This window comes from Homalodisca vitripennis, chromosome 7 (genome assembly GCF_021130785.1).
Source record: "Homalodisca vitripennis isolate AUS2020 chromosome 7, UT_GWSS_2.1, whole genome shotgun sequence".
NCBI classification, from domain to species: domain Eukaryota; kingdom Metazoa; phylum Arthropoda; class Insecta; order Hemiptera; family Cicadellidae; genus Homalodisca; species Homalodisca vitripennis.
Genome location: NC_060213.1, coordinates 114,411,195 through 114,555,373, shown reverse-complemented (window position 1 = coordinate 114,555,373; position 144,179 = coordinate 114,411,195). Strand labels below are relative to the sequence as shown.

The 144,179-nt window shown below is 33.1% G+C and overlaps 3 protein-coding genes across 3 annotated transcripts; 1 reads left to right on the top strand and 2 right to left on the bottom strand.

The window, feature by feature from the left end:
* The first annotated feature begins 28,908 nt into the window (after positions 1–28,908).
* LOC124366225 (signal recognition particle receptor subunit beta-like) lies at positions 28,909–41,578 on the top strand. The gene is made up of 5 exons (XM_046822615.1): positions 28,909–29,253; positions 31,898–32,064; positions 36,182–36,321; positions 39,622–39,753; positions 41,277–41,578. The coding sequence occupies exons 1-5, from the start codon at positions 29,136–29,138 to the stop codon at positions 41,485–41,487; spliced, it is 768 nt and encodes a 255-aa protein (XP_046678571.1). The 5' UTR covers positions 28,909–29,135; the 3' UTR covers positions 41,488–41,578.
* A 20,689-nt stretch (positions 41,579–62,267) lies between these two features.
* Positions 62,268–69,621, bottom strand: LOC124366224. Its single transcript, XM_046822614.1, has 3 exons — positions 69,464–69,621; positions 64,273–64,340; positions 62,268–63,088 (listed from the first exon to the last, which is right to left on the bottom strand). Exons 1-3 carry the CDS (start codon positions 69,522–69,524, stop codon positions 62,444–62,446), a joined length of 774 nt encoding a protein of 257 aa, XP_046678570.1. The 5' UTR covers positions 69,525–69,621; the 3' UTR covers positions 62,268–62,443.
* A 739-nt stretch (positions 69,622–70,360) lies between these two features.
* On the bottom strand, positions 70,361–139,824 carry LOC124366223 (multidrug resistance-associated protein 1-like). Its single transcript, XM_046822613.1, has 31 exons — positions 139,606–139,824; positions 127,588–127,764; positions 126,417–126,542; positions 124,008–124,145; positions 122,451–122,576; positions 119,516–119,709; positions 116,392–116,577; positions 111,398–111,572; positions 110,291–110,459; positions 109,974–110,125; positions 108,805–108,942; positions 107,684–107,830; positions 106,326–106,410; positions 104,184–104,383; positions 102,175–102,351; positions 98,016–98,183; positions 95,838–96,018; positions 95,391–95,499; positions 93,805–93,886; positions 91,755–91,974; positions 89,816–90,036; positions 88,307–88,396; positions 87,113–87,203; positions 85,057–85,165; positions 83,977–84,103; positions 81,465–81,563; positions 78,907–79,053; positions 77,304–77,462; positions 75,355–75,521; positions 73,521–73,715; positions 70,361–72,462 (listed from the first exon to the last, which is right to left on the bottom strand). The coding sequence occupies exons 1-31, from the start codon at positions 139,636–139,638 to the stop codon at positions 72,351–72,353; spliced, it is 4,500 nt and encodes a 1,499-aa protein (XP_046678569.1). The 5' UTR covers positions 139,639–139,824; the 3' UTR covers positions 70,361–72,350.
* Positions 139,825–144,179: the final 4,355 nt, after the last annotated feature.

Below are 144,179 nucleotides of genomic sequence, written 5' to 3'. Positions count from 1 at the left end.
ACGACATAATCTCGGGATATTGAGCCAGAGCCATATACTTCGTCATGTGTTGAAACCAACTACGACTGTTGCTATCCATAATGATTCTGATAAAGATCTGTAGAAATGTTTTATAAAATTTAGCCGTCTTATAAAAAATTATAAGATGAATATTGAAATGGACGTTCTACTATATCAAACATTTTTTTACATCAAACATCTTATTAACATATTTATGTTTCTACGATGTAACCTACGAAACCTATAGTAAGAAATATTTTGAATGTAATTTTATTTCTGAACAAACATACTATCAAGCTTCGAATAATAAAAAATACAATACATCAAAATGAATCTCGTAAACCTGTATTAAACACACGTAACAATAACGTGGACAGAAAGCTCTTATTTTTCAGCACAAACATTTGTTACCTGCAGCAGTATGAGGGGTATATTTCCCGAATCACGGCCAAATTCAGGTGAGTTATAGTTGTTTTTTTACTTTTATCACATATAATCTTTACACGATGTTTTAAAATATACGGTTCTAATTTACGAAAATTCCACAATCTTCTCACTATTTATGTTTAGAGATAGAGCGTAATATTATCTCTGTGTTACAAAACAACTGTTAAAGAGTATAGCAAACGAGAGAATTTTATTAGAAATGGAAAAGAATTACGTTTTTTGGCAATAGTCAGTAAATATTAACTGACTTTGAGTTATTTATGAATCCTGTTGAAGTAGTACTGACAGTGCTTATTACATTTTTGCATATCTAATGTATATCACTTGTATTTGAACTTTTTTACTCTGTTTATTCCAACACACCAAAGTATTTTCAATAGTGTTTATAGTGTATTATATTGTACTTTAGTTTAATGCTTTAAAAAAAACGTGCGACCGGTAATCTATGCAATATTTACAATTTTACTATCATCATAATCTTACAATAATCAATCAAAAAGTCACTGATAAGATTATTCAGTTTTAATTGGTACCTGGCATGAATTTAGTGATATTAAAAAAAGTGATGAAAAACTTGCAACTTTAATAAGCAACTACATTGATTTCATTATTAAATTACAAAGTTTACTCCTAGAAGAGGAGCTAGTTAAGGATGGAGACAACGTAGTTTGTTCTATTCTACTATTAACTCGTATTATTGTAAATATTACTATATGTTAATAAAAACACAACTTTTTCCAAATTGTTTACTTTTTGGGCGAGGCCTTTCAAAACCAAAAGGTTTCATCTTCAGGCAACTCCACAAAAAAAATTTGTGGAGTTTTTTTGTGGAGTTGCTTGAAGATGAAACCTTTGGTTTTGAAAGGCCTCGCCCAAAAAGTAAACAATTTGGAAAAAGTTGTGTTTTTATTAACATATAGTAATATTTAAAGAATTTTCCAATTGCTCCAAGAGTCTACAATCGTATTATTGTGTTAGTAACGATGCTTGTTATTACTAAAAATCAAAATTAAATTGTGTTTTAATCCAAATTTAAAGAAATTCAAGTATATAGAACATCGCTGGAATACTTCTCTCTGGTAATTCTCTTCCTGATTATAAAACTGTATTCGTTATATATAGATGCGGCCATGTCTCATGAGGTGTGAAATAACCATTGGAAGAAATCTTAACCTAAAACCTCACTTTGCACTAGCTCATCATAGTACGATGAGAACCTGTTATTTAAATTGATTTATTATTAACAACTTCTATTTTTTTTCTACCCTTTCCTTTTTTTTCCAATACCTTAAGGTTTGAAGGACGAGATATTTTCCCGATAGTTCTGATTTTCTATAACCGGAAGTTGAAACAGATTCGAAGAGAGTTTTTTCAAAATTATAAAAAGTTATAATTTTTTATAAAATAAGAGTTATTACAAGATACATCACTTCCAATAAAATATCCAAGGGTGTTCACAAACTATTGATATTGTAGCCTACAAGAGATACAGGGAGCGACAGTTGCTGGTATTTGTTTTGAGAACGGATCGGTCCCGTGAGTCTTGTGAGATATTCCCGCCATTTGTTTTTCCTCACGGGGGCCTTTTGGATGTTCACGGACTGTAAAACTTGATTACTCAATTGGGTTTTGGAATATATCAAGTTGTCTAGCCTATATAAAGGCTGTATAACAAAATTACGTATATAATACGTATATACAAAAATGTGTGTTTTGTTTATATAAGGGGTACATAAATTTTGATGCAGATAAAATAAATTGTATACTTTACACTTGAAAATAACTTATTTGCATTGTACAGGTTAACACAAATGACCAAATGCTTTGGAAATATTTCAACCACAATAGGGAATAACAAAATGTTCTTCATAATGAAGGCTTGTCTCAACTCAGGTAAATAATAAAATAACAACACTTGAAACCAAGGGTATAAAGGGCTCAGACTGGGTAGGGGCCAGGCTCACGAGTACAAGTGTAGAATCATGTCTCGTCAAATACCACTTCTTGCTCTACCATTTTTCTTTCACGATCATACTCTAACTTCTTTTCTTAGTAGTAAAACAGGTGGTATCCCACTAACAATTAGATGGCGCCACTAACATGGCGCCATTTCCTTCGTCTGAAAGCAGCGAAGGATGGTAATAGTGCAGTGCAAACCCCACTAACAGTTGGATCAATAATATTCTAACTACAATAATATCATTGTTTACTATTGAACAATGATCAGTAATACTCAATAAAGTAATACTGATTTTAACTAACATGGCGCCATTTCCTTCGTCCGAAAGCAGCGAAGGATGATGATAGTGCAGTGCACCAAGACATTGTTCCACTTTTGTATAATATCTCTAGAAGAATGTGAAAAACGTACCGAAATGAAAAATGTACATTTACCTCACAAAAAGCTAAGGTTTAAAAAAATGTTTAATACGCCAATTTTCATAAAGACCAAAACAACATAAATAGGCATTTTACAATGGTATTTAATTTTATGACATAAATAAAATATTTCCTCAATAAAAGTGTTGCAAATGAACTATAATCATGCACTTTTCCAGTTAATTTTCTCCTAAACCTAATAAAAACTTACTAAACATAAATCTTATGTTCCAAAATATTTATTATATCTTGATATTTAAACGTTTGGAATTGAGTTTCTAAATTTCTACCTATAAGTTAGGTCTTACCAAAGAAATATCCATTACACGTTTAAATGCTGTAACTTAGATCAAGAGGGAGCTGTCTATCTTCATCTTCAAGAAAAATCACAAATATTGACACAAATGCTTATGTGGTATTTCTATATTTGTTTATACTCAATGAATATTCTATAAGACATGTAAAAAACAATGTTTACTATTTAAGAAATGTTCATTTTCTGAAAACTTTATGTAAGTGTGTTTTAACCGCGCTTACGGCTTAGTTTATAAGGTCACCTCCTTGCCGACGCGATAGCTAGGAAGAAGAACTACTGATGAATGACGTCATGATCAATTGTACCTTTCTAGTAAGGTATCTGACTGTGAAGGTTAGCGTTCTGAGCGTATTCACGGAGAGATCTTCAAAACCTATGAGTGGGTCAACTAGACGGACGCGAGTAGTACCTTATTTAAATTTTTTATTCTCTTTAATATTTCTTTTTGCTTAACATCTGCATTGAATACTGATTTCCCGTTCTCAAATGTTAAGTACATTAGTTGTACAATATGTGGTAGAGGAGATAACATCCAGATATAAACAGATTACATGTTTTAGTGCACAGTAATACGGAGCAAATACAACTATAACAACAATTAGCTAAGGTCACTTAGTGTGGTGAGTGGAGGAGGAGGAAAAGAAAACGTGACTGTCCTGCAACTGTACGTGTCCTACAACATAGATCAGGTAATTAAAAACATAAATATTGTAATAAATGTAATTACAAAATAATTGTTCCATATTTATTATAGAACGGTGTTTTCCGAGTTATTAGAATTAGTTTCGAGTATAAAAAGTAAGCTAACGTATGGTATTGAGGATATTATAAATATTTTTTTATAAATATACTATGTTAGCTATAGAAAAAGAAGATGTTTGAGTAATAGCAACCATCAGCACTCAATTCGATATTAACTTCTTATCACTATATTATATCAAAATTGATATTGAAGATAAGGCAATGTCAATTGATTGCCAATGGAGCCTCGCTACTCCCTCCTGATGCTATGACATTATCAGCTGATTACCATTGACATAATTCAGTGACAAGTTAACAGAGGTTTACATCAGATCTATTTAATTAGTCGGATAACTATTGTATTAGAGTAGTATAGATTGCTTGATACATTTGATACACGCATAAAAGCTAATTCAGTAAAATGTATCTGGAAATACAGAAAGAAGATATCATTAAACTTCCTTTACGTCGGAAATCGATTACTCATAATCAATTTGGATTATTATTGGTAGATTTTATGCATTTTAAGAAAAAATTATAAATAAACTATTCGTAAGAACATTAAGAGACCTCTTATTTTGAATTAATAATAAAACAATCAGACCTTTGACATTGGACTATAATTAATCATGTTGAGAGTGATAAAAATACTGAAAAAATAAATTATTAAACAAACCGTGTATATTCTAAAGCAATGCCACATACATTCTTCCACTAAGTTTCCAATCTATTAATACATTAATTTTATACTAATGGTTGGAAAACTGAAAAGCCTGAACATATTTTTAGATAAATTTGTGATGCAGAATTCAAAGCAACCATAAGGGAAATAGTTGGATGGGCTGAATGATGGAATCGGTAGGTCGGAGCATTCATTGGCATTGCTTAAGGGATGGTTTACAGAGAAAGGATTAAAATGGACGTTTTGAAGTGTAACAAAGACGGTAGAATAGCCCTATAAACAAATACACACATATACATATTAGGGGAGATGTGTACAACCGTCTTGTTTGTTATGCGTACACGCTTATAAATCTTAATACTGAAAAACTACACATTACATTTATTTAAATTACATTTTTGAATACGATGACTATAACAAAAACATATGGTCGGTGTGTAGATCAACATAAGGAATGTGTAGAGAGGTACGCAAAAAATACTCTTACATAATTTTTATTAGTTTAACTGCACTTTATTATCCAGTTTAAATCTAATTAATTAAATATATTAGGGTAGACAGACAGGAGAATACTTTCTCAAATCGCTTTAAGCAATGTTTTTTAATTGGCAGTTCAGTAATTTCAAATTAAATTGCACTTAAAACAGTAATCCTTGCACTTGTTAGATATTAAAGTTTAATTTAGAACATCTTACACAACCACTATTGTTGTAAGTGTTCTCAAGAAAAGGGTTTCTTCTTTCAAATAAATAAATAAAATTATAGTTAACATTTTGTTTCAAAATTATATTCGAACAAAATTTTAACTTTCTTATAAAATTCAAATAAAATAAAGTTTATAACTTAACACAAAATAAAATGTACTTTTCTCCACAATAAACTGGGCTGCATTATAAACTTACTGAAAAATGTGTCTTACAACTGACACAAAAATTAAACTACAGTTTAAACATGTTTCACAAAAATTATTTACTAAAAACTTTATATCTTCACGTACACAAATTATTCTGACTGTTGTATCATAAATGGTTATTACAAGTAATTTTTAAATAATATTAAAATCGAAGATTTTACTTTGAACCGTACTTTCAACCCAATGTACTCTCTAGGAAACTTGCGTTAATTATTAAGTGAATTAAAATCTTCTTATTTCCTTTTGTATCAAAATTGTACAATAATCCACAATATCCTGCGCAGACTGGTAGGGTAAAAAGTAAAACGCAAAATGATTCTCAAAAGAAGCCAAGAAGCCCGTGTCTGAAGTTTTTATACCAACTTCTTTCACTAGCTAATTCACACTTATATCAGCTAATTAAAACTGACCCCTTTAATTGGCCTCCGGCTATCCAATCACAAGATTAGAAGCAACAAAAGTTACCTCTTATTGTAAACCAGCTAACAAAGTAGACTACCCTAAAATGTTACAAGATATATATACTCATGTGGACTGGGTAAGTACTTATATATACATATTTATTCGAATACGGTCAATAAACACTACACGAGAACTTAAAACGAACTCATTCTGTTGTGCATATTTTTATATAAGAAAATTGTCATGTTATTTAAGTTCTAATACTTTTATACTAAGCTGTATTTATATGCATGCGTGCGTGCGTGCGTGCGTGCGTGCGTGCGTGCGTGCGTGCGTGCGTGCGTGCGTGCGTGCGTGCGTGTGTGTGTGTGTGTGTGTGTGTGCGTGCGTGCGTGCGTGCGTGCGTGCGTGTGTGTGTGTGTGTGTGTGTGTGTGTGTGTGTGTGTGTGTGTGTGTGTGTGTGTGTGTGTGTGTGTGTGTGTGTGTGTGTGTGTGTGTGTGTGTGTGTGTGTGTGTGTGTGTGTTTTCTAATTATTAAGCTCGACTATATCAATAGCACTGGAATTACAACAAGACTTTGAGTTTAAAGTGTTACATAAATTGTATTATGTAAAACATTTTTATCTGGGTTACCGACAGTTTGTTATAGAATCGCGAAAGGTTAATGAGCTTTTGACTGTGTTTAGATTGGCTAATACACACGCACGCACGCTACTACACAAAAGTTAGTTAAAAAAGCAAGTGGTGTCTCGTTTTCAACAATGAACCTAAAGAAAAAGGTAAATATTAGCTTGAAAAATGTAAAGTTTAACGTTTATCCCGAAAATCAAGATACATAAATATTAGTTTCTAATGAAAGTATTTTTATTTTTTTAAATAATACCACAAAGATTTGGTTTTATCTTCAAAATATTGTTCAAAAAAATTATGTCTAATTTATATTAACCATTGCATTGGATTACTCGCTACCATTATTTTTTTGAAAACTTTCTTCCAAAAGATTATAACTTAATATTTACATGTATAATATACACTAACGGTGAGTTTCAGGAGATTAATCCTCCAATAGGGTATCCTATATAGTGTTTATTAGAATTGTTGTACATACATTATGCATTGTACAAATATCTGGAAGTGGGCACATTATAACTAAAATTTTTAATATAAAATAAATGGTACAGAGTATTTGCTAACATGATATAAATTGAACATATTGCTACGTAATTTATCGATTCACATATAGGTTGCTGAATAAAAGAACTGTTGATATTAGATGTATTTTCTGTGTGAGATTCTCAAGCAAATACGTGGAAACGAGGTAAATGTGTGTTATGGAAGCGGTGTTACATATAACGACATATAACGGGTTGTATCAACAGTATTGTAACTTCCAGTAATATTATCATGAGCTGACTGTAACTGTTATACATCTTTGAGGATGGTTATAGGTGAGTATAGCTTTAGTGTTTGCTGATGCAAGTTCTTTATCACTAAAAACAATCACTGTCACTAAGAGTTTCAGGATTGGAACTCCAATCTAAAAAGTGATAAATTATTAAATCCATCCAGCTTTAAGTTTAACCTTTGTTTCATTAGCACCAACCTACAAAGGAAAATTGTCTCATATTAAAGCCTGCATACCCATTTAGTCATATTTTAAAACATATACAATTGAAAAATTTCAAAATATACGACATTGTTTTAACTTCGTTTGAGATAAGGAATTAAACGAATTTTAGTACATTCAAAGAAATAAAATCTTCATTCAGAGGTGAAATATAGAATATGCATTATTATATTCTCTTTAACCTATGTGACTGTTACCTCTAGTTTTTACGTCATATGTGAAAACGTTGTAATCACAATTTTCCTGAGGTAAATGGACTATAGGAAAGATCCTTCAAATAGTCAGTGATCTGGAGGAGTCCTTACTATAAATTGTCTGCTTAGCTACAGATAGGAATGAAAGTCACCCTGGTATTGCTTGGGTGGATGTTGTGCTTACTTTAATTGTTAGAAAGGATTATATTCTTTTACAGTTGTTTTTTAAATACATATTTTAGAAAACAAACTAAATTAAATTGCATTTATGTTTTTTATATTCGTTTATCATTTAGAATGAAACATTTAAGACTAATAAAACATACTTAATATATACTTGTATGTATAATTAGTAGTATATACTCTTACAAATAAGAGCATACTACATACTCGTAATATACTCCGGGAAGCCGATAGTCGAGCGATCTGAGACGTCCAAGTTGCTTCTGAGTTTAAAAAAAGGGCAGGTAGGGCAGGTTCAAATCCTGTCTGAGGTATAGCACTTTTTATTACTACCAACGCTCTTGTACTGTTCCGACTCTTCCCCTTATTTTGTTTAACAAGGCCCTTATACAGACTACTAACCCTAATAAGATCCTAATACACACTACCAACCCAACAAGATGGCAGAACGAGGTAAAAGAAACGGTCTCATTTACTTTTACATTCATTACTTTCTACATTTACTCTTTAAACAAATGCTGTCACTAGAGTTGGAAATACAGATTGTTTCAGACCAGTCGTCTCAAATGTTTAACGGTAAAACGCTAACTGCACATATATGGTTTAAAGGGATTACCCATTAAATCAACCCTAAACGTTTTGCTTAAAATAATTTCTCCTCTCTAAAAATGCAGAGGGTCGCTAAGAAGGGCGTCCTACGTTGGAACTCCAAAAATTTTAAATTTAAACACACGTCATGTTGTGCATTATATGAAATATCTTAAACTTTTAATAACATTTGAGTAATATACACATAGCATAGATAGGATTGATCCAATACGAATGTTGAATTTAGCTTTAATTCACCTTCCTTTTATTGCAGCGTCTGGTATCTCACGCTGTCTCGACTTGACTCATGGAATCTGGAGTAGTGTTCGTCTGAAGAACTCCAAAGAAAGTCGGTGCGAAGAAGCCCAAAACGAACCTTTACATCGTTTCGACACCAGAGACACCTATAAATAGCTGGTGGCAGTCTCATTGTCTCATCAGGTGCACAATTAAGTGCATTACGATATTTCTGACACGATCTATAAGCACGGTGGAGCAATCAAATTTTCTACACATAATGCAGCTAGGTGTATGAATAATAAAATATGAAAAATATATTTTTTTTTTAATGGCGCTCTAAAGTGTTCAAAAAACTGGTCATTTGTTTCATTGTCACTCTTGTGATGTGAAAGCACACGAAAATAAAATTGTTTTCCGATACATAATAACACAAGCTTTAAAGTGATACCAAGCTTGGCTGTATTTTTAAAAAACTTAAAATAATTTTGTAAAAAATACGTATTTTTATTTAAAAAAAGCCATAGTCGACAAATTTTAAATAAGAAGAGTTTACCGCCACATCAAATTAAAGAACGTACAAAATAGAATGACTTTCACAATTAAAGTTATTTTCTAAGTCTAATTATACAAAACTGCCGTTAATAAACCGTATTTCTTGGCACCAAGCGGAAGTACATTTCCTCTTTACAAATAGGAATGCAAACAAGAGACAAAGCAATAAAATAAAATATGAAAATATATGTATTCACTACGTTAATAAATTCCACTTGTACCATACGCTATACATTATTAGCATACATAAAATTACGCTCAAAGTGCATGTCGTTGTTTTCCAGGCATAGCTGGATCCTATTATCAAATCCACGAATAGGCTATAACATTTTTGTAATCAAGGTTTTCTACTAGTTACAACATTATTCCATTAGGATGATAATCATAAACTTTATTACTAAACCGAAGTAAGTAGTATATATTTTAATTCAAAAATGCGGATATGTAAAGATTGAATTTTTTAAACCGTTCGTTTCAAACCACAGTATAAGAGGTATAAAAAATCATCTCTTTACTGAAACACATCAACCGCGGTGTAGTGTTGGAGAATAACTAAATAAGTAACAATACCAATATTAAAATAATAATTGTTCACATTTCATACTATTTGAAAATCATATGAAGATACAATAAATGTATTAGTTTTTACTAACTTAGTTTTTATATCCATATAATTAAAATAGACTCGTGTTTTTGAATTCTAGAATTGTTGGTCTAGATGTGACTTACTCTCGTAAGTTCGTAAGACTTAAACATTTAGCTCAGACGTTTTAAAATAAAAATTAATATTTTCTGAAAAATATGGACTGCAAATTTTAATGGTTCAAGCTGCAAGCGCAAGTTGTGTCTGCGGCTATAAATACATGTTGAAAAGCATCAGTAATAGACTTTCCATATTTTACTTCTAGAGTTTTCGTGGCGCTTGAGAAATAATAAACAGTAGTACTAAATAATTAAATCTTAATGTTGAGTTTAAACGAGTGACAGCTCAACATTAAAGTGAAAAATATGTTCACTTGCAGAAGTTTCTTTCTTAAGAAGGCGGTAATAAATTCTCCAGATGTAAACAAAGCTCTATGATAAATCATGCGTTTCGTTTCGCTAAAATGATTTGTTATTTTTCTACTCTAGGGAGATGTCTGTCAACAGTTCAATTGTATAAGAAAGATTATAATGTCTTTCAGAATTACATGACAAACTTTCTGAGTACCTGACAGAATAATGCGAATCTTAGTAATTTCATACATTTAGCTGAGGAATAGAAAAATAGGTCTGCATAACTATTTTTTTATAAAGATGAAACATTATAGACGGTTCGTATTTTTCCTTCCCACCAAACAAATTGAAAAACGAGTGAGATCATACTTTTATCCTTACACGACAGCTATAATACAGTAAAACCGATATTTAACGAGTAGAACTGCGTATGATTAGATACACAAATTCTAGAAACCAGTGATCATGTAGATACTTAAATATCATTGTAATACGTTTCATATCACTCGTCAAAAACATCTCCTAATTAACACTAGATCTTCGCTGAAAAACTTATCTACAGCATTAATCTTCTAAAAGAACTGTCATCTTTGTTCTCAAAACTGAACAATTTTCAGATTAAACTATGTTATAATAACATTATTAATAAAGCATGTTACTCACATCTTACATATTGAAAGTATCGGAACTGTTTTAAAAGTAATTTTTAAAGATAGCAAGATATTTAAGATTAAAACAGAACTAGAAAATCAGGTGGTGAAACCTTTTAAAATATCTGTGGTGGAAATATAACAAACAATAACGTGGCCAGAATGCTCTTATTTCTCAGGGAAAACGTGGTATGAAGGTTAATAATTCTGGAATGTATTTACAGCAAAGCGAGTTGTTGGGTTATATTTTTTCATAGTCGATTTAACCTGAACTTTTAAAGAACCGAACGCATATAAATTCCAAATCTTTTCCATGATACGAGTGTGTACCAAGATATAAGCATTTATTTGAACTTTCTCACAGAATAAGGCTTAAGAGTAGATCGGCCGCTTATTTTATTGAAAAAAATCAAAATCTCAAAATGTAGGAGTTCTAGAAGAAACTGAAAACTATTTTATTCTTAATGTTTATTACTCGTTTACTGAGTTAGGTGGAGACTCGTTATCTAGCTCTAAATGGTGTAGTTATTTCTGTTTAATCATCCTTTTCTTATTGTTTGCACAAAATATTTAGGTATTATTAATTATACCTAATAGGCTGTAACATTTTTGTAAGTAAGGTTTTCTAGTAGTTACAACATTATTTCATTAGGACGATAATCATAAACTTTAACAGTAATAATCTTTTATTACTGTTATGTATAAATAACATGTGCACATTTCAATATACCAAAATATGTCCAATATCGTTAATAGTATGTTACTGACTATGTTATAAACCACAGCTTTATACATCCTAAACAATATACGATCCATTGACCGGATGAGATATATTGGCAACAAAACTCAATTTTCCACAAAACCCAGTTGAGTAATCAAGTTTTACATGCAGAACATCCAAAAGGTCCCCATGAGGAAAGAAAACGACTGGAACAATTCACAAGCCTCGAGAGACCGATCCGTTTTTAAACCAAACACCAATAAATATTGCTTCCTGTCTTTTTGTAGGCTAGGGTATCAAAGGTTTTAGGGCATCCCTGCACTCTTGTAATATATCATGAAAATGTTGCACATCTTGTTCATAACACAGGTTGTTGTAAAACACCTACATATATTTAAGACTGAAGAAACGGATCTTCTAAACTGTTTTGAGTTTGGATAAAAAAATCAATTGGGGATTTTTCTTAAAACTAAATCTCTTGTTTCGTGCATTGGTAAGGGTGTTAAAAAGTGAAAGGGAATAAAAGAAATACGATAATTCTACATATGTCCTTCTTACAATCACGGACGAATTGCCATGAGGTTTGTTCCAGCCGGTTAGTATACCCATTATTTTGACGCTGCTTACTGTGCCGATACAATTATCACAAACTACATTTAAGCAGAAATGTTTTACACGAAAAGTACGTGTAGATGAAGTGTAATATAATAAGAAAACAAGAACAGTATGTACAGGATGTCCATAAATCTCTTTATCAAACTATACCGTTTGTTTTTCTGGTAAAGATAAGAGGGAAATTTCACATAAAGTGTAGGCATATCTTTTTTGGTATACCAGTTGTCTGTTTGTAGTAATTTGAGCTGTTAAATGCAACAATCGACTGATTGTTAATTATCAGTTAAATTGCATTATTAACGCAATTAGTGTATTTTAAGTGAGGTATGACGCTCAGTAAAGCCTTATCTACATGTTTATTATTAGTTCTAGCGAAATTAACTTGCTATAAAAAAGTCCATTCAACACTAATCCATATTTCTCTATCCTTATTAAATCTCACATTTTTAAGTTATTAAAAATAAAATTTTGTATGGCCAACATTTTTAACCTGAAGTAATTGTTGCCTAACTTTTTAAAATTCGATAAAGTAATTCACGGACACCATGTATATTTAGGTTTGTTGTAAACGTTTTTCAAGACTACTAAAGGAAATTCTATGATTCTGCTAAAATGCCTTTAAGCGAAACAAGTTGCTAATAATTAAGCATTGTTCATTCCTGTTAAACACATGGACGGTTTTGTGTTTAAATGTCTAATTTTTCTGTGCAGATACTCAAGTTTCACTTCTGAGACTTAAGACAAAAATGATCTCTATCCTTGCTTGTATCGATTATTTTGCTAGATCGTGCAGCAACTAAGATGAAAACGTGATATAATCGATTGTGGCCAAGTAAGACAAGAAGAATAAAATCCAAGCTAGTACTTCTGATGAACATCATCTACTCAAGCTCCTACAGAATACGAAGAATGTCAGAAAGAACGTACAGAATATAACTAAACGATGTCAAATTAAATAACAACAAAACAACAAAATATTGAATTTAATTAGCTAGAAGAACTAGTTATTTGTTATTGTTCTTAGAAAAAAGTAAAGTTGCTTCATCTTGATTACATTTTGTACAACATAGGAGTACGCCAGACAATGAGTTTTGTATCAAGCAGGCTTCTCTAAGGATAGAATAAGGAAAATCGTACTCAGGATCGTGAAACATCATCGTACTTCACATTGGCTAGTCTAAGCTCATTTAGTTTTCAAGATACCCTTCTGAGTAGTATCATTTAATCCTATGAAGAGACATGCACCCTGACCTTGCGTATGTAGAAATATATTTTCTAACAAAATGTCTTATGTATTGCTCAATTTATTCTTGAAATATTCCCTGAATATTTGATATCCTTTGAGCTTCACTAATGTTCAGTCTAACTCCATGAAGGAACATGCATCAGCGTCGAAATTTATTTTATAAATGTAGAAATAAAGATTTAAGCAACATTACTAGCTCAATTCATTCTCAATATATCCTGTGAACAGTCAGATACACAAACGCACAGATAAATATCAGACAATTTTGCCAGCTACCTGAGTGACATGCTTTGCTGAAGAAAAGCGATTAAAATTTACCTATATTTACCAAAATCAAATAACATAATTCTACTGCCAATCCAATTGGTTTAAGTACGGTAGATTTTAGGAACTGGTAAAGTCCTGTATCTGAAAACTGATCCATCAACGCCCCACGCTGACATGCTGTTTATCTGAATCGAGAGAACCGTTCTTCCTCTCAGAACAACAAATTGCTCGTTTTATCACTGGTTTTTGTTTACGCTTTTGACTAGAGGATTTTTGACGGCCGCATTCTTAAGCGTGTATTTGAGACCGAACAAATTAGTTCATTTTAACTTTCATTGAGTTGCCCAGACTGTAGTTTTATGTTTTCATTAACACAATTTGTTAAGTTACAGTATTACACGAGATTCATATAGATCAAATAATTAACTTATAAGATGCCGATATTAACACTAAATTTGGTCATATAATGACAGGATTCAGAGCAATTTCTTTATAATTTCAGTAGTTTTGATTTGAAAAGATGATGTTTATTATTTAAACGATAGAAAATAAAGAATCATACATTACTTCCAATTGTAATAATTATAAAATATAGTTTTATCTGCAGATACCATTGGGTGTCTCTGATTGTGTTCCTTAAATTCATAGTTCATAAAAAGGTAGGTTATCATGCAATGTTGAGTTGCATCTAAACTCTTCTAATCATGGGCAAGTAATAGAAAATACTTAAAGTGTCACTTCAGTCAGTTTAAATAGATTAAACCCGTGATTGATCGTGAATCATATACATTTTTTTGTTTTATTTTATTCTACAAAAATAAAATTTTCATCATAACTAGTAATAATTTTGTATAAAGTCAAAAACCAAGGAATTATGATTCTGCAACAATGCAAATAGAAACACACGATATCTATTTGGATGTAAAATAGTATTTTCAGTAAAAGTGTAGTATACAATATAATTTCAAGCGTTAGTTATGAACAGAACAGCTAATGAGTCAACCATATTGAAGACTTTTATAAATGGAATGGACGCCGTTTTTCTGAATATATTATATAATGTACAGGGAAAATAGCGCTGTAAAGTCTTCCGATTTACATACATATGAATGCTGAACCGTTAGCGTTCATAAAGCACCTTATTATTTTCGTTCATATTTTTTAATATAAAAGAATTGTGTTTCCTTATTCTCTGAAGGAGTTACCCAAATAAACATTTGTTTTAATGTTAACCGCTTGTTGTGGTACTTTTTTAAAATCAATATAAAATAAAGGATTGTTTCTTTAAAACATATTATCAACATAAGTTTTATTTTTGTTTTAAAATATTTTACAAGATAAAATATAAAATTAAACCCATTTTCAAACCTTACAAACCTAGTTCATACGCGAATTAAAAATGTGACCAAAAATGTGACCAAAAAAGAGAAAATTGGTGGTAATCAAAAGTTTTAAAACCAATCATCTTATCTGGTAAGATATTTTCTACACTATATCGGCTCCTTCGATACTCCGTTGTATTCATATATATATATATATATATATATATATATATATATATATATATATATATATATACACTAAATGATGACTTCAATAACGCTCAAATTCCAATCAAATTCCATGGATATTAAGCATGCTGATTATCCATGGAATTTGATTGAGTGTTATTGAAGTCATCACTCAGTGAGCTGGTAGATTTTCTACTCTCTCCTACCATGTACATGATATTGCGAATTACAATTCCGTTGCACAGTTATGTTTTCAATTAATATTAAGAAAATACCCTTATTTCTGTACTTTGGGGTTTTAAGAACAAACGCAGAAGTATTAATATATATGTCAATATGATTACTGCGTTTCTTAACTATACCTAACTTCAATTAAAAAGACTAATTTCATTGTTGGTGAAAGACTCCACAGGGTATTGAGGGATTTCCAGTCTTAAAATAACGACCGAAAATTTACGTCTGTAATTAGGACGTTTTCTTATAATAAAACACTAACAACGGACGAAGTTCCGTAAAACATGAAAGAAAACAGTGATAACAATGTAATTCTTTAATTAAAATTATGATAAGTCGAACAGAACAAATCATAAACATCGAACTCATTTTTAATCGTAGTATTATCCTAATCATCCGGTTTTAGCTCATAAATCTCAACCACCCCACCCGTTGTACGGTTTAGCCGGAGGGGATATTTAAATTATCATCACCTTTGGGTAATTTATTCAATCCCGCAGCTGTAAACAGAATTAACTTATTCACAAATTATCAAATCGCTCTCTGAATCGCATCTGTCCTTTTATTCCATTGGAAATTTGTGTTCGTAATATAAACATACAATTTAGTAATAGCACACGATCAAACTTGTATGACGTCATAATCAATTACGTGTTTAACAGTGGAAATAAAATAATGAATGTGTGTACGCATGCAATGGGTGAATTTGATGTTCCAAAGTGTTGTTAGTAGCTAATTTGAACTGTTTATTTACCGATCATAATCAACCAAGAAGATCCTATATTGAACGCTGCATAAATTTAGACTGAACCTTTATTTATCACACTGTATAAAACAAACATCATTTTTTAAAGCAATAAGTTTTTTTGGAAAAACATGATTAAAACATAAACATAGCTGTAAAATTAGGAAAAAAAATAAAGAACCGTTAATTTATCTACAATGATTTTGTATTCATAGATACCTCAGCGACCTATCAGCTTTTCGCAACTGGAAAAGTTTTCCATCAGTGATACAGTGTAAGTAATATTTATACAGGATTATAGAATAATATTAATCATTGTTTGTATGACATTAATTGGTGAATGTGTGTAGAACCGACCTGCCTACCAATGTCATGATAATATAATAGCTTTGTCAACTACGCCATCGAAGCGTTTATTACTTCCTGCTATTCTACCACTGCCAACTTGAGTGGTTCATGACACATTTACGGCCTTAATTGTTGTATTATATCCAGCCCAATAAACAATGTAAGTACTATATTTAGAGATCCGCTATTAACGCAGTAATTGCCGCTTTCATTGTTACATAAATTCTGCGTTAAACTTAGTGCTCTGTTTTCGACATATAATTTGCGATATCAGCGATGGGTTGGTTGGGATAGGTCTTGGAGGACAGATGGGGTGCTAATGAATGTGTGTATGAATGTATCGTATGAATGTATGTGTACTAAATTCGTAAAAGAGACTTTTATTATATAATTTTGTTTTATTTTAAACGTAGTAGTTTTATTTGACTTAAGTACTATACTATTATATTAGGGTTAATTGTAAGACAGGACCTTATGGCCCTAAATTTGCCCTTTTATTTATTTATTCTTCCAACGGATACACCATTTACAATAATAATATAAATTAAAGGAACATTTTCGAGATGGAAAATTCCTATACTACATACAATATTCTACTAGAGGCTAAAAAATTCAACAATACAATAATAATAAATAACAGTAACAAACAATAAATAACAAACAAAACAACAGCAAAGACAACAACAGTGGCGAGAGCTTACTAAGAGAAAACATTAACAGGGATAAACTAAGAAAAACAGGAACAATTGGCAGTACAACTATGATTGACCAGAAAAACAAATATATTGCCTAAGACTAAGCATCTAGATTAGTTTAGTGTTGCTCAAAGATCAAATAAAATAATTTCTTCCTGAAGGACAGCAAAGATTCACTGAAAACATCTATTCTTGTTTAAATTTCGTTCCAAAGGCGCTCCAATCTGGCAAGACCGCCATTGAGCGAATAGTTCGTTGGCTGATATTTGCTTTTGTGTATATGATACAAATAAAGTCATTTGAATTTGAACTTGAATTTGAATATACTTGATCCATATTCTTAGTTCTTAGGCATCGCGGTCGGTGTAATAAGTAGCGTCTAATTTTTATGATTAACGCCTCATGGACACATTTGTAACAAAATTAAAATCTTAAAATAGTTCGCCTTTGCGGTGAAGAGCACAACCGAACAAACAATCGGCTCTAGGGGTACCCAAACTCCTCATGTTGAGTCGAATTGTCACAGGAGATGAAACATAATGATTTGACCTATTTTAATCACTGTGTCACTGTGTGTCACTGTGGAGTGATGTGGGGTATCATCACAATGCTAGATCTGGTGCCACTCAGATGTTATACCAAAACTACCAATAATACATATAGGCTACTGTATATACAGGAAAGTTGCAGTGGGCGTATCGTGACAACCAACCATGGACCAACAGTGCCTAATATAACTTCTTTATAACAGGATGGTAGCTTTTGGAAGATTTCTTCTTTGTTGAATATATTTTCTTTCTTAATAATTCTTAAATATTTTCTACTATTCTTGAATATTAGTGCGGGATTTTCTGAAAAACATTTTTTAAATTCCATCCCATTTCTGATTTTTTTTAAATTTTAAGCTATAGCCGATATTTTGTTTCCTGTTCTTTTGTGTGGCCAATCTAATGTATTAAAAACTAAAAAGACTGTGAGTTCAGTGAGGGACTCGATAACACTGTGTAAAAATTCCACGCTGTGGCTCAGTCTACATTAACGAAATGAAATGTTTAATATCTAAAAAATAAAACCAGAGTTATTGAAACTTGAGGCAACGAAACCTCATGATATGGAAAATATCGGTCTTAGCGCATTTTTACAACCAACACGACTCAGCTTCCTCCTCCATTATAAACACGTACATGGATTATTCACAGTTTTATAATCTGTTCACTAAAGAATGCACTTCACAGTGAGGCCGAAAAATTTCAATTACTTACTTGCGTGAGCAACGTTTTGACGGGGTTTGAACTCGCAAGATACAAATATGTAGATATTTCTTATTATCCTTATTGTTACACTGGATTCGGTGAAAACTACAGCAAAACGTTGCTAACTACATATAGATGACAAATATTATTGCATTAAATTAAGCTGATCTTGGGATCTAGGGGATGGACTGATCTTAGTTTGGGTGGTCCCAATGAACTGGGAAAGTACCTTCCCAGGGGTGACACTCAGGTGCCACTCAAGAACAATGGGGGATCCGAATCCAACCAATGGTTGGGCTCGGATAAACGCTATTTAAACGTCCGGAAAGATGTGGCCCTGCTTTCGACAGAACCCTAGGATCTAGGCTAGTGCCCCGATTGTGCACTCTGCCCCGTAGTTGCCCTCGGCACCACGCAGGATTGGTGCTAGATCAACTATGACAAGTCTCGACTGGTTTGTCTGGAATCGTACTCACACACTGCTTTTGCATGACTGACGGCCTCCCAATCTCACGGTGTGAGGGGACCCGTGCCTAAGGAATGCATAGCGCAGGAGTAGTGCGTCACGAACGGAGCCCGACAGACCTTGATCTGAAAAGGTTACAGAAGGCAGTATGGCTTTGGGTGTCCCTTTCTGTTCATCACGTACAGGTCAAGGATACCAGGTGGGGACGCGAGATGTTGCAACTGATAATGGGAACCCTGGATTTTTAAGGGTAAAATATCAGGGCTTTCCATGGCGGGGGTCAAATTTGTTACCGGCCATGTCACTAATGCCAGAGCTTGTATTGTCGTAAGCAACAAGGTGAAAAGCATTCCTGTTCTAGAAATTTGTCCAGGGATCTCTCCACAGTCAGATTGATTGAGGCTGGTGCTGGACGAACCCTGTTGATTACATAATAATATATCCCTTATGATAATGTGGATTCCACGCTCTCCAGATATTTGGCTAGATCTTAGATGGTAGATTGACAGTGACGCTAATTCACATAATTAGGCGCGGGGCAGTACTGTTTCAAACGGCACAGCTAAGTCACTTCTGGAATATATAACGTCCCGCAGTCTAGTGATTGCAAATGTGGGGAAATGTTCCTACGTTTCGCACTCGGACGCGTTGGAAGGTGATAGATGTGACCATGATGACGGAGGGTATAGTTAAATGGATACACGGCTGGCATGTGACTGACGAGTCCTCCCTCTCTGATCATACTCACATCTGCTTTAACGTCGGAGACCTAGAACTTGAAAAAATTCAGTATAGGAAACTGAGAAACAGACTGGGTGTCATACATGGAAACCCTACGAGCAAATCTATAATATTTCAGTAGTAACCGGAAACGGATTCACAATACAGTGCAGCTGGACAAATCTGCCAATAATCTGATGTCTGCAGTTGTGAGTTCATTCGATTTCAGTTGTCCTGTTATTAACAGGAGAAGATCCAAAGTAGCCTGGTGGAGCTCTAAACTGGCCTCTTTGTGGAAGAGAGTCAGGGCTTTATTCAGGAGAGCAAAACCTTTGGGTACTTGGGAGACCTACTACATATTACATATTATAGAACCGGAGGGAGTTCTAAAAGTCATGATGGGAGCACACTTTCTGGACTGTATCATTGATGACAAGGATCTACCAATCAGCTTAGAATGGAGACCTGTGGGGCGCTCCGCTCACTCACAGTGGAGTTAGGTGTGTCGCGTAGTAACCTTCAGACGGGTTTAGTAGCCGATTAATTCGTTTAGTCCATATAAAGCTCCTGGGGGAGACGGAGTGATACCAGTTTGCTTGCAGCGGGGGTTAGATATTCTCCTTCGCCTGCTGTGCAGGCTGTTCAAGGCCTTTGTGGTCCTCAGGCACATTCCTCTATCCTGGTGGGTATCCAGGCTAATGTTTATACCGAAGCAGGTGAGGCCTAGCATGGATCGACCTAAATACTTTAGGCCAATAAATCTGTCCTCCTTTCTTCTCAAAACCCATGGAGAAAATGGTTGCTAAGTTTGTTTGGGCGATATTTTCAGCAATTCGTAGAACTGCTGAAACCTAAGACTAGTCGACGTCATTGTGTGCTTCCGGGGTATGCAAAAGGCCCTTGAGGCTTAAGTGCTTACAACTCTGTTAGCGACATGTACTACTGCACTAAATCTGGTAAGTCTGACACAGCCAAAATAATATATTAAGGACTGTGGTGATGACAAACCCATTGTTACACTAAATCAGACCAACACGCGACTGACACAGTAATATATTTATGGTTCTGGTGATGACATACACATGGTCCCCATTGTTGAGGTAGGTTGCAAATAAGAAAGACAGTCATGTGATTTATATTTCCAGATTTGTCTTTTAGAACAATTAGTTTAGAAATTAAAGAATACATATATTTTTAACGTAATTTTATAATTCTTTTTAAAGTGTTTAACTATTATAATGTTTTTGAACTGTTTTATATGTTAATATTGGTTTAGTACATATTTGTTTAGAAAAAAAGGCTACTTAAATATAGTTCAGCTTTTATTAAATTCAATAATAAATTAATTACAATCAAATACAAAATTCTTAGGAGAAGCCCTCAACTTTAAAAATGTAATTAATATCAGTATAAATTTAAAAAAATAAACTAAAATAATCTTGTAATGATAACATTACACTCGTTGGTTTGATTCATTCTAAAACTTCAAATCACAGCTCTTTTACAAAACAGTTATAGTCAAATTCTTCTATAAAATATATCCTTTTTGATAATTTGTAAAACTCTATTTAGTAATGACTTCCAATACAAATAGACAAAATTACAAGATATGGCAGCATACAAGTTTTATTAAAATTACAATAATTGATTCTAATATTCTGTTAATGGAACATTCTACGTGGAGTTTGTTTAATATTTACTCTACAAAATCTAGTTATTTGGCATCAATATTATTTTTAATCCATTACCCGCCACTTAAAAATATCTCTTCCGGAGTTTCCGGTGGCTTCGTGGCCTACGGAGTCTGACTAGAAGTCTGAGTTAACACACTGTCCGGACTGATATATTTTTCATTACAATTCACATAAATATTTACCGACCCTTCTATATGTTTGCTTGTGTATTTTCTCACGTAAATCTATAGTGTTGCAGGGAAAACCCATAATACGGCTAAAAATATTACCCTCTTTAAAAATTATCGAGGCAATATCGGAACAAAATATCTTCTGTGTCTTAGTCGTAAGAACGTTTAGATATTTATATGGGCTCTATCTGATAATTGCACACGATATATGAAAAATACGGTAGAACAAATATCATTGCAAATAACCTAAATATTCTAAAACACATATGTAAAATTTATACAACTTCAAACGGCCGCAATCTTGAAACCTTTAAATATTGAAAAAGAGTACCTACGCATTAAATGTGTTTATATATCGTTTATTCTTTTCAAACCCCGAGTTATTTGGGGAATAAATCGGGACATATCTGATTAAACAGGTTTCTACAAATGCGAATGGCCTCCATTTTGAAATATTTTGTTGGCTAAGACTGGATAACAAACTCGTCCTACCTATGTGCAAATACTCTCTGTTTTGAGCTATTCATGTTACGACAGTTAACATGTTCATAACCTGGCGTTGTTTAGCATCAGCCCATATATAAATAACACTAGATATTTTCAGATGATGCTGGTTTTGGGTTCTGGAGGCCATTATCGTTGAAATTCTACAAATCTTCCGGAAATTCCATTATGAGAGTGATTTCAATGGGCAGATTTTTATGAGTGTAACATATATTCAGAATAACAAGATACTCCTAATTTATATAGTAATGTGCAGTCATGTATGTTTTCTAATTTTATTTTTTATGATAAAATCAAGGCACATGGTATACTAAAAATGTGTGCAAACCATATTTTAAATATTAATGATAATAAGTTTACTATGAAAACACGAATGGAGTGTTTTATTATCTGAATTAATGTACTAGAAAGCTGGAAAGTTAAAAATAAAACAATTGGATAAATATATAGTAAACAAATATAGTAAGCTTCAGTTGTATGCCTTATAATTCTGCATCTCAAGACCAAACATTGTTACAACTTTGTTACATTAAGTGCAAAAACATTAAACTCGATCTCTGAAATCTGCTTGGTTTATCGATGTTTACAAAACCTAATATCGCTGATGTGTGGAAACCTTAAGGTCACCAAATGTTCTTTCTGACAAATAATATCGTTCATTTCACGGTGACGTTTATTGCATTGCATACAACATAACTTAACATTTTAATTAGGTATTTATTATTTTATATGTTTTGTATATATTAGATTCTATATTACAATTATTTTTAAATATTTGATTCTTTTCAAAAATGGACTAACAACAAGAAATATTCATTCTTTCTTATATATTGTTTATAAAATAATAAAATCTAGTTTATAAAAGGTTATAGACACTACAATTTTAATAGAATGTGAATTACTGTAAAACTGATGTTAAAAATGTTTTATGTGTTTGAATAAAGGCATCGTAATTCGAAATTTTAATTTTTCTTATCAAGACTTTTTACTTAATAATTTTTCTTTACGGTAGCCAAACCGTAAATAAGAGTAAAATATTACAACAAGACATAATATAATAAGTCTAAAAATCAGATTAAATGTGTTTTGTAGATTACCTACAGATATATGTACTTTGAAAAACATTTTAAAATTACTTCAATACAATTGTTTAATTATTCCAAATCATTGCAATAGTATTGCTTATAGTATGTTATGAACTTTTAATACATACATTAATACATTTCTTAAATGATTTTGAATATTATATTACAATGTGAAATCAAATGAAAAATGTCTTTATTTATAGAAGCGAAGTTAGGACGAAAAAGTCCCCTCTTCCACTTAAACTCAAATTAATGTGTAACATAATTAGTGAGTTGCTCATTTAGTAAATAAATGTTTAGAAACTGGCGTTTTCCCTAAAGGATAGAAGAAAAGTATAGTTCGGCCGTTGCCTAAAAGTACAGTCCCCAAAAACAAGGGGGAATTAAAAACCCATGTCCATATTACCGGCTATACAACAAAAACTGTGGAAAAGATAGCAAATAAAACATATTATGACTATTGTCCAAAATCAAGACATTTTACCAAAATAACAGTCTGGATTTAGAAGAAATCACAACACATTTACTGACATTGTTATTAATTTTATTTATTTTATTTAAATTTTATAACAAAGACTTAAATTTTTTTTTCTCCTTCATAAAGTATTTAATTTTACTGTTTTATTAGTTAATAAATTATGTACGTCAATCTCAAAAACACATTGCTTGACTTCATATAACTTGTAACATTCTGAACACCTAGGAAAGAGCCACTCTGTCTGAGTCAGAGATTTTACTCAGGAATTTACAACTTCAAGCAGAATAATAAATTTTATTTTATTTTATTTTTTATTTTATTTTACATTTCAACGGACATCTCCATTTTTACAGTTTTGAACAATAATTAAGCAATGAAAGTAAACAACCACAGTGACAAATAGAGCAATAACGATTAATAAACTATTTAAGTGACGAAACGGATATAAACTATGAATGACAATAACGTAATTAATTATTAGTGTACCGTGATTTGAACTATGGAAAACAATAACAGCAATAAATTAGCACGAAACAATAAGAATAAAACAAGAATAGACAAGAATTAACAAGACACAATATATAAATAACAGCAATGAGAGACGTACAGGTAAAGTGTAAGAACGAGTGTCTTCCCTCATTGTGCAACTCCTAGGCAGATAACTCCTGCAGACCGGCGATCTTCCTCTTGAGCACTGGTATACTGTCCACAAAAAAGTCAACGATGTCGGCGACGCTATTACCAGAACTCTGAAGTCGGTACATCGTATCGTTTGCTGCGTAGTTGGTGCGATGTTGCTGCCTAGCGAACAGGTCTCTGGAGCGAGTGGCTGAAGGGGTCCTGAAGAGGATCTGGCTCAGCATATCGGGACAGTCGATCTTGCCGTTAAGGATCTTTGACAGCAGTACAACGTCAGCGTAGAATCTGCGATTCGCAAGAGTCAGGAGTCTCAGATCACGAGACACTTCCCCGATGGGAACCTGACGATAGAGAAGACCACTCCTGACACCCACTATTCGAATAAATCTTCTTTGAATAGTCTCTAGTTCATCTATGAGAAACTTCTGGTGGGGGTTCCACACTGGAGAGCCATATTCAAGGATTTGGCGTACCAAAGCACAATACAAAGTTTTTAAAGCCGTGTCACTTAAGCCTTTTGAGAAGCGGGAGACAAATCCAAGCATTTTGTTTCCTCTGCTGCAAATGTTTCGCACATGCAACTCAGGATTCAGTGAAGGTACTAATGTAATACCAAGATCTTTTACCTGCAGTACACGAGTTAAGGGCTCACTGCGTATATTGTACTCATGGACAACGGGGGAGAGATTCCGATGGAAGGTCATCACTTGGCATTTCTTAGTGTTGAGTTTCATTTTGTTCTCTTCGCACCAGCGGTCGATCGCACAAAGATCTTCCTGGATTCGTAGGCAGTCCTCTTCAGTGGATACGATGGAAAACAGTTTCACATCATCAGCAAACAGAAGTGAGTCGCATTGTAGAGCTTCAGGAAGGTCATTTATGAAGAGTGAAAAGAGATAGGGTCCCAACAGCGATCCTTGGGGAACTCCAGAGTATGAAATGAATTCTGATGAAGTGGCCGAAGCAAACTTGATGAATGAACGCCGGTTTGAGAGGTAGCTTGTCAGCCACTTAATTTCCGTGCTTCCAAATCCTTGATCAAGCAATTTTCTCAAAAGTAGTGTGTGGTCTACCGTGTCGAAAGCCTTGGAGAAATCCAGATATATGGCATCTAACTGATTATTGACGGTGAAGGCCTCATGTATTTTGGACTGAAATAACGTTAAGTTCGAAACAGTAGACCTCCCACTCATGAAACCATGCTGCTGTGGGCAGATTAAGCCAGCCAGTTTATGCTTTAAACGGTCAAGAAAGAGGTCCTCAAAAACTTTGGCAATAGCTGGCAAATTCGAGATTGGTCTATAATTAGCAACATCTTCAATGGCCCCTTTTTTGTGGAGGGGAACAACGTAGGCTAATTTTAAAGATTCTGGGAAGACACCAGATGACAGTGACGCATTGAAAAGATCACAAATTGGCCCCGCCAACAGACCACCGCAATGTTTCAAAACCATCGGGGGAATTTCATCAGGGCCCCATCCTTTGGTCTCATCGAGCTTCCTCAGCTTGCTCAATACTTCTTGGTGTGAGATTCTTGAAAAAATGGAGTTTCCAAAGTGATCACCACTAACAGGTATAAATATCTCCGTGGGCCTCGTATACACTGAGGAGAAAAAATCCCTGAACAGTTCGCACATCCCTTGAGGTTCCTTTGATTCGATGTCGTTGTAAAACATGCGTGAAGGCAGCGAGGAAGAGTTTCTAATAGCGTTAACGTGGCTCCAGAAGAAACGAAGGTTCACGGATACTCCCTGATCCACTTTCTCTAAGTGCTGACGGTAGTCTCTCTTCGCAGATAACTTACAAGACGCTCTCATATTGGAGAAACGAAGGTAATTGCAGGCTGTCGGTCGCTCCTTATACTGTCTGTGTAGAGTTTTTTTTGCAATTACCAGATCTTTTGTTTCGGCAGAGAACCATCTGGGAAATGGTGAGACACCAACTCTTCTCAATGGTGAGTTCAGCCTGACTGCTTCAGCGATCGTAGAAAGGAATTTTTCGGTTGCTTCAAATGAGGATAAGAATGTCTACATAATTACATTTATTAGAAATTTCTCTAAGCAATTTAGTATCTGATGTAATTGTAATGTTATGAAGCACGTCCAACAGGTAGCTGGACAGTCACGTTTTCCTTTCATACTCATCCTCCCATGCCACTACGTGATATCAATTAATTGGTGGATTATCTGATCCTTACACATGAAGGTAACCTAGATATTTAACCTATTTATGTCTAAGTGCATATGCCTTATAGGCTATACAAAATGCCATTCTTCACGCATGGCGTGAATAAAGGCATTGTAATTAGAAATTTTTATTTTTCTTATCAAGACTTTTTACTTAATAATTTTTCTTCGGCCAAACTGAATAACAGTAAGAGATAATAACAATGCATAATGTAATATGCCCAAACAAAAGATTCAATGTGTTTTATAGATTACTTACGAATCTACGATTACTTACATTTAAGTAAATGGATAATTATTTTTTACGGCTCTTGACCATATCTTACCAATTTCACTTGTGCTTTAGATGTAGTTAAATGGTAACATATTGCCTTCTCAGGCGTGTTCTCTAATATCAACAAATAAAGAAACAAAGGTTTGATATTTTTGATTGCTGTTAAAATTTGTTTTTAGCCTTTTGCTGTACTTCGATATTGTTAAAAACCATTACATTTTGAAAAACTTCCGTTATTTTCTTACAAAATGATTGTTTTTATTTTACCTTAAGTTATAATTTGCTGTTTAGTTTTTAAATAAAATCAAAATTATAATATTTTTCAAATTGTAATTTGCAGCTGTATATAATTTAAATTATGCTTAATCTGCCTTGTTATTCTTTTTAATACTGTTCTCGCTTAGTCAAACATGTAAAGGGTCATATTTTATGAAGATGAGTTAATCAACAAACAGCAATTAACTTAATTCTAACATGGTCAAACTTTACCCACACAATACCGGGAAAAACTCCGATCAGTTCAGCTCCATAAAGTAATTCACAGTGGTACAACGTTGATCGTTAATATTTGCAGTCAAAATCGCTAATAACTCATCATGCATAAAAAGAAAATTATGGTTGCCTGTAAAGTCGGTTTTACGGGCGAAGATTTTACGTGACAACGTCTTTTTCTCGGTAGAATATTTATTGATATGAATATTATTAAATTGCACAATAGGAACAAGGAATTGAATGAAAATAAGAATTACACAAATTTTAACTATAGAAATATATTTTGTTTACTAAAACATTGTACATAATTTGAAATTAATTAAAATTTGTTATTGTAAATGGTAAAGTTGAATAAAACATTTAATAAATTGGAATTTGAAATTCTTGCTAAACACAGTTAAATTCTAACTCCGCGCGTGGTGATTGGTCGGTTTAGTTCGTTTGTTTGGTCGCACTGTTATGACAGGTTAGAGGTTATAATTTGTTATTTTAACTGTTTGACTAGCAATACGCGCTGTTTCTTCTCAATCGACTGAATTACGATTGATTGCAGAGTGATTTAAACTAATAATTTACTTAACACTATCAACATTTGTCAATAGTATGACATAACCTATAAACTCAGTTTCTCAACTTTTGTGTCAATCTAACAATTAATCAATCAATCATAGTTTACGATAATGAAATATCAGTGTACAATTATTTACCTTTATTGTTGTAGTTGTTGTAAATGACGAATCTAAGCACTCCACATTTTCACGAATAAACATAGTTATCTGCTTTATCCCGTGCGGCGGACCCACAGTTATCTGCTTTATCCCGTGCGGATCCCGTGCGGCGGACCCACTGGACGGGCATCGTAACGTTACCGGGCGTTACACTTTTTCATGAGTGACTCCGAGCCGCAACCTAATTTAAGACGTTGTCACGTCAACAAACATTATTACTATGTACTTTTTCATAATTACTTTGGGCAATTATACAAATAAATAATAGGTACCTATCTAAGACTCTAAAATTAAACAACATATTTTTTTCTGAAAATCGTATTATTGATAGTTACATCGTTTTTCTAGGAACCCACGGTAATGTTAAAATCATTTGTTGGTTTGTATGTAAGGGTTTTATTTATTTATTAAAATATTGAGTATGCTAAATAAATAATTAATAATTTAAAGTTTAATTATATTATTTAACATTTTATTATGAATATTATTTATTTTTGTGGTACTATTTCCTTTAGAGATGTTATTGCTAATATATATTTTTTATTAATAACATCTTATTTTTATTTTTTTAACTGTACATACAAATTTAGTTTTCGTCCATTTCATTCATAATAATAACTACAAGAAATAAACATTGTGTATCGGTGCCCGTGGTATATAAAGTGACTTAGGGAGTAAATAAGAATACTTATAATATTTCATGATTAAAAAACTATTATACTACGTCCATAATTCGTTATTCAAATACGGGAAGAATGAGCATACAATAAGTTATTTTATTGCATCTGTCTCAAAGGCTAGGTCAATCTAGTATATCCATTGTCATCCCGCCAATGTTCCACATTGCATGTAGTTGTCGTGTATAATCTCTGTCCTTGTTCACGTCTACCCATGTGGTCTATCGATAGTGATTTTTGCTTTGTACTCTTTGGCCATACGGATCATAACATCTCCATAGTCCAAGTCCATATGTTTCATGATTGCTTGTGTCAGTCCTGTGTGTTCTTTCTGCTTCTTGTTCATATAAGTTTTGTTTATAAATATAAACTGTTTCCATATTCATTCTAGTGTTTACTTTTCTAGTTGCATATACAGTACAGCCTGCAATGGTCTTTTAACCTATTTTATAAGTTAGTACAAGAAACGAACTCAGTATGTCAGCGGAGACAGATATACATGTTACTAAAGACAAAGTGTTTGATCCAACTTTTGGATTAAATTCTCATATGCTGGGTGTTATTGTAGCCGTTATTGCTGTCGTCATAACAATATGTAAGTATGAACATTGAATTATTTGTCTAGAGTGAAGCTGCATTTCAACATAATTACTTTACCGAAATCTAATAGCCTAATCCAGAATAAAACTATAGCCTAGCTAACAGGATTTTAAAATGTGCGGATGCAATTTGTAACAATTAATTTCTTTATCAGAAATTACGGTATTTATTTACAATACCGTGACCATGGAAAATGGACTTTTTTTTCATGGGTTGGGCATTTATAGCCTAGTATTATTATCACAGGTGCATATAAACTGGGGGGAAAGAATATTATTGTATTATATTGATACCGGTAATTATCATATTATCGGCCGGGGCGGAAAAATTACGACTTTTGCGTTCTTAACTTATTGGAATCGTCCTATATAAAAAAAAGTATAAGGTTTGATGGGGTGGAAATGAGAAATAACGAAGTTCTAGAAAATAAAAAATTAAATAACTTTCCAGTAATATCTCCATGTTCTACATCCACGTCTAGCGTCACGTGACCTTTTGTGGCCAATGATTGAACCTCGTGATGACGTCATCGGTTTTTCGCCGCCATCTTTGCAAACGTAAATGAGAAAATAATACAGAAATGAGCAGAATTTTGATAAAAATTAATAATGTTTTTCTTAATTTCGAGAAAAAAAATTAATTACGGTGCCTCTCCGGCCAAAGGTGCTGCGAAGCCCGCGCTGATGTCAATAAAAGAAAAAACATCCCTCGAGATAGTACCTATCAGTAAAAATATAAAATTCTAGAGGGGCTGATCAAAAATATAAATTGAAATGTAATGCAAAGGCAATTATGTAAAGTTAAAAAACTAAATAAATCATGAAAAACTCACAATATATAGATGGATATTAACAGAGAACACTTACCATTAGTGTGTTGGCGGATATAGCTGAGCAGCAGCAACAAAAAAGTGATGGAGCCTGGTATGTGGGTGGGGGTACTTTGCCTTAAAAAGGAATTCTGCCAGGTACCCAACAAAATGGTCAGTCCGGACACCATATACCGAGGGATGTTGGCCCTGACTTCCCTCCAGTGTCTCTCAATTGTATTTGTGTCGTGGGCGCCGGTGTTAGGGTCGACAAAGTTTATTGAGTGATTGACCGTTAAGTGCCTAAATCCCTCGTCACCGAGACAATTGTAGGCCCGCCAACAGTCGCTAACAATTGTGGTACCTGGCAGAACCCATTGTTGAATTATGTCGAGCAGAGTGTCCCTATCGCGTTGATCTACAGGAACAAGGAAGGACTCTCTGCTCTGCCTTTCTATTCCCCAAAAACCCACTGTCCCTGAATATTTCTGCCGCGATTGTACTTTCTCTTTCCAAATTTTGCCTCGTCAATTTCAACGACTGTCAAAGGTCCGCCAATTTTCTTCGACGTCGTTGAAATGTGATGAAAGTACACTTCGCGTCAGAAAGAATACCAGTCCACCACACAATTTGAAGAAACGCCAAACTCCAAGGAAATGTATCGTTGTCTCGGAGGCTTGAGGTGAAGCAACGTGGTCACCAAACCAAAATAGGGTCTCTAAATCTAGTCGCGTTCTTTCGAAAAATGAACCTGCCCGAGCAGATTTTTTAAAATTGCAACATTTAAAACTTTTTTTTTTTACTACTTTTCCTAATTTGTCTATCACAACGAAACAACAAAGTCTCCCGGTTTAAAAACACCACTCGACCGCACGACGAACAAATACACTCATTTTTAAAAAATACCATGTTCAATTAAAAAAGAGATAATTTCGTTTCGGTTAAAACGTAAGCTCTTTACGTGCCCTACCAAACACTCCGACACACACAATTTCACTAGGGTTGGTTGAACTAGTGGATGGTTGATTCATCATTCTAAAACGCACTGACTCAATCCGACCTACTGAACACGATATCTTGTGTAGAATGACCTATGCCCGGACAACTCAGATAACAGGTATGCTATCAGGCTGCTATCAGTCCCGGCCGCAGATAATATTCAAGTAAACAGATTATCCAGACACAGCACACAAACTGAACATTAAAACATTAGAAACTTTACCACTTATCAATATACCCCCTAAAATCATGTTATTTGTCATTTGCACCCCATAGTACTATATATATTTTTTGTTCAGGAGGGTGAGCAGAATACGTTGGTAACGTCAAATTCGTGATTTGCCGCCCCGGCGTTTAATCTTACTGGTACCTTGATACCTTTCGGGCATTATTGAGTTAAGGAGCAGGGGCATCACGTGATCTGGGATTCGACTTTTGCAAGCTCGAGTTAATTTTTTTCTAAAAGAGCAAGCAGTATGTATGTAGTAATTGAAATTAAGTGTTGTTCCATGTAACCAGTTATATGTCTAATGTATATCTAACAAATTAGGCATCAGACTATTCTATTGGTGACACGTTAAATTTTAAAATCATTTGTGGAAGAGAAAGGGAAGACAGTCCCATCACTTCTTTATTGAAAATCATCTATTATTGATCAAATAAAACTAATAGAATGAAGTGTATGAATTTGATTTTTTTTCTACATAATTTAGATATATAATTTTCATTGTAAACATGTTAATTTTTTTCTCACTTACAAACTTCAGTACTTCTTGAATATAGAAAGAGTTGAATGAAGGATGAGATATAAGAAAAATTTTGCTGTCCACAGTATTGTTCGTACTATGGCAACGCAGACAGAATGCCCGTAGAGGAGTGCTGATCTTGGGACTGTGTGATGCTGGAAAGACGCTGGTGTTCTCTCGGCTGCTGTACAATCGCCACATTCTTACCCACACTTCCATAAGAGAGAATTGCGGGGAGCTTATCGTCAACAGTGTGAGTTTATATTTTACTGTTACCGGCCTGACTCGAAACAGGCGTGGTGAGTTGAGTGTGGAAAGTTTTAGTTTTTATTTGCAAATTAGCAGTAACTTGCATTTCAAGAGAAAATTAATGTTTTTAACTATTTTATCTTTAGAATTCTTCCTCTTCTTCTAAGGAGCAGACTATTGCCATGCACTTAAGCCTCAAGGGCCTTTTACGCACCCAGGAAGTATACCATGAGACTAACCAGTTTATGATTTCAGTAGCTTTACAAACGGCTGAAAATAACTCATCATGTCATCCTGGGGAAATTCACCACCTTTGTCTAGTCTACCAAGCGCTCCCTTAATGCTTAGCCTAGTTTACGTACAATCAGGTATTAAATTAAATTTTGGCACTTTAGTATTATCCAGAGGCCACTATATTTTTAACAGGTTTTTTTACCAGGCATCTAAAAAACTTACATTATTAGAAAGAACAGACTTAATTTGACTTACTGTGAAAGTTAAATGTCATTATGAGAATCAGTTGTTGTTTTCTGTCTCTCAAAAGGAAGTGATGTCAGCAAGAAGTAGTATACTTTGTACCTGTTTACTTCCTGTAATTACGCGTTATGAGTAGGTTTAGATATGATTATCATAAATATGTTACTAGTAGTGCCACAGTTAAAGTAATCTCTTGAGAAGTTATTTTTCCGTTAGAAGTGTGGTGCCGGCCACTTGGAGCCCTGCACTGATGGCAAGGGGCATTTCCGTACGGTATTTTCCCAATCTCAGATCATGTCCCATATCGTCTAACATTATTTAACAGCAGAAAAGTTGAACGATCTGGAAATAATAATAAATGCTCAAAGTGACAAAGATTAAAATAGGCTTTAGTAAACGAATAAAAAATAGGAAAGATAGAAGCCTGAATCTCAACACAACAATGGATTTTGTACTAACCATTTATAAAATATTTATCCAGCACTTAATTTTGTTACAACTAAGAAGCTTTTTGTTAACCTTAACATTTGAACTTTTATATTCTTCTATAAAGCGTGATTCTAGATTGTACATATAACATTTGGGCGTGTATTCTATTCTGATAGTAAAATAAAGTTTTTCTGCCACTGAACATGGGTTCTCAAATACTATACTTCCTGCTGGAACTACAGAGAAGCCAAGTTCACTCCTTAGGGAAATGAGAAGCCTAAAAGTCATTTTTTTATTACAGCAACCAAATTAACTACGGTGTTTAGTATACTTAATTACTAATTTTATTCCACTTGATAATGACCAATTAATAGTATCATACTTGTTTATCACTCTTCTAAATAATGTCTTTTACCCATTCCTATCACATTTATTTAACAACAATATCTTTCATCAAAAATTTAAAAACCTAATTTTTTACTAACTTTCAAGTATCGCAAAACATTATATTTTTTTAGTTTAGTATACATTTTGTCCCCCTAAAGATGAAAGCAACACCTAGACCTTGGTAGAAAGGAAAAAATGTTTGTATAACTGAAATTTATAATGCACATGCAGTGAGTGCCACTATAGATTTGAATTTGACGTGTGGCCATGAACACGATAGCCATACCAATTAGTCATAGCTTTAATAATGGGAGCCTCCTGCTATCTGGAATGCCCCTGGACAAGTTTTAGAGACTGATTCCTTCCAAGGATAGGCAAACTGCCAAGGGGGATGTGGTGTCGGAGTCGTTGTGCTGTTATCATGTAGAGTAGGCCGGGTGCAGGGTATGTAGATCTCCAGGCCCAAGTTTATAGTTAGGGAACTTTCGGAATCATATCTAAATTATTACTTACCAATATTCTCATCAAAGCTGGTTAGTTTTGAATAGAGGAAATCTGGTGGTGGATCCACGGTAAATAATTGATCCTCTGGTAAGGTGCCCTCTTCCGATCACGACGAGATGAGGTTTCACACATAAAAATAACCCAGATACAAAATTTTATTCAGTTAAATTAATCATTATTGTATAGTTATTACCTGAGAATTAGTGAAATCTGAGGTTTTAAGTAAGTATATTTAACAATATGTATGTTTTTTCATGTTAAGAATTGTGTTTATTTGTTCCATGAAGGATAGTTTTGAAGAAAAGCTAATGGATTTAACTAACTAGATGTTTTACGCAAGTCATAAATTTATCATTAGTGATTAAGATAATCGGTACTTTTGGATTATACCAACCACACCCAGACATGAATCGTTATTTGACATTTTGCTTCTACTGATTACTAGATTAGCGTACAACAATATTTCGTCAATATAAAACAGAAATTGTCTTATCGCAAACCCCTCCCCATCCTCAGACAGAGGTCAAAGTCGAGCGGTCTAGTAGATAACGTGATTGCAGAGTCTCGCCGCCCGTTCAGCTGGTTCGTCGCTTTGTTGTACTTCCGTGTTTTACCTCTACATTTGTCCAAACACACAAATTCAACAAAAACAAACATTACCAAACTAAAACTAAACTCTTTATTGAAAAAACACTCAAAACTTGTTTTTATTCTTGATCACATTCCGCCACCCAAAATGCGAGTGCCTCCGGCCATCAGCGCGGGCTTCGGCAGCACCTTTGGTCGCCGGGTATGCCGCGTGTGTCTCAAGAGAATGTAGACAGAATCCGAGCTTCATGCACTCGAAGCCCTAAGAAATCGGTAACAAGACGCAGTCTGGAATTGGGGTTACCAAGATCAACAGTCCATAAGGTAATTCATAAAAGACTTCGTTTAACTGCCTATAAGATTCAACTTTTACACGATATCAAACCGGCAGACAAGGTTAAGAGATTCGACTTTTCTGTTTCCATGCTGGCTAAAATTGATGAAGATAATGGTTTTTTTAAAAGTGTGGTTTTTAGTGATGAAGCTACTTTTTATGTGAACGGAACTGTAAACAGGCATAATTGCAGAATTTGGGGTTCACAGCCGCCCCATGAGTTTATTGAGTACGAACGTGACTTGCCCAAAGTGAATGTTTGGTGTGCTCTTATGCATGACAGAGTCATAGGTCCCTTCATTTTTGCTAAAAGGAATATCAATGGTGATGTCTATTGTGACATGTTAGAGGAGTATGTTTATCCTCAGTTGGATGACATTGAGGCGGAGAAAGGTTTAGTTTACTTCCAACAAGATGGGGCGCCGCCACACTTCAGTTTGCGTGTGCGTGAGTCACTGGACGCTCCTTTCGGTAACAGGTGGATTGGAAGGGAAGGACCTATTCCATGGCCACCAAGGAGCCCTGCTATGACTCCGTTGGACTTTTTCTTCTGGGGGCATATCAATAATCTTGTTTATGCGGAGAAAATTCGAAATGTTCGCCATCTCAGGAACGAATAGTGAATTGCGTGGCGTCCGTTCCCCCAGACATGCTCGCCAGGACATGGGAAGAGGTAGAATACCGTATCGACGTGTGCCGTGCCACTAACGGAGCTCACATTGAACTTTACTAAGTTGTAAAAAAATCCTGAAAATGTAAGCTTTCTAATCATGTATAAAACATGTATGTACGTTTTTTACTTTATTAAAATATTTTGTCTTAAAACCCCGGAGTTCTTTTATAGACACCCCGTATTTAAAAAAAACATTGGCATGTTTAAACATGTATAAAATTATTTGTTTACCTTTGTGTCTACTTTTATAACAATAACAAATATTTTATTGATATTCAACAACATTAAGTTATGTACATTATGTAGATTTATAGAAAATGTACTTAACCTACCTTTTGAAATAAAGAATATTAAATATTTTGAGTCATAATATTCAAGTGACAGAAGTTACAATAGAACAGAATCTGTACAACATTGTTTTATAAATTATAATTTACTTTTTAAGTCTACAAGGTTAGAGTATAAAACTTTGATTTATAATTGTAAAGTTCGATAAATGTTAGAAGTATCACAAACATTTTAGGTGAAGGCTAACTACTCTGTTCCTTTCATCTAAGTTACGTAGAATTCTGTTTAGAAATTATTTCAAGTGCATTTTTATTTCTTTCATATGAGCAAATGTTTCTCCAGTTTATAAAAAGAAATCTCATTACGATTTTAGGCTACTATATTTACTAACTGTAGATTGTAGATATAGAATGGGTATTTAACTTTTAATACTATCCACAGGGCTACCTGCGTGTGATCGACATTCCTGGACACGAACGAGTTCGCTTCAAGTTCTTTGATCAGTACAAGGCCATCGCTAGGGGTATCATCTTCGTCATTGATGCCACCACCATCCAGAAGGAGATCAGGGATGCAGCTGAGTAAGTATTTCTTGTTGTAAAATGTGTAAAACTGAAGCTGGAGCCATAAACGATAAAAAGCTTGGAATCTTTATTCATTTACATATTTGACATTACACTGTGATCTGCATAACGTATTTATTGTCTTTTTGTGATTATTTTATTACTTTAAATAATTTTGTACAAATTTGTTTCAATTTTAGCATAGTTTTTACCGTAATCTTTACACCATGAATGATACCTGTTTTAAGTGCTCTGACTTTAATGATAATTTTTTACAGTTAATAAATTATGTAAACCAAATACCAAATGAGTATCCTGAAATTGACCTAGCTAACTAATTGACTCTCTAAGGTATGACATATAAACAAATAGATCTTGATTCTTCTAAACATGAAGCTCGATATTATCCTCTAAACTGAACCTTGAAAAAGACCATAGGCAGAAAGAATAAGTAATCTCACTTTAGAATCTGGATGAAAAAGAAAACCGCTTTCTCATCTCAGAGCTCGAGGTGCTGAAAAAATCTCAAAAAACGTGATTCTAAATTGCTTGAATTTGCTTCAGAAAAAGAATTCTTGTGTAACAAGCTAAAAGAGCTGGAAGATAGCAACAATAATCTTTGTATGCAATTAAGAGACACATGCTAAGTTTAATTTAGTTAAAAATGAAAATTAGTTCTTATCTTTAAAGGTTTTAATAAAGATAGACGGGTAGATGATGACTTGATAGCTTCTTACTTAAACGCTACTTAAGAGTGATGGAGATATCAAGAGTGATGTACTTTCTTAGGCTCCTTGATAACACTCACTTAAATTAGGTTCTAAGGAATTTGTTTCGGATACCTTATATTAGTCATCTTTCTCTGATTATAAGTTTCTATTTTTTTGTTTGACCAATAGTAATATCTTGTATGAAATTGATTCTGGTAACCACTGGGCTCTTTTACTTTTAGATAATTTAAGGAATGGAGCATTCTATTTTGACTCATTACGAGGTTTTAACTTATCATTTGCCCTGAAATTATTAAAAATGTTTGCCAGGTACGTGATAAATCATTATTGCATACCTAATATTAATAATCCTTTTGGAGAGTGGTATTTTGGCAGTAATAATAATTATACAGCTTTGGTACTTCCTCCTGCTGATTCTGGTTGCGTATCTGATAGCAGCACTGGTGTGCTGATGGATTCTAATGAGATGAAATGATTTAAACATACTAAGGTGTACCAATGGTGTCAATACCACATATGTACTAAATTAACGCATTGGTACCAAGAAATATGTTGATTTAAGTAAAGAAGAAGTTACTCCCATTAAACTTCCCAAGAACAACAATTCTTTGAAGGTAGTCAAAGATAAAAAGGCATCTTAACCCTTAAAGCGCTATTACTGTCAAACGCTAAGACATAAAAAAAATTTTTTAATTTCCCAATGCTAATTTTTTTTCATATTCCTTGGTATTACCTTAATAAGAAAAAATAATAAACGTGTAATATTACATATTTTTGAGAATTTTATACGCACGAAAACATTTGAAATTTTGAATAAACTGCATTGCAGGATAATGTACATAGGAACACTATTCGACAGATTACATTACATTTATACTCATTATTTATAATGAGTAAATTGTAACTGAATTTTCTGTATAATTAGTACATAAAAATAAATAAGTTCAGTATAAGATTTTGAAATGTAATAATATGAAATTCAACACAAACTTATTTATACGATAGCCTACAAAGGAAATGAAACAAATATTGTACTTATAAACCTTATTTATTTAGAATAAATAAACTGGACTTGTATGGTGAAACTGATATAAAATACAAAACAAATAATTGAAAAAAAATATTACACATAATAAACCAAAAATGCGCTCATTCTTCAAAACTTGGATCATCTGGATTAGCCATTATAACAAAAAATTATACTAAATGTTAGTAAAAACAAACTAAAACACTATAAGAACAACGGACTGATTCAAAACACTTTGTTTAACAATATAACCAACACACACGTAGTTAAACAGCTGAATGAAACGAACGCGTCTGTAGGCGTATGCCGCGTCACAGGCCATACAAAAAATGGCGGCAATTGCTTTCAACCCGAGTAGATAACGTTACAAAGTCTACCAACGGTGACAAAGCGTTTTGTCTAGTCCCGACAGTCGAAAGGAACATCGACCTGCTCTCTTACGGATGTTTTAACAGTTTGTAGACGTTATCCGCGTTTAAAGCATCGGCAGTTCTGCGTCTATAGGCGTTGGCCGCGTTGGAAGGGTTAATCTTGTAATGCTAGAGTAATAACTAAACCTAATTTTGTTAGTACTAACTCTTATGAAGTCCTTTCAAGTTCTGACAATGAACTACACCTAAAGGCACTTTAAACTTGAATGAATGTTGACAAGGAAACCCCAACGGAAGAGAGAATTAAATTGAGTTCTATAAATTGTGAATTAGTCTCCTATTACACCAAAGAAGGATGGTAACTTGCTTGAGTCAAGCTCAATTCCCCAACCATTAAGTAATTCCAGTACATCCAAATCACCAAAACCTTGTAAGTTTAGATTTTTTAGTGACATACATGGTTGGGGAATATACTCTCTTGCAGGATAAGTTTGGTCATACTTATCATGTAACTTTCAGAGTGAATGAACTGAAAAGACTGAAAATAACGTCATGCATGATTCCGATGCTGTTGTTAAGTGTCCAGACAAATTATATCTTCCATCTCCAGAAAAAAGCTCTTCTGAACTGAATAAAAGACAGTCTTGTAAAGAAATGTTTGTGAACATTTTCCAGTATTTATATTAATGAGTCATGATTTATTTTACAATTGGGACCTTTTTCACTGTGGCAACGTTTCTTCTGTCTAATCACTTTGCCTATGTCATAACATTGCAATTCCATCCCACAAAACAGTATTCTTTTACAACTTTATAACCGTGTCTAACTCTTTTCCATCTTTTCTGAAGGTTTAGATGCCATTAAAATCATTTCAGAAGAAATTAAAAGATGCTTCTCATTGACAGATCTTTTTACAGTGTCTATGAACTTAACATTCATTAGAGATAAGTTTTCTGTATGTTTTTAAATGCTAATTTAAGTTATATTATTGTTTTAATACTGTTTTGTTCATCATTATCGTGGGATGTAAATGAAGAATATGTGTTTGTGTTTTTATAATTCCTAAACGTAAATTACTTTATAAATTAATCTCATAAATTAATGTACGTTGTTTTAAATCCTGAAAGTCATTAGAATGAATGTGTCCAGGAAACTACTCCATACAAGTAACAGCACCCTCTTGTTACAGATTACTGTACACCATCCTGACAGACGCTGCCATAGTGTCTGCTGCCCCCCGAGTGTTGGTCCTATGTAACAAGCAGGATCAGACCCTAGCCAAGGGCTCTCAGGTGGTCAAGTCTCTTCTGGAAAAGGAACTGTGAGTAGCCTATTGCTCTAGTTCTTCATCTTACAGTGCCTAATCTCTTCGTCTTTTAGTAGAACTATAATAGACTTCCTCTCACCTACCCATCTTGGAACCGTACCGGAGACTAGTTTACAATTTGTTTTTATTTTGTACATTACAAATCCAATAACATAAAGAAATGAGTTCATGTCAAAACTGTATTGCTTCAGTGTAGTAATCCCAGGAACTCGTCCAGGTGTACACTGGATTGTCCTGTTGATACTTTTGGAGTTCTTTCTTTAGGATTTTTCCAGTCAGGCCTTGGGAATTATTTTGTAGCAGATTTTCCATTTTGTGTCCAATGTATGAAGGAGCTTTCTCAAAGAGGGCTGTCCGGTGTCAGGGGAGAGTGTATCTTGTTGCATTTCTCGTGTTGTAATTATGAACATCTTGGTTTGTTTCGGAATTAAGGTTGCCAACATGAAGGATATAATGGCTAATGACTGTTAGGATGCAAGAGTTTTGAACACTTGCCTGCAGCTTTCTTCTTGATTAAGGTCAGCTAGAACTCTTATGGTCTTTTTTTGAGTAGTCAGTACTCTACCCAGACGATGATCATTTATCCACTAAACAAGCAAATATCATGAAAGTTATGTTCTTACCATATATAAAATCTACTATATGATTTATTCAATTACATTACTAAAAATATTTGTATATAGACACCCAAAATAAGCAATGGCTGTCCTTTATTGCATTATTGTTTGTTATCAGAGTTGGGTAGTAATTTGGTTTAGTTATGGCACTAATTAAAAGAATCATAGATAATAAATACATTCCATTACAAAGTGGAATATTGATAAGATATATTTTTTAATTGTAAAACCTTAAAACTTGGATCAATATGACATTATCACACACAGAAACAGAATACAAAAGTATGGTCCATTGATAGAATAGGCTGGATGTAATTTGTTTTTGTACGGATTTGTACTTCATTGGATATGTTGATTGTTTTTAAGTCAATCCTTACTGAAATGTTTTTATAAATAATAAATCGCATGAGGTGTTTACAAATAATACCACAGAATCAGTGTTGTTGATGAAGTATGTGTAGAAAGGCACAACAAATGGAATAAAATGTTTATATTATTACATCAGTATTTAAAAAAATACCCATCTAAGAATACTTATAATATATATATTATATCAACCCATAAAAGATGTCTGTGCTCTTCGAATTTGTGAAAATGAATTTAGATTATTGTAGTTTTTAGGGTCATGATCAGTAAATATGCTAAAGAAATCTTGAAAATTCCATTATCAGATTGATTACAATCGTCAGATTTCTATGGTACCTATATAAAAAAATAATTTAATATCAAGAATTAAAAGCAAATGTTTTGTTATCATAATCTAATTTATTTCGGATATGTGTATTTTTGTCATTGCAGGGGGCCTACATGAGGTTTTTATGGCTTTGAAATTAGTTCTGTTGGGTTTAGCTTAAAATCTTTTTGTTTCAAGTCATGATGGGTTTTGTAACCTTGCTTTAGGAATCTGCTACGCAGTACCAAGGCTAGCCAACTGTCCAGTATTGAAGGCTCGACCGCCCAAGTGACTCTAGGCACCCCGGACAAGGAGTTCCAGTTTGCTCAACTTGCTCCCATCTCTGTGGAGTTTGCCGAAGGATGCGCGTTCAACTCCACTCCTGAGACCCAGGCCGAGCTCAAGTCTGTTCACAAGTGGGTGGCATCCATTGCTTAAACATTGTTCTATCAGGTATCAACCAGATTGTGTTTTTACATTTTTTTTGTTTTTTCGATTAAATAACTTTTGTAAAAAACAGTTGTACTCTTTTGAATTCTCCTTCCAGGGATCACACACAGGTCATTGTATTCCAATATTATGAGTGATAGTATTAGTTAATAAACTACAATTAGTTGTGTGGTCACAAATAATTCACTTTAGTTCAAGGAAGTTTGGTTAAACACAGTCCGAAAATTCTAAGATTAAAGATAAAAAAGTTTCAAATTCTAAATATAGTACCGGTAATTAAATTGAAAACTCTTAATTACCTGTAACATATCAATATTGGTTAAATTAAAATTCAAACGGTTCACACCGTGAACGGTTAGCGGAAATTGAATTATAACCTGTAAAAAGTAATTGACATATAACGAGTAAATGTAAATAAGGATGTTTGTCATTCAAATTGAACTTATCAGTTTGGCCGACAAATTACACACCTAACACATTACTGACCTAAATGTAAATACTGGCATACATATAAAAAATACATGTATAATTAAAAATATTTTGTAATATTATTTTCATTCAATTAAAAAAATTATCCACATTATATAAACATTTGATTAATAGTACATATTTAATCTTGCTCTCAAAGGCTAAAGTAGGTGAATTTTTACATTGTAGGAGAACTGAATTATAAATTTTAGTTGAAATATTCAGAAAAACTTTTTGGGGGATACTGTGGCGCTGTTGCTGGACTATTAAGTTTATTTCTATTTTGAGTGTTAAACTGATGTATGTGGTTGTTTAATGTATACTGTTCAACGTTACAATGGACATAGCTTAAAATAAATAATATTTACAAAAAATATGAACTCAATACTCCTAGCATAGAGAACAATGGTTTACAAGGAGCCTGATTATCTATATGATACTAGCTGTTTCCTGCGGCTTCGCACGCAATTTCCCGTTGAAAACAGTACACTATATTCACTTATTCTTTTTCTATCACATTCTAAACATTCCTGAGATAATTGATAGTCGTTCCTTCGTGAGCCTCTTGGGTGCACTATGAAGGTATGTACCATATTCCTGCCTCTATCTTTCGTGGTTTTTGCTAGGTGTTGATAAGTTATTCAGAACAATTAATGTATATGGATGAATCTCTGTAAACTAATTAGGTTATAAAGAATCAAATTCGGTCTGTTAAAATTAATTTTCTGTCTAAGATATTTCCAGTATTATTTAGGAGTGTGCCTTCAAGAAAATGTATCAAAGAAATCCAATTTCGATCATAAAGTGTCTTCTTTCGGCTCTTTTCATTTACCTTCCATGTAACAGAATTCGATTACCTTATGTGCAAACATTCACGGATTTTTACATTTAAAATTAGGCAATGACTTCTTCTATGCAACCTGCATTACACTACTGATCAAGCACTTTACAATAAAAATTTTCTAAATTTTAAATGTAAACAAATGTTTCTGCCTCTTTGATGAACTTCAGCTGAAAGTATTAACAGCTGTTAAGTATCAGTTCGCTTGGTATTATGTGTCGTAACGCAGTCTGTCGGATCCAATATAAAACACTCTAACATCAACAACGATTTATAATTAAAAAATTAATTAAATAAACTATTTAAATTGGACCAAATTTACTCTAGTATGTATGCCTATGTTACTTCCAGGCACGTGTAGAATCACTGTACAAAATTTCACGATGTTTCGTGCATTGGTTCCAGAGTTATAACGGAACATACAAACAAACATTCACATTTATATATATATATATATATATATATATATATATATATATATATATAATTCTAATTGCCTTTTTCTGCAATACAACAAAATAAGCTTTGAATCTGAGAGTAATATAAAGGAATCTACAGAACTGACCATAAACAACTCTTTTGCTAGTTTTTTACTAACAATTTATATGCGAATGTTGGATAAGATTGGAATCTAAGACTATACCTTAGAATTATAGTGGTTAATTATCATTTTTATTTACATAACTTCTATCATAGCTAAAAGCTATCACATATTTTATCTAGGTTTGATGCTAACACACCAATCGTTCAAGAGTAGATAACTTGTTATTAAACAATTATCAACTTCAGTTGAGAGTATCACAGCTTACTTTTAGATCAATGTAATCCGCAAAGAGAAAACCATCATTTTGCACATTATCCATATTACATATTAAGTTATTAATGTATATATTTAAGAGAATGGTTACAGGTGTGGAGCCCTGAGGCATGCCATATCTAACTTACCTACCCTTTTAAAAGTCCATCTTTGTAAAAAAAAGCAACTTTGATCTCTTAAAATGTCTTATCTAAGAGATTTACCGAGGACAGTTATTAGCAGGTATGTTGTGCTGAGCAGTATCAAATGCTTTTGACATGTCATATAATGTTACCTGAAGCTAACTGATAAACCCTTTTCAAGTTCAGTAACAGCATTATCTATTACACCTACAACTACACTACTTGTGTTTCTCCTTGATATACAACCAAACTGTTTATTGGTGAACATTTAATATTTCTTAAAATAACAAGACATTTTCTCCTGAATTATTGCCTCATACACCTTTAAAATCGTAGGAACTATTGATATTGGTCTGTAGTTACCTATATATATGTTTCATGGCCCCGTTCTTAAGAACTGGAATTATCTTGATGTTTTCCATTAGGCTAGGAAAAGAGCTATCGCTAAGTAAACAGTTATTAAATTGATGGGTCATCACTGCACATATATATATATATATATATCTGACAGCTATTTTTAAAGTTAACACCAAACATATCTTTATCTCTTCTTGTATGTGGGAAATTATTTAAGATTTTAAAATTAAAAGAAGCCTCAATAGTTAAGGACTATTTCACTTTCTGATTAGTCCATTGCCTGAAATCTGGCACTGTTATAGATTGACTCCTAGAATCTGGAGTCCACGTCTGTCTGAAGAGATCCTTCATCTAGACTATATTAGATACTGCTGGGTAACTAGACTGAGCTCCTTTGTATAGCCTAGGCATCTCTGATGTTGAAACAATGCAAAGAGTTCGTTTGGAACATTTTCTTCACTGACGTTTTATGGATCTCTTCAGACAGATTTAGACTTCAGATTCTAAGAGTCAATCTGTACCAGTGTCAGATTTCAAACGTTTAATTTTAATTGGATGGTAAAATGGAGCTTAACTCAATATTCACAAGCCTTAAGAACTATCCGGTAAGAAGGTTATATGTTATTTCTCTTGGATATATGATAATGGAAGTATTTGAGGATTCATTTTTGAATAGGAAACAGAGAAACAGAATTTAATCCCTGTAATGTTGATTAACTGATCAATTCCCTTCATCCTAAATGCATCCTCCAAAATGTATCAAACATTTTTTTTAAGACTCTAGAGCCCCACATGCTCTGTTTTAAACCCGGCGTTGGGCTCAACAGCACACGCTTCATTTGATATGTATAGTGAGTTTAACTCAAACATTTGCAATAGACTTATCAAATGTACCTGACAGCATTATAGAATGACTTATAATGCTTTTTAAGTAAAAAAATGTTTTGACATATAAAATGCAAAATACGTACTTTTAAAAAATCAATAAAATTGTGATTGTTGTTAATGTGGAGCAGTATTCATGATTTTTAATGATATAATAATTTGAAAAGAAGTTATTAAATAACACATGGTAATAAGCACAAAACATGTCAGTATTTAATATGCAGACAGCTTGTCAGTAGGATCTGATACACTTAATAATGGTAACGCTTCAGGTGTTGTAGACAATGATCTCTAGCTAAATGTTGGGGTTTGTTACAACGAGAAGTGTGTTTTTTTTTTCATTGAGAAGCTGAGAAACCTTTCATTGAACTTAGTACTAAAGCTTCGTTTACACTGGAAAGAAGTAGCAAAAGTTTTTTGTCCAACAGTTAAAATTATTAGTCTAAATGGACACTCTAGTTCTTGCAAGCAGTTTCATGACCAGTGTCAGACAGCTGTACAGAGTTGGAAAGCAGAATCGGATAGTATGACCGTCTAGTGTAAACAGATCCTTCTCGTGAGCAGTGTAAATAACCGTCTAGTGTAAACAGATCCTTCTCGTGAGCAGTGTAACAACTAGGGTCAGACAGCTGTAAAGAGTTGGAAAGCAGAATCGGATAGTATGACCGTCTAGTGTAAACAGATCCTTCTCGTGAGCATCGTAACAACTAGTGTCAGACAGCTGTACAGAGTTGGAAAGCAGAATCGGATAGTATGACCGTCTAGTGTAAACAGATCCTTCTCGTGAGCATTGTAACAACTAGTGTCAGACAGCTGTACAGAGTTGGAAAGCAGAATCGGATAGTAAAATTGTCTAGTGTAAACAGATCCTTATCATCTGTCACGACTAATGTCAGATAGGTGTACAGATGATTTAGACAGTTGTTTGCAAGAACTGGAGGATAGTGTTGGACATTAAAATTGTAATATAAACATTTCTGAAATATCACTGTTGTGTGTGAATAGATTTAGTATTGACACCCACTACAACCAGAAATGCACCTGTTCCAAGTAAAATTGCTTATCCTCGTTCATATTATGCGACAGTAGTTTTGCAAGTATTCTCGCAACTTTAGTTGCTAGTGTAAACACAGCTTATCCAGGTTGATATAATATTCTGAATGGATAGGGGTCTCCTCAGACTGCTACTCAAACAATTTGGTATTAAACAATAGTAAAACTGTCCAAATAAATTTTTCTACAAAACACAAAAACACAAATTTTTCAACCCCCAACCTAGAACCAAAAAATCAAACAAAACACCTTGGTATACTAATTGATGAACACTTGACCTGGAAACCACACATCGAACAGCTTTGCAAAAAACTAAGCACCAGCATCTATGTAATAAGCAGAATAAAACAAATCAGCAGCAAAGATTCAGCTAAAATTGCTTACTTTTCATTGTTTGAGTCACATCTCAGATATGGCATAGCTGTGTGGGGAGGTGCTACCAAATGCAACATGGAGAGAGTCCTCAAACAGCAAAAGCGAGCAATAAGATGCCTAGCAGGACTCCAGTTTCAAGAAAGCTGCCGTGAAGCATTCAAACAACTGAAAAATCCTCACCATAGTAAACCTCTACATTCAAGAAGTGATCCTGCATGCTGTCAACTCAGGAAAAACCAGAAACAGAGACTTCCACCACCATCACACTCGCAATGCTTTAAACTTTACTCTTCCCGTCCACCACCTGAGTCTCTCTGAAAAGAAGCCATCATACAAAGGAGCTCTTTACTTCAATAAACTTCCAGAACCTCTAAGAAAAGAACCACCAAAACTTTTTAAAAATGCACTGACCAACAGGCTACAAGAACATGAATTCAGAAAATGAATTCTTAAATAATTTAATTTAAATAGAAATATGATTTATACTATATGACGCAATGTACTATTCTCAACTGAATATGTCAATAAAGAATTTGTCTATTGTCTATTGTCCTCCTGTCGGATCCTATTAAGTGGGATAGCGGGCTATAGTTAATTCTTGTCACTTTAGAAGGGAAGTGAGCTTCAGCCACTGCAACAGTATCCTCCGCAGTAGACTAAACCTATCGATACACTCTTCCATATCTCAACATTTGTGATCAAAGATAGGGGTTGCATAGATATTCGTGACACATCAGTCTGCTTTACCCGCTATAGGTTCAACTGGAAGGTATAAACCATCCAGAAATGAAACGTCTTGGAGATTGTTGCATATTAAAGTTTAACTTGTATTTCAGACTAATTTAGTTGTGGCATTAGGACATATTTGATGTGCAAAACAAAATCTAATACATTCTAGTATTGTAATAAATCGTTACATAACTATCAACGACATACCTTTCATCAGGATTGTTTTCTTCCAAAATGTGAATAGCAAGTAAAAATATTATTAGTGTTTTTCTGTTCTGAATTATACATGCTCCTTAACATCCTCGACTTCATTGGAATCTACGTCTACAAAAAGTAAGTAATAAATCAGTTAGTTTCATTTGTTTTCACAAAAATTTGTATTCCATTACTATCCTTAGTGTTAGTTTCCTTTTAGGTCTATTTTTCATTTAACTTTGTGATGGTTTTTTCCATTGTGATGTTAGCAATATGGGCAATGGTCACAGGGGCTAAATGTGTTCTTTATTGCATTTTTCTATTCTTAATTTATCATCCTCAAAATTCAAAATTTTCAAACGTATTATTCTCTTGACAATTCTTCACTGTTGCTATATACTTTGGTTTGTTCCTTTAACTTTCCTCCATCATCAAAAAAATCATTAGTTTTAGTTTTTTCATCAACAAAACTGTATCTGTTCTAATCTCGTTTGGCCTTATAACTTTAAGCCTACATGTCTTCGGGTGTATTGCTTGTTATGTCTCTTCGTATTTTGTACATACACCATACTTACAAAGTTTTCAATTTTTAAAATTACATTTTCACTTACTCTTTCTTTCCCAACTCCTGCATTCCTTGATCCTCAACTTATTTTTTTATCTATACCAAGTCTTTGAGGAGACATATATTTTACTTAGTGGCCTATTTTTAAGCTACACACCCTCCTCCATGCTCTTCACTTTCTGACTTTAGTATTCACCATATTCTGCAGCCTTAAAAGTAACAAGTAAGCTAGTAGAGTTGTCCATCTTTTTGGAAGGAAGTATAACATTTCTCACCTCCAGGTACACTTTTCTTCATTCTTTAGAGTTAGAAATTTTGTCTCAGATTTACTGTTGTTTTCTAGCCCTGAAATTTGCACACGACATGAAGGTGAGTTTATTTTAATTTTGTACTGTAGTAGCCACACATTCGGTGTGTCTTTTGAAGTTTTATTATACAATGATGCAAGGACATAGGCAGTGAGGGGGTCCAAGGTGTCCGGACCCCCTAAAATTGTTAAATTTGTTCATTTATTTTTGTAGTAAATGGTCATTATTTAAATAATTCAGTATTACTGATGTACTGCTGAAAGTTCGTTCTCAAAAAAGAAACAGGTCAAGAACTTTTTAAGGAACAAAATGGGGCCTTAATGTCTATCCACTAAGGGAAAATATCAATTGTCTGGAACCCTCCTCCCAAATTTATTCTTGCAATGATGTTAACACTATTAACCAAGCCTCTCATTGTAGTGTAATATGAAGAAATTCAGTATTGAGAAGGGATGTTGTCAAGTTATTAATCTCCATTATTGGAAGTTGTATCATTAAGTTAAATAATTTTGAAGTATCGTTGATTAAACAATAGTAAAATGTGTATATGGTTGTAACCACTGTAAATCCCAAGTTGATGACCACAAAAGAAAGTGTTGGCAATGTGAGGAATGGAATGGAATTCCCAGGTAGTGTTTGTTGTTTTTGAGGAACTTTAATTTGATATGACTATCAGCTAGTACTGATAAGTTAACTGAATCTCCCAATCAGAACTGCGTCTGTCTGCAGTAACAGTTGATTGTGTCTGACCCTAGCACACTGTATATTTACTTAATAGCTTAACTAACTAAATTTTATTTTAATATATATGATGAACTAAACTTCTAATTTTTTTACGCTTAATTTATTTATACCTTGGCTATAAATTATCTCAATATGGGTATGTTTATCTACTTTTAAAATGTAAAAGAGATACATTTTATTTATATTTATTATTTTTACACTATACTACAATTCCTTGAGAGTTGTATCATGTGACACAAGACATCTTGAGAAAGACAATCCCTGGACTTCATTTCTACACAAACAAAAATGAATTCTATGATGATGCACGTCCAACCATGGAATTTGGCTGAGCATCATTGAAGACTACCACACAGTAGGCTGACATAATCTTATTTTGTTTGCCTGTGGATGAAAACATATATTTGTCGTACTCTCTGGCAATAATGGTATGAGCTATAGAATTGAAATTTTGCATTAAATCTTAGCGAAGTCTGATACATGACAAGTGGTAGTTTGATACATTCCTACTTTGTTGTTGTACGAGCATAGATAAATGGGGACAAAAATTACATTGAGAAATGGTAAAATTTAAAAGTTAATGGAATATGAATACCGTATAGTAACAGCAACTGTGGTCTAGACATCACTGATTAACTTCAGCTGAAGTATTAAGATTAATAAAATTCATAACCATAAGACAAAATTCTGAAAAATTAAGGACTCTTCAAGTCATTTAGCAAATATAAAATAAGTAATGAAACATTGGTTGAAAAAGATGATAGAATGAAACAGTTCTTCATTGGCACAAAAACAATGTAAATCTAAATGGTGAACTGAAATTTTTAAGTTTATAAATTTAGATAAATAATTGAAATGTAAACTGACGAAAAAGAATTATGAATTGGAAAGATATGTGGCTACAAAGGATGAATTGATTGAAATACTTAAGCAGCAAATAGGTGAAACTGGGGAAATTAATTGAATTTTAACACAAATCTTGAGCACATGTAAGAATTAAATTAAACAACCCGGCTATTCATTGCAATTGAAAGAGGGTAAAACATTGATGATTTACGTAAACTTGACCTAACCAGTAACGTTGACCTTGGCAGAACAATGTTTTATTGTCTGTCAACAATCTTGCACAATATTTTGATTTAATAGATAATATTCTTGGACCAAACAGCAGCCCTTATGATAAATCCTATAGTGTGTCAAGTTGTCAAAACACTTTCTGAAACAGAAGCCATATCCTAAACCTTAAGGACAAACTATAATTTTAATGCCAGTCAGCGACTCAATTAAAGTATCTCAACTGAGAGTCAGTGGTTCACTTGGGATACTATTGGAATTGGATGTTTGTATTCCAAGTTTCTTTCATTTTGACTCATTAAATTTCTATTGCAACTCACCATCTGCATTTTTATTTGCTAACAAACTTTTTAAACTCATAGGATATCCTCTTCAACTTGTGTCTATTAATCATCCATCACAAGAATTGATGGATCACAATATGATTGCGTTATCTTTGTGGCAGTTTCTGTTGAACACAATGCTCAAAACATTGGAAATACAGGATATTTCAATAATGTAAGTATCGCAGTAGAATGAAGTAGGGAGAGTTTTATTAACTCACAAATTATTTATAATACTGGGAAGAGAAAATATCGATTCATTCACTCATGGCAGTTAAATTCTACTCTGTATCATAACACACTATAATTACACTTTCTTCTAAAATTTCAAATCTTCTACAGGCCATGTCATGTATGCATCAGCCAAAAATAGTATACAAAAGCAAGTAAATTTAAATTCCCTCTGAGAACATCTAAGAATACAAGCTTTGAAAAGGTGTTAGCTGTTGAGATTCAAAGTAGATTTGTCATGTTAGCTACAGAGGTACCAAAAAAACTTTGAACAAATAAACATTACTACATCTCAAACACATTCAAATATTTATAATCTACTAAAGCCCAAACAATACTGTTAAAAGCAGAAGTCAGGTTGCAGAATCAGGAAAAGAGAAACCTGAAATAGCAAAGCAAAACAGAATTGCATTTATACAGTTTATACAGTGACAGCCACGGTGAGGATATTTGCATATGTGGCTTGTCTCGTCTACATGGTGTGGTAAAACTGTGTATGTTTGGTTTTCGTTAGGAGCTTCAGCTGAATACGTCTTCCAAAATCTCAGAAGCTAAGTGATACTTGGAAAGAAGTTTTATTCCAACATAAGTGTACACAATAGAATCTTCTACCATTCTAGAGAGGGATCTCCATGCTGGTGAATTCTAGGCACTCCATTCTATTAGTGGAGGTCTAATAGGTTTACAATCTCACTGTACGATCTCCATAACCTCTTATCATCAAGACAGTTAACCTATCAAACTCTGATAATTCCATGTTGATATAAATGAAATAACACCTTCAATAAACAAACCTAAGTGAACTTGATTCAAATATTTTGTAGACAACTTAAGTGGCCAATTGGTCAAATACAACTGAAGGCCAAAGGAGGAAGTGAAAACCTTCCAAGTAGACAAATGATGGTTCTCCTTTATTGATAAGGAAAGGGTAGTGATTGTTGTCATATGTACTTTAGCTTAAGGTTCCTAAAATTATCTCATAGGATGACACAAATAGTTCAATACCTTTTCCAATTTTAATTTGTTACTCAGCGCCCTTTTTCTAACACAGAGAGGGCTAATATTCAATTTACAAAGACTTAATGAAAGATACCATGCATGCATTGTGTTGATATGATCAATACATGGCATTGTCCCTAAAAATTTGTTGCGTTATTTGGCCATAGATTTTGCTAGGGATGTTGTAAAGATGTTTTCTTCGTGTCATTGTGTCCTATTGAATCTACCTTTAAAATAACTTGTCACAAGGGAGGGGTTGCAATTTGAACATTTAAAGTTATCACCTTCTATTCTCCTTTGAAAAGGGGATGAAAATTTGTTGAAAAAAGGGGATGAGTATTTTAAAAGTATGGTGAAGATTACACATTGATATCTCAATCCGTTTGGAATAAATCCAGGCGTATCAGGACTTAATTTACACCCTCTATGCATATATATATATATATATATATATATATATATATATATATATATATATATATATATATATATTTGTATACATATTTGTATATATATATGTATACAAAATGCGGATATAAAGAAATAAAATATTTCGCGAGCGATAAGGTTTGATAATGCTCAACTAATAAATATAATAACTTTCATGACTAACGTTCATAAGCACAATCAATAAACTATGTCGCGATTGTTTGAATCTAGGAATTATGATTTAACCTTCAAGTTACACAGATTTATGGGATTTCTCGGAAAGAACCACCACTGAAAAGTTGTAGAGGTATAGGGAAAGAACATCAGGTTAGGGTTGATGCTACAAATTTGATAAGGAATTACTATGCTAAACTAGTCTTGCTAGGATATTAAAGTGTAATAAACACCTGTTGGATGGATTTGATCCATTTAACTATTTCTCAAAGTTTTGGGCCACTTTGTCAAAATATTTAAAAAGATTAGAAAATCCTAGCCACCTCTCCAATTACGAAATATGAAAAAATGGTTATGGCCTTTCCCAAAGTCACATCCTCGAAATGCCACGTCACCTAATCTTAGTAACACAAATGGAAATCAACAGATTTCAAATATATAATTTTTATGATAGAATTAAATTAAATTTTTTCCAATGATGGTGGTATTGTGTGTTATGTTCTTTTGAACCGATCAGATTTGTCTCTGAGACGCTGTGACGGGTAGCGGAATATTGTCACTGCGCTTTCCGCAACCATTACGCAATCGGGCACTGTTGATAATAACATGGATGGGAAATATTAAAATTAGTAATTACGTGAAAACAATTTCCGTTAAGATTTAATACGCAAATAAAAAAAGATAAATATTGTTATGTTTATTCATGACCTTTCACAAAACTCTGATTCGTCAAGGTAGTGCGTGTCAGTAAATTTTTTGACTTGCTAAATGAATATGTTGGTTTAGGTGTCCATATTTTAGGCGAATGGCTGTCAGAGGTTGGTAAAATCTGGATCATGTTGGAAAATAGCCGGTATACAAATGCGCGAAACTTTAATCACCAACTATTGACAAGGAACGACATCAAACGATCGATCGATGACTAGTCGAGCCAAGATGAGATAAAACACAGATGAGATAACGACCGTCCCATCTGAAGATTCCAGAACAACGTAAACGGTCAAGGTGAGACGGGATAGGGAGGATCGGGAAGAGATTCTATCCAAAAAGCGAGAAAAGAAGACAAAAAGGACGAGGAGAGGACAGTGCCGTCGCCGCCCAGACCTACCGAACCTGTCTTGGAGTGCGGTCAGTGCCCTTCCCCTGGGCCGATCTCGATAGTCTAATGGGCGTTTAATGTGACCGGAGACGATATTTGCGGGGGAGGAGAGGCTTCCGTCACCGCTTAGACCTCCTTCCCAGATAACAAGAGTCTGATCTATTACGTTCTGTTTATACATGTAGCAACACACATGGCAAAGTCGATCCTGTGTGAAGTGTAGGGCACTTTTATATCTACTCAAGAGCTACCGTAAAACTATGGTTACTTCAAGGAAATTAGCATAAAATTTTATTGTTATTCCAATATTTAACCCAATCGAATAGACGGATTTCTTTGTATTCCCTCAAATTTGTCATGCGTTTATATTTAACAGAATTTTAAATTGTCTCTATTGTGAAACCAGAGAAATGTTTATTGGGCAATTGTAATAACACATATATAGCTATGTACATTTGTAGTATTTCATCTTAAATAATTTATTAGTTATGCATTTTAGAATGCAAATATCCCATCCTGCACAGTCGGAAGAAAGATAGATTTCGCGTGGGCTGTCATCTAGAAATATGAAACTGATGCATTATTTGTTTCAAAGATTAATTTGTTTGTAAACTTCTGACGACATGACGACTCTAATATTTAATAATACATTTTGTAAATCTCACAATTTCAGAAACCATTATATTGCAATATTACAAGATTCAATTGTAATAAGGTTAATTCTACAAAAGCAGACTTTTTTGGTATAGTTTGGTTTAAAATATTTATAAATTGCTACTATTTTTGTAAACGTATTCCCATGTAGTAATTCGATGTTATCGTGTGAAATCTTGATAGCGTTTTTAATCTGTTGGTGCAATTATTGGTAGACGTTATTCAATATGTATAAAAATCACTCTTGATGTATGTTGTGAAATATTTGTGACAAAGATTGTGAACAAATACAAACGGCCCCCATCTCGAAAGATTATTGGAGGCTACCTAACAAACATGTACAAGCAAAAATCAACAAGTATTGTCTCTTTGTAAAGTTAAAAATTATTCAGTATTCAGTCCCACTGCACTGGTTTTTGCATACCTCTCTAAACGTTGCAGGGCCGCTATCTTGAAACAAGATATTTAAAAAACACAAAATACAAACATTATTGTAAATGATCTGAGAATTGTAAAAGACTCTTTCATTTTCATCTACGATACCTAATGTAATGAAATTAAAAAATTAATTTAAATAGATGTGAAGTTACGATTTCAGTCTTTTCTGTGATGTAACCTCGGTCTAAAAATTGATAAAACCATTTTTTTTTCTCACAAAATTGCTTAAAATATCTCAAAATGTTTTATTTTTGTTTTACGTTGAGAACTAAAATAAAACTTTAACCCAAATACGAATGGCCATCTTGAAACTTGTACTCGCTGAGACAGGATAATGAACTCATACGAGCTGTATGGACATTTTTCGATACGAAGTTCACTTTTATTAGTTAAAACTTACTACAGTTATCGCGTTCGTAAGCCTGCTTTACTTTGCACAAATCTTATATATGTATACATTTTAAATTATGGTGCTTTTGTGTTGTAATTGGAATGTCACAATTATTAAAAATGTTGAAAATCCAGAAATTCAGTTCTGAAAGTGGTTGCAATAGGTAGATTTCATAGAAACGTAAACATACGTTATCAAAGTTAGGTTTGTTACGTGTGGCATAAAATTTTTTATTTATGTAATTTATAAATGACCTAAAGTAGCCTACTCATTGTTGCTCACTTGAGTAATAAAAATTTCAACTAGGACTTGGAGTTAATACTGTCAATTTTTGCAATAAAATGCCTGTTGTTTTATATAAAATTTAAAATAAGAGTTTATATTACATTTTAGGGGTTTTTAAAGGTTTTATGTCAATTTGCTTTTTTATGCTCTATCTTTCTTTATCGATGGTGGAATGCAAATGCTCTGTCAGCACTCACAGAATGATGATGAGTGGGATTCTCATCCACTGAAGAGCCCATGGGGGGGGGTGGGGGGGGGGGGGGGTGGGGGGGGGGGGGGGTGGGGGGGGGGGGGGGTGGGGGGGGGGGGGGGTGGGGGGGGGGGGGGGTGGGGGGGGGGACTGGCCTGACCAAGCCAGTGTTCAAAAGGTGAGATCTTGGCAGAGATAAGTCACAATTAATTTTATAATTTCTTTTGTCCATAGCCTGCAGTTCGTTTGATGGAGTCATCATGGCTACGCGTTAGCGTAGTCTATCAGTTCAGAGGCTAAAAAAAATATTCATTTCAATATCTTGAGAACAAACTGATCTACTGACTTGAAATGATGCCTGAAGCTTTAATTCTAGATAGGCAACATTGAGCTCAATGATGGTGCATGTCATTCCTTGAGATTTTTTTGGGTCAATGAACATTTTAACATTGGTTTTATGTTTAACTTTGACGATAATGAGAAAATTTATGAATATATAAAATTGTAAACAAACTGAGTACAATCACATGACACCGTAACTTGTTACATAGTAACATGTATAGCTACAGCTTTAAAATGTTCAAAACTTCCTCAGTGAAGCCTTGTTGTATTACACAAGTGTGGTGTATTCCTTCGCTCCTACCATGTTAGTTAGAATATGAATGGAAGACTGAAACTTAAATAAAATCATTACTACCATGTAAGCCTGGAAGTGCGTATGGTTCAAAGAAAACTGTTACACAACAGCGTAATGTAAACAAACTCTGTATGCTTATATAACACATAGGTCGTACTTTAAGTCTTTCCTGGGAACATTTCTGGGGGGTTTGTGATAGTAATAAAACTGTGGTACATTTAAATATGGATCTAACGTTTTGGATTACATTTTTACATAAGATACTAACAACATTTTTTATGGCCTCTTAGACTCTCATGATGCAGCCACTGGTCTGGTAAAAGTTAATTTCATGAAAATTCTTCGACGATTTTATTCAAAGTCATTTCAGTCATATTCAATACCAGAACAAATAAAGTTAGCATGCACCTAAACCAGATTAGTAGCAAATCACAAACAAAAAATACATCAAAATAATATTAAATAAATCAGAACGATAGATTATCGTTATCAAACCAAAATACATACAAAAAAATATATATTTTTGTATACTGTAAGTTACTAATGGAAGGTTAATTGTATTGTAAACAAATTGAAATACTGTCCAAGTGTGTAAACAGTTATTTGTAAACATTTCGTTTTTGAACGGTTTCTTTGTTTTCAGGACCCACACAAGAGGAGGTAGGTTTAGCACCACCTTCATGCCACTCAACCAAAATAACCAAACGAATGGTGGACCCAGAAGACCACCACTAGACCTCCCAACTGGTGGATCCACCATCCCCCCACAAAGCCTACTGAGAAACCAATAACAGATGTTAGTCAGTGACGAAATATTTTACAATAGAATTGAGAAATAAATAATTTAATGTACAGCCAAAGAACTCTTCAAATGTCCATGGTCATCTACGACCTCTTAATGTTTAATATCTTGTTACCACTGAAAATGTCTTTTGGTTAATATTAAGATTTTTTTTTATTTTTTTTTTTCCAGCAAGAACAAATAGAAACAATTGGTTAGGGGTGTTATATAATATAAAAGAAGAGAATTGATATGAACAAAGGTATGAAGTTATGAACGAGAAAAAACATAAGAAAGGGAACTCTCCCCCTTTGTTATGATCTTTTTTTTAACAAAACAAAAAAACATGATGGGCCATTATATATGACCTTTGTTGTTGTTTGTTTTATTTTAGAATAGCAGTGAACATACTGGATGTGTTGACTAAATTCCATGATATAACTTATAAGTAAACATGTAGTATAAAAATTAAACTTTTTATATAACCTACACATTTGTTTTTATCTTTAGAAAAGTGTTTTTGCTTAACTGATTGTTCTTTGTACAACAACATTTCCTCACAAGCCTTGTCACAAATAATAAGTAAATAAAGATACTGTGTGGCTTTGGAGGCCAAATGTTAATATAAATTGTGACTCTTATGTAGAGCCCCAATGACCAAGTAGTTCCAAGACCATTTGACTTTGGATCTGAGTTTAGAGATATGCCGAGGTTCAAATCCTGTTCTGTGACCGTAGCACTTGACCTATTACTGTATCAATACTTCCCTAATTCTATTTGATAACATCCTTCCATAGTGGATCCATGAGGAAGGACAGAATACAGGCACTAAAGAGAAATCAGCCTCGTCCTGAAAAAGTTATCATTTATACTTTTATCCAAAGAATTGAAAATCCTCTTCCCTAACGTCATTGCTTGACTGTTTCCTGTTAGTAGCTAAATTGTGTGTAATCTGCAACAGAATCCACATGCAGAAAACACGTCACTAACCCCACCGTGAAGAAAAAAAATGATTTGCCTATAATGTGTTACAGTGTGTCTTAAAAAAATGTGTTTAACGATTGATTATGATTCCAGGGTTTAACAGACCTGTGTCAATTGGACAGTTCTATGAAGAAGCACAGGATCCTGTGTGGACTTCTACATTTTGTGTAAATGGACCAGCTGATTATGCGCCAGTGTGCTTCCAGGATTAAAAGTTTTAATCCATTGGCTGGCTTTCGTGTGAATTGGGCTGAGTCAGTGCAATGTCAGGCCCACGGACCAAGATCAAATTTGAGACAACAGAGTGGAGTCATTGTGCAATAGGGCTAATTAGGCATGGTATTGTACGAAGAAGTGGTTGTAGTTTTCAAATATATTTCTTTCCGGCCTTGGTGGACGAGGGTGAATTCATGGTATTTTGTATGAAAATAAATACACTCAAGTGGGTTTTAAAATGTAGCATATATTTAGATTTCATTTTTATAATGTGAAAACATGCCACTAGACCACATTTAATAGTTAATGAATGTCTTTGTCACCTAAATAATTGTAATCGTTGCGCTGAGAATTTGTTCTCGAGTAAATTCGGAGTGCTACTTTCAACTAAAAGTTCCAATATTTTGTTTATTTTTTACTCTATTTACAAACAATTATGTTGTTGGATTTCTAATACAGAACTTTTTACAAATAGTTGTTCTTGTAAAATACTTATGTCTTGAGGTTTATTTTGATAGTTACAAAATTTTTTAGAATGGCCACAATATTGGAAATGGATTAATATAAACATTTTTCTTTTAATTACATAATAAATAGACATTATTGATGTTAACCTCCTTGCCAAATTCTTGGTTTAAAGTTATATGTAACAAAGTTTTTAAAGTAAACATATTTTTGAATAAAAAAAATCCCATACAGACAGAAAACCAAAAACTTAAAAATTCAACTATAGTCCAAAAACGAGTTTACTATAACCATAGGAGTAATCCGATAAAATATCCGACAAGAGTCTGATACAACCCTGTATAATTGATACATATATCACAACTTTAAAAAAATTGTGTACAGCATATATCAAAGTTGCAATTTTTGATAATTTGGTGCTTTTTTAAGGTATAAAACCAATTGTAATTAAGATTTGACATACGTTCTTTTACACATTAGGTTTATCAACGGACTTGTCCCTATACATACAGTAGCCTGCAGTTTTTAGCATAGGCGTATTTCTAGAATTAGATAAATAAAATCATAATAAAACTTGTTGCTGAGATGGAGTGGATAATCTAAAAAGGGGCCCCAGAAATGCTTCCAGGTGAGTCATGATTTGTCACACTTTTTTCTGATCCCTAGGCCAACATCTGTCTGGAATCAGTTTCACCACACACCCCACCAGTTTGTAGCAAGTACGAGTACAAGAGGTGTCAGTGGAATACCTAAAAGGTACAGACCTTGCTCCAACTGGAATATTGACTTAAAGAATGTTTCTGTCCTGTTACAGTGGATAAGACGACAATGAATCAGAAGACAAGGTGGACGGTCGTCCCCAAGGGACGTTTTACCACACACCCCACCAGTTGTAGCAAGTACATGAGGTGTCAGTGGAATACCTACAAGGTACAGACCTGCTCCAACAGGAATATTTACTTAAAGAATGCTCTTTTCCGTTACAGTGATAAGAGACAAGGAAGCAGAAGACAAGGTAGACGACTGTCCCAAGGAACAGATCACCACACACCACACCAGTTGTAGCAAGTACATGAGGTGTCAGTGGAATAGTGGAATACGTACAAGGTACAGACCTGCTCCACTGGCATCACCTGGAATATTGACTTAAAGTATGCTCTTGTTACAGTGATAGAAGACAAGGAAGCAGAAGACAAGGTGGATGGCTGTCCCAAGGGACAGTTCACCACACACCCCACCAGTTTTAGCAAGTACATGAGGTGTCAGTGTAATAGTGGAATATGTACAAGGTACAGACCTGCTCCACTGGCATCACCTGGAATATTGACTTAAAGTAGTATGCTCTGTTCTGTTACAGTGATAGAAGACAAGGAAGCAGAAGACAAGGTGGATGGCTGTCCCAAGGGACAGTTCACCACACACCCCACCAGTTGTAGCAAGTACATGAGGTGTCATTGTAATACCTACAAGGTACAGTCACCTGCTTCCCCTTGTCTCCACTGGAATCAGGTTATGTGGCACAAGGACTTAACTGAGTAAAGGAACAGCTGACTATTTCAAGGATGATATAATCTACTTCCTAAATCAAACATAGTTTTTATTTTGGCATTGGCTTAATGTAATACCAGGCTAATAAACATTACTTCAAAAAAAGTCACCTGCTATAAAATGTCAATTTCATCTTTTTAATTGTAAAGGAAGTTTTTAAAATTTCTTATATTTGAGACTTTAAAATTTATCCTTTTTTTATTTTCTTCATTAAAGCAGTTTGGTAATTGAAGAACCAAATCCCTTTTTCAACTTTTTACAAGGTGTTTTCCTGCCTGTTCTTTGAAGCTACCCATTCGTAAATATATAGACGACATTATAGTTTGCTCCTATTTAGGGCGTATGTTTCATTTTTCCATTTTTAAATTTTCTATTATACTGTTTTCACAGAGGGCGGAAATGTGTGACTTGTCCGTACAGCAGCCGGATGCCAACATAAGACAGACATTGACCACTGAAGAGGGGCACCACCTCGTTCCTCCTTCCGTCAGCTCCACCAGCACCGAGTGGACTTGGACTCCTGGTCTGGAGGGGCAGTGGACCCACTCCACTCCTGCTCCCCCCAAGCCACTACCACCACTGAGGGAGAACCCTACGACCACCCACTCTCCCGGTTCATCCTGCAGTCTTTTCATAGTGTTTTTGTAGCTGATGTCATCCCCACAGTTTGGCAAGTTTTCTGGGGTTGTGCCAATCGAGGAGAGAATCTTGGGAAATTACTAAATGGACTGTAAGAATTCTCCACGAATTTTCTTTGGCATGTCCCAAGCTCACAGTCCCTTTTCCTTGGTCTTTTCCCTAAGAAGTCATTAGTTTAAGAGATTAATGTTTTCATCATAGGAATATTACAAATGATCCACTGGTCATATAAGTAGCGTGAAATGTTTACTAATAATAAATAATAAATTAAATAATATAATAATAATATAATATAAAGGATTAAAGCAGTTGAGTTTAGCAGCTGCTGTGGACCACATGTGAACTGAACCCTTCACTATATGACATCATTGGTTAGAAGGCAACCATCAATTTTCAACACTCAATGAAATCAAAATGAAACCTTGAAATAAAATAATTTCAGCAGATATGTTCACCATTACAAAAAATGAACCAATATAATTCCAACAAAAAGTGCTTTAAAACAAGTGTTTACTGATCTAGAAATTATGACCAGAAATTTTTGGTTTAGATTCAACGAAAGTGTCCGGAGTAAATAACAAACCAAGGAAACATTTATTTCTGCTAATGTTTTACCTTGATTTAGGTGGTTCAATTTTGAATTTAATTAACTTCACACCTCTTCCTCCAAGCATTGAGAACCCAGTTGTGCTGTAAATAATGATCATAGATCAAAATCCTGTGCAAGTGTATATAGAACTGTTTCATACACAAGAGGAAACCTATGATTTTAGCTTACTCAAATAAAACTGAAGTAGATTTTAATGACTGTAATCTATATAATTTTGGACATCTGTTGAGCATTAAGGTGAAGTGATTATTTTCTACAACAATCTATTTAAAAATATGTTATAAATTCAATGACCCCTAAAAAAAATATCAATGTTTTTGGTCTTAAAATCAATTTATAAAAAAAAACACTAAGGATTTATGATTTTTTACTGTTTTATTTATCAATTTTTTCATGCTAACATCATTTGAAATTGTAATTAAATAGAACTAAAGCCATGATGATTGATGTATGTTTTAATGTAACAAATTGTACTTAAAGCATTAAAGTTCCAACTGTGTGTTTAAAGTTTGAAATTTGAGATCAAAACCATGTTTCAATAGGCTTTTATAACTCAATTGGTTGAGTGGAATTTCTTTTAACCGAAATGGAGAAATTTTCTTAGTCCATCACTTTGGCATTTTACATAAAACATCAATATGAAACAAGAGTATCTCTTGTTATGTTCCCAAAATTGTACTGAAGTAGTTCTCTTACACTTGTTCTTATAGTCCCTGCTCCTGTTCCCACAGGCTATTACATAGGTTGTTTGCTACATCACCAACTGGGCATGGTATCCCAGGGGGCAGGCAAGTACCTGCCCTGAGGACATTGATGCTGACCTCTGTTAATAACCCCCATATCACGTATGGGTTCGCTGTTCTGGTCTACATAGAATCTTATCATCAAGGTGGGGGGGGGGGGGTGGGGGGGGGGGGGGGTGGGGGGGGGGGGGGGTGGGGGGGGGGGGGGGTGGGGGGGGGGGGGGGTGGGGGGGGGGGGGGGTGGGGGAATTAGTTCATGAACTAGAATTTAGAATTACCTATTTTTCTTATTTGTTGTAGCTATTTGTGAGAAAACTATTGCATTGTAAATGCATAGTGCATTGATTTTTATATCTTTTACTATAGTACAATTAGATAACTTTTAGTAAGTATTGTGTAAGTCAGTCTCATGATAATAAGGTGCTCGTGAATCCTAATTCAGAACAAATTTTGTTTGAATTGAAAACGATCATAAAATTGGCATTCCCATCTTTTTTGCTATGTCTGCCGTTTTAGAAATAGTATCTTCCATTTCATTTTTGAGAGTGTCAAACATTGTTTTCATGTCATTAAACTCATGCATGCTTCCCTGAAAGTGACCGCTCTGGCGAGCTTGTGTGGGGTACAGGTGTTGGGGGCTGAGTGGGGGTCACAGTTGATTGTTCCCCCTTTCTCATAAAGTTCTGTGAAAAGAAGTTGAAGAATTCTCTGCAGACCGGGTCCTCCAGATTGTTGTGAGCGATGTTACCCTGGCATGTATTTGGCTGTCCAGGAGAATCTTTTTTGACAAAATTTTTTGAGATGAACTCAAAGAAATCCCTTCCAATCGGAGTATCTAGGGCCATTCCAAAACCGAAAGCGGCATTTTGGAGTGGCTCTTGTTTGTTATTCTGTCTACAATCCTGGGCATTGGATTTTTCTTGAACCGTGCAAGAGCACGCCCCTGTGGCATTGCAGCCACAGTCTACAGAACTGGTAGGGTCTTTGCGAGCTGTAGCCTGTGTGTGCCGAGCTGCCTGTGCCCAGTGAGGGTTCTTGTTAGCGTGATGCACCATGCTGGGACAGCAATAGTAGTAGTGATGGTGGTAGTGATAGGCTATGACATTCCGTGGAGGATGAGCCTTATTCACGTGACTCCCTTTTGTAGGTCCTTGACAGCCACATTTTCCTGTGCAAGCATCTGAAGGAGCATCTCGTCTGTGACGGACATTTTGGAGGTGCTGAAAAATACATTCACGGTTGTAACACAATTGAAGGATCAATATTGATATCAATCAATCAATCAAACATCTTTATTTCATAAAAATGTACATATCGTACAAGAAATAGTGTCAACAGAGTAATTGGTTTTAATTTAAACATTTACAATGTCAATGAACAATAAAAACAAATGAGACAAAACAGAAAACAAGAACCTCTTTATACACAAAATTACACATTCTTAACTAGGTTTGTGCAGATTAGTTTAGGGGATTTTCCCCTTCTTCGGGCCAGAACAACATTAGTTCTAAATACAGGTTTTACAAACAATCATACAAACATTGAGCCTACAAATAAAAATATTAAAATTAAGTGTTTTCACCTTCTTTCAAACTTTCATACCTGTTCTATTAGAGTAGTCATTAACAATTTTCTTTTGAATAAAACGAAAAGGGGAAAAGCACAATGTATTTCAATGGTTTCTTAGAGTAAGTAGCTCTTCAGTTGAGTAAAATGCAGATTTTATTAAAACATTTTTTAATGATTTATTGCACGATATATTGCAGCATATTTATACTAAGAAACCAAGAGATTTGATTGGTGTAGGATTGATCTGAACTTGTTTGTCAAACTTAGATTTTTTCGTATTCAACTGTTACTACTGTTACTATACTACTCCAAATAATCGCTACAGTTAATATATTCATCAAATACCATTATTTTAAGTCACGCTTATCCCATAAGTACAATACTAAACTTCAACACTTTTACACCCTGGTTTTAATTGTAAAATTATGGGATATCTCTCATTTTAAAGATATAATTAATACACTTCCAAACAGGTTTTAGTTTTTTCAAAAATTTTATTTGTTTATTTATTTCAAATTTTTTTATTTCATTGTTTGAAAACTCAAAAAGTATACATTTTACAAGTAAACCTAAAAACTTTTAGATCTGTATTCATTATAATTTTAAATATAAGACGATTATACGTGTTAGAAAGATGAAATAAACTTTAAAAACTTGTTCTTATGGGGTAAAGTGCAACTTCATTTCACTACAATAAGCTCTTAAGTTTTCATCTTAAGTATCTAAAATGTTTCTTGTAGTTATTAACAATCTTTTAATTGAAGGGTTTCTGACAAACAAATTGTTAACAAGAATGTTTAACGTATTCTTGAAATATTTAATTTAAAGTTCATACCTGTAATAATTTAGGACCAGTTTCCTCTTCCAAGTTGCTCTTTGATATCCCAAGCGACTCGGTATTGACTGTAAGATAATATAGAGAAGAATTCAAGTCACAATCTATTCAGTTCAATTCTAAACATTATCATCTCTATAAATATACTAAATTTGTTCTCATACATTTTCAAACGATCTGTTAGTAAGGCCTGGCCTACAAAAGGAGTCCTGAAGTTTTTCACTGATGGTTCACTCCTAGACTCTAGGACTGGATACGGAATACATGGACCTGGAGTCGACATGGCTGTGCCCCTAGGAAGACATGCCACAGTTTTTCAGGCGGAGGTCATAGCAATAGACTCATGTTCCAGAAGACTCACACAGTTGAGGACAAAAGGATTATCATACCTAATACTTTCTGGTAGTCAGGCTGCACTGAAGGCACTGGATACCTGTTCGATTGATTCGAAAGCGGTCTGGGAATGCAGGAATGCTCTAGCAGAGCTGGCAACAAATAATAGAGTAACACTCGGTTGGGTACCGGGTCATGAAGGTATTCATGGGAATGAAAAAGCGGACATCCTCGCCAAAAAGGGAGCAGAATCCACATTGGTGGGGCCTGAGCCAGGTTGTGGGATAGCCTTCTCCAACATTAAAGCTCTGGTCAAAGATTGGGAAAAGAGGACAAGACACAAGAATTGGAGTAGAGCCTCAGGTTTAAGACTATCCAAAATGTTTATCTCTCCTTAGCAAAAGGGTGGACAGCTCTCCTAGACCAGAATAAGGAGGATATAAGACTGATATTAGGAATGTTGACAGGACATGGCCCTCTGAGGAAGCACCTTATGAAGGTAGGCCTCAGTCAGAGCAGCGAATGTAGGCTCTGTGGAGAAGAGGAGGAGTCAGCGGAGCACATTTGGTTGGATTGTCCTGCCATCGTAGAGACTCGGAAAAGATACTTGGGAGCATATCTCCTCAGCCCCAAGGACATTAGAGAACAGGAGCCCTTAAATCTGATTGGTTTTTGCAAAAGCCTCGGTCTTTGAGGGCACAAATTAAAGTAAGGGAGGCACAAAGGTCCTTTTTAGGACTAAGTGCGCGGACAAAGTGTCCTCTTCCCTCAGGAAGGAAAAAAAGGCCTGGTCAGGCAGGGATCACTTCTGGCTTGTCCCTTCCAATGTTGAACCTACAACTGGGCACAGCAAAAACCAATATGTCACTTAAATCTGGACAACCTTATCGATGTACAGAAGCAGCACATCACTAACTGCAAATATCGAGATTCTGAGGTGCAAGGGTAATTCGTTAGATCTAGTCTACTTTGGGAGATGACTTTTGGAGTTGTGGTGTTCGTTCCCTAAGTATCAGAGGTTCTTGCCAGCCTGGACATGTGGGTGTGCCACCCCCTGTCTGCTTTGACTCGATAGGCTGGTTCAGAGCTGGCAAGATTCAAGATTCAAGATCTTTATTGGCCATTAAATAACATTTTTAGTTACAATAGGCTTCGTCATGAAAATACATTTCACATAAAAACTAATTTACTTACTACTAATTTAGTTACATTAACCAGATGTATTTTGTAACAGATCAAACATGTTGCACTTCATGTACTCGTCTACAGAATAAAAAAACTTTTGTCTTAAGCCAAGTTGAAATCCTTAATTTAAACTTATTAATCAGTAGTTCTCTTATAGCTAATGGTAGTTTATTGAATAATCTAGTTTGTTGGGAATGGTAACTATTATAAGTCCGAGTTAGTCTTACTTGAGGAACTACAAGATTATATCGAAACCTAGTGTTGTAATCATGTACTAACTCATGAGAGATAAAGGTGTTGATATTTTCTCTAAAAAACACTAAATTCTGATCTATATATAAATACAAGCAAGAGTAATTATTTTAAAATTACAAAAAGACTGTCTGCAGGACTCTTGATTAAAAAGATCCGCCATTAACCTGATTGCCTTTTTTTGCCACAAGAAAACTTTTTTGGAGGCACCAGAGTTGCCCCATAGACGGGTACCATAACAAAGGTGTATATGAAACAGTCCAAAGTAGATCATTAACAATGCTTCAAAATTAACACAGTACTTAAGTTTACTTAGGAGAAAGATTACTCTAGAAAGTTTTTTACAGATACCTTCCACATGTGGCCTCCAGCTAAGTTTACTGTCAAGTACAATCCCCAAGAGCTTAACAGGTTTAATGTAGTTATCGTCTAAATTTAAGTTATTATTGTATGTAAAAATTATGTTTTGAGTCTTATTTTCATTTATAATAAGGTTGTTGGCTGAATACCAATCTTTAGCTTGTTGAAGAGCATTAATTAATTGTACATTAAGTTGCCACACATCCACATTAGAACAAAGAAGAGTTGTATCGTCTGCATTAAGTAGACATAGATGAAACATTAACATGAAAATCATTTATAAAGACTAAAAACAAAAAAGGACCGAGTACAGAGCCTTGGGGAACACCTGCTACCACCTTCTGATACTGTGACGAAACATTGTTTACAGTTACCATTTGCATTCTATTTGTTAGGTAACTTTGAATCAGCTTTAATTCTTTGTTTCTTACACCATAAAAATTAAGTTTTTCAAAAAGAATAGAGTGAGTAACAACATCAAAAGCCTTTGTTAGATCTATAAGGGTAGAACCAATTACCTGTTTGTTTTCTAGACCACTAAGAATTGAATTTACTAGACATTCTATAGCCTTAGCAGTAGAGTGATTTGGCCTAAATCCAAATTGGTTTTTGTACAGTAATTGTTTTCCATAAAATACTTATATAATTGTTTAAACACACAGGTTTCTATTATTTTGCTAAGGGCATCCACTTCTCTTGAGAGGACTGGACTTGAGATTAGTGCCCTAAATTCTTTCTCATGGATCTCGATAGGAGACGGTCGCTACCCCCAACCTTACCCATCCAGAAATTCCTGTCACCCCAAAAGCAGCGCAAAGGTCCTTGTAGGACTAGGTGCAATTTATAAGCTTCTTGTCCTAAGAGAACAAACAAAGGCCCTAATCCACAACATAAATTTTATTTCATAAATACCAAAAGTTTGTTCAGCACATAACCCAACAGGAACTGTAACTTGTCACTTGCCATATGTGAGTAAAATCTCGAAAAAAAAAGCAATTTCTTTTGCCCTGGATGTAGTTATGAAGTTCACTCTCAAGTCCTACCATCTATCTGCTCGAACAATATGCCAGACCAGTTTCACAGGGAGGCCACAAAAATGCAGGGTGGAATCCAGTGATTCTTATTGAAAGATGAAACTTTGTGTATTGTACATACAATCATAAGGTAGGATTCAAATTTAGTATTTCATTATATTTTTGTTTTAGAATCAGAATCAGTCTTTATGGTTACATCAACGTTTACACATAGCATTGCTATAGAAACAGGTAACATTGTCATAAGTTAATGTAATAATGATACATACACATATATATTCGTACATATGCACATCACCATTCACATATACATATATATACATATAAACATATACACATAAACATACATAATATAAGAGGTCAAGACAGCGTAACAAATTTAATGTAATCTATGTTGAAATACAATTTTAAAATTCAGGATCCATCATATACTCATCAATACTGTAATAGTTTTTTCCAACAAAAAAATCTGTTAGTTTGCTTTTAAATGTTTTTGAATTGATTAAATGTTTATATTTTTGAGGTAACTTATTTTATAGTTATTTTGCCGTGTATATTGGAGTTTTTTCTACCAGAAGCAGTCGATGTATGGGATATTGAAAATTAGCTTTAAATCTTGTATTGTAATTATGATCAAAATTATCACTTGATAAGCTTTCAAAATTTGATTGTACTGTTAGTAGGGTTTTCAGAATGTATAGATTTGGAAGTGATAAGATTTCTTTAAACAGAGTTTGCAAGAAGTTCTAAATGATGAAAAGGTCATTAATCTTATAATTTTTGTTGGATCTTAAAAACTTTATCGAAGTCAGAAGATGACCCCCAAAATTCAATACCATTTATTGAATTATTTTGAAAAAAGAAAGAGTAGTAAATTATTATTCTAGTTTCCATATTAATTGAGTTGCGCAACACTAGCATTTGATAACATGCCGAATTCAATATCCTAATAATATTTTCAATTCATTTTTTCCAAGAAAAGTTTATATTCAGATCAATACCTAAAATTTTACGCTATCACATAATTTTATTTGCTGGCCATGGAAAATCACATCCTTATTATAGCCCTCCTTTAATTGTGCCGTTCGAAAATTTAGTAGTTGAGTTTTCTCTTGATTTAATTTCAATCCGTTAACCTCAAACCAGTATGCCAATTCATAAAAAGCTTGATTTAATTTATTTTCCATTTGCAAGTTACAATAAGTTATTGCTATTATAATATTCTCCAAATATATGTGAATAAATTGACATAATTATTTACATTTGGACTGACACAATAATGAAATGGGATACATTATACAAAATATCAGTGTGGCTGTGAAATAGAGCCGCCAGTACAGAGTGACACCATTGCCAGATCTAGGGTAAATGAAAATTTTTATAAATTTCATAATTAGCAGGAATAATTTAACCTTCCCCAAATTTACATTAAGTGACCGATAACAAGTGACACTAAATATGAAGTTAATGCAAATTTGGCAAAATTCAAATTTATAATTGTAGCAATAATAGTGAATGAGTAACAATTTGATATTTGCATTTAACTTTGCTATGGAAAAAATTACTGGCAAAAGTTCGTTTGTGATCTTTGTCAAAACACACAGCTGTAGCCTTACCTATAGAGTAGAGAGGTTTAAAGGCAACCCTGAACAAATAAAACCCAAGATGTACGGTACTTAAGTTACTAGTCTCTAGGGAGTGAATGGGTTGTGCAAATTCCTTACTTTGTGTATCCAACATCAGAACTTTACTGACAAAAAGATGGTCAATAATAGTAAGGAAGTAGAAGACGACAACCAGATGAGTTGAGTAAAACTACGGTATAGTTTAGCTCAATAGATGGTCATATAGCTATAATCTTTTTGCAATATGATGACATTGGCAATGAAATTTCTTGTCCCTGTTAAATGACATAATTTAAATTTACAAAAATAAAATAAAGACATTAATACCTGTGCAGTGAGATTAATGCCTAAATATAATCTAATGGTCTTAAAATATTGTGGGCTAAAGTTAAATTATCTCACCGTTTATCACAGAACATGATGTAAAACAAAGGAAAAATAGGGCTGAAGGTAGAAGTCTCATGGAGCTTTCTTGCAGAGGTCGGAACAAAAAGAATAATCATATTATCAAACTGTTATATCGATGGCTATCTATCTACTCAGTTTGATATTGCTGTGTTATCAATTCATTACGTGTCTCAATAACGAGCTATAATGAAACCGTTAAGTACTTTTAAAATCTACTTTTGGTTCCGTACAATTCTAATTATAGATCTGTTTCATTAGCTTTGTTAGTCATATGTGAATAAAATTCTCTCCATTCGTATTAATATCAATAAATATTAAAATATTTTTTAAGATGAACCACTTTCAATGTCACCATCATCAATATATTTGATGGTTTCGAATATCAGCAGTGTTTATTAATGCAAAATCCTTTCCTACCTTCCAGAACCCTCAGCCAGATCTCTCCATTCCTTCTGAACATTAATAAATGAACAATATAAGCATATATAACATAAATTTGTTGACTAATTCCTTACATTTAATTTGCCTTCCTTACTACCTTCCTTTACCCTCCTCAATCAATTATTCCCTATATTTCTCTTGCTCTCTTTCCTTCGAGTTTAATCATTAGTCACTACTCAATTACAGTGTAATTAATTTTTAAATTTTCATAAAACTGAATTTGTAGGTACCGTATATATTTATAAGGTAGTATTTGAGAGTAACTGAGTTATAAATAATAGAAAATTGATTGCATCATCTGTTACTATTCATAGTAACAATTAATTACATTGAGTAAGTGTAATAGTAGTTATTACTTAGCATTGCAGGAATGTCAGTGGTCAGTGGTGTAAACATAATTAATAAAATTCAATAGAGTGGTTTTTGAGAGAAATAAATGCGTAACAAGTATACAAAATAAAAACTTTAATAATACGAGTATTATACAAAAAGAACCTTATTGTGTATTAAACAAAACTTAATACAAGAACATCCAGTATTATTTTACATAAGTTTAAAATGTAAACTTTTCAAAATTCAATTCTATTACAGTGGAGATGGTTTGTTAAAAAAATTAAAATACAACAGCAAGTTGGATATGCATGAAAGGTCTCTTTTGTGGCAAACTTATTTTTAGACAATTACAATAACAGTTGTTTTGTTTACTAACAAAATACAAGATTTGTATGTGAAAGTTAAATAATGGCAAAAGCAGTTTGATAAGTATTATAAGGGGGAAAAACATATCGCTTTAAAATTACATGACATTAATCACAGAAATGCTTGTTTTGTTATAAAAACATTGATATAAATCAAACAACAAATGTTGTTATTAATTAAATGGATAGTTAAAGAGTTTAGTGTTGTTAATATATAATTATTTCTATTTCTTTTATCTATATATAACAGGAGATGTCCTGACTGACTTAGTACTCATAAACACTCTGCAAAAACTATAAAAGATATAGACATAAAATTTTGCTCATAGGTTTATCTTATGTACTAGAAGTCCACTAAGGAAGGATTTTTACCTCCAACCTGAGAGCACCACCCTACTGGGCTCTAAAGTTGTGAAAAAATGCATACCTGCAAGAAATGCATTGCAACAAATAGATGTTATTAATTGAAAGAACCTATAAACCTGTTCTGTAATCACTATTGAACACATAGGTTATCCAAACAATAAAATTGGAATTTTTAGTAAAACTATATTTTTAACTGTATAGATTTTAGCAAATATTAAGTATGTAGTGCTTGACCAGAAGTTTAATGCAGATACAAAGTAACTTTTACTGTAGATTTGAAGACTGTTATAAAACACACCATAATCGTATTTTTTACCGGAAGTAGGCTTCTCAGACCTGTATATATATATATATATACACACAGTTTTCCTTGATGAAATGAAAATGAAATGAAATAAAAATTCTCTTTATTTTTTTTTCAGGCGAAGGTAGGACTACATAGTCCTTTCTTACACTTAACCTGATCGGATCAACAAAGCAAACTCAACCATGGTTAGAAATATAATTCATTTGAATTAGAAATGCTCATACTCATACAAATCCTAGAATAAAAACATTTATAATTTTGCGTCATGCTCTTAACCATGAACACTGAAATAATAATACGTATCTAATGTGCCTACTTCCATTTCCAAATTATTCATTACATAATAAGTGTGTTAAATGAACAGATAAGGATTGTGACTTTAGGATTCTTCCTCACTGGCCTAAACTAGTTCAATTGTTAATCAAACTGTTGAAGCTATTCAATCAAATATTATGGAGTTATTGGAGAAAAACTCAAGTTATTTTACAGGTACTTATAAAAACTGTTTCACTCTCCGACTTCAAGGCTCCAAAACACAGCTTTATAAAAAAATCTAAAATTGATTAATAGATTGGTACATCTTTCAGTGACTATATCATGAGTATTTTGGATTTAAATTAAAATGAAGACATCCTTGGCATTTTTATTTTTGGCAGGAAATTGTGTGCTAGGCTTTTGGGCAACCTCTAGTTCAATTATAGAAGTGAACTTTGTGCCTTTATTCAATTATAGTCTTAGTCTTGTCCATCCAAACTTGGAGAAGTGTCTGGAATTGTGGCTATTCTATGAAAATATTACATTATATATTTAGTTATTATAATTTTTCTGGGATTATAATAGATAAGGGATGATTAGTTTGAAAGGAAACAGAAGAACTGAAACTAACCTTACAGACCCCCCTTCCAATTTCCTTGATTATAATAAGCTGTTCAGCTGTTCTTTGAGTTTTAAGGACATTATACAATTTTAATATAATTAAGAGTAATATACTCTTTAATTCATATACTAAACAATATGAATTTGCTCTGTAAATATTATATGGTAGGCCTAACACGTGATATTTTTCATTTCATACAAGTCCTGCATCCTTAGCCATTCCGTAGAATATTGTTGAGGAAGATTGCAGTAGATTTTGAGGAGAATCAAACTCTTTTATGTAACCTTTATCCAACACCAGAACTCTGAAAAACAGAAATATCATTTTATTTAACTGAAGGAGGAACTATTAATTAATGGGGATAATTATCAAAGTTGTCAAAAGCGCAAACTGTCGAAAAAATGTTATTTATATCATGAGGCCTTTCAACATAAGCTGGACTTATGCCTCATGATGGCATTTTTGATGTTAAAAGGTCTTGTGGAATAAATAAAAAATTATTGGACAGTTTGTTTTGTTAGTCTACCACAAAAATTATTTTATTGTTTTCTCTGTTAACTAAAGAAAGTTTACTAGTATGGGGATTTAACATATTATTAGATTTATAATACAAAATTATTTAAATTCATAAATCTTCAATTTGTAATGGCAAATTGCAACTCCTGTAATACAATAAAAAATGAGGAAGAAATGTAAGTTTCCCTAAATAATATTGCCTAAATTAATGTAATCTGTTATGAAGATTGTCATAAAAGGTCATTAATATGTTATGATGAATACCATAGTAAAGACTGAACAGCCTTGTTATGTAAAATCACATGACAACTTTGTCTATCGCTTTGGATCTGTACATTGGAAAAGCAGATTGATCTTTGAATACTCCTTGCTTGAGAAATTGACTTTATAAAAGTGTTAAATTTGAAGTACACTTATTCCAAACATCATTCATCGTACAAAATATGTGGCATCCTCCAAAATATACTTAAAAATTATTTTTGGCACTCCTTAAAAAAAGTAATATATTTGTCTCTAACATTAGGAAAAAAAACTAAAAATACAGTTAGTCTTGCCCCTAATGTTACTGTACTACTTATAGAGTTTAAAAATTTTATTATAGCTGTGACTGTTATGGTTGTACATTACACACATAATATTTGTAGTATACTATAAGTAGAATTATTTCATTACGCATTTTAAGAATCAGCCTTTATATGTTTTTTTATTCATAATTTATGTTTAGAATAAGTTTTTGATGGTGTTGAGACTGTGAGCTATAGCCATTATTCTACAATTCCGGGGCACCTTGTGAATGATTGATCAGATCAGATTGTCAGTCTCCAGTTCCGTTTATTTTAAACTCACCTGTCAGAATCCATAACAGTGTTCAGTCTGTGAGCTATGGTGAGAACTGTACAATCCCGGAACTCTCTGCGGATGGTTGCCTGAATTAGATCATCAGTCTCTAGGTCTATTGCTGCCGTTGCCTCATCCAAGATCAGTACTTTAGTCTTACGCAGCAAGGCTCGTGCTAGACAAATTAGCTGCCGTTGTCCAACACTGTAACATAATTAAAATGGATGCAATCAATCTCTTAAAATACACAGTATAAATAAGAAATGTTCTTTAAATATTTTACAACGGAAATGAAAAATGATAATGATAAGGCATATGTCAAAAGTCGGATCGACCGATTATCCTGAAATGGGCAAAGGTAATTCACATTTTCGCTTCTTTGTAACCTAAATTTCTTATAGCCAATGAATTAATAGTTGAACTGATCACTCAGCTCATTATTGATTTTTCTATATAGAAATACTACACCTTCTGTAGTCCGATCCCATCTAGGTACTTTAGCATGTAAATAATTGCATCTTTTCCCAAACGGCGTTTCTATAAATTCATAGTGGCTGCCAATTGATATCACGTTTGAGTTAGCAGCAGTGTTGTTACAAACATGAACGTGATGCTGTTTCATATTTGACTCATGGAATGTGGACGCTGGACTCCTAGATTTCAGATGCTGCTCTAAGTGGAAGGTGAATGGAAGCTAAACTCAACATTCGCTTTGAATTAACCCTTCCAACCATAGTTACAATAATATACTTTATTGTAATAATTATAAAATATACTTCTTACCACTTTAATTCAAAATTAAATTGGTATAAAAACTGTTTAAAATATATGTTCTGCAAAATAAAGTAGGTTTGATGAAATCCAGTAGGGTTTTCACCTAAAAGTGTTCTATGAGTCACCAATGATTCATGATGCATGTGGAGTTTTTAATTAAATGAAGGAGCTTAATGATCCAGTAGTGGCTTCATAATAATTATATTCCCTGGTTATAATTTTTAATTAGTGATATTGGTCATTTAGCAGATATCGTAATGTTAGTTTTGTAAACACGATTGATTTTGTAACACTATTCACGTTTGAGTTATGGATAAAGATATTATGATTAATTGATTATAAATATTTATTGAAATCTGCATAGTTATAAGGCTTCTAGAGTTGTGCAGAAAATTAGTTTGGCTCTGGTTTCCACTCTATTTGGTTGGATTAGTCTCAACAAAGAACGATCTAATCACTTAATCATAGAATGTCCATACTGATTTTCATGGAGATCCATTAAGAATTGTAGACATAATTTTTAAGATACATTAGATTTGGTTACACAAATTTAGCACAATATTTAGTTTAGAAATCTATTTAAAATATGGAACTTTTGAGTAAATATTTCGAGACATTAGTTATGGCTGAAAGTAGTAACTTCTAAAATTGGAGATTGAATTGATTGTGATAAAGAAAGTCTAAGTTTTAAAATTTAGCATCATTTTAACAAGAGAAAGAATAATCAATAAAAGCCTTAACTTAATCAGTGATTTGTCATAAATTTGATTCATTCAATCATCAACAATCTATGAAAAGACAATTAGGAATAGCATTTGCTAGAATAAGGATACCTATTGATATATTCACGCATAGCTTTCACCAATGTAAAAGTGTGAAGTAAAATCAAATTTTTTCCTTACACCCCTTTATTTCTCTCCTTAACTATATTGATTGAATTCCAGACACAGTTTGGTCAAATGAATATAGATGGCCTCAATTTAGTTTAACATTTAAAGCACTTGTACATATCTGCCTTTTTTTGCAAGTAAATTCACGTTATGTCTACACAAGTTGATATAAGACTTACCTCAAATTTTCACCGCCTTCTGAAATGGTGTGCATGAGTCCAAGATTAAGTGTTTTGGTAAAATCGCTAAGATGAGCTAACTCCAGAGCTCGCCAAACGTCTGCATCATTGTACACCTCGAATGGGTCCAGGTTCATCCGGAGTGTACCAGAAAATAGCACTGGGTCCTGGAATGAGCATGCAATTGAATAATGTAAAAGCAATTTAAAATGTGTTTCTTTTTTTAACAACTGAGTAAAATTTACACTTAAAAATGGTTTAGTACTTATTAATAGCGTTCTTCAAATCATTATGTTGGTCATACTAATAATTTTCGTAAAAGGCTGAGAATTGATTGTCTTACATTCAGTAACAGGAATGGTGAGATATCTTTTACACCACTAAACAGATTTTACAACTTTGTGCCACCATTTCTCTAAAAGTTGTCTAAAATTAATTTTTAACATATCATTGGTTTTTTTTTTTTTCAACAAAATATTAAACAAGATGTATAAATGAAACTAGGCTTACAATCAAGGTTGTAGTTCCTTTATACATCATTCAAAAACTGTTAATGGTTGAAATTTATTTTATGATTATTTGTAAAACTGGGTCAATTGAAAAAAAGGGACAGCTTAAGTTTAAAACCGCAGAGTTTATTTATTGACATAATCTTTGAGATTAGTAATGCATAACATTGTTACATTAATTGAGTAATGTCATATACTACAAAGTATACGGAAAGGTAATCTCGAGAGTAGCAAAAGTTGGATTAGAGAGTTTCTTAACCTATCATATGAATAGGAATCAGCCGTATTTAGAGGGATCTGCATTCTAAATAGCAGCACGCCTCCTGTCAACCTTTCTCCCAATTTCTTTATCATAATATGTTCCTTATCAATGTTTTGTTATGTTATTGGCAATCTACATAGAAATACTTATTTGTCTTAATGATCAAACTCTTATGTAAATAAGTATATATTTTTAGTATACAATTTTTAAATTTAAATATAAACTGATCATAATTTGCAAAAGCGAGATTCAAAACCTACAACCCTCCACTAGTACTGCTGAGTAAGGACGTAGCCAGCGAGGGGATCCAGACCCCCCAAATTTTCAATATTTTCAATCGCTTTTTTAGTAAATGATTATTATTATTTAAATAATTCAGTATTACTGAAATGTACTGCTGGAAGGTCATTCTCAACAAAAATAAACGGGTCAAGAACTTTTTAAGGAACAAAATGAGGCCTTCTCTATGTCCACTACAAGAAAATGTGAGTTGTTTGGATACCCCAAAAATTCTTTCCTGGCTACGTTTTAGCTGCAGAGTAATAAATAAGCTGTCAAGTAACCACTAAACAAGACCAAAATTGTGGTATGTGTCTTCGGAGTTATCCTTCTTCATATTAGGTGCAATTCTGCTTCAGAAATATTTTTAAACAAAGCCATGGTAGAAAATATATAACATACACTGTAATATGCGTTTGTGGAAATGTTCTATACAAAAAATAGGGCCAACACTTTAAACAAAATCGATAAAAACTACTGTCAGTGCAAAATCTATATAACGTCAAGATAAAACCTTGAGGATTATTAACCCAATTTGATGGGACATAATTAAAATCCAAGGTTTATTAATTATATTTAGTGTAAGGGTGATTCGTGTTTTTGTAACATTACAACACACATACACGAATATCAGGAGTGACGTCAAAGAATGATAATCAATAAAGAAATAAAGGAGCAGAAAGTGAAACAGAGCAAAACTCCACTTTCACATTGAATCAACACTTCGCACCATAGCTATGATACATACAGAAAAATATAAGTAATTAAATGTCTCAAGAATGAAGTAAATGGTCAGGGGTTCACACCCTTCCCCTCCCCAAATTCTCTATCACAATCTGCAGCACTTCAACAGATAGATTCAAAAATAAACGTAAGGAATACAAGAGAACCACACTAACCTGTGGAATGATGGTAAGTTTGGAGCGGAGGTCACCTAGTCCAATCTTGGAGATGTCGAGGCCATCTATGTGGATACGACCTCCAGCAGCTTCAATTATACGGAATAGGCAGAGCGTAAGAGAGGACTTTCCTGCTCCAGTGCGTCCAACTATCCCAATCTGAATGAATAACTCTTTATCAGGCAAATTTATGACTATTACATTTTTTCTACCATTTTACATCACATTGACGCAGAAGATGCACATCACTACTACTCCCAATGTGTTAACAATGTATACTAAAGCGATGTATAATAGTTTACTCTGAAGTATAAAATCTGGAATTGGACTAGAAACTATTTTGTTTTAAATGTAAATCTTACAACAATATTGTTTGAGAAATTCCTTTCAGAATCATTCAAAGTTTTATTTTAGGCAATAACATTCTCATTTTGTAGATGTTATATTCAAATACAAATATTGTTCTTTGGGTTTCAGACTTTTCTCAAATTCTTGAAATTGTTATTTTCTGTTTGTAAGATGTTATTTTTACAGGGTAAAAATAAGGAAAATTCATTTTTGAAGAGACATATTTTCGTTTAAATAGCATGGGACGTTGTTCGCATCACCTACAATCCTCCCCCATATTGGAAAACTCCAAAAAAAAGACTTCAGTGTTTAAAACTTGTGGGCTCTAACCCTGACCAGGAAACAATCAACATAGAGTCTCAGCTTTCAGAATGTTATTGTACATATACCTTACACTGATGCTGCAGAGCAGCACTAACAGGTATCACTCTGCCAGGGATCGCTTCAATGACAGAGCGCCATTTAGACCTTATGAATGTTGTAATTCTCCAAATAACATTTTAAAACCCACTTACAAAAAAAATTTACTATAAAAGAAGTCATTGAACTATTTATAAGCAGATTGTCTGATTGCCATAAAAAGTTGGAAATAATTCTAAAACTTGAAAAAGAATATGAAAAAAATCTGGAAATCGTGTTAACAAACAACTTAGCCGTTCTTCTCAAATACAGCCAATTGAAAATAAAAAATGTCTACAGTAAATTTTCCAAGTATTTTTATGAAAGCACAATTTTCCAATATCCATGCTAGTTCATTATCATAGGGGATATTTTTATTCACAATTTGAGTTAGCAATAGCATCATACATGTTAATACAAAGTTTGGTGTATTCATTAAAATGAAGCACAAAAATTTATATTGGTATAATAATTATATTGGTAATTCAGAATAAATATTGAATCTTCAAATAGCCCATTATGTAATCATGTCTTTAGATATTTGGATTCCTTCCTTTAGAGATCAAGTAGATGTCTGTTAAGTATACTGATTTTATTCAACTAACAAACGAAAATATTTCATATTACATTCCCGCCACTCTGGTATATAATACTTGATCAGCCACTGTACCATGCAGCAAAACAATAATATATTGAAGTTACCAGACGACAATAAATAACTATTGCCAAGTTCATAAAACAAAATATTTATATTAAAAGACCTCTAAATTTGTATTCCTCTGAATAATGCTAATCACTGTAAAAGTTAATGTAAAACACAATCAAATAAATTATATTTTAAACTGTTATGATATACCTTTTCTCCTCCAGAGATAGTGAAATTGACCCCTCTCAGTACAAGGTCAAGACCTTCCCTGTACCTCACCTGATAGTCCTGGAACTGCACAACCCCTTGGTTGGGCCACTTACTATCAGGTCTGGGCTGTACCTCCCAAGCCGCCTCCTGCATAGAGAGTCACAAAAGGTTTTTATAATTGTAAAAGGGCTAACTAGAGATTAATTTGTAACTTTGATTTTCTGGAGCAGGGCCAGGATGTTTTGGCTGAAATCAATCTTGATGTAATGTACCGATGACTAATTGTAACAGTAATATTGAATTTAGATAGAAACAAGGGAGACCTCAGCAATCCAAACCATTTTTTAGGAGAGAAATTCTATAGCAATGTCCCCAAGGTGCTGACCCTTGCAGAACAAGGTAAGTTATTTGACTCATACAAGAGCACTATTGAATTTCTATGATCTTAATTCAAGAACTTCCTAATTTCTAGTTACGCACAAGTACTTTTATTACCTCTTTAGTATATATACGTTTTCTAATTATCTATTCATACTTAAGACGTATCTGGAAAAGAGCATTTCCCTTCTAAAGCAGATATGTGTGCAGGGATCTCATTTCATAATCCCCTTTTATTAGGTGCTTTACTAGAAAATGTATCAAGTTTCTAAATTCACAGGTTACCAGTGCACAGAAACTGGAAGAGTAATATAAATAAATCTGCCATACTTCTACTGTTCTGGCAATTTACTAGAAAATATTCAACCAGTAGACACAGAAAACTGTGTTTTACTTATTGGAACTCAAGATTTAATCATTCTTTACTCACAGAAATGTACAAAGAAGTGCACCAAAGAAAAAATGTCCTCAACAAACAAGATCACACAAAAGTAGATTATTCAAACTTACTGACTGTTTTATAATTTGTAGTTTTCCTTTAATGTAATGTCTTTCCAAAACATGATAGGTTCATAATATAAAAAGTATGTATTATAATTTACTAAATTAAATACAATACAGATTTCTTTATATTTTTTTTATAAAGATCATACTAAAAATAAGTCACATTTATTGGTGCCTATCTTAATTTTAGTAACAATACTAAAATTAAAACACCTTTTTGTCCATATCTGTGATCATAGAGTTATGTGTGATATCTAATTTTAATTATTTAGGGGCTTATTGGATATTTTTATTGATTAGTTAGGAAAAAATTCTTGTACTTTCTGATTATATGTTAAAAAAGTATACACTTTTGAAAAGTAAAATGCATTTGGATTCATAGTAACTGCATCCAAAAATTATGACGTAAAAGAGTTTGAGTTTATTATTGTTCTTATGTGGTAAAACTCAGAGGCTGTTCCAAAATAGCTGGCTCTTAAAAGTCTTGTACAATCTGATAAAAAATTTAAACAACATATGGAATTATGTATAAACACTGTTGTGTTCACATATTTGAAAATTTCAATAAATTATTTGTTTAGAAATTAAAAGACAACATCATCTACTAAATAAACAGCACATAAACTAAATTAAAATACAATAGGATACATTTAAGGATTTTATTGAACATTCGTATTTATTTTAATGTATTAAATTGATTAATATTTCTGTAAATAGGTCTATTTTGACATTAAACTTGGTTTCCCTCTATTTTTGACTCTCAAAAAGCAACATATATTCAAGTTGCTGATTAATTTGCAATAAATGATACAGTATCTATTTTTTTCTTAATTTTAGCAATGTTACATATGAAAATAAAGTACCAAATATATAAATCATAATTGTGCTATTGAATGAGTGAAATAAGTTTGAAAAAATAAAGCACAAGAGAATCAGTTAGTATTTGGATAATTAATTTAACAAAGTTTATAATTTCCTTTTAAGCCAAGTTTTATCTTTCAGGTATTATGGACAAAAGTATATCAGGATGAAAGTGTGAATCTATTATATTAGTAACCGCAACTTTTGAGCAACTAAACTTTGAACATTTGAAGGTGTTCACAATTAGACTGTAAATTTAGTGAAATGGACATCCATAGCTGAATTTTGAGTAAATTAATGGTACAAACTTTTTCTTTAATTTTAATAGAATTTATCATCAATTTATGCCACTTTAAAATCAGAATCTTAACATAGTTGAAGCAGCAATATAACACTTAATTAAATTGTGGTAAATATAAAAAGATGCCAGCAAAGTCCGGTTGTTGAAGAAAGATCTGTTTTAGATTATGTTTATGTTTGTTTTGTGTTTATTATGTTTATGTGTAAGGATTCTTAGCCCTAGCTTCGCCTGGTAAAATAAGACTACTTACTTTACTTTTACCACAAAAACATCATTAATCTCCAAGGGGAGATATAAACTTATGAATTTATTTTAATAAATTCACAATTTGAGCTTTCCAATGAAATAATGAATCTAGTTTATGACATATATATGTTACCACCATCTGGCTCGGCTTTAACAAGGTTATAAATGAATGAAAAAACTCTTTAGTTCACCAGGAGAAGTTAGGACTACTTAGCCCTTTCTTACAATTTACTTGCAGGTTATTAGAATTACAATAAGAAGTTTTTACCTGTGGGACTTCAGCGTATTCCTTTATTCTCTCAACTGAAACGATGTTGTTTTCCACTTCAGATATAAATCTCACAGCAATATTTAGCATGGAAGTGATCTGTGGAACACAAACATTGTCAGGTTGTTCATTTACACCTATGATAAATGTTCAGTAAACAGCTTTTAAGAGATTAATGTAGTTTCCAGAGGGATAGTTTTAATAAACCACTAACTTCTAGAAACGACCCTCCACTATCAGTCAAATTATCACTTTTTCTTATTGGAATTAAATAAAAACACAACAGGAAGATTGGGATCCATCCTCATCTTCAGGTGTCAAATAAAGATGGTTAACGTCCGAAAATCTGTTATAATTTTAAATTAACCATTGTCATTAATCAATCTTAAGCAAAGATTGGAATGAAATGTCTGAATGGTGAGGAAATTTCGGTACTTTTAATTATACATTGTAATAATCTAAGAGATTGTATTCAACAAATAAAAATTATTACAACTCATATTATTACAAATAGACTAAGGAAGAAATTATTCAAAGTTAAAGGAACCAAGCCTACTTCGGATAATGTAGACCTCCATTCAAAACTCGATTCCGGTTGGTAGATCGATTGACCAGCCTTCAGTGGGGGTTGAGATTTTACTATAGTCATAACCTTAGAATGTAATAAATTCCTAATTTAAAGTAAACTAATAACATAATGGTAGGTACTATATCTAAATCTATACTATATCTAAATTTGTTTTGTATTTCAAAGTTTACAAAATAACTAAAGTTATTTGTTAAAACAACAGTATTTTGGTGGATTCATGGAAATATTGGTATGGCCAACAACAGTTTGGCTTATACGAGAAGCAGTCACTCACTGTTTTAACACTTGTGAAATAAATTTTGAAGTAAGACGATATACGTACAATTTCCCTGTGTGTCATAAAAACTTATAATTGCTTAACTTTTGTTTTATGATGGATTTATATCAATAAAGATTTGGTTTTGAACAAATCCTTATTCGTATAAAGAACCATGGATAGCCCGGAACTTCACATAACCGCATTCAGGATAATCATGTACATAGAATACAAAATAAATTTCCCTCTTAAATAAGGAAAACTGAAAATCAAAAAAGAGTTCTTTTATGTTTAGAATATTTAACATTTCTTTATTAAAAAGGACTAAATGACAAATAATCATAAAAAGTTACAAAAAGTATGTAAAGTTTTTATTTATTTATTTTTCCCTAATGAATTAAATTAAATTTTAAATGTGATAAACTGGAGTTCTGAATGTCAATTAGAACATGCAGAGATTTTCATAAAGTTTGTCCTTATTTACTCACACAACCGAAACATATTTTTCTTTGTAGAGTTTTCAAAGTAAATGAAATTTATTTTCCAGTAAATATCCTTTATAAATAAATTTGTTATGATTGTGGTAATACTTTTATTCCATAAGGTAAAGGTATTGTACACAAAATAAATAGACAATATTCTTAGACAATTACATATAACATCTACATATAACAAGGTTTGGATAATAGTTTATGAGACTGCATTCCGTGAATTCTCCAGCTGAGAAATTCCTCAGTGGTGTAGAAAGGACAACTGAAAAGCCATCTTCTGAGATCCTTCTTGAAGTTCAGGCTTCCTCTTTAAGATCTGATGCTATCAAGCAGCATGTTGAATAATTTTGCTCCCATGTAAAAAGGTTTTTCTTAAAAAAAAAAACAAGTTTCCAGCATTGAGAGTGTTGTGAGAATGTATATCACTGCTCCTTGTCAAGTTTTTTCACAGTGAATACATTATCACTTGTCAAGACTGATATTTTCGGGTAGTGGACAGAAAGTAAAACAATTGCAGTCAACCACTCAACCCTCATTTTGTTCCTTAAAAACTTCTTGACCGGTTTCATTGTAAAAAACGATCTTTCAGCAGTACATGTCAGTAATACTGAATTATTTAAATAATAATTATCGTTTGCTAAAAATGTAATTGAAAATATTAAAAATTTGGGGTGGAGATCTAGACCCCTTGGACCCCCTCACTGGCTATGTCCTTGCATAACAAGTTGTTTTGATTTAGCCTTGTTTATTACTAAGTTGTTATTGTCATCTCCATAGCCTTGTATGATTAGACCTTCGGTCTACTAGGTATTTTGTCACTCAGATGGAGGACCGTGTCATCAGTGTACATGACGGTAGTAGTACTCCATTATTCATACTCCTTTTCAAAAACCTTTGCAAATAAGAAAGTTTTACAAACGTGTAAACTTACAACATACTTTACTGCACTTTGTTCGGAATTTCTAAAGGTATGGCAGTTTGCAGGTAAGTACTTAAAACACTGCCACACAAACTAATAAATATTCTCAAATACAGACACTACAGCTAAAAGTACGTAATATAAATTATTTTTAATTCCAAGTGTATATGCGAAGCACATGGAAATGAATTATTGCATGTTTTACAAATATTTAATAACATTTTATTAACTTGAACTTTAATTCCAGAAATACTAACCTGTAAAGCGTAACTGATCGACAAGCCTACAATACCAGGGTCTAGATTATCTCTTCCCAAAACCGCAAAGAGAGCCGCAAAAAATATTAATACATTTCCAATAGTTTCCAAGCGTATACCTAACCACCTGAAAATAGTAGAGAAAAGTATTACAATTAAATATTCACAATTGAAACTTAATTTTAATTATAAATTGATTTTATATTTCTTATTCCCTGCTCAAGCTATATGATGGGTCATTGTGATACACTACAGCAATATTAGAGATGTAGCCTCAAAAAGTGTTTGATAAAATTGTATACAATATTAAAGTGTTAAAAAGGTTTATTATTGTAGATAACTACAGCAATGTTTAGACATACATTATTTTATGGAAATGTTCACACTTGGAATGATAGATGATGGATGCATCCAAATTTTGTAAGTAACGTTTTGTATCAAACCTAGTCTCAGTTAAGAATTTAATGCCAGTGGTGCTAAGAATATTTGTTCTAAGTGGGTGTATTTAGATTAGGTAAATCATCTGTGGTGATTTTTACTTTGGACTAACCTACCTCAGCCAGTCCTTGTAAGAAATACAATCATCGCAAATGCTTTCCTCATGCTGTCTGGAAGATCAAATCCTCAGATCAATTTGCAAATATCTACTTTTTCAAATGAAAACTTAGATATGTAAACACCATTTATGTAATGTTTCAGATACGAATTTACACTCAAGTACATAATGTAAGTTTATACTTTTTACATATACCAATTATTATAAATTCTCTTCAATAGTTTCATGATCATTCAAAGCAAGTATAACAACATAATATAATTACAAGGAAAATATATTGAATTTACTACTTATAAACAAGCGTACAAGATAATAATATTGTATCTTGTATTCATACATAGACAAAAGCACTGTTTGCCTAATTAAAAATCAAGCACGTTTTGTTTCACAGTTTATAGTTTAAATATTCTTTTTAATTTTTTTTACTTTCCCGTAAAACCAAGTTTAATACCATGATTCTGTCCACTGTCAGATTTGTTAACACACTGGTTAGATGTGTTAACCACAACCCTCAAGCTACATACCTGTTTGCTACTAGGGTGGGATAGAGGCAGACAGTGTTCGCATCTACCCTTTCCTCTAATGTTTGCATGAATCTAGTCTCTGCTCCATATGCTCTTATCGAAGAGACACCTGTGACATAAAACCAATTCACAGCATATCAGTTTCTGGCGATATGGTCAGTGTTGAGGAGTCTATTGCAAAATAATAAAGCATTTCACTTTACAGCAGGCCTCTAAACAATTTGCCAGTACTTATTGATGAGGTATCTGAGACATAATGAAAAACTGCACAGTGTAACAACTTCTTCACTATGAGCCAGTACTGAGGAGGTATTTGAGATATAATGGAACACTGCACAGTGTAACAACTTCTTCACTATGAGCCAGTACTGAGGAGGTATCTGAGATATAATGGAACACTGCACAGTGTAACAACTTCTTCACTATGAGCCAGTACTGAGGAGGTATCTGAGATATAATGGAACACTGCACAGTGTAACAACTTCTTCACTATGGGCCAGTACTGAGGAGGTATCTGTGATATAATGGAATACTGCACAGTGGAACGACTTCTTCACTGTGAGCCAGTACTGAGGAGGTATCTGAGATATAATGGAACACTGCACAGTGTAACAACTTCTTCACTATGAGCCAGTACTGAGGAGGTATCTGTGATATAATGGAATACTGCACAGTGGAACGACTTCTTCACTGTGAGCCAGTACTGAGGAGGTATCTGAGATATAATGGAACACTGCACAGTGTAACAACTTCTTCACTATGAGCCAGTACTGAGGAGGTATCTGAGATATAATGGAACACTGCAAAGTCTAACGACTTCTACATTATCAGGCAGTATTGAGGAGGTATCTGTGGCTAATGGAACATTGCAAAGTGCAATGACTTCTACTCTATCAGGCAGTATTGAGGAGGTATGTGTGGCTAATTGAACATTGCAATGTGTAACGACTTCTACACTATCACTCAGGTAGTATTGAAGAGGTATCTGTGACATAATGGAACACTGCACAGTGTAACAACTTCTTTACTATGAGCCAGTACTCAGGAGGTATCTGATATAATGGAACACTGCACAGTGTAACGACTTCTACACTATGAGCCAGTACTGAGGAGGTATCTGTGATATAATGGAACACTCCACAGTGTAACGACTTCTACACTATCAGCTAGTAATAAGGAAGTATCTGTGACAATGGAACACTACATAACAACTTCAATACTATTAGCCAATATTGAGGAGGTGTTTGAGACGTAATGGAACACAACATAGTGTAACAACTTCAATACTATTAGCCAATATTGAGGAGGTATCTGTGACATAATGGAACAGTGAACATTGTAAGAGAATCTAGATGATTAGCTAGCATTAAATCTACAACAACACGGAGTAGAACACAATATAATGGCTTCTAGACAATCAGCGTGTATTGAGGTGATATCAGCAACATAATGGAATAGTGTGCATTTTAAAAGAGTCTATATAATTAGTCAGCATTGAGAAAATATAGTAGAGCACAACAGCTTCTAGGTGATCAATATTGAGAAAATATTTACAACATTATGGAACAATGCATAGTATAACAAAGTCTAGAGTACTACACAGTATTGAGGAGATATCTTAAACATAATGGAACGGTGTGCAGTATAACTGCTTATAGACTATTAGCTGGTCTTTATTTAAAGTTTATTTTTGATGATTTGACAGGATAACAGGTTTTAAGACATTTGCCATCATTAATGTTACAATATAACATTATATTTAGAGGATTTGGATCTATTGTCTTTATTAGGTGTAAAACATATCAACGTTTAGTCTAACGAGTATAGTAGGCACTAGCAGTTTCAGTTTCAATGTATAACGCCTAAATAGTTAAATAATGTGATACCAAAACTATCTACTAATAATAAATGGAATAAATAACCATGAAATAATCATCTAGAGTCTGGTAAAACTTATACATTTTTATACTTAAAACATATTGCTTTTTATAGTTAAAAAATACAAATAAGTTTTTAATCTCATTTAAAATATAATTGAAAAAATGTTGGTCCTTACCTGAGATAGTTTCACTGAAGTGGGAATAGATAGGGGAACGAGAGACTGCCTCTATCCTCTTAAGCTGTCGCGAAGAAGCCACATACATTTTCTGCAAACGCACTTTTATTATAAATGAATTGAAAGTTATGTTCTAATATTATCTTAATTCAGTAAAATGTTGAACTGAAATAAAATAACAACCTTCTGTTGACTTCTGAGGAATGTTGATGCTCAAAAACAGTTACTGCTGGGACTGGCTATAGGGTGGGAAAAGAAACAGATACAATGCTCAACATTATGAAAGAGCAATCCTCATACACTGCTGAGGTAATAGTGTTTAACCATTCCCATCTGTTGGTCTGGTCTGTACTAACTATTCTAAACAAAATAACATATGTGCTGTGTAGATTCACCAAATGTTTAATTATAGTCCCTGAACACCTTCATTTGTATTCCTAATTATAATAAAAACAATTTTTGACATAAAAATAAACCAACTTCAATTACTTATATTAAAATCAAGGAATTAAAAAGAGAAATAATTTTAATTCTATGGAAATAAAGTTACTGAAAACCAATACTTCACAATTTTTAAAGCAATGCCAAATTTTAAATATACTAAAATGTAATTATGTGATACAAACAATTCCATTTGAAGATAAAACGTACTTATGCAAAACAACTTTAAAAAACGGTTTCCTTAGGAAATAAAATGAAATGAAATGAAAAATGTCTTTATTGAATACAAAGAAAAAGCATACTCAATTGGCGAGGTTATGACTATTAAGTCCTCTCTTACACCTAACCATACTATTAGTGTAAATATAGCCTACATTACTATTTTACATTCAAAAATGATAATCTATATTTATATAAAATTAAAAGAAGGTTCTTTATGAAACTAAAAATAAATAAATAAAATAGAACTTGCAAAGAAATTAACAGACATTCACCCCTCACCATTCATACAAAGCCATCGTCCCATACCCTATGCCACGATATCCTCAACCCGACGAGGCCCGAAGTATTGAAGTTGGTTTATGTTTATTTTTAAAATTGTATTATTTTGTAAATTGGTTTTGTAATTTTTATTTAACAATATTAGAATTAGCAATTACAATTTACTGCAAATAACTCTACATAACATTCTAAACTGTTTGTGGCATGCATATTCATGTTCTTATTAATTATTAAATGTAAGATTTTACTGACCTGAACAAAGTAATAAAGCAGCCCAACTGGCAGAATGACCGAGGCGAAAATTGGTGTTGACCACACAATTACTCCTATTGTTGAAATAACCTGTAAATTACAGTTATTGAAAGAGTTGTTGAGTATTGTTAAATATGGTATAATGCTTAATCCTTTCTATGTCAATGTTCTACTGGTAGGATGTTTGATCTCTTTGCAAGGCGTTAGTAAAATTCATTATTATGAATAAAATCAGGGTTTGCCTCAACAATCCAATCATATAGTTAAAGAAAGCTTTGTTTATCAAATTCAAGTTGTATAAAAATGTAAAGTGAGCACTTTTCTCAGAAAAGATGAAATTAGACTCTATTGAAGATTAGATATCATGGGCTGAACATGCCATGTATTTACAAAATAAGTTGCCTTACCTACTTAACTTTTATTTTATTTTTATTAATAGCGAAGACTTAAAATTTTGATTTATGATTTTAAATAATAAGTTTATAATATATAATAAATACTTTATACATAAAATACAACTAATACATATTTTAATAATTTGGATTAAAAGAGTTTTATTTAAAAAGTAGATAGCCAATTTTAAACATTTTTAATAATAGTTTACGAAGTTAATTTAAATTATTTTCACTGGAATAACATCGTTTATGAAGAAATATTTATTTTAAGGCTCATTTGAAAATTTACATGTTAATAATGTTATTTATTTCATACAGAATTTTATTAAACAAATTTCTTCCCATGACATTATAGCGATTTTCCGTACAATCATTATTAATTATTATGAAATGGGAAAAAATATTTATTTCTTGTGTAATGCAATTGATTGGTTGATTATCAATAACATTTTGATAAAACCAAAAAAATACATAAAAATAATTAAAAAAATAATTTTTTTCTTTTTCTTTTTTTTGAGGTAAGTATTTGGAATTGTATTAACAGCAACTTGTAAGAACACTTTCTTTTGATCTTACTCATTACTCCTCAGAATTTCTTTCATATTTAGAACATAATTTTGCTTTGAGATGCATTTCTCTCCAAAAAATTATACTTTAATTTATACATAGAGGATAAAAACACCTTTTGCTTTGCAAAAATGAAATAGATGTTTACAGTATGTATTCAAAAAATATAAAAGTTTTCCCATAGTGTAGATATAATAAGAAAAAATAAAATATAACAACATTATTTAATTGTAAATGTAATGTAAAATAAATAGGAATTTCCTACTAGGTAATCTATATTCTGCGATTTGATTGTCATAATGTTTTTTAATAATAGACATGACCAGGAAAAAGTGATACACAAAAATAATGTCAACACAAAAATTAATAAAGGTACAACATACACTATTTCATTTATGAATACTGTTATAAAATATACAATAATAACACAATATTTTACACTGTCGTTATTAAAACTACTTTGAGTGACTGGAATTGAAAAACCTCCTAAAACCAACGTTTACGGTTGGTGTTTTAAAATCCTCAAATCATTGATGAAAACTCTTACTGTTAAAATTCCTGCCAATGCCTGGGCTATGGTCATGGCAAGAATGCCATCAACAGCGTTGACATCTTTGCCAAACCGGTTGACCAGTCTCCCAGTAGGTGTGGTGTCAAAGAAGCTCATCGGCGCTCTCAGAACATTAGCCAACATAGACTCATGCAGTACACGTGAGGCCCTTATGCTACCAAACGCGAGTGCAAAGGAACACAACACTGCTGAAACAGCTGGAACACAGAATAAATATTAGCACATTAAAATATTTATTGGAAGTTTCATTTAAATAATGTACCCAAATATTAGATAAACTATTTATAATTATACACAAAATACATATCTAATTAGATAGTATCCACTGACTACTGATTCTGCAAAGTCTAAGTCACTGGTGATAACGTTGAACACTGTCATATTTTTGAGATGAGTTTTACACTATTTTCAAACGTGCAACAATAAATATTCAATAAAAACCTTTACGCATAAAAAACTACTTTGGCCAAAAGTGTAAATTCTATGTAAAAGTGTTATTCATAATGTTCACAAAGATCTGACGAAATCAAAATTAAAAATGGCATGTTTTAGTATTCTACAACAACAATTAATTGTAAACAGTTTTGGGTTAGTAAAGTTAAAATCAAAAAGTTCATCAGTGTATTTTTTACATTAACCTAAGTTGCAAACTCAAGCCATCTTTGAACGGCTGTCATTTTTTACTCAGTTATCCATTTGATGTTGGGTTTGCGGCTCTGTACTCTACTAATAAAGACCTTTTATTTGATATGCATATCAACCTATGCTTACATTTAAGATTTTCTTCTGACTCCTAGCGGGCCACCCCCCTGAGGAAGTAGTGGATCACTGAATAAGTGATAAAATAGATTTTTATGTCCAGTAACTTTGTAGCTCTATTTTAAATATTTTGAAAGATATTTAACCGACCCGGGACTTTTTGGACACCCTGTATATATATATAATATATATTGCACTGCACCAGTTATTTCTTTTTAATGTTACAGGGAAGGGTTATAGGCTAGCATAAAAAAAATAACTTGAATTAGTTGTAAATTATTGGAATATGACTTTGTCTATTATAAATTTTGTAATCAAAGACAATAATATTTTCTTGAATGTGTGCAGATATTTATGTAATTCGACCAATTGCCAGACATTATCAAAACTAGGGCAGTTTGGATGTCATCAAACTTAGACCAACCAAGATTCTAAAATCGTTTCAATCAAATTTTTATTCTAAATTCTCCCCAGGAGACCTTATTTCGGCTTTCTTATATGTGTTCAGAAATATCACATGGATCTCTAGTCAACCTTAGCATTTTCCAGTGAAGTATTGAAATTTTTATTCAATTTCCTCCTGAATTCTTGCTAACAGAGCTGTTGTGCTTAGTACCTATAGCCTGTAGTGAAGGTATTAATAATAAGTTCTTCATATAAAACATGAAGAAGGTGAAAGGTGAAGCTCACACCTTTTATTTGTCCAAACATTCTCTTGGTGGAGTTTTAAGAGAGATGGTAAAATAATGAAGCCTAATTAAATCAAGTTATGTAACAATACATGAAAAACTACTCATTATGATATCAATTAAAAATATCTCTTGGTGCTTTTTAAAAAATAGATGATAAAATCAGATTTAGAATCTAAACAAGGGAAAACTATAAAAAACATTCAAACATTATAGGAGACAAAAGAAGCCTATTTCAGATTTAGGAAAAGTAGGAGAACCAAAATCTGAATGAGCTTGAAAACAAAGAACTGCAACTTTGTAGGATGTACTTAGAAGTTTGGTAGCTCACTCTTAGTTGGCACAGAAGAGTAATTTAAGTACAGACTAACATTTATAGCTTCAATTTTATGAGTTTGAATATAAGTTTTGGTCTCGAGTCACACTTATCAATATCGTAAGCAAACATAATTTTCATAGTTACTTACCCTGGCCGATGCCAAATGTAGCGTACACCTCAATGTAAGAATTACGCTTGTCCACTACCTGGATACCATTAACAGCTGCCGTGGTATCCGAGGTCCATTTGGACAGCCAGACACTGCTAAGGGCATTGGCAGCCTGAGAGAGTATTTGGAACACTACTGCTGATACTCCAAGGAACATGCCAACAGACCTCAGATAGTGTATATACACACCCAACTCCACCTGAAATGTGTAGTTAACTCAAAATACTGGATGGAAGTTGGTTCAAAATCAAATGTCATCAACTCTTGCATTCAGAAATATAACAATTTTTATTGAGGTATAAACTCTTAAAGGGGACTGGCCAAAAAGACCTGGTATATACCTGGATAAAAGTCTGACATGAAACAATAGTTTTCATTGATATCTATACTCAAATTACTAGGCACATATGCTTTGTATAACCGTGCCAAATATCATTTGCATAGATGTCAGTTTCCAATAGGAAATTTTATCTTATATTTTATTGAATTATAACTTGTTATACTTTATAACACTGTTGTGTAACATTATACATTCTTGAAAAAGTACAAGGGTAAATCAGAAAATATAATCCATTTTCATACAGGGTGGTTATTGAAAAATACATGCACATACACGTGTGCATACAATTAAGTCCCCATTAAGTCTGTGTCAAAAATAATTTGGTTATTTGTCGATTAAAGCAATTAAAAAGTACATCATGTAACTTTTAACACGCAAAACATCGCACCCGTGGCATTTTGCCAAAAGTTTTGAAATTCTGTAATATTATTATGATTAACAATACTAGCAGTTTAACTACCTTGACATATGATAGTCTTTTACTCACTTTGTTTTCAAAATAATAACAATTTTGTAGTCCTCTGCATCCAGTTCAGTAATATTCTCAGATAGGCTACTAACATTTAAATTTATGAATAAAATTACTCATTTTTGTAATAAATTTCACTTGTTCCATTTTGCATGCTATTCTTTTATTATATACATTCTCTTTTGAAGTACAAACAAGATTTTTATTTACATGATTAATAGGTTCATTTGGCAATTTGGTAATGCACAACTTCCCGCAAGTGTAAATTTTACAATAAATGTAATATTCTTTTGACAGAGTTTATATGCAGATTATTTAAAATAGTATATTCTGAGAGACAGTTGATCAAATTAATTACAGGATTTATTTGTAGATTGAAAAAAAAGAAATCGAAATAAAATAAAAATTAATGAAATGTTGTGTGAGTAAATTGCCTTTGCGTGACCAGGAATTAGATGCGACCTCTCACATGTTACATTTTAATTTTTCTCCCTTCAGAATACAAGGTATTTCCAAGTTAGTAACTATGACAACAAAAATACAAAAACTGATTTATTCATATTTTTTCAACATATTAAATTATTTATGTGATCTAAGTTACAAAAATCGAATGTAATAAGTCACACAAGGAAATAATGAATTAGATTATACTTATCTGCATGTCATGGTGCTTTTTAATGCTACTTCTTAGCTGCATTGAAACTCAATGGAAAAAATGTTGCTAGATTGTTGTTAGCTTTGTCTATTATTATAATGAAGAAACAATAATTCAAAATCAATATATAGAATTCGGTTCCTGTGAGGAACTTGTGATTCAGTTTCTATAATTGTCTTTGACCAAAAACAAATCATTCATATGGTTAAACAATGACAACACTGTATGAGACGTATTGTTTTGAGAGTTGCTGGAATAGTAGCAGTAGTAGTTAAAATACATCACACACCATGACTCCCAAGCACATGTACATAATCTCACGTTCTCTCACAAACAAACACAGGAGGGACAATAAATAGACATTGTTGTAAAAACCCAACTTTTTACATAAATAAAAAAGATATATTGCCATTGAAAATCCAAAATGCTCTTTAATGGGCCTTTATTATACATTATGTATGAGGTAGACAGTAATAAACTATTATATTTCTTGAAAATTGTTCATAATACATAATAAAAAATAAGTTTTAATAATTATAATACAAGATAAAAATCATATACTTACTTTACCAGTTTCAGTTTTTTCCACCTGAATTAATTTATCCTTGTTTGTAACTTTACTATCAAATTCCATCTCATTTCTTTGTCTAAAACATACAAAGAATTATTACATACATTTATCTTAAAGAAATAAAATTCAGCCTAAAATAACAACAAATGAAATACAACTAACTGGTATGAAAAATAAATATTACAAAAACATTAAAAAAACAGCTTTACACAATAAAGTATGAGATGATAGATTATATCTATTTAATACACAAACAGATTCTTAGTTGGCATAACACAATAAAATATTTTACATATAATGGCACTTATTTTGTCCTAATTCTTGTTCAAACTCACAAACCTTTCTTTGAAAGTATTTAGCCTTACTCTGCCGTATAACCAATTGATAATAAATTAACTAGTAACCTGTCTTTCGCCAGTTACAAAAACATGAAATATCTGTCTAAGGAATACTTTAGGATTGCCACGAATCAATCTTGTTATCCACATGGTGGAATTGGGAAACCTAGCATTACCACCAAGTCTGTCTTGCAAGTCTCAAAGTGGCATTGGAAAATCACTAACTTCACCAGAAACATTATCTAGTCACTGTCATGATAGGGCTCCAAAAGACCTGCAACTTTATCCTGATAGTTCTAAAATAATACTTAATACACCACTAGCAACCCTATATTCACAGTTCTAAATCAATTTTGGGAAAGCACTGGCTTCTCTTGACAGCCTCATGATGGGATTAGTAAACACTGTATATGTCATCAAAGCTGTCTCACCAGCCTTGTTCAAGAATTTACAGATTTGGTAATAATAACTCACCAGTTCCTCAATATTATTAAGAACAGTGGCTTTTCTGGCAGTTCAAATTAAAGCCTTTTGAGGTGCACAATTATAGCTAAGTTTTAATGTAATAAACATATACATCATAACATTTCAAATTATATTAAAACCTCTATTACTACTAATCTACTACTAATCATATATCTAATCTACTTAGCTTCATTTGTATTTTGACCTACGCTAAAAATTTAATCTTTAACAGCTTCTGAACCATATTTTCCTAAGATATTTTAGCATATAGCAATTTCTGAGGTATCTAATGAACTGGTCAATAAAATTAAATGTTTAGTAACTTTTCAAAATATTTGTTTATTTTGATAAAAATTTTGGTTTTTAGGTTAATATTACAGTTTATTGGTTTACATATTATGCTGGAGATAATCTTTAACGAGAAATGGCCTTCATACTGAACTAATTAAAATCAGAATATTAATTATTTAATCATTTTTTGGTGGACCTTAAAAAACTCTTTTATATGTATTAATGGAGGTAAAAGAAAGAATACAAAGAAAAAAACGTACATTTATATTATTGTATTAGCTATAAGCAATAGATTAAAATGTAAGTTAATAAACTAATCACATTTTTTATTTAAGAATGAAATAGCCCAATAATACAACAGTCCTTCTGGAATTGCATGATAGTATTGACGTATTGTTTCATGATGAAATAGTTGTTTATTTTGACCAAATATACATTAAACTTAAAACTATCCTTTATTATTTATATAAACTTAATTCATTTTACCTGCTTCCTGAGGAAGTTGATTTTACAGAATCAGAAGAACCTTTTGTACTTAGTTTTCTTTGAATGGTTTGACTCAGTGCAGTGTCTTCATTGATCAATTCCTTTATTTCTGTTAACAGAGAATACAAGAGTTTTGACATTATTTATTTAATATAAGTAAATGCCAGTACTTCACTACTCAATGCTTGCTAATGATTGGCTAAGAAATATTAATAATGAGACCAGACACGAAAATTACATTTAAAGAAACACTGGCTTTTAGCAATAATAAATTCAGCTAGTAGTAGGTAGCTTGCGAAGTAATGTTGATTACAACTAAATACTTACTTGATTTTCATTCAGTTCAATTGTTCAAAGAATCATCCATCAATGGTAAATAAGACAGTAAAAGATTGAGTAGTATTAAATCAACTCAAATAACTGAGTTGACTTAAATAAAGTTCTTACCAGCGTCCAATTCGCTTTGTTCAGTTTCTACGATGTGTTGCACCAAAAAGTCTGAGAACTCTCCTTTCTTGGCCAATAACTCCTTGAATGTCCCCATCTCCGAGATCTCTCCCCCCTTCATTACGACGATGACGTCCACTTGATGCAGGAAAGTTACTCCGTGTGTTACCAACACTCGTGTCTGCATGTACATAGTCAGTAATTTACTTCAAATTATGATATTTACTAAAATGATTCATTATTTAATGTAAAATTAATACCTAAAATAAAATAAAATAAAAATAAAATTAATAACTAATATTGAAGAAAAAATATACGCTTTTTAAACTCTAGAACTGGTGGACATTTGAATTTTATTGGCAGATATGGTGTACATTAGCCAATAAAGTAGATCTCATAACAATTCTACAGCCAGTTTTCTCATGCAGTCATGTTGCAGAACTCAGTAAATAATATCACTAATAAATGTTTTCAATACACAATTTTAGACTTTTTTCTTAAGTATCAATAGATATATTCTCTTTAGAACCACGGATAACTATAGTGATTATTTTGTATGCATAATTCATCTCAAAGCAAGTGTCTGATTGGCATACCTATGTGCTAACCATAAACATCCTTCGCAGAACCTTACTGTCAACGACAATGTTCTTGTCCATTTAGACTGGAATGTGTGCTCCATTCTTATAGACAAAGCACTAGTGCTATTCCTAGATGGTTTACTTTAAAATACCATTGGATTGGGCACACTCTTTCAGGAGTGACAACTTTGGTAACAAAGTGAAGTACCTTCATATTTAAAGTTCTGAGTACTTGGTGTAATACATTTGGTGCAAAGCTCCATTATAAACGAATTGACCATTTGAATAAGGTATTTTCCATTTTATTTCGTTTCCTGTCTTAGGTTTAATTGGTTTTATAGCCACTGTGCTGCAAAGTGTAAATTTCTATAAATATCTAGAACAATTTCCTTTTCCAATAACGTTCTTTAATTTTGCTGTCAGTAATAATTGTTTTAACGAATTTTCATGGACATCGAGACTATGGTACTTGCAGACTTACAGATAAATGTAACTCAATCAGCACAATTTACTCAGTTTAGAGGCTGAAAGTATGATCTGCCACAGAAACATAATTTCTGAAATGTTCTTAAACTTGGAGTACTACAAAAGTGATAACTATTCTTGAAATTACATATGATCATTTAAAGCTGTACTTTTCCTTATTAAAGAAACTGTACTTTGTTCTTCATAAAATTCAAGATACCAGTACTTAATAATGCCTTCACTGACATCCATGCTAAAATGTAAATAACTGTTCTATTATCCTACTAATTCTCTGCCTCATTGATTATTCATAAATGCTCTTCGGTTTTGATCTTCTAGCATTTCTGTATAGGTAGTGTAGTCATACGGCATAGCAGTCAGCTGTGCTAAGGAGTCATCTTTCTCATAAGTTTGAGAGTTAAATCAACATGTTTTTCTATATTCCTCTATACTTTCTTTCCTAAAAATAGTCTCATTTACATCCATCAAGATCAGTTGCAACATGAGGTCTTAAAATCAAATTGAATGACCTCACAATATTTAACGATTACTTTTTCTGTGTCAATCTTGTACTTGATCTGGCCCATTATGACTGGTTTATTAAATGAATTAATAACAATGTTTAGATTTATACATATTAAAACAGGATAAGATTTACATTTTTACTTATTGATAAGCAAATAAAAATCAATACAAAATAACAGAAATCCAACGATCTTGGTTAGTTTTAGATATTTTAAAATATGATTGTTTGATTTGTAAATAATATTCATCCAACAATAATTGAACATGTAATAATATGTGAAGTAAATGATTGTATATGATGGGGCTGTCTCAAGGCTGTATCCTAAACCCTTTTCTTTTTCGCTTACTGTAAACATTTTGTACCTTAAAATAAAACAAACCATGCTGGTAAATGTGCTAGGATTCTATAATAATAATTCTACTGTCTTATGATTAACATATTGTTTAGTTTTCAGCAAATGGTTAAACAGCAAATAAAAAATAGAGAAATTGTAAGTTTAAGCAAAATTTAAACTATACAAAAGTTTTGGAGGTAGATCTGATTCCAAACTAATTGAAACACAGTCTTCAAATATATTTTTGAACTCAGTTATCAAGACTACCTTACCTTATTTTTAAGCTGGCCTTGAGGTCCAATAACGTTATCAAAGATATGTTTTCCCACATGAGAATCAACAGCACTAAGAGGATCATCCAGTAGATATACATCTGCATCGTGGTACACAGCTCGTGCCAGGCTCACTCTCTGCTTCTGTCCCCCACTCAGGTTGATACCCTGAATACACCAACATACAGTCAACAGTACTAAGAGGATCATCCAGTAGATATACATCTGCATCATGGTACACAGCTCGTGCCAGGCTCACTCTCTGCTTCTGTCCCCCACTCAGGTTGAGACCCTGAATACACCAACATACAGTCAACAGTACTAAGAGGATCATCCAGTAGATATACATCTGCATCATGGTACACAGCTTGTGCCAGGCTCACTCTCTGCTTCTGTCTCCCACTCAGGTTGATACCCTGAATACAACAACATACAGTCAACAGTACTAAGAGGATCATCCAGTAGATATACATCTGCATCATCGTACACAGCTTGTGCCAGGCACACTCTCTGCTTCTGTCCCCCACTCAGGTTGATACTCTGGATATACTAAAGCATAGAATCAACAGCACTAAGAGCCACCCAACCACCTTGTTGCTGTTTTAACTCAAAACCTTCAGAGTGTTTAAGATAATACGTTTCATCTTTAATTATACTTCTTAAATCAAAAACCTATTATTACAGTCTTGCCAACATAATATTTTCTTATGGAAGCTCTGAAAGTTATGACATGTCGTCCCTGCCCGCGCTTCTCTGCCGTTCTCTCGCTCCCTACAACAATTTCCTCAAGGCAGCACACGTTAACGCACAATCACTGTTTAGTCATATTGACGAATTTCATTCCATTTTTGAGCCATTACATACCGACATTATCTTGGTCTCTGAGACTTGGCTAAAACCAACCACAAGCGACAAGAGCATTAATTTAGCTGGCTACAATATTTTCAGGAACGACCGTCTACACAAACGTGGTGGTGGAGTCGCAGTTTATGTCAAGTCTCAGTTTCCTACTTCCATCTTATTCTCATCTGATACATCTAGAGAGGGACGGCCTGAATTTATGTTTTTGGATGTCAGTGTCAATGGGACGCATGTTTTAGTCGGTGCATGTTATAGGGCCCCCAATACCGGCCATCTTGCCGAATTTGAACACACACTCATCGATCTTATGGCTCGTTACAGTCATGTCATTGTCATGGGTGATCTTAACTCCGATTTGTTAGGGCCTACCACATATGAAAAAACCTTTTTGACCACAATGTTTCAGTCATGTAACATGTCTCTGCTACCACTTCAGCCCACTCATCACACTGCTACAACCGACACGTGGCTTGACATCATGGCTGTTTCTGACCCGACCCACGTTGCACACCACAGACAATTTCCTGCCCCTGGACTTTCAAAGCATGATCTCATTTTTTGTGCCTATAAACTCCATACCCCCAAAAATAAGCCCAATATTATCAAATATCGCAGATACAGGGACATAGATCATGCTTCACTTCTCACAGATGCTGCTGCTTTACCCTGGCATGAAGTAACCACTGCCAATAATGTAGACAAAATGGTTATCAAATTTAATGCTTTACTTACTAATTTATTTGATAAACATGCCCCAATCATAACTAAAAGAGTAACCAAAGCCCCCTCTCCATGGATGAATGATTTCATAAGAAATTTGCAAAAGCAAAGGGATTCCGCCTTCAGAAAAGCTAAACGTTCTAAATCCACTCAAGATTGGGAGGCATATAAACGTCTTAGGAATCACACGCAGCAGCAAATCCGTAACGCCAAAGTTAGATTTTACCACACAACACTTTCAGAGCCTCAGTCCACTAAATCACTGTGGAGTAAAATTAAAGACCTTGGTGTGGGTAAATCCAATATCAGTCCACCTGTTCCGTTTGACCTCAATATTATAAATGATTACTTTATTAATATCCCTGTTAATATATCTGCAGCTAGCGATTATTTTGCTGAGCTGGAGGCTGCTCCTCGAGAGGCTGCTGGCCGCCAGTTTTCTTTCACACCTGTGAGTGAGGCTGATGTGCTTGCTGCTTTCACGAGGATGACCAGCAACGCAGTTGGGGCTGACAACATACCTTTGCGCTTTCTGAAAGATACATTGCCAATCACCCTTCCTGTTTTAGTAGTCATTTTCAATTATTCTTTAAATTCCTCTGTCTTTCCCTTAACCTGGAAGCATGCTCTAGTTCGTCCGTTGAGAAAAGTGTCTAATCCGCAATCCCCTTCTGACCTACGTCCAATCAGTATTCTCCCTTGTCCCTCCAAATGCCTTGAAAGAGTGGTATATCAACAAATTTCATCTTATCTGAATACCTATAACATCTTATCTAAATACCAGTCTGGATTCAGGCCTAATCACAGCACCACCACAACCCTAATTAAAATCACCGATGATATCAGATTGGCAATGGACAAGAGACTAATCACCATTTTACTGCTTTTTGACTTTTCCAAAGCCTTCGACTGTGTTTATTACCCCCTTCTCCTCATCAAATTGAAGAAGTATGGTTTCTCCGATGAGTGTGTTAACTGGGTCAAATCGTATCTTACTGGGCGACAGCAATGTGTCAAAGAAAGGGAAAAAATATCTGAATGGAAAGCCGTAACACGGGGTGTTCCACAGGGCTCTGTTCTTGGACCCCTATTGTTCTCAATTTATATTAATGATGTCACATCTATTATAAGGCACTCTAAGTTTCATCTTTATGCCAATGATTTACAAATTTATGTACACTGTTCGCCTGATGAATTGAGCACATTTATAGTTCTACTCAATCAAGACATTGAATCAATTGCTTGTTGGGCAAATAAACATGGGCTGAAATTAAATGAAGACAAAACGCAGGCAATGGTATTGGGAAACCCAAGATTTATCGACCGTTTGGACTTCAACGTTGCACCAAAACTTGAACTCAATAACCACGTACTAAATTTTCAAAACAAATTAAAAAATCTTGGTCTTACTATGAGCTCAAGTCTTAAGTGGAATGACCAGGTTACGATAACGTGTAATAGAGTATTTGCTGGCATTCACAGTTTAAAACGTTTTGCTTTATATCTACCATTCAGTGTCAAGGTTATGCTGGTTAAGACTCTCATACTGCCACACTTCAACTACTGTGACGCTGTGATCAGTGACATGACTGTTGAGCTTTCGGACAGGCTTCAACGTGCTCAAAACTATTGTATCAGATTTATTTTCAATCTCAGACGTTATGAGCATGTGACTCCATTTTTCAAACAGCTATCGCTTCTGAAACTTCAACAACTTCGCCAACTTCACATTCTTTCAACTCTACATTCAGTTATCAGAAACAAGTCACCTGTTTACCTGTCCGAAAATTTCAAATTTATTTCCGATATAAGTGAGCGACCTACGAGAAGGGGATCCACGTTACTCTCAATTCCTGTTCATCGATCGAACTTCTTCAGTAGGTCATTCACTGTTCAGGCATGTCGCCTCTGGAACTCTCTTCCTGATGATATCCGTATTATAGAAGGTCGGGCTCGTTTTGGGGCGGTCTGTAGGGGTGACGGATGGCGGTGCTCGTGGCGTGCTTGTGGTCAGGCTGTGTGTTTGAGAGAATGAATGTAGCAATAACAAGAAATTATTTCAAAAGTAAATTGTTAATTTAAGTTTTAATTTATCTTTGTTTGAAAATTTTCTACATATTCAGCTGATAAATTTGATTTTTAATTATTACATAGTAGTATATATTTTGGTTAAATTTAAATTTAAAATGGAATTTGTTATAGTTTTAAGGTCATTAAATGTAAATATGTATATATATATATATATATATATATATATATATATATATATATCTGTATATTATGTGAGGTTGAGTGGTAGAGAGGGCTAAATAGCCCTAACTCCGCCTCTTGAATAAAGGCATATTTAATTTCATTTCATTTCACATGTATTCGGCTGATAAAAATTGATAAATTGGTTGACTCAGTAACTCTGTGATAAATCAACTTGTGGACACAATATCTGTTCATCTACGTTAATGCTTCTACTACTGCTCAGCGAAAAAGATCTATATTTGGTCTGATATGAAAAAATTAAATCATACATATGGTGTTGATCAATAGCCCAGGAAAGGTTGAGTAACTAATAATAGACAATTACCTTTTCTCCAATTTCAGTACTGTCTCCTGCAGGCAGCATGTCAAAGTCTGGCTTCAGAGCACAGTTTTCAACGGTTTTCTGATACTGTTTGGTATTGTAGCTGATTCCAAACAGGATGTTATCTCTGAGCGTAGAGTTCTGGATCCAAGCCTGCTGAGGCACGTAAGCTATCTTGCCCTGGAAAATAACCAAACGATTTGGTGGAAGTTGTACAATATCTTGAATTATGTCTTCCATTAAATTTCAGCTTGTAAGATATAAGCAATTATACTTCAATTGGTTACCTATTTTTACCATTTAAAATTTGCAGTCATCTCAAACAGTTGTAAAATCACATTACAACAATGATAATATAATATGATATTTTCATTCCTTACCTAACCTAATGTTTAAAATTTTTTTTCACCTATGGGTGACATGGTCTGTAGGGTAGTGAAATTATTCAGTAGTTTTTGTGATCATTTTCTTTGGTTTTTCTTGTGAATCTGAATTTTTTAGGAAATGTATCATTACTTCCTCCTTACACAAAAGCATACAATTTGCAGTTGATAATATTTTAAAACTGTGTGCTGATGTATTTTTAAAATAATTATGGAATAAACCAAATATTTTGTTTCTTTTAGGTGAACTGGATGACTTTGTCACTGACATTTTGGACGGAGATCTCTCTGAGGTTGAAGGGTTTTCAAATGAAGAGAACCCAGATCCAACATTCGCTCCAAACAATCAACCTCATGATGATGATTCATACTCAGAGAAATAAAGCAAAATCCATTTCAGCACCATGTGCCTATGCTACCACATGATCCACCGAGAAACAACATTTTTAATCCTTTATCTGTTGCTCCCCCCAATTAAAGTGCTAGATAATCTAGACACTTTCTACAGACATATTTTACCAGAGTATTTAGTAGATGAAATAGCTTTGGCAACATCTCATCAAATACGAGTACTACTATCAAACTCGGGCAACAAATTTAGTTGTCACTTCAAAACTGCTAGACCAATATTTCAAGTCAATATCATGATGTCATTTATGAAATATCTCAGGATCAGAATGTAATGGGCACACAAAATATGGGTCACTCAAATTGCAGATACAATGGCAAGTAACATGGTTTTCTTCATTTGTAACAACATAACTTGAAGAAACTATGTTGTTATGACAGAGGATGTATAGCCTTCCAATACGTTTTGGAAAGTTACTCCTCTAATACATTCTGTTAGGAAGAATAGTCTCGAGAATGTAACAGGTATCTATTGACAAGCAAATGATATCATTCCATGGCAACATGGGGGAAATGTGGCAGTATTTAAGGTAAGCCAAATCCACTTGGACTGAAAAACTTTGTTGCTACTGCTCCAGATGGACTACCACCGAACTTATTCTTGTATCCTCTTGTATCGAAGAGTAAGTGATGCTTTGCATACTACTGGAACATTTATCCTCCAGAAATTCTATCTAATTCTAAACTTTGCCAAATGCACATTCTCTGGTTGCAATAATTTAAAATACTACTTCTGTCTATGACTTGCAATTTACTTGTACGTCTAAATATTTCTAAATGATAATCGGAATCGTTTCATGAACTGTAAGAAATGGTGTGATATTTCAATATTAATTCTGGTAGTAATGGAGACAAAATATCGCGTATAAGTGACAGCTTCTTATGTATATAACATTAAAAACAAAGTCCTGCATAGCTTTCAGTATTATGTTCACCCCAACACCAATAGTGTTCCAAACATTCAAGTTCTAACAATTGCTTGGATCTAAAGAGGTTAATTTATTATACTAAACATTTTTAAAAGAAAACAGTCCAAACCAATTTACAACATTTTAGCATTAGAGCAATACAATTAGCAAACAAAACTTCCCTAGCTGTTCTAGCTGTACTTATTGTGATTCTGAGATATCCATAGATCTTATATCTAACTAAAGAAGCCAAAATGTGAGAGAACTATTGGTTAAATGAATTCCCTCCACCAAATTTTCTGGCTGTACTTACGGTGGTGTTGACATATCCAGAGATCTTATCCATCTCGCCAAGAAAGGCAGATATGAGAGAACTCTTGCCAGAGCCAACTGCCCCCACCACTGCTACCAACTGTCCGGGTTGAACCTTTAGAGTGATGTTGCGTAGAGCTGCATTTTCAGCCTTTTCTAAGTCCCAGGAGAATGTCCCGCCCTCAATAATTAGTGATTCCTCTAATAAAAAAAATAAAATTTATAAAATGAAATATCTCATTTAAAATATATTTATGTATTTAATTAATAATTCAAAGCTAAATTGATTATTTTCACTCAAACATTAAACTTCTTAAGCACCAAAACATTGGTTATCACCTACCTAATACCACTCATTGAAGTAGACACAGTTAGTACTATTAGATATACCATTATTACAAAAGAAAATCATGCAATTAAAAGTTAATGAGGACTAGAACAGATTTTTAGAAAGGTGCTTAGAACTGAATCATATCTTCTGAAAAATAATATGAACGTAAGAGAAATTGGAATAGGTCTTCACGAAAAAAGAAAACAGGTTTTATCAAGAAAAGTTATTAGGAACCAACTGGTTTCTAAACCAATAAGCATGGAACTGATAAATAACTACAAAAACTGCTGTTTCTGAAAAAAGTATTCCAAACTGAATCATTTGTATTAAAAATCATCACAATTACTTGATCCAAACAATTAAAACTGATTTGTAAAACAGGTATTTTGGTAAGTTGCAATCGGAACCAAACTTTTTATATTTGAACCAAATTTAGTCTAAACCAAAAGGACGGGATTGATGTACCACACTTACACTTCAATAAAAACATAATTTCCAAAACAAGTAGCTGGAAGCCAAATTTTTCTATAACGCATTATTGTGGTTCACTAAGAACTAAATTAAGACATATTTCCGCTGCTATCTTGGTATTTCAAGATCTTGCCACTGACCCTTTCAAGCCCTGAAGCTTCTTCTACAGCTCTAACTCTACAAAATTTAAAAAAAATACAAATTTTAACTATATATTAACATACTCCAAAACTTTAACTCGTACTTCCCCGTAAAAGAAATTTAAGTAGTTCATTTTTTAATATAAAATACCTTTTACATTATACAGCTTCCAAAACAACCACAGCCCTTTCAGAGACCTTTCCTGAGGACATGAAAAATAGAATATTTGTTTATCATTCCTCTAGGAACTGAAGGCATTTAAAATCGAATTTGGTTATTACCAGCCCACAGAAAAGCAGTTGAAGATGAAGATATGAAATTTATATACATTTAAGCAAAAGATCACAGGAGATAATGATCTATCTTTGTTATTAAAGCAAGTAAACTTTATATTATTGTTTTCAATAGGTTATATTTTATTAAAAAGCATGTAATTTACAAATGAGATTTTCTGATATCATGAAACATTACAAATATTTAATTCCCTGTAGTCATAATTTAAAAAAATTACATTCTTATTTTTAGCTATTTTGTGGGGGGCTGGTGCATTTTTTAATGTTAATTATCATTCAATTTACAAAAATACATGTCTTATATTAAAATTATAGTTACTGAATTAAAAAAAAACTCAACAAAATCATAAAATACCTGTATGTGTAAAATTCTGAAATAAATCAAACTGCTCAATTGCAAAAAAAATTTGACTATACTTTATTATTGTGGTTTAAATACAATTTTATTATTAGAATCTAATCTTTTATTATGTTCAAGGAAAATTTTTACGGAGAAGCAGTTTCAACCAGTTAAATTAATTAATAAACCACAAAAATAGTTAAAATTTACTAAAATCTAAGCAATATTTGTAGAATTGATCGATTAAAAATATCATTGTCATCTTACGTTTTTATGAAATTTGGACTATAAGAATGAAAATAAAACAATACATTTTTAGTAGAATTAATTTGTTTATCTGGTTAAAGCACTAGTGATGATATCATACACAAATGTATGCACATTGTAAAAATGTCTTTATGAAACACATTAAAATTTGACTTGGAGGCAACTTTGAAAAACCGGCCTTCAAACCAATATTCACTTAATACAACTTTAGATTTACTAATTGAAAACAAACAGCCTGAAAAAAAGTTCAAAAATTAAAAACCAATTTACTGTGCAAATAATACAACTAAGGTAACTTACTTCTAGTCTTGTCGTGTGAAACTGCATCAAACTCCAACTCTTCAGCATTCAAGAAATTGTTGATTCTTTTCACGGATACGAAAAACTGTAAAAGAGAGATACACAATAATAATTAAAACTGGATTTGTAATTTCTATACTCCTCTTAAGATGGTGTGTTAGTTATTTGCTGACCGTGCAACTGAGGCTCTGTTTTTTTTTAAATAGGGATACATTTCAACTGTGTTATAAATGTATAAATACATATTTATGGAATAAATAATTATAATAAGGTAGGAGCACACCAAACCAAGCCTAGATGTGTTAATATATGACATGTTGAAATGTCATATGATTGTAATCAATTTTTTACAAATTTATGTACTCTGCAATTTTCTTGTTGACATCATAGTTTGTTATGGACCAATGTTGTTGAAAAATGTTCACTATGTAGAATGTTACTTATGTAGAAATGATGCTTCATGCAAAATTTCAAGTTCGTTCTCGTGATATTTTGTAAACAGAGGCAGAAATGAAATTTGTCCAGCCCCTTAAATGATAAGCTTCGCTAACGCTCAACTAATTAACAGAGAATGGTATGTTATATAATTTGTATTCAAAACAAAGTTTTTTACTATTTTAAACTGTTTTAATTAGCACAGAATCGCTAAAATCTAAGTTTTTGAAGTGAAAAGTTGATGGATTTGAGCTGAGTTCCTATTTATAATGCAGGTTTAAACGTAGAAACTTTACAAAACAGAGACTCAGAAACATATCAGGCAGATGTCCGCAATTCTCTTTTATTGCACAAATTATTCTCATTACCAGCAATAAAAATATTGAGCAATATTAAAAAATTGAAGTAATCAAAAATAATGAATTTTGAAGTATTAATTGTAAACTAAAAAAGTTACCAATTGATTCATAACATAAATTAATGTTCCATTATCAAATAGTAATAAAATAAAATATGCAGGATTATCTCCAATTAATGATTTTTAAATGTTCTAGTTTAAATCATTTGTTAGTATACTGTTTCATAAATACTGTAATATAATTAAATAATACATAAATATAATAGGATTGAATAAGAATTCAATTACAGAGATTAAAGTAGATTCTCATAGCTTGAATGAAACATTTTCTAGATTATTGAATTTTTTCATCACAGCGATCAAAAAGTCAGGTTATAGAGTTTTATAATGTTATAGCAATGAAAAAGTAATAATATTATAAATCATTCTAGGTGTAAAACAGTACATTTGTAAAATGTTCAAGCTGTGACACAATACAGATTTAAATATTCTAACTGTGAGGTTAGTAATAGATTTATCATCTTCCTTATATGGTTAAATGTTTGGTAATCAAACTGTCACGTACCTGCAGCAACAATTGCACTATAAATGGAAGCATCGCAATTGGAACCTTCATAACATTGAAGAGAGCTGCAGCAACAAACGCAATCTCTGCAGTGAGGACATTGCGTTCGTCCAGTAATACAAAAGTGGCATAGCTTGCAAATGAGACCTGCAGAAAAAAATAGAACAGCTATACAGTGTTTGTTTGTTTGTTATTTCTTATCAAGAAACTAGTGAGTAATAAGTAGATAGATAATGCTCAAGTACTGTGAGCTCAAACGAATAAAGAAAAACTATTCCTCTCCAAATAAAATTAGTGTTTTCAAGGGCAAGTAAATGGTTTGTTCATTACAATGTTCTTTTAGATTTTTATTGCCAAGCCATTGGTCCTACATGATCCCACCACCTGTTTAACAGCCTCTCCTAATGGATTTTGTGAGTTGAGACCCTTGGGACTACTGAAACCCATTAAAAAAATAAAATAAAAAGTCTTAATATATTTTATTTAAAATGGCTTAAAATGGTGGGAAAACGTCTGGAAAGCGGTAAAAACAAAATTATCAGTGCACATTATTATATGTTAAATGAACAAATCAGTTTAAAAATAAAAAAAAAACTAAAATTTAGGATCCAAGTAAACCTGGTTTACGGTACTTCTATAACTTTAAATGGTTACTATCTTTTAACTGTTTTATTTTTTTACACAGAGGCCATAAGTTTTTAGAGGCTGAATGCTTCCAGAGATTAAAAGCTCGAAAAAACCAGAAAAGTGTAGAAGTTGGGTGCTTTCAACATTGGTAGATTCTTGATATTCCCCAGAGTATATGAACTCGAAAACGAAATTGCCAAAAAATAAACTAACAGGTGCTTAAAGCTTCTGTAGACTGGAAGGTTTTATAATCCATAAACTTCTAAAGTTGGAATCTACAAATTGATGCACTCTTAAAAGCTGGAGCTCCCATAAGTGACAGAAAAACTAGTTTGTGTGCTTATACAATTCAAATTAGTTCCTGACTCCTAAATTATATTTACATAAAATAGCTTCTAAAATAGGTGCCGGTAGAAATAAACGCAGGAAAAAATTAGGATTTTAAATTAATTGGTGATAAATAAGTGAATCTTCTGATACAGCAATGTGCTTACAAGGAATGTTGACGAGACCCACACAAATGAAAGGGAAGATCCGTAGTAAGCAGATGTTTTCATATTCGACAATTCCTGACGTCTGATTTTCAGGATATAATCTTTGAAACTTGGCTCCCAAGCATACAATTTCAGAACCTGTAAAATATGAAAAAGTTGGAAAATACGTAAGTAAATGTTTTAAGTATGTAAAATAAATATGCCACACACCTCAAAATCCCATTAACTAATGATCCAAACATCATGAAATGATTTGCTTTGAAATTAGTATTAGCTCATAAATGTTCCATAAAACCAGTTTCCAATATTTATACAATAATAGATAGCCAAGTATTAGTTTTGTATGTGAACATTATTTAAATTCTAAATTTAAGTCTGGATAGTGTTTTAGAACAGAATGAGTCAACAGTATATCTTTCAGTGCAAAAATATAATGTTTCAATTAGCTTTATTAAAAAGGAAAAGTTAATCTTCAAGATAACAAATAGGCATGTAATAACATACAGTTGATGGCATATACAGTTCAAGCATAACGCATCAATCATTTTCCCCTCGTAACTTTTGTAATAAATAACTCTTTAAAACTCTTAAACTCTTTAAAAAATATAATTCAAATTGTGTCTTTTTCATTTAAATATTTTTTTAAATTTTGCATGTTTTCCCAAATGGGACCTTCTCAAAATTTTCAAATAGCATCCTCCAACAAAAATAAACAATTAAATCTGATGCCATTTTCTTCCTAGTGAAACTCAAACAATACTACTCGTCTAACTATAACTAATTTAATTTTATATAAAAATATTATTGAGATCATTTTTTCTAAGAAAAGATTAGCTATTTTCTAATCTCTAACTACAAAATATAACGGCTTTGTACTAAAACATAATTAAAGGAATCTCTTTTAAAATACTTGTTCTCCAATCCATTCTAATTTTTGTAAATGAGAAAAATATTCAAAATAAAGTAGCGAATTATTCCAATGAAACTTTTTCAACGCTTTTGATTTGATGTACATTTTTAAACTAGCTGGTGTATGAAATGTTTAATCTCCAACAGCCTAGTATAGCCATATGGACACAAGGAATCTTTACAGTATTAGACCATTGTGTGATGCTCTCATTTTAAACTCTTTGTCAAATGTCCATCTACGGTGTCCATTCCATACAAACCTTAATTCCTGTCAAGATCTCATTGGTGAGCTTCAGTCTCTCATCTTTGAGCTTCATTTGCTTGATCTGCAGCTTCTTCATTTGGTTGGCAATTACACTATTGATTGGGATCATAATGATCATGACGATGAGACCAGCCATCATCGCTATACCTACAGAATACGTCAAAATGCTTAAAATCTCAGATATATTGTTTTGAACAGTATTTTCTTCAATTTTATTAATTTTTTATACACTTTTTTTTCTTTACTCTGACTTTAATTTTGTATTATTCTTTATTCTTAAACCATAAAAATACCCGGACTGAATGCTCTTACCAAGGATCTGCCACAAGAAGTAGAGGGCCACAATGATGATTAACGGAGCAGTCCATGTGAAGTGGAGGTACTGAGCAAAGTCAGCACATCTCTGTGCATCCACTGCCATCAAGTTTACGATTTCTCCCACCGTAGAGGTCTTACGAGCAGCATTGGAAACTCTGAGAGCCTACCAAAAAGGTGTAAAAAGAGAACATAAGTGAATAAAATTTAATTGGCAGTTAAAAAATTATGGTTATAGCTATGATGTACGATGAATATATGTAGAGGGTTTGTTTCCTGCACTAAATGTATACTGTATTTTACATAGTGAGATAATCTTTATAACTCATTTTCACACTCCTCAAGTACATAAGCGAATTGGGAATAAAAAACTCCTGTCTCAATTCAGTACCAATTGTCTCACTTCGACTTTGCAAATTTTAATCAAACGAATTGTATTTAGAGACATGTAAACCATGAGAATAATTGTTTTATAAGCAACAAACATTAGCCTGCCATATTTACCTAGCACACAATTTAAACTCGGGGTGCCCCAAGGTACTATTTTAGACCACATTTTCTTTATTTGTTCCAAAGTGATACACAGGTATTTAATAGATGAAATAACTCCAGTCTCTATGAAGACGACACTAAGGTTCTTATACTGAATCAAACCAGAGTAAGGTTGAGAAGAACTATTTCAGTTATCTCTTTAAAACGAACTAAATTTCAAAGTAAAAATGCACTTTTTAACCTATACAGTTATTCATTTAAATCAAGTTGGACACCACATTTAATCCAATGCAATTTTTATAACACGAGTTCAGTGTTGCACAATATACAATAATATTAAGGGTTGATTGTAAACGCTCTTTATTAGGTACTAATGTTTGATAGTTTGATTCTATACATGTAATATTTAAATAAAATGTATTAAAGGCATTTTCTTTACAAAAATGTGTACTCTGGTGGTCTTCTTTTAACAATTATTTCTCCAATTTAATAGGTTTAGTCAGAATTCTCTATTTGTACAGAACGGAATAAAGGTATTTTTACTATAACAGTTGTAGACCATTTTATTTGTCTTTTACTTATCATTTTCATAGGTATACAACAAAGACAAACCTTCTTGTAAATTAAAGACATGAGTGATGTCCGCCAGTTGATGCCAACATTGTACATGACCATGTACGTGTTGTGAGCCAAGATAGTTTGCAGCTCTGAGGCAACGAACATTGTGGCGGCATACGCGAACCCCTTCCATAGATACTCTCTTCCGGCTACGAAACTGATCATTAGGCTGTCAACAGATCATAGTTTTAATCATACACGTATTAACAACATTTCAATGAAACAATAGTCCCCAAAATTTCACATTTCAATAACACTGTTTGTGATCATTTTATTTTATTTATTGTTTTCTGCTTCCATAAAGAAACGATATCGGCGAGAAATAGGCCACTCTGTCCCTATCTACTTCTTGTTATTACGCGATATAGCAGGTTTATATTAGGTTATAATATGTTACTACTGTAGCAGTACCAAAGTTAAAGATAAACTTTACGACCACTCACGTGATCTGGCTTGAACTTCGCTACTATCTCGAGGGATGTTTTTCTTTTTTTCCGCCAGTAGTGCGGGTTGGTGCCGCTCCCGAACCCTGCACTGAAGGCCAGAGGCATTTCCGATCGGTACTTTCCCGACCTCATATTATCACGTCCCAGATAGTCCAACTTTTCCGACAAAGATCACGTTGGGATATCTGGCATGTGATCTGAGGTCGGGAAAATACCGAATGGAAATGCCCCTACATATGTATGTATAGCCTTCGATTATAATTCCTTCTGAGGATCAAGGCTATACCCTTGATTATGCACTAAGAAGGATTCATAATCAAATAATAAACACATAATTCATAATTTATTTTTCATATAGCTTATAAAAATAGTATAGAGTGGCCGCCTTCTGGCCAACATCGCTTCTTGCGGTATGCAGAAATCAAGAACCGTAATTTTTGTAGCTCCTTGATAACAAAAACTGTTCAAAAATAATGGCCTTCAGATAATACTAAAGTACCAACAATTGTAATTCAGTTGGCAGGACAGATCCTAGTCATTAGAAAATGACTGATGTGTACAGTGAACAGCGTCGTCCAAAATGACATCTTTTTCCAGCTACGGTACAACTTTTCTCGCAGCTTTAGTCCTTTGTTGAACAAACAATCTCGTCTGACATAAGCTCATCCTGCATTTGCTTGAACTGAATCATGAGCCTTGTCTGACATGAGCTCATCCTGCATTTGCTTGAACTGAATCGTGAGCCTTGCCTGACATTAGCTCATCCTCCATTTGCTTGAACTGAATCGTGAGCCTTGCCTGACATGAGCTCATCCTCCATTTGCTTGAACTGAATCGTGAGCCTTGTCTGACATGAGCTCATCCTCCATTTGCTTGAACTGAATCGTGAGCCTTGCCTGACATGAGCTCATCCTCCATTTGCTTGAACTGAATCGTGAGCCTTGTCTGACATGAGCTCATCCTCCATTTGCTTGAACTGAATCGTGAGCCTTGCCTGACATTAGCTCATCCTCCATTTGCTTGAACTGAATCGTGAGCCTTGCCTGACATGAGCTCATCCTCCATTTGCTTGAACTGAATCGTGAGCCTTGTCTGACATGAGCTCATCCTGCATTTGCTTGAACTGAATCATGAGCCTTATGAATTACTGATGACATGACTCTTCCGTCTCCCGTTTGGTTGAATTAAACAAGTACCTCTCGTACCGAATATTCAACTCTGGAGTTAGCTTCTGTTCCAGAACAAATAATTTCACTTCAAAAAACACAACAAAATAAGATAAGAAATAAAGGAAAATAATTCAACATATTTCATTTTTTATTCACAAGTTTCTAAACGAATGATTTTCAAATAAGTCAAAGGTAAACAATAACGAAACTAAATAATCATTATGCTGGCCAAAGTTGACCAGCAGTTCAGTGTACTGGTAATACATCAATGACAGTTTATAGAATGTTTTCTCAGAACCACCCATAGCTTTAAATATTATTGGATTAAATACTAATTTCAAAGATAAAATTGTTACCCATTTTATAAAACCACCTTCTTTTACAAAGTACACTCTTATTTTGGCAGCTTTACGTTTTTCATGATTGTGTAAAATTGTATGTGTGAATGAGAATTTTGTGGTATGAATGTAAGAAATTTTATATTAAAATTTGTGACGTTTGCTATACAATGTACTTTTGTCGCTGCAATAAAACTGTAAATGTAGCAATCGTAGGCGGCACAAGTACCGTACTTATTGAGCACAATGTTGTACAGTTTTATAAGTTTAGTTCTTTATATATTATGTGCTTAAATACTAAACCGTATACTTTCAACTAATGAGTATGAATAGAATCTTGTGATAATTCTGATTAAAAAGTACAACTACGTACTAAATTACTTAAATTAATCGTAGTAATAATAAAATCCCATTGGCCGTTAAAGGAGAAAATCTGTTCAAAAAGTGAAATTGTAGTAAATGGCACAATATGGGTGTGCCTGGACGACAACGTATTAGTAGTGGTAGGAATTCTAGCCTGGATGACAGACGTATGGGTTCATTTGGTTCCATATAATGTGTCTCTGTTACCAAAAATATAAAATTTATGATTTGTTGACTATATAGTGGTTCAGATCAATGAAGGGTATTTGTGGAAAACGTTATGGGACTCTAGGATTTAATACATTAACTTTGTTGTAGAGTTCTATGATAATCCTAAAGTTGACTGGTGAAAATTTCTAACTGTGGTAAAAAATGCCAAGTCAAAATAATTAATGCATTTCAAATGTCCAAGTTTCAGTCGTTGAAAAATCAATAATAGTGCAATTAGCGTGTTTAGCCTAATTAGTTAGACTAACAATTTAATTACAGATTGTTACCGTACTACAAAAAAAGGATTATGACTGGTGGTAAACCTGATGTAAATACTTTCTCATTTCTAAGGATGGACTACACAGGATGAACTTAAAGGACGATTAGGGTACGATAGTACAACATAGAACAACAAAAATGTTTGGCTAGATAACTGGACATGATATTTTGTACTTTAAAATAAACGGTAAACAAGTAAACTAAAGAATGTTTTATTTTACCAGGTAAAGTTAGTGCTAAGAAGCCCTCTCTAATAAGCCTGGGAATCAACGGGTTAAGGGTGACTTCCGAACCACCACCCTTGACGGGGCAGACGGGCTGCTTGCAAGGATAGGGTCGCTCAGCGGTCACCCATCCAAGCGGCAGCCACGCTCGACGTTGCTTGATTAGTTTATCTCGCGATAACCGCCGTACCCACTACACTGCACCATTGACCAAGGGTACAGTTCATTACTAAAAATGATCCACTGAGGTAAGATAACAGGTTAACGGTATTCCCCTGATACCTACCAACATCATTTTGCTAACGATCCCTTTCTCTTAGACTATATACACACACGCGATATCAGTACACGCTTCCTAGAACGCTCTTGATGCAACTATTCTTCTGACCGTGCACTTTTCATACTTTCTTCGAAGGTTAACAATTAAGTTGCAGCAGCCCCATGTTTTCACGGAAACTAACCTTCGCGTGCATGATCCTTACAGAATATTTTAACATTCTTGAAATGGCTCCGGTTATTATAGCTACTTCAGACATCTCTTCTTACTTTCCAATCGGATTGATTGGATTAGATACCACCGACTACGGTACGGTTTCACCATGTCGACACAAACGGGATAGTTGGATGTATTTCGAAAATACTAAACGTCTGTGTTGAAACAAGAGTGAAAATGTGTATACAGGTATAATGTGTTTGAAAATTATGTAAGTTTAATTAGTAATTATACGGTGTCTCTAGCACTTATCAGGATTTTTGCAACTGGTACTTCTTTTCTTACTTTTGATTCAATTGCCTCAAAACGTAGCAAAAATCTATTTGAATGAATACAACATTCACTTGCTTATACTAATATATACTAATCTGCCGCAAGAAACAGAAAGCCACAATATTGGTAACGGAGCAGTCCATGTAAAGTGGAATTACTGAGCGAAATCGGAATATCTCTGAGCGCCCACTGCAATCAAGTTTAAGATTTTAATGCTATGATTGTACAGTTGGTATGAGAAGAATTTAAAGCAGACATCATGTTATGTTGTACGTGCATCAAAGTTATACGTGCATCGAAATCCTACATTAGTTTTGCAGCTCCTCCCTCGGATCTACCATTTCCCACAGCCACACATCTAATGGGTTTTTGTTTTTTTAAATGGTAGGCGGATCCTCTTTTAAGTCTTGTTCTGCACGTCTCATTGTGCTTTATTATTCTCGGATCAAAAAGTTTAGATACATGAATTTGAAATTTAACCATATACTCACTACAGCTAAAAACACGGGAAATAAATAAAAATTTAACTTTGTTATCCAGCAGGGATCAATTCTGGCTGGTTTATACCTACCAGTTGAACCCACCACTGGGCACAGCAAAAACCGATGTGCCACTTCAATCTGGGCAACCTTATGGATGTCCAGTAGCGGCACATCACTAACCGCAAATGTTGAAATTCTGGGGTTCAAGGGCAATTCGATAGGTCTAGTCTACTGTGGATGATGACTGTTGGAGTTGGTGGGGTTTGTTCCCTTACCTCAGAGGCTCTTGTTAACCTCAACAAGGGTGTGCCACCCCCTGCCTACTTTGACTGGAGAGGCTGGTTCACAGCTGGCCTCCCCTTCTTCCGGGATGACTTTGAGATGTAGGGCCCTAATTCTTCCTCATGTATCTCGATAGGAGGCGGCTCCTACTCTCTAACCTTACCCATCCTGAATATCCTATCACTCCGGAAGCAGCGCAAAGGTTCTTACAGGACAAAGTGCAATTTATAAGCTTCTTGTCGTAAGAGAACAAAAAAAAAACTTAATTTGTTGGCATAAAAAACTGGAAGTTATCGTTTTAAATAATTTTCTTTGCATTCCTAAAGCCTGAAATAAACAAGCTAAATTTTAATGTGACTGCCATTAATTTAAATGTACTGGTTAGCTTGTGGTAAACTTTAAATATGGGGTCGCACGTTCAATACTTACTTCAGGACCTGTGGATTGATAAACACTAGAGCATCAGATAATAATTTGGTGAATGCAGAACCACACATTGGTATCCAATACGTCTTGAATAGGGGACCAACAATTGAAACAGGTTTGCTCTGTCTGTTTTTCGCACTTGGTATAGCTCCTCCATTCTGTGTCGTCTTGGAATTGAATTTGGGAGTCCTGAAAGAGTAATAAATCAAAATATAGAGACGGTTCTGGGTAAAAAGATATACTTACAGGATGACTATGAAGCGTACTTTGGTTATTTCCATAGTTATATTCCTTATCATTAAAACACAGTACAGTCGATTCACGGAGTGTTGAGAGTGATGCCCTACCCACAGCACGGCAACCCTCTGGGTTGTGAAAAATTAGGGATAGAAACCTGTGGAAGTTCACGTAAACTGTGCGAAATCCCTCAATTTCGCCGCTGAGACGCTTCTACCTTCCTCTCAAAGCCCTAGCCAGCGAGGAGTCCGGGGGGTCCCGACCCCCCAAATTCTAAATTTTTTCAATTACTTTTATTAAGGTCCTTCTGATTCTGTAAAACCAACTTCCTCAGGGGGCAGGTAAAATGAATATATATAAATAATAAAGGATAGTTTTAAGTTTAATGTATATTTGGTCAAAACGAACAACTATTTCATAATGAAACAAAACTAGCATGCAATTCCAGAAGGACTGTTGTATTATTGGCTATTTCATTCTTAAATAATAAATGTCTTTACTTTTTTAACCTATATTTTAATCTGTTACTTATAGCTAATACAATACAAGCCAAATTTAATTAGGTATACTATAAGAAATTTAAGTTTGTTTTTTACTTTTCATTTGTATTCTTTCTTTTACCCCCATTAATAAATAAAAGAGAGTTTTTTGGTGGTCCAAGGACGTGGCCAGCAAGGAGGTCAAAGGAGTCCGGACCCCCCTCCCCCAAATTTTCAATTATTTTTTTTAGCAAACGATTATTATTATTTAAATAATTCAGTATTACTGACATGAACTGCTGAAAGATCATTCTCAAGAAAGAAACAGGCCAAGACATTTTTAAGGAACTACATGGGGTCTTAACTCTCCGTTCACTACGGAAAATATCAATTGTATGGACCCCCCAAATCTTTTTTCTGGCTACGTTCTTGCTCTTTCTGTCCCATAAAAGGAACATATTTACGTTTATTCGAGGATTTATTATAAGCTATTCACCAGTCATGTCAGGGATGACACATTTACTAACGATATTTAATTAATTGAGTTGGTACTGTTGTTGACCGCATGTGAATCGGACTATTACTACGTCACGGCAGTGATAGGAGGCACGTCACTCTTAACCTATACTACGTAAGACCAATAGATGTGCCATAGGCAAACACAACGTGAAGACAAGAAAATCGTGCGCTTACAACAAGATGGCGGAGGCTGGAGATGAGTTTCCTAGTGGCGAGAGTCATATGTATAAAATGTATAAAACAAACTAATATGTCACCTTGGTTGGAAATAATAAGTATATCTTAAGAGCCCGCCATGTGAGGCTCTCAAGAGAAATGTGTAGCGTATATCGAAAAGCACCCGACTCTCGAGTTAAAATTCACTCTCATACAACCTAAAATATTGACTAAAGTCAAAGTCAAACCAACAAAATATTGCCGTGTACAATATAACAATTATGTGGCAAAAGTCATACCGGATAAATCTATAATTTTTACATTCGTTCACAATGCTACATTCAGACATACAATCTTTATTCATACCACTCACTCGCTAATTCTCACCACCGAAAACGCCAGTCTTCTAAATTGGAGGTCTCCCAAATATAATCCAAAAAATCGTCGACACTGTAGAATGCTTTAGATGCTAAAAAGCGCTTCAGACGAGTTTTTAACGCCTTGGGCGTTTGCACGTTTTTCATGGAATCGGGCAGTCTGTTGATGAAACGGACACCCGCCTGCGTGGGTAGGTGTTCATAAACCACCGTTCTATGTCGCCCAATACGGCAGTTGTCTCTGCCTCTCGTTTCATATTCATGTACGTCTCGTCCCCTAGTCAAGGCACATTTTTACTTACAGAATAAAACTGCCTCCAAGATATAGAGACATGACAGAGTCAACACTGCACTTTTTTGAAAGCTAGTCTGCACGACTCTCTGAAGTTCATGTTGGCGATTGTTCTGATCGCTTTCTCTTAAAGCCTGAAAACTCTCAAAATTTTATTGTTTGAACAAGCTCCCCACTCCGTAGGAAAGATGTGGGTAGATCAGGCCGTAATACGCCGACTAAACAACGGCAGCTAAAATTTAAAAATATGATTCAGACAGTTGAACTGTCGTACCACAAATTAACCTTTTTTTAATCTCACCAATAAAAATAAAAAAATAGCCGGCGACTAACTTTTCAAGTCACGTCAAAATACTTATATTACAGTTATGACGTTATTTGCCTATTTAAAATATTTAAAAACTGTTATTTAGCTATTGGATTGTATAGTTAGTGTCCATTACTTATCAGTTTTACTCATGCAAAGTTTCAAAACATTATATTTATTCTAAGTAGACTAGATCATGCGTTATTTGAAACAGGATCATTGAGATTTTGCACCATTCTAGGCATCGTTTTGCGTTTCTTGCCTACAACAAGATGGCGGACGTGGCTTCAGCTGCTGTAATGACAGTTATATAGGAATAGTCTATATATTGGTCCCATGTAGTCTGTACTCTCAACACTCGGTGAATAGACTATAGCACAGCTCGTCATTGCAACTCTACTACTACCAGTCATCAAACTGGAAACATGACGTTTAAAAATAAATGTTTATTTTTTATGTATTGAAATAATTTTATAAAATATCTTAACTAAATGAAAAATAAGCATAATTGATAAGGAATAAATATGAAATATTTAAGCATTGAAATTGCGATTTTAGCGACGTACAATCCCCGGTTAATTTAACTATTTTAAAGAAAACTGAATTTTCCGGACATATGACATTTTCCGTATAAATTATCCGGGAAAATACTGTTTCCCTTAACAGTACATCGTGATTAGAACAATTTCCCGTATTTCGGTATGAAGATTACGTATGTAATAATTAACTTAATTAATTAAAATTAATAAAACCCTCTTACCTTGCAGCATGGTCTAACTTCTTTTTCCAGGCTTTCTCAAAACGTGGAACCACCTGTGAGGAAGTATCTCTGTATCTCAAATCCCACAGGTCTGCTGCAGTCAGTGGGTTTCGAAACCCTTTAATAATCAGCGCATCGAACCATCCAAACACAATTTTAGAGACAAATGACGCTTGAACTTCAGGGCACAGCTTCTGTAATGTTCAGGTACAAAATCTTAACACTTTGTTGAAGTTTGTTTCTGAAGATGGAAGGATTGTGAATGAAACAGGAATTTATGGACATTTTACATCGTTCAGTTATGTGATACAATCAGTAACACTACGTTTCGAGATCTACAATCTGATTTCAGGTCTACCACTGTAAGTGGGTTTCGAAATCCTTTATTAATCAGCGCATCGAACCATCCAAACACAATTTTAGAGACAAATGACGCTTGAACTTCAGGGCACAGCTTCTGTAATGTTCAGGTACAAAATCTTAACACTTTGTTGAAGTTTGTTTCTGAAGATGGAAGGATTGTGAATGAAACAGGAATTTATGGACATTTTACATCGTTCAGTTATGTGATACAATCAGTAACACTACGTTTCGAGATCTACAATCTGATTTCAAATCCCACAGGTCTACCACTGTAAGTGGGTTTCGAAATCCTTTATTAATCAGCGCATCGAACCATCCAAACACAATTTTAGAGACAAATGACGCTTGAACTTCAGGGCACAGCTTCTGTAATGTTCAGGTACAAAATCTTAACACTTTGTTGAAGTTTGTTTCTGAAGATGGAAGGATTGTGAATGAAACAGGAATTTATGGACATTTTACATCGTTCAGTTATGTGATACAATCAGTAACACTACGTTTCGAGATCTACAATCTGATCTCAAATCCCATAGGTCTGCCACTGTTAGTGGTTTTCGAAATCCTTTAATTATCAGCGCATCGAACCATCCAAACACAATTTTAGAGATAAATGACGCTTGAACTTCAGGGCACAGCTTCTGTAATGTTCAGGTACAAAATATTAACACTTTGTTGAAGTTTGTTTGTGGCGATGGAAGGATTGTAAGGGAAACAGGAATTTCCGGACATGGCTTTCCAATAGGTCGGGGACACACATAACCACACCGTGCCCGACAAATGAGTCGGCCGAGTGTTGGTGCGGGCTCAGCTCGGGTATTGTGAGGCCCCCGCCCCACAACACACCCCGCTCGGGTACATGTCCGTATGCTGTCCGAGCGCAACAACCTCACTGTTTAGACAAGAGCATATTTCTTTTGGTTTCGAAGTGACAGATACTTAAAAAATGTTTAGAAGATTAAGTATTGCTTGAGATGAAGAATTTTAATTTTATTGTTTTTTTTTGTTACTTTTTATTAATCGCTGTGGTGAATGAAACATTGCAATGCTGCAGTAAAGCTTGGTACAATCAGCTAGTATGTAAAATTTGTAAATAACATTATCTTTGTTATATTTTTTATCCATATTATTCTTGTTCATTGTGTTTTCATTGCAGCGAATTTCGGTCAAATATATTATAAACACTATACTTGGTATTAACCCAATAGCTTATAGTGTGAGGGCAGAGTTTGCCATGTTGCAAGCCTTTTTATAATAATTTGTAAAACATAGTAAACATTTGTAATATATATACTGGAGAACATGGTTTTTTTCTTGCTTGAAAACCTTATTGTAAATAAAATATTTTTATTTTTACTTTATTGAAGTGAAATTAATAAAAAATAAAAATGTCAGAGAAACATTCTAAATATGACCCATACATAATACTGTAACGGAATAAATTTATCCAGTAACTTCAATACATCCAAGATAAATAAAAGTTTACGCAAATAAGTACATGCTTGTTATTTCTTAATTAATGAAAACTCTTTATAGATTTTACATAATTCGAATTGAGTTGTTTAAAATCATTTAATGTGCAATATAGTTTTCAAATTTGTTGTAATTTTAGCGCAATAAAAACGACTAGTTTATTTTAAATGTAATTAAATGTAAATGGAAAAAATATTAATTCTTTTATCAATAAATATGATTTTGTACGCGAACGCAGGATGTAGAGTTTGTAGGCTATACTAATATAATAATTCAATAAAATGGAACGTTTAGACTACTTAAATAGTTTTAAAAAGAAGAATGCAACAGTGACCATCATAGAATTATATTTCAAAACTCTATTCAAATTTATACTTTTCTAACTCCTCATTTTCCGTAATCTTCTTCCACCGTTCTATTATATTCCGATATTTTTCACTTGATTGATCATAAAAAACAGGACACCTCCTTACTTCTTCGATAAGTGTTCTATATCCATGACTGATGCCGCTCGTAGACCGTACCGTGCCCGTCAAAATTCAAACTTCACATATCGGTGACGGTGCGGCCACGACGGTCTGGTGTCGGTGCGGACATGTGTGGACTTGCAGGTTGAAAACTGCGCTGCAATTCTTTCACAGTATGACGGCCGACACACGGCCGACTCACGTGTCGGGCGCGGTGCGGGTACGTGTGTCCCGGCCTTAATGCATGATAAGCTGTCCTTGTGGCTTCATGGACGCTGGTTACTTTACCTCTTTTAAATCCAAACAGTGCTGAGCTACGCTTTAAAGGCAGATGTCTTCTGTGTGACTCTTCCAGCTTGCTTTCATCCACAACAACTTAATTTGTTGCATATAGGCCAGGGAATTAATTCAATCACGGACCAGTTTTTGGTACCCAGTGACATTTGTTTTGTTTTTTACACATTAAGGACAAGGTCATTTTTATGGTCTATTTGTGCTAGGCTCAGAGCTACGTAGGTCCTTATTTCTAGTTGTTACATATTACTGTTAGATGTCCAATAAAACTGTCACCAACATATATGACCATTTTACAATTAAGCATGAATAAAACCACATTAAGCATTACATCAACCTACCTGGTATTTCGGATAGTCTGTGGTCCTGGGTGGAGGATCCGCAAACAGATTTATCACCAACATTAGAACAACAACCGGATAGTATATCAGGAACAGGATATTTTTGAAGTTGGGTTCTTCTTCATCCTGTTCAACAAAATATCGTAATTATGAATTTGTTTAATTAAAAACTGTTGTAATGATTAAAATTTAAATATTAATAATGATTACAAAATTAGCTACGTTAAGTGAAAGATTCAGTAGTCCTAATGCACAGCATCGCGTAAAATATATCCGTGTCTTCATTTTCATTTCAACTACTGTAATCATTTAGATATTTATTAAGATGTTTGATTTTCTTAAGAAAATGTATACTCATTATTTGTATCGATAAAATGTATTTACATATTTGTTATAGAACAACTAAAAGAGCCTATTCTGATCGTCTCTCAGTAAATAAAATAATAAGTTTAAAATTGAGTTCTTAAAAATTAATTTTTACTTTGTAATGTAAAATATTAACCAATGTTTTTGTTGGTTATTGAATGATTCGGTATTATAAAAAGATATCATCTCGTATATTGCTCTTAAATTTCAGCCTCCACTACAAACATTTATTTATTTTTTAAATATTTTATGTATTCTAGAAAAATATTGAATAAAATAACCTCAGGTTAAATTGGAAACTGTTGACACAGATGCAATCAGTATATCTAAAGCTTGGAGTTTAGAGCTCTGTATATTTGTTTTATAATCATGAGCAATCCTTTTTGTCAGCACAAAGTACTACCTAGGCGAGCTGACTGTTCCCAAAAGTATACAGCGGGTACAAATAAAAATACTACAAAAAAGGGTTTTTAACTCTCTAAAAATATTTTTAACATAACACTTACTGCTAATTTTAATCACGCCAGTTTTGTTGTTACACTGACGGATGCAATCTGTAAAGTAATCTGTAGAAATTATTATTTGTGCAATGTTTTATGCAATAATTATATCATAGGACAAGTGAGAATAAATATGTTTTTCCATAATAATATGATGTCGTTCCAATACGTTTATTCTCATTAATAATTTTGCTTAGGCTTCTTAGGACATAATATAATCTAAGAATCTTTGGGACATTCAGTTGTTCTATTTTCTATTTATTTATGCGTTAAGAGCTACCCAAACATTTTTGGGTTTTTATTTCTTCTGCTAAGAAGAAACATAAGCAGTGTTTAAAACATTTGAATTTTTCAAGTTTGTTTTCGAATTTTATTTCTCAAGAACATCATTTACTTATTGTTGCTGTATTCAATGTGTTTTGTAATCAGAATAAATAGAATGAATGTCATTATGTTCGGTTAAATACACTATTTACATAAATTGGAAACATCATAGAACTAATTAATGAACCTCGAAGAACACCCAAAATATAGTGTTTTCTAGGAACTTCAACTCTTTGTAATAATATGAACTAAATGTAGACTTTATTGAACGAATAGGCTAATCTTGATTACTCCAATTGCGCTTCATTTTTAAGTTAAATATTAAAATAAAAAAACATTGAATATTTAATTAATTGCAAATACTAACTGTAGTGTTATCGTGCAGGATCTCCGTGCGTAATTGAGCAGCTCCAGTAACTGTCAAACACAACCAGAACAGAAACAACACTCCGGAAGTGTGAAGTCCTCGCACCTTGTCCGACAACAAAAGCACAGCTGCTAGTATCTGAAACGTGAATATTAGAAATATTTGCAGAGTTTTTATATTGTTATGTCGTGTCAACTGTAAGTTATCATTTACTTTGTAATTGAGGATTACGGCTCTGACTATACTATCTGTCCCACTACGGCAGTGGTTCACAGTACATCATATTCTCCATATTTACTAAGTAAATAGGAGCTGATTATTTTGTTTTTTTCCGATTTTTGTACAATAAGCAACTGATACTAAATGCCATTGCAGTTTAAACATACACATCATATTTAGATAGATGTGACACAGAGTTCTAGTTCTACTTTCTATATGCTTAGTATTAGTTATTACGCGTTACGTAGTATTACTATTTACTTTTTTCACATTAAAAATCGTTTGCGACATAATTTTAACATGATAGGGTAGCAACGTGTGTGGAAATATATCGTATATTGTCATTTAAATGAAATTAATGTTACTGAAATGTAGGTTAAGTATTTTGTTATTTAAAATATTTTAGGTTTACGACAAAGTTATTCTAAATCAGGGGATAATCCAACTTCTTCAACTCTATCGTACTAGCTGAAATTGAGTGACGTAATGTGGATTGCCTTGTTCACGAGGACAGGAGGTTCAGGAAATCTATACTGTGATGAACCCTTCATTGCTTCCTGTCGGCTTCCGCAGTGACTACCTATGATTCAGGATAGATAATTGAGGGGAACGGGGACCGCCCTATAACGAGCGAAACTTCACGATAGAAGGAAAGTGGAAGAAAGGGGAGACTTTATTTCCCATCTTCTACCTGTCAGAGCGGGCAGGAGAGGATTTTCCTTCACGTTTAACCCTGCTAAAGTCTTATCACTAAGACATTTTCAACAAAAATTGTCCATATTTGTCTTTAGTGATGTGCTGATCCTGAACATTCATTGGGTAGCATAAATGTCATAGAGAGCATCGGCTTCAGCAGTACCCAGTGGCATTCTACTGGCTGATATAAAACCTTGTACGTCTGGAAGGTGTAGGATAGTTTAGTAGCCATATCAAAATTCATCTATTTTTTATCAAATCTGAGTGAAATCGTAGGTACTCAACATTACACAACACCTCTAAGGTTACAAACATACCCAGCAGGGATCAGTTCTGCTGGTTTATACCTTCCAGTTGAACCCACCACTGGGCACAGCAAAAACCGACGTGTCACTTAAATCTGGGCAACCTTATGGATCTCCAGGAACGGCACATCACTAACCGCAAATGTCGAGATTCTGGGGTTCATGGGCAATTCGATAGGCCTAGTCTACTGTGGGATATGACTGGAGTTAGTGGTGTTTATTCCCTAACCTCAGAGGTTCTTGGTAGCCTCAACAAGGGTGTGCCACCCCCTGCCTACTTTGACAGGAAAGGTTGGTTCAGAGCTTATAGGGGAGACATGACTTTGAGATGTATTGCCCTAATTTTTCTTCATGGATCTCGATAGGAGGCGGCCCCTACTCCCTCCCTTACTGAATATCCTGTCACTCCGGAAGCAGCGCAAAGGTTCTTACAGGACTAAGTGCAGTTTATAAGCTTCTTGTCCTGATAGACCAAAAATATTTACAAACATGTCCTTCATTACTCAATAACACTCTGAAAACTGAACGGTCATGAGTGGAACAGTTCTCAACTATTCAGTGAAAGCTGTTCAGTCAACAGATACTACTATTCAACAATACTATGGCGAGTTAATGGTCAAAAATAGCACAGTGATCAGCAATGTTTAGGAATCTAATCTTTCATAAGCAGGCTCTGTTCAGCAATGCTAGAAGGTGAATGGACAAACATAACAGAGTGGTCAGTAAACTTCTGGAAGCTAAGCATAAGAAGTCCTCGATTCAACGGTGCTATCGGAGGTGAACGGTCATAAATTACAAAACCAGTTTCTTTTTTTGCGTTGGGATATTGGGGTGGATTCAGAGATCCTCACACGTCAACCTGAGCTTATTGTGTGCCCCTTTGATGTTAGAGGGGTAAGCCTATCTTTGTGCCCTTAATTAGGCTAAGAAGCTTTTCCCCGATACTAGCATCTGGTTCGTCGCCTGGTTGTTTATCACCGAAAAGAGCCCTTCTCCTTACAGGAATCTCATGGGGCATAAAATCCCATATAGCACTATGGCTTTACAAAGCAGTTGTAAGGCCCCAAATCACTTATGGTTCATTAGTCTGGTGGACAAAGGTGAATCAGGTAACTGCTAAAGCCAAGCTTGAAAGCTTACAAAATCAGTTTAGATAATAGTACTTATAAATAAAAAAAGTAGTACTTACAAATGTGACTGTCTGAATTGCCGGAGTCCATATGTCAACCAGGAAAACTTTGTTATCTTGGAAAAACTGAAGAGCTGACCAGCCCAGGCTCATGACACTAATTATTATCAATAGCAGGTTCAAGAACTGTGGAATAAGATTTAGATACACATTATTGTAAGTCATTAATAAATATAGAATAAAAAAAAATGCTACTTCCTTACAAAACTAAACTATAATCCAGCATTTATAATGTGAAATAGTCCTTTAAACTAAGGCTTTAGTGGTTTTAGTTGATTTCTTTGAGCAAAATTTACATTTAACCTTGATCATACAGGAAGATTCGTGTTTATGCCATTATTCCTAATATATGCTTCTACAAATAGTCGAAATGTAATAGCAGTCCTATCAGCTGCTTTAAGAAAACTAGTTTTGTGATCTTAATAAAACAAATATAATTTTACTGATAGTTTTTTTAAGAAACCGTCCAATACATCAAATGGAAACTTCAAACATTAAAAACATTGTGGCTTGAACATAAAAGCCAAGATAATCAGAGTTTTTATGCAGCAACAAAATAGCATCAGAATGTTAATAGTGCTAATTTAATAAAATTCCTATCAGCTGTTTTTAAGAAAACTTGTTTTGTGATACTAAAGCAAAAAAAAAACACAATTTCACTGATAGTTTTTTAAAGAAAACGGTCAATACATAAAATGGAAACATCGTGTCGGAAACTTCTAACATTGCGGCGTGAACATAAAAGCCCAGATAATCAGGGTTGTTTAGCAACGACAAAATAGTATCATAATGTTAAGTTCAGATATTATCTAATATACTTCTACAAAGTGAGAGATTAATAAAAGTTCTATCATCTGTTTTAAGAAAATTTGTTTTGTGATACTAAATAAAAAAAAAAAACACAATTTCACTGAGAGTTTCTTTAAGAAAAACGGCCAATACATTACTTGGATACAACGTGTTGGAAACTACTAAATAATAAAAAAAATTTACTGATAGCTTTTTAAGAAAACGGCCAGTACATCAAATGAAAACTTCAAACATTAAAAAAATTGTGGCGCGAACATAAAGACCCAGATAATAAGGGTTGTTTGGCAGCGACAATATAGCATCAAAATGTTAATATCAGATGCACTAGTGTGTATTGGATCTATGTGTAAGCGGTACCTACCAATTTTGAGATGTTTGTGAACCCCCATGGAACGTCCCTACATTTGCTGGTGTATATGAGCCATAGTTCCAGGGGCGAGAGGAGCCATAGCACCAGACATGGGGTCCACACCATCACGGTCTTCTCGAAACACAGGGATAAATCTGGGTGCGAAGTGTCCCATGATGTGGCCAAGTCCTACACAAACACATGGTTATTATTTCTTCCATGTCAAAGCCACGAAGGGTGGCCAAAACTTACTTCAGTATCATGACTACTGACATAAACAAATAAACTATAGGTTAGTAAAAACCTAAGTTGTGAATGGGGAAAAATATCACAGTGATCAACAATGTTTTGGAAGCTAATTAGCCATGAGCAGCAAGCATTAACAAGGTAGTCTTGAGTCCTAAAACTGAGGATAAATTTCAAAATCGTGTTAAAAATTTGAATAGTTAAAAATACATCAATATAAAATAAAAAATACACTATTTTAAGCTTTCGTACAATACTTATGGAAGGATCCTGATGTTAGGTAAAAGAACACTCAAATGGAAAAAAACACAATATTTTATATATATATATATATATATATAAAATATAAAAAAACGTGAATATATATATTATATTCGTTTTGAGAAGAAGCAAAACTGATCAACTTGTTTTAAAATCAAAATTTCCTTTAGGTTTAAACATTTGTGAATTTCTAAAAATAGGTATTTGTACTCTTTGGTATTTCTGATGAAACATCAGTTGTGAGGTAATTTCCGCTGCTTAGCCTATTATTCTATTTCAGTTCTTTTTTCTTGTTTATAATTCTAGTTAGTTTAATAATTGAATTTTGTAAATATTTATACAATATTCAATGTTAAGTCTAAAGAAGTACGCTGAGACTTACGAAAATATAGAAATAGTTTACCAATATTTGTTTTCTTATTTTTGTATGAAGAAAATGTATATTGAAATATACATTCATTATATATATATATAGCCTACGCAAGTCTGAGAAGCATAGTTAGCTCATAAAACGTCTACTTTCATCCATTGTAATTTACTTCCAGTCTAAGATATTTCTGGAACCACAACTTACGCAAGCATGAAACTACAGTTTTGAAACCTGAGTGAATTGTGGAAACATACGTAAGTCCTTACGTGTGACTGTGTGTTTGTTCGTGAATATTAATAATAAACGTGTGAACAACAAATTTACAAACTTCAATCATTACCTCTTAAGATTAATAACGTATATTAAATGCATAATTATATTATTCTTATTTGGTAATAAGCTCCATTATGAATGTAAAGCATTACAGTTTCAAATGTAAGTATATCGTCGTAAAAAAACTTTTTTCTAGTAAACGTGTTACTTTAATTTTAAATGCGAACTAATATCGTGTTGTATTAATGCTAATTGTTAGAAGGTAATACATTACGAATATAAATACTGTAATCTATATTCAGAGGATATGTTAATACAAACATATAACTTATCAGATTGAACTAAAGTGCCTTCATCCTTCACCTCTTGCGACATCCACTTCGGCAGACTACTCAAGATGATAAATACTGATTAGATAGTAACCAACCAGCTTAATTAAAAATCAACTCATTCACACTTGTTTTTATGTTATGTTATGTTGTGTTTTTATATTCGATGTTTTTATATGAATATTAATAATAAACTTGTAAACAAACAAACTTACAAACCTTAATCAGTACCTGGTATCATAAATTTAATTGCTGCTATGTATGACATGCATACTTATTATGCTTATTTTGTCTCCATTATGAATGTAAATCATTATAGTTTCCAATGTAAGTCCATCGTAGTGATATACATTATAATAATAAACATGTTACTTTAACTTTAAATTCGAATTAATATTATGATGTATGAATCCTAACTGTTACAAGATAATATATTACAATATAAATCTTGTAATCTATATTCAGAGGATATGATAATACAAAAATATAACTTATCAGATTGAACTAAAGTGCTTTCATCCTTCACCTCTTGCGACATCCACTTCATCAGACCACTCAAGATGATATATACTGATTAGATAGTAACCAATCAGTTTAATTAAAAATCAACCCATTCACACTTGTTTTTATGAAAGTCACGAAACTAATGATGCGAATACTATATCACAGTTTATTGCTACTGGGCATAATAGTTTTTTTTTAGTTTAATTTCAGAAACTCGCACAACCTTTTGAGCCTGTAAACGTCACAATACACAACTGTTTAGTTTTCTTTATTATATATAAATAGGTTTCTATGTATCCTTAGTCAGCAATTCAAAATCATATTGTGCTTAAACCTTTCGATTTACAACATCGTTCTCAAAGGACTCGTAGTCACGTTTGCTTACAATGAGAATGTGAACTGATGCTTGGTAATATTTATAATTTGAACTGACGAGGTTTCGGGCCTAGTCCAATGAAGAGAGCCAGAGTGTGAAAACGGTAACTTGTTCTAATGAACATCACAGTTTTTTTTTATGTTCGAGAACAGGTCGAAACCAACGTGTTCCTAGTTTTACAAAGGTTCTAAATTTCAATTTCGTGCGTTAGTAGTGTTTATTACAGTTGGAACGGGAAAATACATATTTTTGCCGAGTATCAACTTTAAACTTTTTCTCCTCTGTAACTCATAATCGAATCGCATTATAACTTTAACGCGTAGTTTACAAGATGGTTTTGTTTAGGTTCAAACTTTACTATATTCACAGTTAATGCACATTTTCTAATGGAACTTTTTCTTGCCTTGTTATGCAACGGAATTAATTTTTTGGTATATTTACGGATTTTAAAGTTGCATATCAATACGTCAATAAAGTGTGTCCACAAAGTCATGTCACACTTATAAATAACTTTCTTTACCAAAGTATATGAGCACAAGAATGTGATTAACATAGAATTAAATTTTACTATAAACAGTTTATCCGAGGTTAACATGAACACCATCAATCGCCCTGTTGACGTCCTAGCGAACTTTGATCACTTCCCATTTTTTGATCAGGACTTCTGAGGTAACTGATTCGATAGTAATATTCTGATTCGTTGCTTTAAATGTTCAATATACGAATTTTATGACGATGCACATTTCCAGATAAGTGAAAGGTATCCTCAACACAAAAAACAATTCGGTTTATAAAAATGTTGATCAAGTCTATTTTCATACAGAATAACAACAGCAAACTCATAAATCTTTAATTTGTCATTTAGCTTCAAAGCATGCAATAGTTGAGATTTTAACCACTAAATTTCAATTGTAAAGTGGTTTATATTTGCACAGATTTCATGAAATGACGGTGGCATGTCAGAGGCGCAGAAGAGTGAGAATTTATGCAAAATATATTATTTAAGAATGTTCAGTATCAAGTATTGGTTAACTATTCTTATTTTTAAAAGTACGAGGTTTCCGCCACCGTGTTAATTATTACTATTAACAATACTTAAAATAAGCCAAGATAATTTCTTGCCCAGCCACATCAGATATTCCACAACAATTAGGGCTACATTTCAGAACAAAACAGGCCCGTACTCAGACGGGTGTTTTAACGGGCAATTTTAAGGGGGCCCCGCCACATTTCTATGTGAAGAGACCGTGTCAACCGGACGAGATAACTGCAAATTGATACTGTATCTTAATATCGTTAACAAAATAAAAGATGTTTTGAATGGTATAACGGTTGGGAGAGGAGCTGTGTAATCGTGGCGGAGGGGGAGACGCATGACGGGGCCCGCCAAAGCTGAGTACGGCCCTGGAACAAAATATGTAATTTTGTTGGGATCACACATCACATGTACAAAATGGCTAATGAATTCAGTTCTTAAACCAAAATAAACCTATGAAAACGCTTATATTTTTCCACAAATTTATTCCGGAGCGGCGGTATGTTTTTTACTAATTTTACGCGAGATTAAGTACGCAAGACAGAGACATGACCGTTTCCGAGTACATCCGACATTTCGCGCGATCTAACCAAGTAGCGATGAAACGCCTTATTCGAACTGGTACAGCTTTATTTATTTTCACCTTCAAATCTGTAGTGAATAAATGAATAACAAACCATAGTAAAAATCAGATATATGTAAAATGAATGCTCAATGCCAAACCATAATCGAACAATAATTTACTTTTATCTATACAAGATGAATTCATTTAGGTATCAGAAAGAAGCATTTCGAATATCATTCGATTCAATACATTGGCGTGTCCCTAGGGCTGTACCGAGATAATGTTACACCTGAAAAAATGCTGGTAAAATACCAAATATAAACTTTTATCTTAAACTATCCCGCTTAATTTTGTCTTGTATTTTTCACATTGTCACTATTTTATTTATTTGTTTCCTTTTTTCAAATTTGGCGCCCTTCAAATGTTGGTGCACGGGGCAAGAGCCCCCTCCCCCCCCGCAACACTTTAACCGACCACGTCTCTGAGGATAGTGTACTTGAAATAGAGGCAATACCTTCTGTAATCCGAATATCAATATATTTTTTTGTCACTAGACAATGTAGTGTTTCTTAATTTTCAAATGTTTGTAGGCGCAAGTGAAATTTGATATACTTCCTTACAAACGCCATAGAAGAAACCGTTACAAGGCACGTAACAATTTAAAAAACTTGGTTGTGGCCATAAAACGTAATTATATATTTTAAACAAGCAGTTACACGCTCCTTCGTACGCAATTTCATAGGCTTTGCACGTGTATGAGCACTTCTGGTTTGAGTGAGTTATATTTCAGACGCTAATGTTGAGATTGCCTATTGCTTCGACCAAGAAAATAAGCCAAAAATTATATGTATGGCTATTGTAATTTATTCCTATCTTTTTTCTCCACAGTTGATTTTGCCTTGTTTCCCAATCAAGAAAATGTATGTAACATTTTCCTGATTCCAGCCTAGTATTCAATACTCTATAAATTTAAAATAAAAGTTAAATAGTAACAATAGTAACTTTATCTGTTATATCTGCATTAAAGTACTTAGTAAGGTACTACAAACGTACACCAATTATGAGCTTGCCTTGTTGCCACGATCAAGAATCGATAATAATAAGTCATGTTTGTACCATAGTTGATTTTACCTTGTTTCCCAGATAATGGAATTTTGTCAAAGAGCGTATATTTATGATGGCTTTAGTAAATTTCTTCCAGTCTAAGATATTTCTGGTGCCAAAGTGCTAAAGTTCGCTTTGTTACACTGATCAAGAACATATAGTACATAAGCAGGCCTAAGAAGCCTGATTCTCTCAAAACACAAATGAGGTGGGTTTTTTAGCAGTCTTTAATGTATAGTAAAAGTTAAATAGTGACTTTGTCTTTGATATTTGATTTACAGTGCTGATCAAGCACTTCATATTTAATATTTGCTAAAATGTACAGTTAAAGCATATTTGTACTAAAACGTATAATTTTCTTAGCTAGATATTTCCATACTATGTGCTAAATGGCGGTTATATAGGGAGACTATTACTATCAAGCTTATTTTATACTTTAGAAATTAGTGGTTAGATTAATTAAATATATGTTTGTGCTGTCATACAAGAATGTTTACACAAAACAGTTGATTACATTTAACAGCTCTTTCAATTAATAATATTTGTTTGCTGAAGGTACCTTTAGAGACCAAGATGAAATTTTGTACCAGTGAGGTGTAGCCTCTAAAGATGAAAGTATATGGATTCTGCATGTTAACTAGGGACCCCACAAATATCCATATAACATTTGTTGTACAGTCGGTTGAATAGTTTACGTGTCAAAGCGCAACAAACAAACAAACTTACTTTCGCATTTATATTAGTTAGATGATTCACTACGAAGTGTAATTGGCTAAACGTTTAAAGGGGTCTCTCCCAACAGTTTATCGACAACAGATTTCTGTCTTATGCGTCTCCGTTTGTATACACAATAATCTTCTAGTGAGTTTACCTATAGGGTAAAAATTAGGCGTGTAAATCCCCCTGTACTGCAACTATATCAAATTGAAAATGGTAAACATCCGTCTACTGGTAGTCGGTCTGCTGGTCAGTATGTTGTCCGGTGTGGAGCGAATGTGAGGCCTCCCCCGCAGACCTGAAATCTGGAGTATATTTATCCTGGCTTTTAAGTCAAGTATACTAATAAAAAATAACGTATTAATCCAAATAAAATAAAACTTTAATATGAAAACTCATTTCCGGTGATTTATAGCACTTTGAAGATAAGGAGTTAATAACGCGACTGCTATAATCAATCCTCAGGGGATGTCAATGTTACAATACGAGCTTATCTGATTAAATACAAGCGCCTTCTTCCTCCGACTCTTGCAAAATCCACTTCACCAGACCTCTTAAGATGGTAAATACTGAACTGTTAGACAGTTAAATACTAATCAGTTTTAAAACATCAACCTATTCATACCTGCTGTTTGAACGATTCCAAGAAGTATTGTGTTGTTGATAACACTGTTTATTGTTATTTTAAGCGATAATGTTTTTATTTCTTTACTTTAAAAAATTCGCCCAGACACAACAATACATAGATTGCTCAGCGCTTTAGAGTATGATAACGTCACGCGTATAAAGAATTAATTTATCTACTAGATAAGTAGTGTTTGATATTTTCTTTATCAATGCACGTAGAGATCTTCAATGATCCAAAAAGCCTTAAAATTTATTTTAAAATGCTACTATTTTCTTACTTTAAACACGAATAATACAACGTGTTCTTGAGAGTACGGCAAACAATCACGGACAGATTATGATCCCATTTAATATTTTCTATGTGTAAAATTGTGATAGAATTGAGTTACAATATTTTTACGTAGGACAACTACGCTTTCAATAAAAATCCTCTAAAATTTGAATATTCTTATAAAAGTTTAAATATTTAAAAAATACTTACAGTTAAATTACATGTCTCACGAAATATGAAAAAGCTTAGGTTGTAGGCTAAATAAATAAGACAGAAACTGCACTAAATAATACTGATATCAGGTGGAAATAGTACATATAAGAAATAGAATTTTTGCATTATTATTATTACAGAAAAAAATTTCACAATGCATCTGAAAGTGTTACGGAATTATACAGAAAAATGCTCTAAAGGTCATTGTTTCTACCGTCCAAAGTTAAAAAAATATGGGGTATCAAATGAAATAAAAATAGGGTTTCTCAAATAGGGGGTATGAAAGAAAATATTAATTAAGCTCTTGAGATAAACACTAATTAAAACATAAATTTTTTGTGTTTATGTAAGATAAACTCAACGTAAGATCGATTGCTTTACGACAGTATTCTACTCATTGTTTCAAGTCGATATTGACGAAGGTTTGAAAGATTAGTATGATTTTGGACAGCTGCCATAATTATAAATTACATAATGTATAACTAAACGTTTCGAGGATTGAAATCTACCCTCTTCGTCAAGCGGGAAGACAATAAGTACATATACATGTCTTTTAAAGTTACAACCCAGAGCAAAGACTGCAACCAAAAAACAAGAAAAAATGCAAATGAAATGTGACCATTTATTTTCTTTCCGTTAGTGGTAGGGCATTGCCACACGTTGGATCTTTTAAGTATATTAGTATGTATAGTTGTCTTCGCACCTGACGAAGAGGATAGATTTCAATCGTCGAAACGTTGCGTTATACATTTTGTAACATATAACGATGGGAAATGTCCGAAATCCTATTATCCTTTTGATATACTACTATTGTTTTCTCACTACATTTGACAAACACTAAATAGCACAGTGGATGACAGTCTTCAATATATTTTTTATCCTCGATGATACAGCAAAAACGGGAAATGTTTTTCGACAGTAAAGACATAAAATAATCATTATTTGTTAGAAGTAGATAGTAATATTGATCAACACAGCCAGTAACCAAAATGTTTACCCTTAAGGGCCAGAAATTATTCAGTTAAAGATTGCCCAACATTACTTTTTATACCTATATTTTTCAGACAGTTAAATTTTTTATAGTAAAGAAACAATATTAGTTGTGACTATGTTTTTTGGGAATAGTTTTAATTCTTTGAATCGCCTAAAAAATAATGCATAAAAAACGGCTGTACCGATTAAAATAACTTTGTATTTGTTGGATTCGCCTTCACATTGAATAGCGGAATAAATATTAAAATATCAAAAAAGGTAAATAGAAAAAGAAAACTATTTTTGTATTATAGTATAGATTGAAAGAGCCTGTTAAATTTATTCAGATGTTCTATAAACATTGTTTTATGATGGCATAGCCATAATTATATTTAACTAATTCTCCTACTATTTTCAGTTATTTTCCATTAGTATTGAAAGTATAGAGTAGCTTGATAGTAACAATACCTTTTCAACAACCACTGTTGAATACATAGAAAGGAAATATCCAGATAAGAAGATTAAAAGTTTTAATAAAAATATATATTCAACCGTACATTTGAGCAAATATTAAGTATGCAGTGGTTTATCATTGTGATGCAGATACCAAAGACAATGTTACTATTTAACTTTTACTATAAATTTAAAGACTGCCATAAACCCCAGTCTTCCTATGCCTGCTTATTTATGTACTGTATATATCTTCTTGACCAGGTTAACAAAGCAAAATTAATTGTGGCGCTAGAAATAGAATGGAAGTAAATTACAATAGCTATAAATATACACTTTTTGATATATTTCCATGATCAGGGAAACAAGGTAAAATTAACTATGGAACTATACACACTAAGAACGAAGTAAATTACAATGACCATAAGTTTACACTTTTTGACACATTTTCTTGATCGTGACAAAAAGGCAAACTCAACATTGGCGTCAGAAATATAATTGACTCGAACTAAAAGTGCTCATACACGTGGAAAACATATGAAATTGCGTGCGATGCCGCGGGTAACTGCTAGTGACACACTAAAAATACCAAATTGTGGCTACATGTATTATAGCTTAATAGTTATTGCACAATAGTTTAACACGTTGATTGCGATAGAGGCCATAGTGCGTGCACTTTTTGCCTTATTAAAATACTTATCATCACTCTAGATAGTGCTGCAGTGAAAGTGTTAAAGTTCACTTTCAAACTAAACATATTACTTGCATAAGAACATAGTTTCACTAGATTTATATATCTATCACTATCATCAATCAATGTCTATGTATATCCTCTTGCACTGCGCAGAGTGTCCATAAATGACCATAGCACACTTTTATTTGTCAGGTCAAAATAAGAAATAAATGTCATATAATTTATAGTCATATCTTGTTTAGTTTACCGACTATCTGTCTGTTTTTATTTTAGTGAACACTGTATAAATTTAAATTCAATAAAGGTATAAGATTCAAACTTGCACAATGTTTAGCCTAAGTGCGGTTTTGAAAAAGTATCAGAAAATGTCATATAAGGCTTCAAAAAGTTTTATACGAATATTGTGATACAAAATTTATTGCGTTTCGCCAAGTAATAACCGAGTAAGAGAAGTTTTACAGAACGCCAATCCTAAAATAAAATACACTGATAGAGTTATTAATGTTGTTTAACTACTGTTTAATAATCATCTAATTGTCGCATTTAATAGATGATATTACTAACTCATTAATGTCATGTTTTATGTTTTATGTATTGAAAAAGTTTTGTTTTTTTTGTCTGTTATGTTGTTTTGCCATGTTGATCTTTAAATTTTGTTTCGTTTGTTTCTTTTCCTATTGGACTGCTTGTAGTCTTTACTCTCTTACAATAGTAATTTCTCACATATTTTAACTTTAATAATAATGTGACAGAGCTATTTTCATATTATTTTATTTACATAATAAGGCTACCAGAAATCTTGGTTTATAAGCAATAAGACATTAATAGTTTGTTCAATTTTAATTATTGTTTTGTTTGTTGCATGTTTTAGGGACATTAGTTGACACTAACACTTTTGTTGCAATTCCTGACTTACGCATGTCACAACGTTCTGGTATGTATTTGAACCTAAATTGTATTCTGTACAGTGACAGACAACGATTGGACTTCAAACAGCCTACGGGTATGATTGAACCCTTTTCTTTTCCTTCTTTCTTTTTTCTTTCCTCCGTTCCTCCGTTTTTAATGTTGTATGTATTAATACCTACTCCACCTGACGAAGAGTATAGATTCCAATCCTCGAAACGTTGAGTTATATATTTTGTAACATACAGCCATGTCAAATTTCAGAATTCCAGTTATCCATTCATATATATATATTATGTAACGCAGCTTGTTGTAACTATAAAATATTAGCCAAAATAAAGTCCAACAAGTTGAAACTTGGTACAAAAATTTATATTATAAGTATCTCCGCTAAGTTTATTGGCAAGCTTTGTACGCCATTTCGTTTCAATATGGCGGCCGTTAAAAAGTTTAAAAAAATAACACCTTTATTTATGAACCATTAAAATCATCATCAGTGATCAGGAATGCTTGTAACATTTCCTAAAAATTTTGCAATAAACAATTTCGTATCTCAAACTATCTCCGCAATATCTATTACATGCAAATCTCATATAAATTTGTCTATGACCAAGAACCGCAGAAAGTTTGGTATATTATTTTGTTCAACATGTTGTGCAGTTTTTAAATATAACATGATGTATCTCGAACAATTTTCGAAGTTATGAGTACATTAAAATTTCATGAGAAATAAATTATTAATATTTCGGTTGTCAATAAATCCATCTATTACAACCGAAATTCAACCGAATGAGCAGGAACGACTATTTTGTAATCTTAATAAATGACATTACAAAATATTTAAATGGAAATTCCATTATATATGCCAATGACACTGCATTGGTGGCCACATCAGAATCTATTTGAATTTTCATCACTAAGAGAGAGAGCACTCAAGACTTATCACAGCAGTGGTTGTTATCTAATAAACTGCCCTGTCATCCTAATAAAATCTAATACTACCTTAAGTCCCTCTCTGACTCAAATGCTTCCGTAAAACTAGTAGTTTAATTCAAAAAGGTCTCTTGAAAAATTAGTTTAAAGTTAAAAATATGTGAAACTGAAGGCTACCCTAGAGATGTTAATTTTGACTTCTTTCAGGGTCATACTATAGCTCAAGGATTAGTTCTTTTACATAAAAAAACTAAGAAACTCTACATGGAGCTGGTTCTTTAAATCACTGTTGCCTACAATTTAAAATTTCAACAATCATAAATCTATACCACAATCTATTATACAGTATCTGTCAAAAGTATAAGGACCCAAGCAAAATACTAATACATATACTCTAGTACTTCAACAATTGTTAAATTTAATTATGTATTGCTATTATCATATAGCCCATGGAAAACAAATGTTTTGACACAAATTTCACCTCTCTGTCTGTAATACAGCGGAATAAATAGCATTTTTCTGTTTGTGAAAAAGCTAGCAAAAACATTAGTATAAAAAATATACAACTCTAGAATGGATGAAACTAGACACAGAGTTTTAGGCATACGAATAGACTATTAGTTAAGGAATGTTTAGATGGTCTCAAAAAGAATTTTAATTTGTGACAAGTCTGTGTGAAGGTGTTAAATTTTATTTTTAGACACTTTCTGCTTTACTTAAAAGCGGTTTAAACTAAGGTTTGAAAGCTGTTCATAGAACGAATAGCGACAAAAGCTGTTAAAGAGGAATAATAGCCACAGTGACCAAAAACAAGCTAGTATAGCCTAAGAGCTAAGGCTTAAAAGAGAATTAAAAAAAATCGTTATTAGCCCATGACATCAGATCTACATGGCTGTGAAGTTTTTATACACTATAATAACTTGGTTAATTATAAAACTAGGTACGTTATAATACTAGGAAATTTTAACAGGAAAAGTAAAAAAATCAAATTTATCCTCGAGACAGACTTCTCACAATTAAAAAAAAACTGTCAAGTATATATAACCTGATCTAGCTTTACTGTGTATTGAATATAATTTGATCTGAGAAACTAAATATACAGATTCAGAATTAGCTATAGTAATTTTTATACCATTAATAAAAGTTGTAACAACTTGTTGAAAGCTGACAGAAACCTACTTACCCAGAAAGTCGAGTAGCAGAATTGATGTTCCATAGTGGTAAAGAGTTATGGGATACAACGAGATCTGTCAAATTAACACTCCTGTAAATGACGAAACTTACGAGCACAAATGAATGAATGAATGGATGTGTACACTGTTTATATAAGGCATTACTATCCAATCTGTTGTATTCGTCATAGTGTCATGCGATATGAGAGCACCTGTTATCGTATCTACAGGCATGATAAGATACGATGTTGGTCGAATCAGTGACAGAGCACAGCTGCTCAGCCCGAGAGCAATGGGTCAATTAGTAAATTGTTGATGTATTTACAACCCAGTTAAACAAGCCAAAAAGGAGCAAACCTCGAAATGAAAGAAAATAAGCTAAATATTTGCATAGTCTTTATTTTTGCGTTATAAAACTTACCTCAAAAGCCTCATAATAACGTGTGTGCGGCTTAACATATTTAAGGTCAAAGGTCACCGAAATCAGTTTTTGCAAGTATCTAGTTTCCTTGCGACAAATGAAATTTAAGGTGATTGGAAGAATTGTAGAACGGAAAGTTCTAATCAACTTTTGTCTCAAGTACATCGTAAGTACATTCAACCCTTCTTAAGATAGAGCGCAAAGAGTGGGGGACCGCTTATCTGTATTATACGATAACGCGAGGTCAGCTTGCAGAACACAATAAATAAATTAGTTATATAGTTAATTGTTCACTTAAAATACTATTATTATTATTATTACATTTTTATTATTTATTATTTAATATACTTTTATAGATGTTAATCGTTAATTAAATATTCTAAAATAATATTTATTTATTTTTACCACTCACCCTTCTTAAGATAGAGCGCAAAGAGTGAGGGACCGCTTATCTGTATTATACGATAACGCGAGGTCAGCTTGCAGAACACAATAAATAAATTAGTTATATACTGTAGTTAATTGTTCACTTAAAATACGATTATTATTATTACATTTTTATTATTTATTATTTAATATACTTTTATAGATGTTAATACTTAGTTAAATATTCTCAAATAATATTTATTTATTTTTTACCACTCACCCTTCTTAAGATAGAGCGCAAAGAGTGAGGGACCGCTTATCTGTATTATACGATAACGCGAGGTCAGCTTGCAGAACACAATAAATAAATTAGTTATATAGTTAATTGTTCACTTAAAATACGATTATTATTATTACATTTTTATTATTTATTATTTAATATACTTTTATAGATGTTAATCGTTAATTAAATATTCTCAAATAATATGTATTTATTTTTACCACTCACCCTTCTTAAGATAGAGCGCAAAGAGTGAGGGACCGCTTATCTGTATTATACGATAACGCGAGGTCAGCTTGCAGAACACAATAAATAAATTAGTTATATAGTTAATTGTTCACTTAAAATACGATTATTATTATTACATTTTTATTATTTATTATTTAATATACTTTTATAGATGTTAATCGTTAATTAAATATTCCCAAATAATATTTATTTTATTTTTACCACTCATGCAATATTAAATTAAATACTTCGTTCATATTGCTATGAATATTATATCTTGTAATATAAATCTCTTGTACGACGTTTGCTGTTTCTGTGCTGCGAAGGTGTGACGCATTGAAATGACTTTCTACACACCTGCACCGTGACGCATGAGTGTGGGACTCGTATGTATAAGCACAATAGTGGTATACATTTCGAGTATTTCACCTGAGTAGCTCTGTGTAAGTATTTCTATACCGATAGAAATTTATTTTACTCGTTAGATAAAAACGACATTTTAGCATTGACAGACGTACGATTTTGAGTGTATATTTTTTATTGTAAGAGCTGATTTGTGTTTTATTTGTAATACGTAAATATCAGAAAATGTCTCTATGGGTGTTGTGCGTGGCTTACAAACTTTAAAAACTGCAAGTATTGAAAGAAATGACGGTGATATAAATTATTTAAATACTTTGACTTCTGTGATAGTATGCATGTCGATTGTCGAAAAATGTATATAAGTAAAAATTCAATTGCTGTATCAAAGCATTGTGCGGAAGAGAATGAAATACACGTTTAAACTCTTCATCAACTTCAGATTATTTCAATGAAGAAATTGAAGAAGCCTATGATGTTCTTGAATCTTTCTATTCTGATACTTTAAAAAACGAGAATAACGATAATGAATCCCATATTGAACAGCTAGAAGACGACAAACCAGAAAAAAATTTAAAAAATGTCATAACAATAAAAAGATATTATGTTTGTAAATTTAATGAATATATTATTGGATATTAATATTTCAGTATTCAAATAAATGTAATGATAATTTTTAAGCGAATGTTTAATTTGTGATTCATATTTATAAATAACGTACAATAACAAGTAAGTGTATAATTACAATTTTAATTATTAATATGAACGAAGTATTTGATTTAATATTGTACGATTGGTAAAAATAAAATAAATATTACTTGGAGAATCTTTAATTTATGATTAATATATACAAGTATAGTATATTTAATAATAATAGTATTTTAAGTGAATAGTTAACTATATACAGTAACTCATTTAGTTATTGTATTCTACTAGCTAACCTCGCGTTATCGTATATACAGATAAGCGGTCCCTCACTTTTTGCGCTCTATCTCAAGAAGGGTTGAATGTACTTACAATTACTTGAGGCAAAGGTTGAAGAGAATATTCCGTTCTACAATTTATTGATTTACCCTAAATATTATTCAGGACAAGGGAAACGAGCTATTTGTAAAAAAACTTATTTTCGTGACATTTAAACTTAAGCCGCGGACATGTGATTATATGATACTTTTGAGGTGTTTTATAACACCAAAATACAGACATTTGTAAATGTTTAGCTTATTATCTTTCATTCCGAAGTTGCATCCTTATTTAACCGGATTATTAAATCAGATCTAGAAGCTCAACCCAATAGCAGAGCCGTCATTTTCATAATTATGTAAATGTAACGAATTAATCTTTAACTTACTTTATGCTCCGCTAAAGAACGGGAAAGGAAACTTTTATTCTGTAGGCTACTGTTTCAGGAATTCTCAGGATAACTAATCTATCAAGAACTAAAGTCGGTTTCCCGTTCACACCAAACATTGCCCACAACTAAGTTCCTGACATATTTCGACCACAGAGAACCATTTTCAGTGGACTGATTTTGAACCGGATCTGTATGAACCGGAAAATTGTTAATCGCGACACCAGCCGCAAAAGCCTAATAACTAGGGTAATCTATACGTCATTTGGAAGAGTAAAACGATAACGGCGGTACAAACCTTAACCTGAATAATAGTGAACAAATTAAGTTATATAATGTTTGGACAAGTTCTTTAGCTAGTGTCAACCAATAGAAAATTTCAGGATAGTGGCCATTCGTATTGTTACAACATTTTGGTCTGGGATATTTTATACCATAAATTAAAAATGAGACAAAAGGTTTAAACAATTTAGAGCTACTATTATTATTAATGTGTTTCTCTAACCTTTAAGATTTCAAGATAACGGATGTTCAAAAGCTTTAGAAGTATTCAAAAAAATTAATCTTTACAAAAATTCGAGATATGAGCACATTTGAAATTTTCTTCCAACCAAGCCATAAAGGAAATTTGACCTCTTGACGTAGTTTCAAAAATTGTATTATGGCTGACACAATAATAGTTCTCTATATATTATTAGATTAACCTGGTAAAATAATTGATCACTATTTCTTAATCATCTTGAAACATCCCAAAATTAAAATAAGCATGGAATTGTTTGTTTCAAATTTATTATTGTATGAAATACTTGAAAAGATAACAGGATTTCGACGCTTTTAGCTAGTAGTGTAGTTTTTTATTTTACGTAATAACTGACAAGTTTTATTATACTTACACTGTATCGATATATTTTAAGCTTTAATGTTGACTCCCGTTCAAAGTTTGAAAAAGTAATGGTTATATCTCTGTTTTATAGGGGTTGGTAGGCCTGGTCAACACTGTAAACGCACCGTTAAGGACGCTTCATACTTTAATTTTAATTAAAGCATTTTATTTTATCTACTGTATAGCGACCAGAGTTGAGTAATTTATTATTGAATTAAACTTTCTTCAATTAATAAGAGAACCTAACTATATTATACCACGCTAGTAAGTAACTGATCGTAGTTACAGTACTTTTTAACAACTCAACTAACAAGGTTAGACTGGCCGACCGTAACACATCCACGTTGTTTTTATCGATCTACGAGCGCCGCTTTCTATCATTAGGAATTGCGTCACTATCTTATCATAGTTGATGGCTAATCGATAACTTCTCAGGACCCTGAGTTTTTCTAATCAGTAAACCCATTTTATTTTACTAAACGTTCCATATTTTATCATCTGTTAATTATTTATAAATGTTGTAGTTTACTTATTAATCTTTAACGTTTTTGTTGTATGGACTGTTATTAATTAAACTAGAACTTCTGAGAGAGGTTAAAAGTTTAATTCATAAAAAATAAGAAACCAAACATTTTGTCTAACAACTATAAACACCGCGGAAGCTACTCATTAAAATCTGGTGAAATTATTTGGTGC

Excerpts from the sequence above, each read along its gene's own strand:
- LOC124366223 (XM_046822613.1), bottom strand. The coding sequence starts at position 139,638 with ATGGAACATCAATTCTGCTACTCGACTTTCTGG. Across the intron at positions 110,460-111,397 it reads TGTCTTTAATTTACAAGAAG|GCTCTCAGAGTTTCCAATGC; the intron begins GTTTGTCTTTGT and ends CCTTTTTGGTAG. Across the intron at positions 107,831-108,804 it reads GGGTCTCGTCAACATTCCTT|GTCTCATTTGCAAGCTATGC; the intron begins GTAAGCACATTG and ends TTTTTTCTGCAG.
- LOC124366225 (XM_046822615.1), top strand. The coding sequence starts at position 29,136 with ATGTCAGCGGAGACAGATATACATGTTACTAAAGACAAAGTGTTTGAT. Across the intron at positions 29,254-31,897 it reads TGCTGTCGTCATAACAATAT|TATTGTTCGTACTATGGCAA; the intron begins GTAAGTATGAAC and ends TGCTGTCCACAG. Across the intron at positions 39,754-41,276 it reads TCTCTTCTGGAAAAGGAACT|GAATCTGCTACGCAGTACCA; the intron begins GTGAGTAGCCTA and ends ACCTTGCTTTAG.
- LOC124366224 (XM_046822614.1), bottom strand. The coding sequence starts at position 69,524 with ATGAGACTTCTACCTTCAGCCCTATTTTTCCTTTGTTTTACATCATGT. Across the intron at positions 64,341-69,463 it reads ATCATGTTCTGTGATAAACG|TCAATACCGAGTCGCTTGGG; the intron begins GTGAGATAATTT and ends ATTATCTTACAG. Across the intron at positions 63,089-64,272 it reads CTGGTCCTAAATTATTACAG|CACCTCCAAAATGTCCGTCA; the intron begins GTATGAACTTTA and ends TGTATTTTTCAG.